This window comes from Lonchura striata, chromosome 2 (assembly GCF_050655825.1).
Source record: "Lonchura striata isolate lonStrDom1 chromosome 2, ASM5065582v1, whole genome shotgun sequence".
Classification (NCBI taxonomy): Eukaryota; Metazoa; Chordata; class Aves; order Passeriformes; family Estrildidae; genus Lonchura; species Lonchura striata.
The window spans coordinates 74,963,810-75,107,988 of record NC_140704.1 but is presented as its reverse complement, the minus strand read 5'-3'; the positions used below and the strand labels follow the sequence as shown (position 1 = coordinate 75,107,988).

At 39.7% G+C, this 144,179-nt stretch overlaps 1 protein-coding gene and 1 long non-coding RNA gene across 5 annotated transcripts; both read right to left on the bottom strand.

The window, feature by feature from the left end:
• Nucleotides 1–35,502: 35,502 nt before the first annotated feature.
• Nucleotides 35,503–59,184, bottom strand: LOC146768307 (uncharacterized). The gene is made up of 4 exons (XR_014952774.1): nt 59,056–59,184; nt 52,141–52,184; nt 36,286–36,427; nt 35,503–35,968 (listed from the first exon to the last, which is right to left on the bottom strand). It is a non-coding gene; the product is annotated as an uncharacterized LOC146768307 (long non-coding RNA).
• Nucleotides 59,185–75,712: 16,528 nt separating this feature from the next.
• On the bottom strand, nt 75,713–127,562 carry BASP1 (brain abundant membrane attached signal protein 1). 4 transcript variants are annotated; one of them, XM_021526410.4, is made up of 2 exons: nt 127,403–127,562; nt 75,713–77,339 (listed from the first exon to the last, which is right to left on the bottom strand). In XM_021526410.4, exon 2 carries the CDS (start codon nt 77,328–77,330, stop codon nt 76,599–76,601), a length of 732 nt encoding a protein of 243 aa, XP_021382085.1. In that variant the 5' UTR covers nt 77,331–77,339; nt 127,403–127,562; the 3' UTR covers nt 75,713–76,598. The 4 variants fall into 4 exon arrangements, with proteins under 4 accessions (XP_021382085.1, XP_085427774.1, XP_085427772.1 ...); XM_085571648.1 differs by lacking the exon at nt 127,403–127,562 and adding an exon at nt 127,283–127,318; XM_085571646.1 differs by lacking the exon at nt 127,403–127,562 and adding an exon at nt 121,383–121,522.
• Nucleotides 127,563–144,179: the final 16,617 nt, after the last annotated feature.

The following is a 144,179-nucleotide window of genomic DNA, read 5'->3' as shown; positions in this document are numbered from 1 at the left end:
GGTGGAACTTCCTTGTATGCCATGCCTTGGATTATGTAAATGCCTTGAATATGTAAATATTCAATTCACTACAGAATATGCAGGTAGCAACCTCAAAACTGTGCTTCCCTTTGATTTGTTCATTATCTATATAGTTTTTTAAAGGTTGGGATATATATAATTTTTAATCATATAACAGCAAATTAATATCAATTTTTAACCTGCCATTTATTTAAAGTAACCCAACATCTGGAACATATTACTGGAGGAGGAGGAAAATCACCTGCAATGATTATCTTGATATAGGCACATGCTGCTGAATAACAGCAATATTTGCATATCACAGAATATTCCTCAGGTCTTTTAAAATTATTGCACCATAGACATAAACCTCTAAGACCTCTTCATCTTGTTATATCATCAAAGAGAATATTTTATGACTGTAGTGCTAAGAGAAGTTGCTGAATCCTCTACCATAGTGGAAGAGTACACTTTAAATCAGAAAGGAATTAACACACTCAAAAGTTAGTGGGTTTAGGTTCCACAGTCACTGGGTTCCTGCTGCATATGGCAATGACTGCATACTTTGTACCTATTTTAGATACTGAGTAACAAATAGTTACTGGCTTTTATAAAAATTTCCTGGAACTTGCTTAGCTGGCAAATTAAGTTGTTTGAGGTTTTCAGTATATTTTATTCATGAAGTAGAGTACAAGTTTACAAGAAACCTGTAAGAGAAAGAAGAAATCTTGTTAAGATATATCTTGTTGAGCAGCCAATATTTAGAAAAGTTGTAGAGGTTTGAAATATACTTCATCTTAGATGCCATCACGTGCATCTCAGGTCTGATGATAGTTGATGTTCAAGGGAATACAATTTTAATGTTTGCAGCCCTTAAAATGTAACAATAACAATAACAATAATGGCAATTTTTTGCAGCTCAGAAGCAAATCTAAAATTCCAGGACATGCTGCTTCCTGGGATGAATAGATGTAACTGTGTTAAGCTGTAGCTAACTGGGTTTCCTTTCTCAAAGTGTGCCAGATCAATAAGGCATCTAAATATGAATTAACTCTTGTTGGCTCTCTCTGAATTAGCATGTACTGCAGGCTAATAGAATTCTTCCTATCAAGTTCAAAGTAGCAGGACTTTAAACATGTTTTAGTAGCCAAAAAATTACACAAAGTGACTACCTGGACATGTTTCGAATTCTACATTAAAAAAAAAAAAAAATATCCTGAAGAACAGAAAACACTAACTGCTTAGTATAAAGCTTTACATGCAATTCTGATTTCTGTCTCAATTAACAGACCAAAACACATACTAAAGGTCCTTTTTTCCTTTACCAGAAGGCTTCCATCCTGTGCACAAGATAAAACACTTCATTTTGGCCCTGTGAGAGTTGGAGGGAGATTTGTCACCAGAATGGAAGGTCAGATTGTAAACTACAGGTGTATTTTCCATGAATTATTGACTGAGATTTTTTCCAGTATTAGGATAAATGTCTTCATTTAAAAAAAAAAAAAATTAAAAAAAATAACTAGCACTGAAAGAAGTTTTAAGCTTTAGTTTCTCTGTGTGTGCTAGAGGGTAAGAAGGGCACCACTTCATTGTTTATTTTAAGAAAAGAGCCTTTTTATGTAAAAATAGAGATCCATTATTACCCTGGTTAGTGACTATACCAAAGAACAGTTAAGAAATGTATCTCTTTTCCATTTCAAGTTACAAATCAATAATTCCTATACCGCATTTAATCTGTGTACACTAATTTACATGCTCAGAGCTCAACAATGCCTGTTTTTCTTCTGTATCCATTGAGTGCACCTCCTGTTGCAGCTTTATTGTGTCATCCCTCCTCTTTGCACTGAAGAAAACAATGACGACCAGAGTTCTCCACCAAGCACACCTCAGGCCTCACTGTGGTGAGTCAAGTCAGAGCATTCACCATAAACCCAAGAAAGCTATTCCTGACAATCACTTTTAGTGTCCAACAACATATTTCTTCTTTTTGCTCATTGCCTTTCCCACATTTATGTTTCTTTTGTGCACAGCCAGTGCCTGAAAAGAGCAAAATAGGACAGTGTATGGTCTGGGGATGCAGAGGGTGCAGAAGAGGGTGTGTGACAATTCAAAGTACATTCTGCTCTTCATTAAAAAAAAAACAAAAAAAAAACCTGGAGAAAATAAGTTAGTCTTCTGGCTGCATGATAACGTGATCCCCATGAGCAGACTTTTTCCCATCTGGATTAGAAAAATGAGGGTAGCCAAGGCTTGTCTGTTTACCAAGCCATAGAGTGCAATAGCTACTACTTGAACAGTGCATAATCATTTGAAACATTATTAATAATAGGTAATTGCTGATACATTTCTGTGATGTGGATGCCAAAAGCATTTTCTTAAAGCAAAATGTTTAGGTCCTAAAGTTTTGTTATTTTGTATATTGATTTTATTTTGCTCCATTATAAAGTAGAGCAGAGAGTTTGATTAGAAAAAAAAAAGTTACTTTATTCCTGATTTTTGTATTAAAATAGTATAAAGCTGGAAGCATCTTAGTCCATAGCAAAGTATTCATACCAGGATATGAAGCAAATTAACATTTCAGCCCAGAATCAGAACATATGGATTTTTGGCATATATTTTTGTTCTGCAAGTGAAACTAATTCAGTTAAGCATTTATAAGTACCAAAGTTCATTCATAAAAGAAAATATTGACTAGCTCTAAATATTGACAGATAAATCAAGTTGGGTAGATTGTTTGGTAGATTGAGTGCTGAATCCACTGACCTGCAAATCTATCATGTTTTGCAATGTATATTCATTTGCCTTACAGCTACACACTTTTCTTTATCCTCTGCCAAGCAAATACCTGACATAATGTGTGCTCTATGGTCAAACAAAATAATGATTATTTCTATGGAGTATGCCATGCAGGTGGGAAAGGAGGAGAGAAGTAAAGGTTATTTTAATTTAGTTCTCTGTTCTCCCTTGGACAACTTGCTTAGCTCACCACAAATTCGTCACTACACAGCTCAGCTATTCCTTATATGCTGCCTTCAAAAATGTATTATTTATGGATGCAGTCATGTATTAACTCAAATGTCTGGAACAATTCCACAGCAGAGATTCAAAAGGAATATTACACCTTCTCTACAATTTGTAGTAGTCTTTTCTTAATTTGATGATTAAAGTTAAATGGACCATGATCCCTGTTGCTGTAAATCTATGTTCAGAAGATGCTATTTTACTTAATTACCTTTCTAAACCAGATAGCTCTGTTGCTGCAGCAAGAGCATAGCAAGGATATGCTCTTATAACAAGGATAGCTACTGCAGAAGGAAAAGGTAATCAGCATGATGCACAGGGAAAAGTTAATAGCAAAAGCAGAACTTTCTACTACGTCTGCATTCAACAGCTCCCTGAAACAAAGTACTATTGGATTACATTTTCTCAGTTGGGTGTTTGTGTGAAATTCTAGAGCCATCTAGACAGGATTAAATAGGATAAGAGTGCTGCCCATGACAATAAACATTAAATCCATTGACTGAAAGACAGACAGAAGATGATCCTGTTTGTGTGTGTGTGTGTGTGTGTGTATGTACGTATGCGTCATGTTCCCTTGCATGTGGTGGCCCCTGAAGGCTTGAGTGATTCGACTGCATTTCTGGCAGAGCCTATTATTCTGCATGCACACAGCCAAACACTTTAAATATTTATTACACTGGAGCAGAGGGATGCTGCCCATGTGGAGTGCTGGTAACAATCTTGTCCAAGCATTTTCCTAATACAGTGCAGATGTAATTTCAAAATGGAACAGAAGTCCAGAACATGCGCATGAGCACACATATGCATACACACAAAATGCATTGTGGCTTATTTATGTTATGCTTCTTATTGATTATTACCATATGGGAGGGCAAAGCAGTAACTGAGATTAACCATATGGATGTACTTTAATTTACCCTGAGTTATAGGTTTGCAATTCTCTCTTCTCACTTTTTGGCTCAGAAGCCTACAATTTGCTAAGTGGGAAAAAATGTAAATTTACTGTAAGGAGGACATTTCCATCATAAGCCTCCTAATGCCACTCTTAGGGGCTGATCTATCTTTCTCTACAAGAATTGCAGTTCCAGCACCACTTCCTAAAGCCACAGTCAGTACCATGAACAGGAAATTTTGTTGCAGACCAATGACCAAAAAAATGTTTTAATACTGATGAGCCTTGCAGACAATAGATCCTAACTGAAGAAGCTTTGTTTAAGATTCTGCTTTTCACAAAGCTGCTTCAGCAAGTCTCATATAACATTCCAACAAAAATCCAGAGGCAGCAGTCAAGGCATCATTCTATTCTGAAAACTGGGAGACCTCAGCAGTTGATTTGAGCTTCAAAGCCTTGGATCTGGAGGCCTTCTAAATACTTACTCTTTCTACAAGAGTTACAGGAGTTACAAACTCTCTCAAAGTAACAAATGAAAACACAGTCTCCCCACACAGCTGTAACCTTCTGAGACATAAGCATTATGCATTAGAAGGATGGAGTGTAAATGGATACTTCAGAGATACTTAAAAAAAAAAAAAGGACTAATTGATTAAAAAAGCTTTTTGGTCTGTCCACTAAAAGTAGATTTGAAACAATGTATTTTCAGTACAGTTTAACCTTTAATTTCTATTGTTTTGATTTTACAGTCACGTCCATCCCACTTCCAAGAGCATCTCTCTACTGCTCATAAGTTTTACTTATATACACCATTACAATTTTCTAATATTTCTGCTTTTCCAATCCATCACTTATGCCTACTGCCAAACAAGTTGCTGCAGGCTTTTCAGTTCTCTCTAAATCAATAAAAGAGATCTAAAAGCAGTGTCATGGGCATCAGAGAAACAACATACAGGGTCAAGACAGAATGAAAAGGAGAGATGCAAACTAGAAAATCAGCTCTAGAGAGAAATGTGTACCATGCTTCAATGTGCTGTTCATATCTTCTGAGGGTTACAGGCAGATTCCAAACTTTTTGACACTAAAAGGCCTTTCTCTCAGTTCTTAAGTTAAGAAAAACTGTGATAGCCAGAACTTGGAATTAGTCAGAGCTTTGTCCCTCAGTTTTATGGGTCCTTCTGTGCAATCTTGGACAGCTGAGGGATTTTATTCAATTTTCTTATCCCTAAAATGGGAATAAACACTAATTCATGCACAATAATGTCTAAGGGAATTAGCAAAGCATTTTCAAACTCATATTTAAAAGCTATGCTCCATCTACTCTGCCTAGACATAACTCTAAAACCACAAAAAAGCTGAGAAGGTTGCACCCTATCTGGTAAACTATTCTCAGTTGAAAATTTAATAGCCTGCTGGAACAAATAGCAAAAGCCCTGCTGATTTTAACACAGTTAGAATTTCACCCCAGTAAACAAATTTCCTAATGGAAGTCATGGACTTCAAACATTTGCACAGTAAAGCCACATATATTCAGTTTCAGAAAGGTATTTGTAATTCATGCATGACTGATGCTTTACAAAAAAAAGGATAAAATGTCAGTGTTCTGTGGAACCTGTACAAAACATGTTGGTTGGCTTTAAGATCATGCTATTTATAAAAAAATCTATTTTAAAATTCAATGTCTGCTAGAGCAAGGCATCAATTTTATATTATCATTGTTGATAAAAGCTAACATCTTAACACTGCAGCACAGATAATCGATGTCCAAAGACACATTGTAGAAAACATACAGACATTTGTAGTACTTTCCTCAGCACAAGAGGAATTTACAAGCAGGAAATTTTTCAATGTACTGCTACACTGTTGGTCACCTACCAAGCCTGCGACAAAAGCAGTTTGGGAATCTATAGCTCTCACGTCCCTGTGCATTAGCAAATAAAGCACACTGTTTCTTTTGTGCATGTGCTGCTCTGATGGAAGGTAAGAAGCCATCTTACAGAAACTGTATTTCACCATAGATGAAGGACTATTACAGACGCTTCCCTGAAGGTGAGCAACGAAGAGTAATATATGAGAGCTTCCCTGGACAGTGGAAGCTCTGTGTGAGATTACTTGTGTGCCCACGACCACTGCTTACACCTCTGTGGAAAAACAAGAAGACATCCTGGTGATACAGCCTTGGTCATTTACTCAGTGACACAGCTCCTCATTATTGGAGCATGCTGGCCCTTATTTATAAATGGTCTCCCTGGAGCCACACACTGGCAGAAGCTTGGAAAGAGACAGAGCTGTACTGATGTCCTTCATTTTTGGCCTAAGGCTACTGCATTTGTGCATTACCTCTGAACCTGCATAATTAGTGGAACAGTTCATAAGATGCAATGAGGGTTCTTTGGATTCAATCAGTGCTGTAACACAGGAGGAAAAAGACTCAGGTTGGTATATTACACACAGACATATATTACACACAGGCATAAGGGCACAATGGACACACTGGCAACCAGGTTAAAATCCTCCAACTGTAGCCATAAAGTACAGGCATGCAGCAAATGCCTTTTTCTAACAGAAGACAGAAAGTTTACTTTTTTTAGAAAGCAGCTTGGAGGCCAAACTCAGTGCAGAATATGACAGGGTAGATTTCTTTCATCTCTGTGAATCCACAAATCCTAACATTCACACTAAAAAGTCAAATTCAGAAATGCTGTATTTCAAACTGCTTTCACCAAACCAGAAAAAAAAAGCCACCAACCTCCAAAAGACAGCTTTGCTCCCAAGTTTTCCATTTGCATTTCAAGTTAGAGTTTCAGGCATACCTATTCACTGTTAGGTAAATCATAAGAATACCTGAGTGCGATTTAAATGACAATGAGGGTGCAAGCCCCTCCAGTACAGGCAGGGGTTGTGTTATGTGCTTTCTTGAGATGCCACATGTAGTGTACTACACAAATATTCAGATCACAATTGTGTTGGTAGAGTGTGGCTCAAATGTACTCAGCAGCTCTCCTGGGTTTCTTGATTTAGCTATTTCTATACCAGGAAAAAGCAGTATCACTTCTCACACCTGGTAAACATGCCACCAGTGGTCCATGTACCAGTGTTTAGTGGAAACATATGGATGCCTCCATACACAAAACTATGTAAGATACTTTATTTGTATCAGTTACACTGGTTAAGTAGATGTGCATATGATTTGTAAAAATACTTGCGACACTGCCTAAAGTCCCAGGTTTGTGTTCTGACACATCTGTGACAACAGATTAAAACTAGAGACCCAGGTGTTCTTCTGCAGCTTCCTGACAGATGCTGCTAGGCAGCGAAATTGATCTAAATCAAAGCTGTGAGCTATAACCCCTTCAACTGTCTAGTTTTAATCCATTGCCACAAATCTGCTGGATACCACAGAAGCAGTTATATTGTCCAAAAGTGCTTTTGTCATTACAGCTCATTTCACACATTGAACCACTGTAAACTATGCTAGCCCTAGCACTTTTTTGCTAGTTTAATTCTGATTCCATTATTAGGGTTTTGCTGGAAAGTTATCCAGTAAAGCTATCTGTAAAGCCAGGTCTTTCATTAGGAATGAAACTGCTAACAAGTTTGACATTTAAATTACCATTACTAGCTAGCTGAGTTATCTTGCTGAAATGAATGAGCCATTTAGACCTCTCAGAACTACTGCTGCAAGCTCTTTGTTCTCCCCACTGTGATTAAAATGCCTGATGGTTTTGTTGTTTTCTTTTTTTGCAAGCAGAACCCATAAAAACATGGGTTTTTGAAAAATTCAAAATTCAGAGTATCAAGCCATTGGTACAAAATGGTGCCTGACATGATCTGCTATCATTTTCAGACTTTATTCAAGCACTTACCTACAACAGAGGAAAAACCCCTAGGTTACCTGGAAAGCTCTCAAGCTCCTGCTTTGCTCAAGAAAATACAACAAGAACAATCTCATTTTAAATGTTCAGCTTCCCTCCTATGTGACTTTGGGCAAATATTTTTATTTTCCTCGCTGCTGTTTTCCTTTCTGATGAAAGGGTCTGGCTCTCTTCCTCTTACCAGCCTGCTGTGATGGACCTTGCAGGTCACTACATGAGTAGGGAGAGCAATATCCATCTTTCAAATGCTTTAAGAAAACAAAAGATTACAATTTACTTTTGATAAGAGATTGCTACCAAAAACAAACCTATAAAAACATCAGTTGTGCTCTTTCTGGCTGCTGCTCTACTGAGTTGAATCTTTTTGGTTGAAAGCTACAGAAGTGCTGTTATGACAGACATAGGGACTCTTAGCTGAGACTGGCTACATGATGGAAGCGGCAATGCTGCAGGTGTTGACATGGATCAGAAAAAATGTACCGTGGCAGCTCCTGAGAAAGTAGCAAACTGTACATTTGAAAGCCTGTGAAAGAATCAAGCTGCATACTGAAATAAAGACATTTGATCATCCAAGAAACATGGCCCTGACTCACCCAAGGATGTTTTGGGACAGCTCCAAGCTGTATTCAAGTCACATGATTGCTTTACTGCTTGTCAAAAATCAGGACAGCTCTATTTGCCTTAGGTTAACTGGTTCACATGGTCCTTTCCCACAAGTGATCTCATGTAGCTGTTCATTAGGATGTCAAATTTGCAGGAAAAAAAAAAGCAAAAAAACAATTACAGAAATTAAAAAACCACAGGTTTAAGAATTTGATGGGGAGAATTAAAATACACAGACTTCATGGGTAATCAATATCCTGGTTTCATTAGACTTACTTGTTAATTCAATAGACTGTGGATGACAGTATAAAGGTGATTCCAGATTCTGAAAAAATCTTGAAAAATCAGTGGTTACTAAATAAATATAGGCAGCAGAAGAGTGCTCTTAATTTTGTACATAAAAGGAGAAAAAAAGACACAGGAGAAGCCTTGACATTCCTCTTCTGTGGACACTAACACAGCCCAGAATTACAGTCCCATCTCACCTGCTTCATGCTTCAAAGTGTAATGCCTGTGAATGGAGGCAACTCTGTCCCACATTCCTCACATTCTTCCCTGTTTGCTTTCATCATCGGCAGTGTGCTGGCTCAGGGGCTAACTGATGTGTGTAATTCACTCTAGAGCATCATGGCCTCATAAGTAACAGCTGGGAAGAAAGAGATTTTTGTAAAACAAATACAATCAGAATTAGAAGGCAAGGATTTTAACTAAAGCTAGGTCTTCTGATGCATATTTCTGACAGCTCTTTCACTTGCACTAAATGCTTCAATATGTACAAAAATCTGCATTATTTAAGACAGCTGGTTTTCTTTGCCATCAAGTGTTTATGAAGATGCATTTTTACAGTTTGAAAGCTACTATGCTAACTTGGTGCTATGTATTTGAAAATTGCTTGCTAGAACAAACAAACTAAACCAAAAAAACACACTATTTTCATTTGCTGCCCTTTTTTTTATAAGACAATGCAAGGATTCTTGAAGAATAGAGGAAAAAGGTGGCAGGAGCATTTTCTAAAGGAGATAAATATAGACCTAATTTTTCAGAGTTGTGAGAGCTGCAGACAGTAAAAATACACACAAGGCCAGGCATAAAACAGAATAAGGCAGAAATTCAGAAAACAGGTGAGGCTTGCTCTAGCATCTCAAGGGAAAATGAGGAATACTATTAAGCTTTATTCTTTGGGTTCATGTAGCTACCACAGATTAGATGTTTGCTGGGTTTCACCCACAGGTGGCCAGACAACATCTGGCAGTTTCACTTTAAGATTGATTGTAGTCAAATTTAGTGCCAAATATAGTGACATTCTCATATCAGATTCAAGAGCTTGGTGCTCAGGCCCTGCTCAGAGGATGAAGAATTGGGGTAAAAAAATGTGAGCTCACAGGTATAAAATCAAAGAAAATAAAAACTCTTACACAGGTTTTTTCCTCTTTCTCTCTTTTTTTTTTTTTTCCCCTTCTACGTTTTTTGTCTTCTTTTTTTCTTCTTTCAAACCTACTGTACTGGTTCTGCATGATACACAGATCAGACTGACTTAAGAATTTCACAGAGATGGCTCCTGACGTAAAACCAAGATACTTGTGCTTATCTCTGTGGGCACAGTTCTGCACTCCCTCCTGCCTATTTCACTCCAGCAACTCTGCTTTCAGAGCTCTCCATACAGCATGTCTGACTCTTACAGCATTGTTCAGCAGTAAGTATTTTGTCACAGAGGTTTTCAAACACATGGGAATAAAAACCACCATGATAAATTTGGCTATTTGCACCACAGGACTAATCCAAAAGATACATCTGGTTGTGAAACTGATAATCAGGCCAGTTTAAATCTCCTTGTCGTCTTTCTTCTGCTACACTTTCCTCTCACTGAACAGAGATGCTAACTAGGTGAGTGAGTGGGTGAGTGGTGGTGTGTAAGAAGTGCTAGCTCAGCTTGCTAATTACTTAAACTGCTCAACTTAATGACAGATTTTGGCAGGTTCTGAAAATCATGATAGTAGTAACTGGCCCATGTTATATTGTTTCAATCTAAGCTTTCTGGAATAAATTAAACTAACCAGTTTCTAAAATAATATTTTTTCTGTAGTACTTGGAACAAGAGAGAACAGAAGAAAAACTGTTCTTTCACTTTCTACCAAGACAAATATACAAGTAGTTAATTAAGCAACACTGAGGGAATAAATCACATTTTGGTTTTGTCTACTTCCTTTTCATAGATTTGTGGAAAGCTAGGAGTTGAACATCCATTAATACAGCTTCTCTTATCAAATAGCAAAATCTTTTATCACATTTTATTGAATGTCTTTTGATGGCAAATAATTACACTAAGAACAATGTAAATAAATGAGAAGCAGATAATTTCAGTTCCTGTTGGAAATAAGAGACCAGATTAATGTAAAGATGATACTAAAAACAATTGTGAGTGGATTAAAAAAGCCTCTGTTTACTTACATAGACAGTATTCAAGCCTAGAACAACTTGTGCAGTAATTGTAATGTGCATTTTGTACTTCAAAATATTTTGTTCTTCATAAATGTTAGAATTCATATCCTAAAGAACTCTAAGGATCTTCATTTCTTTTTTCAAATTCTTCAATTTAGGGAGCCACTTTAGAATAAGACTTTACAGACTTCTAAGAAAATAAGTTGTTCCTTGTTCATGAATGAAGATGAAGTGAACAAAAAAGGCTAGCACTGGATGTCCAAAGATCCAACCTTCCACCTGTTGAGATTTAGATCAGACTAAACTACCTTCTCTGCTTGTCTGGATGGGTTTTCAGTGATAAGAACTCTAGAAAGGGGGCTATCACTGTGACTTTCCAACAGTCATTTCATCCAGTTAAGAAAACCAGTCTTCAGCATGCAGAAGCAGCAGGCTTTATCATGACTGGTGAAATTATAATTCATTATCAAGTGCTCCAACAGAATCTATCCACCCATGGATCATAGAATAGTTTTGATTAGAAAGGACCTAAAAAGATCACCTAGTCCAATGACCCCTGCAATGAGCAGGGACATCTTTCACTAGAGCAGAATGCTCAGAGCCCTGTCCAACTTGACTATGAATGTCTCCAGTGATGGAGCATCTACCACCTCTCTGGGCAACCTGTTCTAGTGTTTCACCCCCAGTCTTGTAAAAAACTTTTCCCTTCCATCTAGTATATCTTCACTGTAACCCCCATTGGTGCTGCATGTGCTAAGGACCAGCCAAAGGCATTTACTCAATACTGCTTTTTGTTCCAACAGAAGAGATCTGCTGGGAACAGGCAAAGTCACCAAGAATAAGTTACTCCTCCAGATTCAGTCATTTCATTGAGTCTGTATTAAAGAAATCTGGGAATAAACCAACATGGGTGGCTGAACCATCTGCTGCTGCGCCCAGAGGCAGTCTTGAGTTCTCATTCAGAAAATGGTTACATGCCACTCCCTGCTGTCCAGAAAAACATTTCAGAGAAAGTTTTAAGGTACTTAAATCAGAGGCTACAAGCAGAGAAATAACCACACCATAAATCTCAAATGGTACTAAGTAGCTCAAATGTTTATTATGATTCTCAGATGGGAATCATAAACTGTGTTGTGCATTATGAAAACATTGAAAGTAGTACTTGGGCTAGCTAACTTTTAAGTTGCTTTGGAAACGCCTTTGTTAACTACAATGACTACAATATTGGCAAATCGCTAGGTTGGAAGATTTTTCAAGAAAATACCCATTTGACAATACACTGAATAACTCACAGTATCTGTGCTAGTAAGAGCAATAGCAGTCCAATATCCAGCTGGGATTTTATTCACAAATACAAAGTTGGAAGTGCTGATAAAAAAGAGAATGTCAAATACTGTCAGAAACATGATTTTTTAGTAGGCCCAGTGAAAAAACAGTTACTTGGTTTTGACAAGTGTTACTTTTGCTTATGTCACTGTTAAAGCAGGAAATTCTCAAGAAATGTAAAAGTATGCATTTCAAACAAACCCCTCCCAAACTAACACTGCAAGGTCTCACAGAAATCTCTCTATGTACTGTACTTGCTCTGCCATTTTTGTTCTTATTGCTTCTTCCCTTTAATTATTTTCAAACTTTCATTCTTGAAGAAACTTCTCATATTTATACATCCTCTGCCCATCACCTACCTTCCAAAAATAATAATTAGGAGATTTATGTCTAATTTGCTAAAATCACTTAATTATTTTTTATTATTTTTATTATTACTTTCCAATTAAGAGTATAAAAAATAAATAAAATAAATAAAAAATAAATAAAATAAATAAAAATAAGGCAAAAGTTAATTTTTACTTTTTTAATTAAAAGAATGTGGATTTGGTTTGGAGTTTTTTTTTAATTCCTCAGGTTACTATAACTTTTGTTGTCACAGACTCTGGGACTGGGACAGCATTTTTAAAAAGCATCTTTTAAATAAGTTAAACTCATGCCATACAGCAAACTGAAATTAAGAAATTAATCACATCTCTCATGTGTATAAATCTGAAAAATTTCTTTCAGTTAAGTTGTTTTATACTGATCTGCCAGGAAAGTGGTGGTGGGGAGGGCTTAATGCCCTTTTTCATCATTCTTCCCCTCTCCCTATCCTCTTATCATCCCTCTCTGACAGGCAAGACTTAAAGTCAGAAATATTTTCAGGAAGTTTTTATAAGGCTGGTGACACTTCAAACATGCTAGAGGGAGCCGAGAGAGAGAGAGATTAACTAAGTAACTATATTTGTATGCATTAGTTTTAAAAGCAATTAGCTCCTGTAACAGGAGACCTAACAGATTGGTGCCTAGCAAGAGCATATGTGATTAATTCTGTGTGACTGTGTCAAGAAAAGCAGTTTGCCCACCAGAGAAGCTAACATGTTGCTATATAAGAATCAATGCACTTTGAATTCATATTTTTAAGCTTGCAGCTGCTCTCAACATTTAGGGATATTTTTTTAGTTTTCTGCTTCCTTTTTCCCATAATTATTTTTGACAACTCCATCCCTCCTACTCAGCCCAGAGCAAAGCAATGCAGTGGAAAAAGCATTGCACTTCCATCAAGTAAATGAGTAGTACTTTCTTGTCTGTCTAACTCTTCTCTTCCTCCTCCCCCAGAAAGCCTCAGATCCAAGATACAATAGAGGACAAATACAGAAGATTCACTCTCCTAGAAAACAAAGTAGAACTCTATTCACTGCAGTGACAACATCTGGCTTTATGTTAAAGCTTTTCTCACCTTCTACCCACCCCCAGATTCTCCATGGTGTAAAGTGACCATCCCAGAGGATGCATTTCACAGTTTCTCCTTAGCCATTACTTTGGACTGTAAGAATGGCTACAAGCAGAATTATTTTGCATGTGGTCCAGACTAAGCCACATCTGACCTCACTCTACAATGGTATTTGTTCTGGTGCAATTGCTTCTTGATTCAGTGATATCTGATAGTGTGATAACACTGAGGAATCATTACAGGCCTTGATAGCTTGTCCTTGTAGGTTTCTTGGCCTCTGGTCCTTGGGAGGAGGGAGTTAGAGGATGAGTGAAATCCTGCACAGCTTCAGGTTGCACAGCTCAGCAGCAACCCAACCACACACAGCTGTTAAGTTAGACATCTTTACCCTCCCCCTCATAAATGTGAACCACATTACCTATGTCTGAAGTCACACATTCTGTATCAGGTTGACATTACCTTCCTGGAGATAGCCTTAGAAAACAGATCCATGACTTTCCCCTGAGGCTGAAGAAAATTACACAAGTCCTCTTCTTCAGCTTCCGTTTCAGTAATGCTATCAAATATTTTCAAGCCTTCAGTTCAAGCAAGTGAAAAACACTTGAAGCAAGGCCTAAGCAACTGATTATTAGGTTTCTCACAAACTTAGTTGTATTTTTGTAAAGTAGTACAGGAAAACTCCTCCTGTAACCTGACACATATTAAGGGAGTCCAGGAACTGATAAACAATACTGTTGGAATCTGAGGTATTGATGATTCTGAGATTGTAAAAAGTCTCTGTCTTTCTGCCCTGTTGCCAAAGAAGAAGCCATAATTCGTCTGTGCTGTTTTCAAGGTTGTTTATTCTTGCTCATCTCTAACATGTCCTGCTGCCCTGCCGTAGGTCTGTCCTGCAGGGCAGCGTGTGGGGCTCTGCCCCTCAGTGTGATGTTGCAAACATTATATACCAGAAACTATGTGTGCTATATTTACAATAATGTGCCAAAATCTATCCTCTACATTGAACAGTGTGTCCCCACCCTAAACCAATAGAAAAATGCCAACACCACAGTGAAACATGGAGGGCATGAAGAGGGAGAAAAAGGACAAGACACCCAATTTCCTCCATCTTGTCCCCTTTGAACCCCTAATCTAGATCCTAAAATTTTACTTTTACACCCGTGCCACACTTAATTATTACTTATCTCAAACACTCAGAGCTTGTAATTAATCCTGTAAGATTGAAAACTCTTTTCCATGGACAGAGATCATGGACAGTGTCTCTCGGGGCTCTGTACAGGGAGGTTCCTGACCCCCTGCCAGGGTCCCAGGCCCTCCAGGGCAGCCAGAGGGAAGGCCTGGATTCCCACAAATACAAAGACCAATTGTTTTGAGAACAACTGATGAGATCATTTACTTATGAAATAGCAGCCTTGACAACCAGGATCAGGTGTCCCTGAACCAGTTCCTGAAGTGCAACCATACCAAGTAATTAATATCAGCCCTAAGAGAGGCTAACATTTCTGTTCAAATCACATTTCTGTCTTCTATCTATGAGCTTTTCTGCAGGCTTGAGGCACAGCAGAGCATAACAACAGGGAGTGCAGTTACTATACAGGGTTCATTGTCTGCAGAACACATTGCGACCTAGTAGTAGAAAAGGCAACAAAGAGACTGTTGGAGGGTCACTAAGAAATAATTAAAAAAAAAAAATCCAGAGATTTTGCACTGGATATGCTTGCTATTAAGATTTGGCTCAGAAAACAGAACTTTGCAGGGCCATTTCCAGCCTTTGCAAGAGACTGTGCTCTCTGGAACACAGAAAAAAGCAGGCTGAGCAGGCTTGCAATGCCCTCTCATACTATTCACAGAAATTTTTCCCTTTTTATCCTCTATTTTTCTGAAGGGAAGGGTAAAAAGAAGTGAAGAATTATTTAGAAGAAGTGTCCTAAACACTTCAAAAATATAGAGAATGCCAACCCAAAACAGCAAAAGTAATTAAAAACCTAAGGCCAGCTTAAAAACCATGTTGGAAGTCATACAGCTGTAGCCTTCAAAGGCTTACTTGTTTCTGGAGAGGGGTGGAGAAAAGAGCTTTGATTTAAAAAAAACCAACACCACCACCACAATGGATCATTTGATCTTTTTGTCCCTCCTGCTTTATTTTAATTAATGTTAGAAAGTAATAATTTAAAATCAATCCAGCTTTATTAAAGGTTCATTGCAGGATTAATAGAGATTTGAAACCAAGCCCAATACAATCAGCAGAGACAAGCTCAAAATGGCCACTCAGCAAATAAAAAGCATAACATGCTGGTAGTGCTTTGAGCAATTGTCCAATAAAATCAGGCTGCATTTATAAACACTGTGTGATTTTTTTTCCCCTGCAATGAAAATCTTTTAAACACCCACTTGTGAAATATTTCTTTTAATTTTCTTAAAAGAGCATTCATTCATTTTAGGTTAATTTTAGGTTATTAATATAGTCCTACATATATGTGCATTAAGTATGCTTTTATTACCCAAGATAAATATGTGTTAGCAATACCATACCACTTGATTGGTCTACTCTTTCCAGATTTTCAGGTTCAGAAATATCACCATTTTCTAGTTGAAGAGGGTATCAAGGCTCTAAAATATTCATGACTACACGCTCCTCTCTACATGGACCATGGCACAGAAGGACCAAGGCTTGTGAAGACAATCAGCTTATTTTAAATCTTCCAGAAGCAGACACCTTTCTAACTCTTTCAGAGATATTGTGTCCAGCTGACAGCCTGCCTTGGTGGAACTCTGTCTAGGAACTTACTAGTATTTAATATGGATTAGGTACCAACCTATTTATTTCACTCTTCATTTAAAAGAGCATTAAATCTAAGATCTTCTATGAAAAAGCGCTGTTTTGTTTGTCACAGATATGAAAAATGTGCCTTTCTCCCTTCCAGAGGTAATCTTACCCAAGTCACAATGCTGAACCACATCTATAGTACAACTTCTGTTCAGTGCTCCTGGCTTTTGCTGGTTTTGAGAAGACAAGGGACAAGCACATCGGTGTAACATCTTGGAAAGCACTATCCCCTTTCCACCATGTCTTCAATGGACATGTGGGAAAAGAGGAATTGCCCTGTGTGAGACCTGGATCCAGTGGTAAGGGAGGCAGGAAAGAAAGTTGCCAGAAAAGAGTGTGTAGCACAACACTGTGGGCACTGGGGATGTTCTGGACCTGGCAACAGGTCCAGAACACACTGGCATGGCTCATAGCTCCTCTACTTTGTTTGGCACAGCTCCTTCCCCCTGGTTCAAATGGACAGCAGCTCACAGCTGTGGATATATTACTCACATTCACTTTCCCCTGAGAGCCAGTCTACAGAGGCTGTTGGGGGCCTCCATCACATTAGTGCTGCTACTAAAGCAAGACAGTACTTACAGAAATGTATTTCAATCCTGAGTCCTGCAGACATGCTTTGGCTACTTTTGTCCAGTTAATGAGAATATAATCTAGGGCCCAGCTGGTGTAAGTCAGCACAGAAGCAATGAGCCCAAGGAAACAGTGTCAATTTACCTCAGTGAAGATCTGGCCCAGGGGATTCATAATGGATGGAGTTGTCTAGTCAAGAAGAGGCTGGAAGAGCTCGAGATGACTGCATTTCTCCCCCACTTTCACAGTTCAGTCAGCTTCTGCCAAATGGTATGAGCAGCTGGACATCTCTTTCAAAACCATATTTAATTCCCTAAAGCTGCATTGAAATAAAGAATCCTACTCACAAGAAAAGATTAAAAAAATCAATATTTTGCACTGCTTTAGCTTCAAATTTTAATGAACAAGGAAGGCACTGCTGTAGTGTAGGAAGAAATAGAGTCTCAAGACTGAGGAAAAAACAAGAAAAAAAAGCATTTGAATATATTTCCTTTTTTTATTGCTTATGACATAAATTTCTTTATTAAAAAATTTAGCACCTTTTTTACTCAAGTGAGTAGTAGTAGAAAAAATCACAGTCCCAAAATTGAAAGGATTTTGCAAATTAAATGAGAAAATATGAGTTATTTTCATCCATGGTTTTGCTCATCCATAGACAGAGATACTATAAATATACCAAACTGCTTGAATTGGCAGCAGATTATTATTAAGATTAATCTTTCTTCTTGCATTCTCTCTTTCACCAAAAATTTAAACAAATTTCAAATCAGTGAATAACTATAGCTATGGATAGAAAATAGAGGTCCTTTAAGTTCTGATTGATGGAAATTTCCTTTTTTGCCTTCCTAATTTAAGCAGAAGAAAGTACTCTTCAATACTGTTTGGTGCTAAGAAATTAGTCAAATATAGCTGAGATGAACCTGAACATAGGGAATGGAATATAAGAAAGAAATTATGTCAGGTAGTGTTATTGATTTTGTTGGGACTATCTGAATTGTATGAGGAGTAGAACAGAATCCACGTGTCTTGGATTATATTTATAAATTCTAGTCTTCAGAATCTGTCTTGAAGTGTCTCAAGTTGAATTTTCACTCCTGTTTAACAAGGCATTGTAATGCATGCCCTGCTGGATTTTGTTTACAGACTTGAAAAAAACAACCTGAAACCCTCAGGTTTCATTCAATTGGGTTAAAGAAGTCTGGTTCAACACATAGATATTTCTGAAATTTTTATTAGTACTAAATGCAACATTCCATCAAATGGACATCTAATCTTTTCTAAAGGGTCACACTTTAAAACTAACATCTCTACATCTTTTTCTTTTTCATCGATAGCCTAAATCAGAACAAGAAATCTGACCCCTTTGTAAGCTTCCACCTGAGACCATAAAAAACATTCAGACTTATTTTACAGATGGATCAAACCCTAAAAGCCCAAATAACCCAACAGCCAAAGATAAGATTATATGAAACTTAATTTCTCTTTTTGACCTCTTAAAATTTCAAAGTGGTATTTTTCCTCTTAAGCCAGTAATTCATCTCCAGAAATAAACACAGGGTAATAGTTTTTCAGAGAGACTGTATTTCGCAATCAGATGCAACTAGACTGATATTTTCTGCAGTGAAACAACATCATTTCAAACTCCACCAGTTGCTTGGAAATAACTTTCACTAGAAGCTAAGGGTACACATACCTTATATACAGTACATATTTGAGCAAATGTGCCTGGGCATGTCTTTTAGAATTTTTATTTTCCTGGTATACAAGGGATTCCTAAGACTGCCAGAGCTGGTGTGGTTTGAAAGGTAAAACTACCTAACCATCAAGCAATGAGAAACAAGATCACCTGCTTGACACAGTTTCAAGGACAATGTCCATGCTGTGTTCCAAATGAAACTCCAAAATACCATAATCAAACAAACTGCACATATGAGGTATCCAAGGACAGCTCAACAAAGGCTGCTTTGCAGGGAAAGAAAAAGGAAAGGAAAAGGGGAAGGGGGAGGGGGAGGGGAGAGGGAAAAAGGGGGAAAAAAGGGAAAAAAGGGAAAAAAAGGGAAAAAAGGGGGGAAAGGGGGAAAAGGGGGAAAAGGGGGAAAAGGGGGAAAAGAGAAAAAAAAGGGGGAAAAGGGGGAAAAGAGAAAAAAAAAGGGGGAAAAGGGGGAAGGGAAGGGAAGGGAAGGGAAGGGAAGGGAAGGGAAGGGAAGGGAAGGGAAGGGAAGGGAAGGGAAGGGAAGGGAAGGGAAGGGAAGGGAAGGGAAGGGAAGGGAAGGGAAGGGAAGGGAAGGGAAGGGAAGGGAAGGGAAGGGAAGGGAAGGGAAGGGAAGGGAAGGGAAGGGAAGGGAAGGGAAGGGAAGGGAAGGGAAGGGAAGGGAAGGGAAGGGAAGGGAAGGGAAGGGAAGGGAAGGGATGGGGGGGGAGGAAAAGCAATATAGTCAACTCTCCTGGGCAAAGGATGCAAACTCATAAAGGAAGTGAAAATTAAGGTATCCAAGTGTATTTGAACAAGGTAAAATTAGTGGAGTGAGTTTTTAATTAATTGCACAAACAAAAATTCTATACACATCCAGACCCATATGGACAAATCATCTGTTCTTCTAATGGTTTTCTTCACAGTTTAGAAAAAAGAGTAAAGTCAGAGCTGTGACTGACCTGTGTAGTAATTCAGTAACTGCAAATTCTGAAGATTTTCCACCTCTGGTGACTGTTCACACCAATAGAAAAACAGTTTTTTGCCATTACTGTGAGTGGGATAAGATCTCTGATAGATCTTTAGAGAATCTAGTTTTTACAGGCAAACATACTTCCCTGTGAGTGAATTTTGGGGGGAAAAAATCCAGGAAAAGAGGTCTAGAAAGCAACATCAGTACAACTGCATCAAAAACCTATTTTGAATGTTGGTTGAATCTAAGCAAATCAAGTTTGGAGGAGTGTTCAGTATTCCCTGTGTATAACTGAAATTGGATCATGACTAAACACATTAGGTTTTCAAACCTAAGCATCTCAGTCAAACCAGATAAAACAATACCAAGAGTCTGAAAACTGCCCCTTCAAAAGAAAGATGGGTGGGTGGAGGTCAAATGTCTTTGATGTAGGCCAGATACAGCACAGGAATGTGCCATATCCTGCTTCCTTCAACACCAGAAAAATCAAAGAGCTAGAGATTGCCTCCATGCTTACAGCTCCAATCCTTCCAGCCAAAAATTTCTCCATAGAGGGGACCTCTCTCAGGGGACTGCTCCAAGGCTAGGCTTGGCCATCTGTGCATCTGAGGTTTTTTCCTTTATGTTTTCCCCTGGAGAATGTGATGGTGGTGGTAGTGTTGCTGCTGTTGCAGTTTTCTCTCTCTGACTCCATATTCCACCTGTGTATGGAATAGCCCTGTGTCAGTCTACCCCATACATAGTACTGAAGGGTGTTGGGCGCACCTTTATTTTGGAGACCAGTTCCACGCCATAAAACAATATAAGTTTTTGCACTCAGTGTGGTATTTATACTTACCTAATTCTGTCTGCCTAGGCCTTGATGCTGCTGGGGGTAGGGTTGTACGTGGCATTTAGCAAACACTTGCACAGGCCCCTCCAGGCTGCAGGGTACTGAGCAAACACAGCAGCTCCTTCAGACCCCCAGGAGCTGCCTCTGCAACCAATGTGAGGCTCTCTGACCAACTCTAACTGCATTCAAAGCAGCCACAAAGATGGCACACATATGATCTTTAGCACTCTGCAGTTTAACACTCTATCTGTAAAGCAGCAGTCATATACCTCAACCTTCCACAGGTTGTGGGACAGTATCTTAAATAATATTTGTGAAGTACACAGAAATGTTATTATCAGCAGCAAAGCTCATGCAGAAATTAATACTTATTTGCTCAGAACAGGCTTAGCTCTGAACGTACAGCAAACAAAGGGCATTGAACATTGAAGGCTAGTGATAAAGGAAAAAAAAAATATGGCCACTTCCTCACCATCTCATGTATTAAGGCATGAGGAGCAAAATACCGAGTGATTAATAATTTAAACATCTGATATATCATATATGTGCAGGGATAAATTCTAGACTGGACAGAGACTATGTTATTAAAATTTTGTTTTGCTCCTTTTTCTTAAATTACTGCCACAGTATATAAATTTTGCAAATATTGCTTTAAATGCAATGCAAATAATACTTGCAAAATGTATTTTGCAAATTCAGTTACTTACTAATGGGGTATGATGCATTTCACCACCCAGACTGTCAACCAGTAGTCCAAAACTTGCAGATACCCTTTTGCAGGAAAGTCTGACAAGTGTCAGATAGTCGTATTTAATTTCCTACATATACGTAGTTAAGACTGAACACAACCAACCAATCTCAACAAATACAGAAGAACTCAATGAAGAAGCAAAACAGCAAAAAGTCAGTATCTGGGGAGAAATTAGGGGAGAAGACTGCAGAAGGATGGGGGATACAAAGTAAGCAAGTAAACCAGAAAGTCAATTTTTTTCTATTCCTCTGCCAGCTGCATGCCAGCTCTAATGAGGGCAGCAGCTAAGAAGTCCTGCCAGCCCTCCAGGTTGGAGATGGCTATGATGACAAGGAATGTGAGGAATGAAGTACTGCTGCTGCTGTTACATCTGTTTTAAAACCTGACACCAGCCTCCCTTCAAAGCTAACTAACCCAGCAACTTTTGCAGCTATTAACACAACACACTTACTTTTGAACTCAAGGTGTAGAATCAGACCCAAATCCATCCAGTCTCACAGCTGGAATGCTGTTATTTTACCCCTTAAGATTTTGCTGTCTACCTTTTGACAGAGGTGATTGTTTGGGTTTTCTTAATTAAGTCCAGGTCATTTAAAAGGGTAGAAAACAACAACTGTGAGCATGGTCTCAAAAAATGATAGACAAAAACTTCTGGCCTCCATGAAAGACAACAAAAAGTAAAAGAATGAAGACAAAAAGTGGGAAATGAATGTCTGTGATTAGGAATCCCCACCTCAGTATGCCTTGTCACTAGTAGTGCATTATGCTGTAGCAAGAAAAGTCAGCAAACTGGAAATTCTTCCTGCTGTGCACAAATGAAGCCAGAAACGTCTGTCCCTGCTGCCTGAACAGAAAACCTCTATGTGATACTTCACAAGCTGGGTATGTTTGGGTATCTCTAGACTACAGAGAATGAGCAGCAATTTTCATGATTTAGCAGCACACTAAGGCTGGTTTAATTTCCATTCTGATATGGATCCTGTTAAAAGATCTTTTTGCAACCACAGGAGGATCTGAGACAGCCAAAGGGAAAATAATAAGAATAATATTTTTTTTTAAGTTACAGATGGAAAAGGACTGAATGCCACTTACTGATTTAGTGCAAAAAACTAAGGCAAAGTACCATTTTTATAATGCTCTTTTCCCAACCTGTTCATGTTTTACACAGGGCTTTTTAGAGGCAGAATGTTGCCTTTCTGGTCAACAATTCTACAACTTCCTAATCTGTGTATTTGTGTGAACAACTGTTATTGACATAACTACAAAGTATCACAGTCTATTCTTACGATGTAATAAGGCATTAGGTATGGTAAGAGTATTATTAATGAAAATTTATTGCTTTCCAGTATAGTTGCCAAGAGTGAGGTTATTGAACTCTCATATTACATAATTGTATAAAGTGCAACAACAAGCATTATGTTTTGTATAGGATGCACAGAGGGTTAAACACAAAATTTAGACTATTGAGCAGAAACTAGTACTGCCATGTTACCCACTCTGTGATTTAGTGTCAGACAAAAATCTGGAAGAGATGTTTCAAAGACTTTTTCTTTGATCTAATTAGAAAGTAGACAGTTTTTACCATCTGGCAAGATTTCTCCCCAAATATAATTTTAACAGAATCAAAATAATGGCAGGCTATAGAAACAAATGGAGACATCAGTGTTTTTAAGCAAGTTAAAGGATGTATCTTAAGTCAGGGACAACAGAAGAAGCTTAAACAGAGCAAAACCAAAAATAAACTGTTATAAATAACCAGGATTGAGATTATATTAACCCCAAAATTATAAAGAAACTCAAGCAGACTGCTGGGAAAAAAATAGAAGGCATGAGAGACCTCTCTGAGGCATGAGAGGTAGAAAAGAGGATGTCAATTTTTTTAAAGCATTTTCACGAGGGAGCTGCAGACTTCTAACTCTGACCGTATCTATGGTGGGAAAATTAGTAGAAATTATTGCAAATAACAGAATTATTGTGGAGAAAGATTGCATATTTGGGAAAAAATCACAGGAGTTTTCACCATGGTTCTGCCTAGCAAATTTATGGGAGTTTTTCACGGGGTCAACAAGTACATTCAGCTGATATAAACTACCTGGCTTTCTAAAGGTGTGCTTTTTAACAGTGTCCCTTCAGCACATTTTCAGAAAACTTATTTAGTTGGGGCATTGCATGGTGACTACCTCATTAAAAGTCAGGAAACACAAAACATAATAAAAATTGAACAGAACAAGATCATTAAGATTGAGAAAAATCATATGTTGATGCTGCTCCATACAGTGAAGATCAACCAGAAAGGATGCAAACAAGCTGAAAACATCTGCTGATGATATGAACTGATTCTGAGTAGGAATAGGTGAGAATGGGGGTAAAAGAGTGCAGAGGTTCTTTGCACACTGCATAATGAAAAGCCAGTTTTAGTTCAGTAGAGATAAATAAAAGGAATGTAAAGATATGCACAAGGGCAAAAAAAATCCTAAATTTGTACACAAAATCATGGGCTCTAGGCTGAATATTGACAAAACTGAGAACAAAACATTTCACTGTAAGGAATCAGGGTTACCTACATAATTCTGTCTCTGCATTTTAAAAAGGACACAGAAGAATCAGAATAAATGCTTGAAAAGATAATTAGAAATGTGAAAGAACTTCAACAGAGGTGATGACTAAGTCAAGTAAGACTCTCACCTGGTTCAGAGGGAATCCTGGGGAATTAAAATAAGGGTCTCTAAAACCATAGGCAGCAGGAAGAAGAAACATAGTGATCAACCATCCATATTTTCTTTTAACTCAAGTTCTAAATGTCATTGAGAACATTGAAGGACCACACTTCAAAACAGAGGTAGGTGTTGTTAACTATTGAAATTCCTTTACAGAAGGGTTTGTGGACCCAGAGTTTACCTGTCTTGAAGAGAATATTAGTTAAATTCATTCAAGGGAAATCCCTCAAGAATTACTATCTGCTGCGTCTCTCCCTCGAATCCACGGGGATAGAACCCCTGTGGAGCCCGGCCAGCTGGGCAGTGGGGCGAGATGGGCAGAGGGAAGGAACTTCTCCTTGGATCCCGGGGGGCTTGGAGAAGCTCCCACGTGAGTCCAAAGACGAGCTGGTCCCACAAGCAAAGGAAAGAGGCGCTCTCCCTCAGGATTAGTTCCAAAGTTTAATGAGAGCCTGGGGAGGTCCCAGGCCACATCTGGCTTTGAAGGACCTCCCGAGAAAGAGAGCGAGCCCCGCCCAGAGCAGCCAGATATAGGGAGGGTGGGGAAAACTGAACAGCCAATGGGGGAAGGACATGGGAGTGACTCTCAGGGGGCAAAGGAGGGGAAAACTGGGGTGGACTACACAGGTACAAAGAGGGGATATGGAGGGATAAACCAATATGAGGGGATATACATTGAAAACACAACTCTACAACTATCTGTACATCTAGCTCATGTATTTTTCAGGCTATCCAAGGGGGAAAAGTCCCTTTCCCTCTGCCACCTGGTCAGACAACCTGGAAGTTGATAATAAACAGATTTGTCTGAGGTCTCTCCAGAGACCAGCATCAGCCCAAAAAATGGCTTTGGAGAGCAGTGGGGGAGTAGAGAGATTTTGAGATATATAATACTCTAGAACTGAGGCAAGGATATTAGAAATTTGGATTTATGATAGAATAAGCTGGAATAATTAATGAACTCTGGGAATATTACAATCTTCTATGAAGTCAAGGGAAGATCAGACAAGTCTTTGGAGAAACACCACTACATGCTTGTGCTGTCCTTATACTCTTAGCACAGGCTGTCTATCAGTGGATATAGGAAACAGAACTAGGCACAACTTTGGTTTGACCTGCTACGGATATTTTGCTTGATCTGAACTGTTTTTATGGCATCATGCAAGCAGGCAGTGCCATGGCTTAAAGCACATCTCATTACTCCTGAGGCTTTCACTGCTGGGCTCAGGGCCAGCTTAGAGAGACCACAGCTGCTCACTTTGAAAGCTGCTGTGAAGAAAACTAGAAGAAGCTCCAGCAGACACTGGCTCTCTTTCTCTTGGGAACTGCTTTTGGCTGTGTTGCTGCCCTTCACCTCTGCCTGAGCTATGTTGCAGCTGTGTTATGGCCATGCCTGCACCTGACTACATACCCCACTGATCAGTTCCTGCTCCTGGCCCACAGGCTGACTGTCCACTGCATCCTGGGACCTGTCTTGTCACCATGACTTTCCCTAGTGACCCCTGGCCCCCAGCTCTCCCAGCCCTTCTTTGGTTAGCTTGCTGGGCACAGTAATCTGCACCCAGCCTGGGCTGGCTCAGCCCCTGTGGCCTGGGGGCACCAACCATGCCCTGCCCATAGCCCGTGGTCCCTGCTGTACCCCAATACAGAGCAGCAGTGCACAAGTTTGATCAGTATCTCCTGTTAATACCTACTCTGGATCAGAAGAACACATCAATAAAACATGAGGAATCTGAACAGCCAGGAACACTGCATCTTTCATCCTTAAAACCAGAGGTATCTCCTAGCACATTCACTATTCAGAAGAGCTTCATCTATGTAAAGCTATCTACTGTGAAATTCCATTGATTGCATAATACATCATTTCCTTTTGGAATTGGCAGTAAAAATGTATAAAGCCCTTTATTGTAGGAGACTTGTGTCCAAAGTTAGTATAGAGGAAAAGAGGAAAGAAGGCTAAATACAGGCTGCTCTTTTTTTCTTTGCAGTGGTTTTAGAATAATGTTCCTCATTCCTGTGCATTTCTTCCTCCAGAAGCACTACAAGAAATAACTGTAACTGTCTGCTCTAGTAGGACAGCAAAATTGCAAAGCTCTATCTCTGAACACAAGTGTAAAAGTACATTGAAAACCACGGAAAAAAGAGGGAGAGGAAAAAACCCTCAACTGACATTTTCTTTTTTTTGCTTGTTTCATGGCAGTACATATTCCACTAAATAATATAATGCATTACATTTTTTAATACTATAATTTTCAAAATGTTGGATCCTTCCTTCTGGTTTACATACCAGGGGAGTTCATTTATTTAATTCTTCCATACTTATGAAAATTTGAATTTTTCCTTTTTAGTTTTATCATGGGAATCTTAACTCATTTAGTCAGCTGATTCTAGGAACTGAGGTTTTAAAAGGAGAACATTAAACATTGACCAATTAACAAGAAAGTTCCAAGAGTTGGCAACAATTACAATTGCGAAGAGTTTTGGTTTTAGCTCTTTGAATTTTACAGTTTGGAATCAGTATAGTTCTATCATCCAAAGTATGATGGAAACAGCAGTAGACTTTTGATACTGTCTCCCAAAACCTCTCATTTTCAAACTAAGATTCCCATAAAAGAGTGCCAAAAAATCAAAAAAGGGCTTTTATGCAAAATATCTATTACATGCACATGTACTTTAATCCTGATCAGACTTTTCAAATTTTTTGTTTCCCCACCCCTATTGCTCAATTGTTTAATTGTCTGTTACCATTAGGTTTTTTTAATGCCTTGGTAAAACATGTTGCTAGCATTCAGCCAGTGAGTCTAGAATTCAAGAAGAATTTTCCTTTACAGACAATTTGAAGTATTAATTCTGTGAAGTCAGGTCTGCATATATTATAAAGATTAGAAGTTAAAAATAGATATGAATCGTTTCCACTTCCCTCAAAAATGTCTTTTGTGTTCAAGAGAGAAAAAAAAGAGTGACTATTAGAAAGAGAATTAGAGAAAAAGACAATGTTCAGCATAAGCTTAATTTAACCTGATATCAATAGAATTAATTCCACTTGAATCCTATCAAAACCAGAATGACATTTCAGGTAAAGCTTTCTGAAATTAAGTTATGTATGTAATTATGATAAATTACAGAAAAGGAAAAATAAAGGTTTGTATTAGTAAACCTTGCTCTCCTTCAGGCATTACTGTAGATCAGAACTAAGACGTGTCTGGGATCAGGAAAAGCTGCTGCTGATAACTCAGATGAGGAGCACAGTTTCCTTTCCAGTTACATTTAGATGAGAGTTCACCTGTAGTAGCAACTTTCTGGTTTTGCCTTTTGTCTTCTGTTGCTAAGTGATATCTGGCTCTTTTCTTCATCCTGCCTCTTGAGTTCAAGTGAGAAAGATAGGCTCAACTGCTCATAAGCAAAACTGTAAAAAGTGTTTAGCAACTGAGGTTTCGGATACCTGGTTTTCCATTTACAATGCCAAAACATAAACATTATGCCCTCATATAGTCTCTCTCACTCACTATCTCTTAAACCACATATTAACAAGACTAGAAGTTTCTTCCCAAAGAAGCCTTGGAGCATTTTGGCTGGCTCACATAGGGGCTGATTTCTTCACATGTAACAGAAATACCATAGCAATCAATCCATTAAGGGAGAAAAATTAAATATTCCCCCAGCTACTCAACTTTTAAAGGATTCCAGCAGTTTCTGAATTTAATTACTGACAAGTTTAGATATGCTGGGAGATTCCAGGGCTGATTTTATGCACTTTCCCTTGAACCTCTCTTGTCAGACTTTCTCACAGTTCTTCATGAATGAAGGGCCCAATTGTTTAGACTAAATTGGAACACTGTGTTTATGTCCATACAATGCATAAACAAAATCACATGAAAATTCTTGGTATAAGAAGACATATCTCCAGTGCAACTGTTCTATCAAAGAGCACATATTTATCCTAACTTCCATAAAACAATATTGCTATTTAAATCCAAACAAATTATACTGCAATGTAAAGGAACATACAGACTTTTTTCTCAATAAAGCAAGTGAGCACTGATTTTTTTTCACCAAGTATTCAGACAAGCTACTCTGGTACAAATACATTCAGCACTAACCCAAAATTCAAGACCACTGCTAAGGTTCAATTGCACATATCAAAGATCACTGAGCAAACTTGAACAAAGTCAGTTATACCAGTGTATGTATTTTCCAGGCTGGGAGATGTTTGCGTGTGTACAGGACCTTTGAATTTGAAATCAGAGTTCCCAGCTATGCAGAGCTGGCAGCTCTTAGCTTATAAGTACTGTAGCCCGAAGTCAAATAAATTGTTCAAAGACAATGTAGCTGCACATTCATGCTCAGCTACAAAGGTCACATGCTTGAGATGCAGAGATCCAAGAAAAAGAGTCAACAAGAATTTATGGTTGGAAAGAAAGGTCTTTAAAATATTTTGTCTTTACATTCATAGCAAAATACTCTGACTACAGCTATTTCCCTTTTATTGTTATTAAAATACACTTTGTAATGAAACACCAGAAGTTTCTTAAAATTAAAATGTAAGGTTTTTTAAATATTCACTTTAACAGAAAAATTTGCATTTCTCTTCACTCTTTCCAGTATCATTGTAGAGCAGTCCTCTTTATTCTTTTCCTTGTACTTCAGTAAAAATGCCAAGCAGAGGAAGGTCACAACTAAACAGATACTCAACTGTAAAAAACTGCAAAAATCAAAGACTGATTTCCTGATCTCTTCTCCATTCATCCTTCTACTCTTTCTAAAGATGTGGTACACACACCACCAGCAATTACATTTTTGGTCCACTGGTGTTTGAAATTCCCAACAAGTGGCAATGACATCAGGAATCATAGAAAGGTTGTGTTGATTGTGTTTATCTTAGATACTTTTTAATTTGCTCTGTCTGTTAATAAATTGTCAGCACACATTACAGTGAGTTACTGAAAATACTAGGAATAAGTGCAAAAATGTATGTAGCTTGAGCACAGGAGGATTTCAAGGTGTAACCCTTTGCTAATGCCTTTAAGTGATGTTTTCATTACAAAGGACAAGAGGTCTAAATGGATGTCTCTCAATGTCACCTGTGACTTGAACCAAACCAGCACTTTCAACTCTGAAAATTCAATAATGCAAAAATGCAGAAACACACCACATGAGAGAAACCAAACCATGTCTGTATTTTAGGGCATTTTACAAGATGCTTGGCATACCGACTATGGGGTTATTACAAGGAAACAAAAAACTGAACACAAAATGACTTTTTTTGTTGCAAGAGTAAAGCTCAAATCCTTTAAACTTCCTACACTCCCATGCATGAAAGCTCATAAATCATTGCTGTACTTCCAAATACTTACATTTTCAGCCTATGACACTGTGTTTTACTCTCAGTATACAAACACACCCATGACTCTATTTGGAGGCATTGGAAACACGCTTACTTAAAGTTGTGTAAGAACACCATATTTAGAAAACAGCACAGAGCAGAAAACTATTCTGCAGAGGCAGGTCCTCTCAGGAGCTAAATTAGATGCAAAAGGAAATTATTTTAGCTATATCTTGCCTGTTGATGGGAAACAAAGATTAACTTTCAGTTTCTTTGTGAAGATAAACTGCCTTCAGCCTGAAGACCTGAGCAGGAGAGCAAGCTAGCTAGATTCTCAGACATATCCTAAGTTTCATTTTTTAACAGCATTAAAATTCAACCAGTACATGCCATGATCTTTCTTTACTGTGCTGTGATAATGATGCAAGAAAAAGCGGGAGCTTTTCCCCACAGACTCTCATCACACTGATTCCTTTGCTAGGTTTGAGGCCACCAGGTGCCCTCTCATAAAAAGGACTTTAAATGGGTGTAGTCATCATGAGGATAGAGCCAGACCAGAAGATGAAGTAACTTCACTTGAAATACATTGATTTTATATAAAGGAGATGTAAAATTGAGAGAACAAGAGTTGATACAGGCAACTGGGGTGAAAGTGGAAAAATACTGCAGGACAAAAGAAATCCATTTGTTAAAGTTAAGAACTTGTGAATGGAAGGAAAAAATACTGTACAAATTTAAAAATGCACAGTCAAATGAAAGAGTTAACAAAAGATTTGAAATAGGGAACTATGAAAGTATTCTGTACCGGGGATAGCTGAGGAGGTTATTATTCTAATTCAGAGAAACATGATTAAACATGTTTAACATGAAAAAAAATTTTCCTTTTTTTTCAACCCAGCATAAAACAAACCACTGGACATTTGCATTGTACTTGTATGTAAATAGAGAAAACCTCAATGAAAAATGAGAGAACCAACTAGTATATTCTTTAGGGGGAATCCAAATTACCATGGTGAGGTGGTTCAGCACATATAGCAAAGAACAAGGTAGAGTTGTCTCCTTAAGCAGAAGGGTTTGGAAGTCTGGATGATCCCAGTTTTGAAGCTGTAACTAGGAGGCATGATCTAGCACTTCAACTATACTCAGTAGCTATTTTCTTTAGTAGATGGCTTCTCATGGACTGTGACATAGAGGGAACCAGACAAAAACTAAGCACAATACAACCTAAGAAATAGCACATTAGGATTTTATTGTGAAACTTCAATACTGAAGCTTACAGCAATAAAAAAAAAATTATAAAGCTGTTGGATGAAAATAAGGTGGAACTCTCCAGTAGGTACGTATTACAGGATTTCTTAGCTAAAGAAATGGGAATAGGCATTTCCAAAGATTACAGGAAGAGACCAACTAAGGTTTCCTTTTACAAAACAAAAGCAAGAAACAGAGACAGGAAGGAAATCACAGGGAATAGCTTGAGTAATAGCCAAAACGCAGTTTCAAATCTGTGTAAATGTCAAGGTAGAGGAAAGAAAGGAGGGAGGTCTCAGACAGAGGGCAAAAAATCGATTTTCAAATCAAAAAAATTATGTCAGAAAAAAGGAAAAGGAGAGTGAAAGGAACAAGCATTTTGAACATGAATTTTTCTCCCAAAAGTTATTCTTTCCACCCATAAAAATGAAACCCAGAGTCCTAGCAGTGACAATAGATATGAAAACTGCAAACATTAGCTGAAAGAGCAAAAGTGTAATATGATAACTAAAACACAAGGCACAGAGTAAAAGCGGCCAGATGGAAAACACTCCCAGATTAAAATTTTGTAAACTTTTTATCTTTCAGCTCTCAGATGAAAAAGGTTGACCAAAACACTGGAACAAAGAAGGAGGAAGAAACACTGACAAATACTCTTTCTTCCATTTTCACTGAAAGTAATGAAGACTAAAAAAAAAATTTAAATTTCTGCCAAAGACAGGAGTTAATGCAAATAGAATTATTTTTAAAGGAACATAATATTAGAAGGAAGCACAGAGTGTGAAGCCTCTCAGGTGTCTATTGCAGTAGACTCATTAATTCCCTGGGTTCCTTTTAATCTTTTCTTATAAAACTTATTTTAAAACTTCACTGGCTAACTTTTCCAACTCTGAACATTTTGCATACAGAATTTGTCAGATGCCAGGAAACAACTAGCCTCAAAAATCATGGCATCATCTCTCATAAGAAACTTTTATTTTCCCATGACCAGAAATATGAAGCCCTCCTCTAAGCTGATAGAGAAATTAGTAATTATAAAGTGAATACGTATCACATGACCGTGGTGGCTCTGGTGTCAGTGTCCTTCCCAAGTCTCAGCTAGCACTAGTGCCTTTGCCGGGATTAGGACCCGGGCTGCCGGCGTGGCAGGCGGGAATTCTACCGCGGAGCCACCTGGGCTGCTGCCGGGTTCCTAAGTCTCGGCCAGCCCAGTACCTGTAGCACTGGCAGCAAAGGCCACTCTCGTGTGCCGCCGTGGGCACGAGGTACGGCCAGTGGGAAGACGAAGCCACCAGACTGAAAGACACGCAGAGCGACTCTGACAAAAGCAAGGAGCCGTCCTTCTGGGGGTACCTGTGTTCCCAGTTTATTGACTCGAAGAAGATAAGCTCCAAAAGGCGATGGGCACCGTGTACCCTGCCTGTTAAAGGGGGGTGGTAACAAGGGAAGGAAACAGCAGCCAACCAATAAGATAAGGATAAGGATAAAGGATAAGACCTGGGGGTGGTAACAGGGGTGACACGCAGGGGAAACTTCCAATGAGGTACGAGGGAGGGAGGGGACCCCGGAGCTTATCACTCAAAACCCTGGATGGAACTTTCCAGGTGGAAGGGAGAGGCTCCGGGGTGGGGTTGGGGGGGGGATAACTCAGCAGGAATACAATGAACTGGATGGAGGGAGGAATGATAGGCAGACAGAGGGAGGAGGAGAAGGGAGGCTGGATGATTTTACAGAAAGAGGGGGAGAGGGAGCAACCATAACTGGGGGGAAACTTAAAACACACCCCAACACTCTGGTGTTGCCTTCAGTAATAAAAAAGACAGATGGAAACAGCCATTTCTACAAGATCAGGCTATGTATGTTGCACAGAAACATCATCCAGAGAACTTCTTGCAGAGTGCTGGCATGGGAATGCTGTATCTTTCTGATTCTTGTCCAATATATAGTTTCTGGCATGCTGAGGCAAAATCTAAATATGGAAAAGAGTTAAAGGGGAAGTACTAGATGTAAGATTTAAAATGGAGGCAGAAGATCTCTTGTACTAGATCTGCCTTTTAGACTTTCAGGGGTTAACTTTCAGCACAGCTCAAAACCTGAAGCGCACTGGAAAATTCTTTTCAGGTTCATTCAAACAATAATTAACAAATATAATCATGAACAAAATGATGCCAGTATATGTTGCTTGTCAGTAACCATGGTTGGTATCAGAGCTTGACTATGAAAAACATTTTGAAGGCTAATTTGAGGAATAGATTTTTGACAATGGCCCCTTTGGATTAACAGTGAGTGTTAAGGCATTCACTCAGTATGCCCAAGGTTTCATCATTCTTATATAGGAGCATGTAGAGTATAGCTGTTTGTTCCCTTAATTGTCATTTCACTTTGTGATCCAAATGGTTTCTTTGCAGTGATCCATTGGGTGATCCACTAGGTTTCGAAATTATATCAAAAGATTTAGAAAATGAAGGTGAGTTTTCACACTACCTTCAGAACTGAAGAAGGAGGTTGACAACGTGAGATGAACATTTGGGCAATCTAGACATTTGACCTAAATTAGGAGATCTTTCTGACAGCTGAAAGAAAATCTGTCAATATGCTGAAATCTTTTCATTTCAAAACATTTGAAATATAGGTAGAAGAATAGGAATTTACATATATGTTGTTCTCTTTACAAGTATATGTTTAGAAATTGCCCAAGAGATGGGAACACAGGAGATGCTTAAATCAGGACTTGAGTCTTCCAAGAAATAAATAATGAGAAGAATAATCTGAAAGCCATTTTTTTTATTTTCTCACTGAAATTACTATATGTAGATTTTTAGGTTTTTTTAATCTAACAATCCCCTTTAGTTTTTGAAAGACATTCTGCTTGCTTGCCCTTTTTTGAAAATTCAGGTCAAGACCAATGAAGAGGACTGTATAGATGATTACCTTTAGTTTTGAAAGAAAAGATGGTATTAAGAAGAAATTGCACAGAAAATCTGACTGTGAAGTTCAGATGGCACATGGGCATGTTAACAAGCTTGGTTACTTAAAGATTTCCTCAGTGAAGAAACCAGATTGAGACCCACTATAGGCTTCCTAACATGATGAGATGGCTGATCCTGACACCACTGGAATAGCTGCATTGCAGATACAAGCCATGCCAAATTAAAGGTCCAGGCCTGACAATTTTTAAGGTAAAAGATAAAAGGATGCAATTCTTTCCTGGAAAAAAGGAGTACAAGCTCTTTTGTCAATTAACATGAAGAATAATTGATCTTAAAAGCCTAAAAATGAGTTATAGAGCCACTGACTGAGAAGTTTAATTACAGGTGGAGCAAACATTATGTGGTGTGAAAGAGGAGTTCCCTTTTCTGATGCAACTCTTTTCGTACAGGCACCAATACATGAAATCAAAACATGATGCACAGTTTTTCTACATTTGCTCTTTTGTCAGTAAAAGGTAACATACTCAATACATCATCTAGAACAAACATGGAGTAGAGATTTTCCACTCGAAACAACAACAACAACAAAATAAAAAAATCTTAAATCTTTTGTAAGCACATACAAAAGTTAAAATAAAGACACTCTGAAAGGTTCTTTTTCCAAAAAGGGCACACAGTGGTTACTGCTGCTACCATCAAGGGAAAGACTGAATTGTGTCTCCACGTGAAACTGCTCTTTGCACTCTACATCTCTTCCTTCCCCTGCTTCTCCTCAGCAAGAGAAAGAATGAAAAACTTTCTCCAGCACTTCTGATTAAGCATGCTCATTTACATGCAGATCATGCACATGTCTCATCCTGATCTATTTTACCTGACCTTGTCCCAATAAGGGTTATTCTAATGCCTAATACCTGCAACATCTTGGAAATTCCGGTGATGGCTGAAATGGGATAAATGGTCTTTTCAGAACTTTATGTAATAAGGAAAAAAATTGTCAATGTCACGTCTGTCTGAGAATAATTTGATATACAGATTTGAAGATGAACATTTATGGTACTGTTTTGGCATTAATAGCATCCCCAGGAAAATGCAACCTAACTATGGGAAAGTAAGGATCACAGGACTTCAGTTTCTTTTTCATCTCTGGCTGATATGTTCCAAGTCATATGGTTTTATAAATTTTTACTGATCTCCATCAACACATCTCTTTGATGTTTAAAGTCTCAGCTGGAGTCACATTTGTAAGCCAATAGCTCCTTTCAAAATATTTATGTCCTTTGACTCAAAGTTCAAAACAGGGCAAGATTCACTTTGCATAATCACTTTGAATAAGCACAGTATTTCTTTTACAACAATTTGAGGGACAGGCATGTTGTGTATCTTAAGACACTATATGTAGGGAGCAGTGCCGGCTCCAGGACGGTTTAGGTGAATGCAGACGAGAGATCTCTGAAGTTTGCTCTTGGGGTATAAGGTTTATTAGGGATGGAGAAAGGTCCTGCCTCGAGCTGCCAGACGCAGCACATGGCAAGGCTTGAGAGGATGGGGGAGGGGAGAGACAAGAGGGTTCTTTAGGAGAGGGGAAGTTCCAAGAGGAGGGGAAGTTCCAAGAGAGCGTCTGGCCCCTGGGAGCCCCCTTATCAGGGGGCTTCAAGGTGGGCTGGAACAAGGCTTGGGCCAATGGGGTTACAGGCACTTGATGTTTTAGGGGAGGGTTACAGATGCGGGTGAACCATACATTTTAGGGGGTGAGATGGGACAGTCCACTTGACCCCTGGACCCATCCATAGGCAGGGGCATTGTCCAGCTAGCAGAGAGGACTGTTCTCATCCTGGCTGTATTATTTATGAATAATTATATTTATCCATCCTTCCCAACAACTATACCTCATGCAAATTTTGGTAAAGGTGCCAAAGAGCTATAACCTTTTAGTGAAAGATAACAATGTGCTCAGTTCTTTGCGCAGTAAGCCAGTTTTGACTGAACTGAAATCAGCTTCATTGATCTGTAAGTTTTCCATGACAAGACTCAAACTATAACAACATTCAGAAAATGAAAATCATGTACATACTTTATTGTGGCTCCAATCTATACAAAAACTACCCATAAAAAAATACAGTGGCAAGAGATGGTGATTAAGTCAATAGAGTTCATTAGGCCTTCATCTCCCAGAATTTAATAAATAATGACATCATTTCGCTGTAATTTTTTAAGCCATATGTACTTTCTCTAGTAGGAGTCAAAATGGTAGATTTCAGTTTATATAGTCCTCTTCAGAATATAGATTTTACAAATGTCACCACAGGATTTGCTTTGCAAGACGTCTAGATTTATGATTCCAGTGCCCTTCTGCTTCCTAGGCATTCTTGGCAAGATGCTGAAGCTCCCAGCAGGATGTCAGTACTTGGGCTAGATGATCCAGAGAGGGTGTGAGACAAATAGAGAGGAGGAGTGGTTCCTTCATTTCTCATCTATTTGCATAGCTCATTCTGTCTGGACTGCAGGACTCAAACCAGCTGCTATACAAAAGACAGCAATTGCCACATAGAAAGACACACTCCAAATCATTCCATAACCCACATTCCAGATAGCCCTGCTCTTAAAGCCAGAGTCAAATAGAGGATTATATTAAACATAGGTGTCAGTTTCAACCTCTTTGCAGCTGAGCCCAAGAGGTGCTGCTGTCTTCTGTCTCTCATTTGCATTCTCCCATCTGTTCTGTCTTCATTTCCTGACACCCCTCACAAATTATTACACACCTTTCTCAGTCCTCCTCCATCTCCTTCCTTCTTTCTCCCAGTACAGCCTCTGTCACTGCCTTCTTCCTTGCCCTTACCTTTCCAGACTGTCACAATTCTTCCTCCTTCCCCAGCTTCTACCACCACAAGTCCTTTCCTCCTTTGCTCTGCTTTGCCTCTCCCCATCAGCAGCTGTTCCAGGGCCCAAAGCTTCCTGAACCTGCTGACTTTATGACAAATCTGTACAAACACAGGAAAAACATGGTAGTCTATAAGCCTTTTGTGAAAGTGCATTGCAGTTGCATCTTTCACCAAGCATACGTATAACCTTGGTAACAGTGGTATAGATAAAAGATGTCATTTAAATGAGATGGTTTTTTTCTTTATATTTCAGTTAATTATTTTTTCCTGCACTGCAAAACGAAAGAAATATTTGGGTATTCTCTGAGCCCCAGAAATTTTGCAGAAAATTCTGGTGAATTTCTGCCTAGGATATTTGAGGAACATGGGAAATTTCCAATTGTCTTTCAATATTTTCAGTTTTTTACATCTGAGAACAGTCTACTACACACAGAAAAACTAATGGAACATGGCTGCTCCATAAAGTAAATACCATAATAAAATAAATACATTGTCCTTCCTATATGAAATCCATCAAAAGGCAAACAGAAAATGCCTAGGCATTTTAGATGATCCAACAGAGAATATCATGACCACTGAGGTGACAGAGTAGGTCCAATTGTACTACAAAGACTGCTTTACATTGAAACCATTGACTACATTTACAAGGGGCTACATTAGAAGATTGCCCAGGTTATTGAGTATTTACACTGCTATACTACTAAACACAAGTTTTAACCACAGAGAAAACTCAGCTGAGAACTACAATGCAGCAATTCTTATATCCTACATACTTTCATCCAACTGCAGCAATCCACAGAGAAATCCACTTTTCAGGACCTGCTTCTGCTTCTCTCCTGTTACATCCACAATCTTAAGGGTTCTAAAGAAATGGCATGACACAAACACACTGTGAAGCCAATTGGCAATTTTGTCTGTAAAATAATATGGCAGAATAAAATTTCATGAGGATGTACGAGATCTACTTGACTTACACACCTCTCTGTCATTCTCTAGCAAAGAAAAGTCAATTCTGTGAGGAAAATTAAAATTTAAAAAGGATTGCTGGCATTCAAATTGCCCCTGCCTTATTTGAGAGGGCTTGTTTTTATCTTGTGAGTGATCACATGAGAAGGGCCAGCGGATTGATGCTCTGTGGAACAGGTTGCAAAAATACAGGAAAAAAAAGTCTAAATGTCCCGCTTGAGAAATTTCTTCTCTCTGTGATCTGAAGCATTATCCCTGGTCTGCAGGGGCCTAAAGATTATTAGGAAAAGATAATCAGCTTATAATATAGGGGTCCACTCCATACCAGGATTTTTACTGCTCACTGAAGAAGGTTGAAAATCACTGCTCTAGATCCCTTACAAGCAGGTTTTGTCTGCATGGTTGCATTCTGCCTGAACATAAGAGGAATTAACTACATTTCATAGCTTGTTTCTCTATACTGCCCTATATCTATGTGCCACTATTCTTACCTAATTTTACTGCTAGCAAACCCTGGCTTCAGAGAGGGCCCAATGAGAGTGTGCAGAACTCACCCACACAGAACTCCAGCAAGTTTGCTGGGACTTCCCACACTGAATCAGGAGCAGAAAATGTATGTGATGTGCACAGCTGGTTGTATTTTTACTCCTCTGACTAATCACACATTTAGGGATTTTGGTGTTACAGAAGTTATCTAAATCTCTTTGCTTTATATTAGGCGTCAAGGAAGAAAGTTGCACTGGGTTGTAAATAAGATGGCATAAGTATCTACACTGAAAGCACAAAAACAGATCCATTGTCATAGGGCGTCCTTGAATCAGGCCTTCAAGAAATAATTCTACTTTTGACATCTTGAATTTTTGCTTTAATTCCAAGTGAGGAAAAGGGAACTAACATGCATGACATAATTCAACTATGAATGCCTAAAAAAGAATTTATTCTGGCTATTTACTTTGCATGCAGCCTTGCATAGGTTTATTTTTATATCTGTGACACCTTTATTTGCTGCTGCCTCTTCCTAAAAACAATGAGCTCTTCCTGTGCTTTTGGAGACCATTGTAAGTAAACTATTTTCCTTTTGGTTTTAAAATTATCTTTTGCACAAGAAACATTTGTCCTGCATAAGAACCACTAAATGAAAGAGGACATTGAGTAGGAGATACATCTGTGTATAATATATTGCAGAAAGGTTTATGACTTCCTACACAGTGATTCGTCTGCTATTTTTCTGTTGTGGGCCACAAGCCATTCTAGAGTGACTGAGAAGTCAGAAACTTGTAACGTGCCGTATTATCAAGGAAAATTATAACATGCATCTGATGTTTTATGTAGATCTGGACCTTCCTCACTTCCCAATCTCTTCCACATTGGTTTATGGACAGATTTTCAAATCAGCTCGAACATGGTAGTAGACTGTCTTACAGACCTGACCCAAAACCTGTAAAAATCTTGGAAGCTGACAAAATCAAATATCAGAAATCTGGAAATCTTGTTTGTATCTAGTACCTTACTTAATATTCCACGCTATCTCTCTTTTGGAAGTTTTCAAAATCACTTACAAAACCTCAGGGAAAATGCTGTAACTGTTTCTGCACAAGTCTTACTCCAACTATATGGGATCCTTATAATTGCTGGAGAAAATCAAAGTTTTAGCCAAATAGCTCTTTGTGAATTATTGCTCTTTAGAGTATTTCTCTTTCCTGCATCCCCACCACCACCCACACAGTTTCATCCTTCTATTCTTGTACTTGAATCATTCCTCAGCTAAACTATGTACTGATCCTTCTCATTTTCAGCCCACATTTCAGTAAGTATAAGTCCTGTACTCATGTGTTCTCTCAGATTTTAACTATTATTACAGTCTTTAATTTCCATCTATCAGGCATGAAAGGGAATATTCACTTGGTTGAATATAGTGAGAAAGAGCTATTTGCTCTTCATTTTCCATTCTCCTTTCTGCCCATGTGGAAGTGGATAGACATCTCTGATCCATGCTTTGTGCTTGTTACAAATCCTGTCCCAGTTTTTCCAGTCTGAATACCTGCACATTTTCTGTGCAGGAAGAGACATGAAGACAGCCTTGTGTTTAGAAGAGAGACAGAGGGTTATGAGACCACTGGAGAACAGTTTGTTTAAGACCACCAGGCAGCAACTGGCAGAAAAAGAGGACACAGTCTCAAGCTACGTCAGGGAAGGTTTAGGTTGGATATTAGGAAAAAAATTTTCACTGAAAGAATAATAAAATACTGGCATTGTCTTCCTAGGGAGGTGGTGGAATCACCATCTCTGGATATGTTTAAAAAAAGACTGAATTTGGCACTTGGTGCTATAGTCTAATTGTGGTGTTAGGGCACAGGTTGGACTTGATCGTAGAGGTCTCTTCCAACCCCATTATTCTGTGATTCTGTAATTCTGTGAATTTAAAAAAGCCTGATAGACAGTCTGTGAGCAGAGATAGAGCAAATACAAGCTGAGACAGTCAAGCAGGTTGTTGATCTACATAAGCAATTATCAGAATGGCTTTGTGAAGCACAACAGAACATGCAGGACTGGGAACAGAGAAATCAGGCAGTGAGCCTGGATGAGAAGACAAGATACTCTCTGGCGAATTCCACAGGTTTGTGCTCAGGGTTTGTCAGCACAGACCCAGACTAGAAGTGACAACACAGACAACAGCCATGGAATCCTGACCCTATAGTGCTGCTATCAAAATCACAGTGAGTTTTTCTGACTACTGGAAAGTAGATTCTGAAAGAGCCATGCCCTCTCATGCCAGACAGCCTGAGCAGGGGGGGGATTCCTGGCAACATATCAAGAATTCAAACTTACTGCTTTATAACTATCTGTGACATTTCAGCACAAAAATTCAGCTTAACATATCTGTCATGGCTTATCACAACATACTCTGTGATAACATACCAACATAACAATAGTCAGCCAGCACTGGTATTTTATCAAGAACCTCTTTCAAACATTATTTAGGTGGGAAAAGGGAGAGGAGACCTGCAATAAAATGATAAATTTGAAATATTTGTTTTATTTTTGCTGTCTTTAAATATATTCATCAGCTTTTTATTTTTTCCAGTTTTGTCCTTAAGTGCAACTTGCCTGGTACAAATTATCACATATTGTGGTATGGAGTCTGAAAGCTTTTGCAGAATTAATAGTCACAAACACATGCAAGCCCAGAGCACACAAGTTAAAACTAAAGGGTCATATAGGGAAAAAAAAAGAAATATGAAGAGATATGTAAGAAAGACACACACTGTTTGAACAGCTCTTGGCCCTTTTCTGTTCATAGTTTCTGAAGGTCCACCAAACTGCATGTGGTTTACTAAAAGTAGAATGTTCACATCCATGTCACAGCTTAAAGAAAATAATAGTCCAGCTTCAATTATATTGAAGCCAATTTCATTTCTTCATGGAAGCCAACAGACTGACAAGAGGAACAGACCCATACCCAGGTCAATTATCTGATCCATTTAGACTTTTGCTATATAAGAAACTCAGACTAGAGCTTAGCTGTAGGGTGCACTGCCTGCTCCAGGACGGTTTAGGTGAATGCAGACGAGAGATCTCTGAAGTTTGCTCTTGGGGTATAAGGTTTATTAGGGATGCAGAAAGGTCCTGCCTCGAGCTGCCAGACGCAGCACATGGCGAGGCTTGAGGGGATGGGGGAAGGGAGAGACAAAAGGAGAGGGGAAGTTCCAAGAGGAGGGGAAGTTCCAAGAGGCCATGTGGCCCCTCAGAGACCCCTTATCAGGGGGCTTCAAGGTGGGCTGGAACAAGGCTTGGGCCAATGGGCTTACAGGCACTTGATGTTTTAGGGGAGGGTTACAGATGCGGGTGAACCATACATTTTAGGGGGTGAGATGGAACAGTCCACCTGACCCCTGGACCCATCCGTAGGTAAGGGCATTGTCCGGCTAGCAGAGGGGACTGTTCTCATCCTGGCTGTATTATTTATGAATAATTATATTTATCTATCCTCTCCAACACTTAGCCTCTGGAGCTGAGATGGCAAGTGGCACAGTGTGACTCACCTTCATATGGCTAGCCTTTCCCTTCCTAATACACAGCTGAATACTCTCATCCATACTACTGATCTGGAAAAAACCTCAGCATATGGTCCTCCCCAAACCATGCCATGGGTCAAACAGGGCCATGGGCACAGTTATACATTACCAAAGGCCAATACCCAGCCTCAGCATGTTTAGGGGATGAGCATGTAGGTGGTAGTCCTCTTACAGATGATCAACAGGAGCCCAGCTGATATGTGACGCAAGGGAGGCTGTTGGGGTGCATTTTGGGTTCCCCCATGTTGTGGTTGCTCCCTCTCCCCCTCTTTATGTTAAATGGTCCATCCCTTCTTCTCCTCCTCCCCCTCCGCCTGTCAGTATTCCCTTTCCCCACCCATTTTATGTAACCTTTTGTTAAGTCCTTCCCTGGACCCCACCCCGGGGTTTGTCTGTCACTTTGAGGCCTCGCCCTTCTATCCAGAAATTTCCAGCTAAGGCCTCGGGTTATAGGCTGATTCCCAGGAATCTCTCCCTCCCTCTCACCTCACTAGACATCTCCCCTGCTTGTCATTCCCTTTACTCCCAGGCTGTTTCCTATTGGTTTACTGTTGTTCTCGCCCCATGTTGCCACCCCCTGTTATATACCCTTGCACACTGTGTTCAAGTGCCTTTTGGGGTTTTGGGGCATATTCTATTTGAGTTAAGGTTGCTCCTTGTTGGTGGACTTGCCAATAAACTCTGAGCTGTGATACCCCCAGAAGGACGACTCCCGCGTTTCTGTTAACGTCGCTTTGAGTCCTTGCCTGGTCTGGTGGATCAGAGTCCACTGATCACATCCCTCACCTGCAGTGGCCATAGGGAGTGACCTTTTTTAGCCACTGTGCCTAACACTTGAGCTAGCCACTGACCTGAGAGGCACCATGACAGGAGGCAATAAAAAAATGGTAGAAACTGAACTGGCTCAATTTTAAAAAATCCAGCTGTGAGACCAGGGATGATATTTCCATTATTTGTTCCTGTGATAGGCTGCTGTCATCATCCTACCACATGTACTGAGTTTACAAAATAGAAAAAACCAAACCAGTCACAAATGAGAAAAGTGTCACATACCTTGCAGTGAGTGCCTTTTTCCTATAAAAAAAATTGCCCAATGCAACAAACTTCTTTCCTCAAAAAGCTTCTTCTGACTTTCCCCTTTCAAATACATTCAGTGAAAGTAAAATGGAGCCAAAGGGAAGAAATGAGCAAAAAAAAAAAAATCTATTCAGGTCATTTATCCTTCAGACTTCTACAAAGTCCAAATTAAAGTTATTTGTCATTAAAAATCTGCAGTAGGCCACTTACTTTCACATAGCATGGAACTCTTGAATGTTGAAAGCAACTGTTCCCAAACCATTCCTCATTAATTTCATCTGAGTTTGAAGTTCCGGACGTCCAAACTCTGGAAGAATTCAGTACCACATTGAATGGGACTCTGAGCAACCTGGTCTATTGGAAGGCGTCCCTGTCCACAACAGGAAAGTGGAAACTAGACAATCTTAAAGGTCCTTTCCAATCCAAACTATTCTATAATTTTATTCCTTGACTGTGTCAAATGAGCCCTACATCAAGGAGAGCAAATCACCCTGGGATAAGTCTGTAATGAACTTGTAAAGCCTGCACACTAGTGTAAAACCAAGGTAATGTATGTAATGGTGTTATCTAAGAGGCAAACTGCTTTAAGCAGCTGAAGATTTCAAGGGGAACAGAACAGAGGGAATAGTGCAGGGGACAAAGTTTCAAGATTTTTCCTAGTTTAGGCAGCACCTTTTTATCTGTGACTTCTCAGTCAGAATCAGTGCTCAGAAAATGTTCTCATGCACTCACTCCATTTCATACACAGTTAACCTGGCTTCAATTTGTATCATCTCTTAGGTGTAGGCAGTAGTGTTACTAAACAAAATGGTATTTTTTTTTTCTTTAAAAGTTTGATTTAGGAGGAGAAACAACAAAAGGAAAAGGAAACAAACTTTGTATCAGGAAAATGTGCTTTTCAAATTTATATTTAAAATGGATTGTGCTACAAGTCTTCTGGTGGTGGGGGAATCATTCCATTTTCCAGATGTATAGTAGAGGTTACCTAGGTTCAACAGGTAAAACTGCTGTTCCACTTGTTCTAGGGGAAAAGCAACACCTTCTTTGTCACACTAATTTCATCACATGTGCCAGGTCCTAAGGAAGGAATAGGAATCTGAGTCCTACACTAAAGAACAAAATATAAGTAGATGTGGCAAGAAGAGGTCTCAGGAGGAGGAGCAAAAAGGTGGCTAAAAGCAGCAAACCTGCAAACCAGCAGAAAGATGTTCTAAGGGACAGGTGAGATGTATTTGATAAGCAAATCCATCATGGAGGCATGGAGCTGATGGGGCAAAGCTACCACAATGCAAAATGGTGAGAGATTCAGAACAGAGCCAGGGGGATAAGGAACAAGTGACTAGAGGCCAGACACAGAGTGAAGAGCTGGAGAGGACAGAAAAGTGAGAGTAACATTGTCAGAACAATGTAGGGTTCTTTCTCAGGATAAAATGCTCACCTTTGTGAGAGTCTTGAAGACCTTACATGTGAAGGAAGGAAAAAAAACCATGAATGTGGACCTGTTTTGACCGTCTTTGCTTGTGCTTATGGACAATTACAGGAAATTCAAAGTGATCTTATAGACAACAAAAATAATAAGCTGAGGGACAATATAGTCCAATGTCTCAGCACATAGACATTTAAGACAGAATGCATAGAACTTCTCAAAGAAAGAAGAGAAACAACAGATTTTGTCATTACTCTAGAAAGCAGGGAAAAGGGAAAAACCATATGAGAAGCAGATTGGTTGTTATAGGTGAAGGGTGTCTGATACTTTGGTGACATCCCACTACATCAGCAGCAGGCAGGGATAAATCTTAATACTCCTGAGCATTTAATTAATTAAAAAATCCTGTTACATGAAAGACTCCTTTTTGTATAAATCAAGAAACATCAATACAGAACAATGGGTCAGAGCTTTGGCAAACTTCACAAAAATGACTGATTCATGCAATTACCAAACTGTACAGGCTGAACTAATAGGTGATAGAACAATGACAGGACAAAAATCTAGGCGCTCCAATGTGAATGCTTAGAGATCCCATTAACTCTACAGAGAACCAGAGACATGCACAGCTAGTGAATAAACTCACCCACAAAGAAAGAACACAAACAAAGCAGTCACAAAGGTGTTTAAGAAGGCAGAGAAAGGAAAGCATGAAGATTTACTGGAAATTCAGCAAAGAAAGACATAAAAGTACAAAGCAGCAGATATGCAGAAAATCCAAAAACCTAGGGTTATTGAAGGGCAAAAAAGATAATAATGAAATTCTCTTTACATGGGACCACATTCAAAAATTCTGACAAGTCATTATGCAAAGAATGGCAGACAAGAAAAAAATGCCCCCATACTTAGAAATAAATCAGTGACTCGGAGATCTTTGCATGTATGTGACATCAGTGAAGTGCAAAAGAGCAAAAAAATGAATGGACTGTGAAGTTCAGACTAATACCAGATGCAAAGAGAGGGCAGCAGAACAGAGTAAGAGAGAATGAGAATGAACAGTGGGCATCAATGTGTGTGAAAGGCATAAAGATGTCTTTAGAAGTGTATTTAAAGAGACAAAAAAAAATTAGCAGAACCAAATTTTTGACTCTCTGATAACATAATCACAATACCATGAGCCAAGTAATTTAAGACAGAATATCATGTTAGAAGTAGATAAAGTGAAAGTTCATGTAGTTCAGATGGTAGGAAGCAAAAATAAGAGAGTTATTAGCCTTGCACATTAAACCTAAATTACAGATGATTCCTGTGAGACACACACCAATGAAAATCACATTCTATGTAGCCAACACTCTACTGTATCCATTCAATGAAGGAGTGGACTTTTGTGGCAAGACATTAAATTAGATGCTTAGAGACAATAAATTATCAAGTATGCACTCTTAAGTCAATAAAAAAGTTAATATCTCTTTTTATTTGTTTCAAAATCACACATTAAGTAGCAACATTTCAGAAAGCAGCATATTAGATATCAGAAAGCCAAATACATACATTAAAAATTAAAAGAATGAGATTAAAAGAATAATTGCTCACAATTAAACTTATGATATACTAAAGCAACACTTTTCATAATAAAATCAGTAGAGGTTACCAAGTGAGAACAGCCATCTATTTTGCTGTTGCCACCATAGAAAATGATCTAGTACATGCTACACAATGTATAAATTCTGCTTTTTCACTTGGAAGCTCAGACAGCATGCAGGAATGATCAAGAGTTGGTGATGTCGCCCAACTGTTGAGCTGCCATCCTTGACAACCCCATTTATGAGGGGTGGGAATGGAGTAGGAGCACAGTTTTAACTATATGGAGATGCGCTATAAGGCCTGTTTTATTTACCATTACCAGTGAAAGTCTATTGTGTGCCACTCAGGTGGGAAAAGTTCAAGCTGTGTGTTCAAGGAGACAGAACTATTCAGGCAAAGTTTAAATACTCATGACTACAGATCATTATTAAAGACTGGTGCCTGTTACTCAGTCTGCAATGTTAGGTATTTGATGCATGGTACACAACAGAGGTATGTGCTTACCAAGTTCTGCAAAGCAGCTTTACACCACAAATAAATAGCAACTAAGTCAGAGCATGAGATCTTCTGCCAGCTAGTACTCCTACTGTTCTTCTATAACACAGAAATATAAAATGCAAGGCTAAGGGACTGTTCTACCATGCTGCCAGGGCAAGGAGATCAAAAGAGTGTAGTAACAAATCCTCCAGAGCCAACATGAATATGCATTCACATTTGTTGTGTTGGATACTTTGTAGGGTGACTTCACCTGTCCCTCTGAACAGCATGATTTCACACAAGCCAAATGAATAGTATTTTCCCCCTATATTCTCATATCATAATATCCACACTAATGAAAGCAGAAAATCTTCTAAGAGATCAGAGCCACTCTGAAAACAGGCAAGAGAGAAGGACCATACAGAAGCCAACACTGGAATTAATCTTCCGTAATTGTAGGCATACAGAAATTACACATGTTCTCTAAACTACTTGCTTACTCTGGTCTTAGAGTTCTAGATAGTTATCTCTGGATGAGGTAACTGTCCTGGAGGCCCCCATTTCTTCCAAGTTTTCTCAGGGGAAACCTTAGGGCTAGTTTAGAGTACAGACTAGCCTTTTTTCAAAATAAAGAATCAGAAAAATCCAATTTTCCCAATGCTAGTCAGAAGAATAAGAGAGTTAAAATTTATTATTTACTTCCAAATGAAAGGTGGGAAAGAGAATACTTCCAAGACCACAGAATGGACAAGGTTGGAAGGGACCTCTGGAGGAAGCGTGGTCCAGCTCCTTGATCAGGCAAGTTGCCCAGGATCATGTGGCATTGTAATATCTCAAGGATGGAGACTCTATCTCCTCTCTGAGAAAACAGTGCCACTGCTCAGTCACCCTCACAGTAAAGAGGTGTTTCCCGACTTTCAAGTGAAAACATCATACGGCATCTTTCTTGTATTCCAAGAGATAATCATAAAAAACATGGGACAACCCCTTTGTGACAAACTTCCTGTAACAAGTAATGGCTTTGATGAAAACAGGGTAGTATTTGAACAAGTCTCAGTTTTTTTTTCTTCACTGCCTACTGCACCAATGTATCACAGCTGATTGTTCAAAATGCTTGAGACAACTTGCGGGGTTCATGAGGAGTTCATGCCATAGGAATTTATAAAAATGATTATGAAAGGAATTTTGCACTGAGCAAGAAGAGCTTGAGTAAAACAGGACAAATGGCCTGATTAAGGACAACAAGTAAAACCAGAGCAAACTCTCAGGGAAAGGAAAGAGACCACATTTGATGTACCTGCTCTGTAAGAAAACAAATTTGATAGTAAGCAAAGGTAGATCACTTTAAAAGGAAAAGCAGTACATTTATATTCACAGTCTCCTATATGAGGCAACCCAGTATTAAATTTGTATTTTCACTGGCAAACAAGACTGCAACATGACTGAGAAGAATAGTAAAAAAAGTGAATAGTAGGATTTAAGGTGTTTTTCTGAAATTAATTTTCATTAGTCTTTTGCAATAAGAAGGAATATCTTCAGAAAGTCATGATTAAAAAAGGGATCCAGATCTGTGAACTAATAAAAACCCCCATAGTACCTTGTAAACTCCCATCACAATAGGTCTACTGGTAGACAATTTCTCAGAGAATATATTTGCAAGCAAGTCACCAAGTTTCAAAGGCTTGATGGAATACTTTCACTTAATCTTGTATAGAAATATTTCTTAAAGTGAGCTCACAAATTCCAGATATGACATTTTTCCCTTTAAGAAATAACTCTGCTTTGAGGAGTGCACAGATACACACCTGAAACACCTCTGCCTTACGGGTTCATCTTGACAACGTATAAAGCAGGAGCACATGGCTTAGCATGTGGTTGTAATGGTAAGCTTAAGTGATGCTCAAGTAGAGATCAGATCTGTACTGGGACAGCTCTTCTTTTGCTGTTTATGAAATAATTTGTCAAAAAGCAGCCGATAGCTGTTAGCTTATAACTTTGTAAAAAACCCCAAACATCTTAGCACAAGAACTGGATATCAAAGAATTCTAATGGAAAATGGGCCCCACAATTTAAGGAGGACAACAAAATTGATGAAAGGGATGGAAGGGATGTCTTCTGAGGAGCAGCCAAGGACTTTGGTTTGCAGAGTTTGAGTAGAAGGAGGTGAGTGGTGAACTCATTATGCTCTACAGCCTCTCGAGGAGGGGAAGGGGAGAGGAAGGGGCTGAGCTCTTCTCCCTGGTATCCAATGATAGGATATATAGGAAACATTCAAAGCTGTGCCAGAGGAGGTTTATACTGGACATAAGGAAGCATTTTATTTTTACAGAGAGGGCAGTCAACCACAGAAGCAGACTTACTAGAGAGGTGGCTTGTTGGGAAGGATGGACAAATATGATTATTCATAAATAATACAGCCAGGATGAGAACAGATTCTCCCAGCTAGCCGGATGACACCCCTGCCTTCAGATGGGTCCTGGGGTGAAATGGACTGTTCCATCCCACCCCCAAAAAGATGTATGGTTCACCCTGCACCTCTATCCCTCCCTTAAAACATCAAGTGCCTGTAACCCCATTGGCCATGGCTTGTTCCAACCCACCTTGAAGACCCTTTATAAGGAGGCTTCGAGGGGCCATGAGGTCTCTTGGAACTTCCTCCCCTCTTGGAACCTCCTCCATCCTTTTGGAGCTTCCCCTCTCCTAGAGCATCCTTTTGTCTCTCCCCTCCCCCACCCTCTCAGGCCCAGCCACATGCTGCGTCTGGGAGCACGAGGCAGGACCTTCCTGCACCCCCAATAAACCTCTTTCCCCAAGAGCAAACTTCAGAGATCTCTGCCTCCATTCATCTACACCGTGCAGGAGGCTGATATTTTTTACAGTGGTTAATGCCCCAAGCCTGTCAGTATTGAAGAGGCTTTTGGACAATGCTTTAACTTTTTATCAGCCCTGAAGTGGTCAAGATGAGATTATAGATCATTCACAACTTAAAATATTTTATTATGTTCTATTCTACTCTAAAAAAAGCATTCTTCAGACAGTCCACCGATCTGATGTGAATAGAACATGAGACAAAAAGCAATAGATGACAAAATAAATTTAACATACCCCAGCACAAGATGAAGCAAGTACGAAGCAGTTGCCAGTCCTCAAAATAAAGACTTGATATTTTTTTGTAGCACCTTGCTAAACAAAGACTTTGTACCAAGACACAGAAGATATTATTCCCCAAAAAACCCTATTAAATTGTCATGGTTTAGGAATGGTATTCCCCAGTCTAGTGTTCTTCCCCAGTCTAGTGTTCTTCCCCAGTCTAGTGTTCCACTGAGAACACGCCTAAGCATGCAGTGCTCATTAACTTCCTTCCTCTCCCTCTGTAAAGGGCTGGAGAGGAGAATTGCAGGTTTAAAAGCTAAATATCACTTGTGGAGATAGGAAAAATTTACTAGAAACAATGTGATAAGAAATGAACAGTAACAACAACAGTATTAATAACAGAGTGTACAAGAAAGGTGAACAATTCACACACACCAGCTCAACGTGCAGAATCTGGTACCACCCTGACCACTCACCCTTGTGAGCTGGGTTGATATGTTCTAGGGTCAAGAAGAACACCAGGTGTTCTGTGGAGTGGCACAAGGTAGATTTTAAATTTTAATCTAGTTGGACATCACAGTTCTGTAACAGAATTTTAATACAAAGAATCTGTACCTTTCAGCTCAACATTTCCTGGTATTTTCCCAAATGTGCAAGTAAAACCAAAATAAAATAAAATATTCATGCAGTTGGACAGAAATTATCTGCCAGAAAACCTCTTTCTCAATTCAGTGATAAAAGTGGAAGCAAAGCATGGAGATGCTGAAGATTTAGACTAGTGTAATAAGTTTTAATGGAGACAAAAATGTCAAATAAAATGCTTATAGTCATGGCATTTTGCTTTTCATTGCTGCATGACAACCCAGTATTTGTTCAAATAGCAGGGATAAGCCAATTCCATGGGTTCAAAGAAGCACAAGTGAGCAAATTCAAACAATACCATAGAAACAACCTTGTGATCACATCAGTTAAAGAAAATTCGATCCCTCTGGATCACTATGTGAACACTCAAGGTATTGACACAAAAATCCTAAAACTCATAGAACAGGGTTTAATGCATTGCTTTCATTTTTTTCCTGCAGTCATTATCTAATTAGAGATGGGATAAGTGAGTTTCCCCACCTTTCTATACTGCATTTTCCCTTAGTTCCAGATTTCGCAGTAATTGAGAAAAACCTACTTCAGCCCAGAATTGTTATCAGTTACAGCCTGGTGCAATTCTGGTTTAAGTTCATAACAATCTAATATGCTTTTGCAACAAAAATCAACATCACTATTCAATGTGAAGGGTAAAAGGGAAAATGCCAAGGTTATTGTTTCTGGCAAAAAAAGAACTTAAATATTTTCTCTCAAGATTAGATGAGCTCATATATGATGGCACAGAGGCATGCAACATCAGAAATCCAGGGGTTCAAAACTGGAGGCAATGTGCAGGAGTCAGCAAAGAACAAATGTCAGACAGTCACATTGAAGCACAAGTAAGACTACAGCCAACTTCTGTGTCATTTATGGAATGTGCCTTTCACCTGCATGCCTCAGTGATCACAGCACCTTCCCATTCCTCCTGTAGGAACAATGATAAGATGAGGTAGCTCACTCACTTCTGCCTAACTGAACAGTTTGCCCAAAAAAAAAAAAGACCTGACCAGGGCTGACACATGTAGCCAATGTGCCATCCCAGAGCAGATGACTCAGCTAAACACATGCTCATGATTGACTGGGTGCTTCACATACCAAAGTCAACAAAAGGCAAGATCAATGAGAAAATAAAACAAATCCTGAGATCAGCTAAAATTTTTACTTAATGACAAAAAACAGAGGTCTTAAGATGTACATACAGCCTGGAAATAAAGACTTTGGCTCATTCAGCATAACCACTTAAGTTTGAAATAGACTTAGTTTGATTGTACATGTCCGCATCATGGTCCATAAATTTTCTGGCTTTAAATGGGTCTCCCTATTCTATATAGGTATCTCTTTATTAGTAGAACTATAAAGAGTGTGAGTATTGTCTCTGCAAATCAAAGCCTCATGTTTGCAGTTAAACTACAAGTGTTAAAATCTTTGACTTCTAAAACCCATGTTTTTCACTCAAATTATTGATTCTCTTTACTCAATAGGTCAAAAAAGTCACACAAAGAAAATTCAGATACCCAAAGAAGGATACAAATGTTCTCTAAATTAAATTACACTGATTTTATTTCTTGTCATGACTACAGAAGTTTAAAAGTACTCTTAGAAGAAAACTGTTAAGATTACTCTCTTTTGCATAATTTTCTGCATTTATTGCATAGCTATGGCTGCTACTAAGAAATATTCTTTCACTAATAGATATTATAAGTGAGTCAAGAAGTAAAGATACAGGTATTTTGATAAAAGCCCAAGCATTACACACATTATAACCATTTTTCATTCTTAGATATTGAATATGCATTGGTTAGAAGTTTGGGGGGGTTCAGTTTTATTTTCCTTTATTGACATGTCTAAAACTGATTTAGGAACATCAAAAACCCTACCAAAATCTATCAAATATCTAATAGAAATGAGAAAAGGAAAATTACTAAATATGCTATTTGGACACTTAGTCAGCAGTTATTATAGTCCCTCCTCTAAAAAAAAAGTTTAACATTCTATTGATAATACAAAGATTTTTTTTCACTTTCAAAATTTAAATGATCCTATGACTGCTACACTATGTTAAACACATACATTTCCAGCTCAACGATAGGGATAAAATCTAGAAGAGCAGGATGTAAACATCCAAGGATCCAAGATTTTGTTCAAGCAGTTCCAAAGAACAATCATCTATTACACATTTTCCCTTTCTTTGAGCAAATTTTTAAAAGCCCAAAAAATGAAGATTACATTTACAGGGAACAGTAACAGCTATTTGCAAAACAAACAAAAACTGCTGCTGTTAAAATAAAAGAGATTTCACATTACAAATTAACATCTCTAAGATATCAGACTACATTGTGCAGGATTTGTTACTGTCTGGATCCAGCTTTTATATCATGTGGTCTGGGGTCCTCATGATAACTAATATTTATAGGATTCTCATAACATATGCCCAAGTGGAATTTATTGCTTCCTCCCATATTAAATTATTTTACCTTAGGTAGTTTTTGATGGTCTCATGGCCTTTTGAGAGAGGTTCCTGCAGAAAAAAATTCAAGAAAACCACACATTCTAATTTGAAGTACAGTAGTAATGTACAAAACATTTCTTACTTAGAAGGAGGAAGCACTAACAGAGTGTCAACATTTCACCTGAGATTCCAGCTGCTAGAAGAACTATTCAAGGTGAATGAGAGTTTAATTTCTTACAGAACTGTTCTCTCTTCTTTTTCCCCACTCTTCCCAAGGTACCACCACAAACTCATAAATTTTTCATATTTTTTCCAAGTGGGGACGTGATGAAAACCAGAACATGAGGTTTGGAGAATCTGGATTATTACCTGCCTATCAACAACCAGCTGCCGTTGGTGTATTGATTGTTCAAGCTCATGCTCTCAAAATGTAAAATTCAAACTCTTTTCTATATTCTCATTATTTCCTCCCATGAGTAGGTTAAAGAGTTTGTTTTCAACTCCTCTTTGTGTCCTGCAACAAATATGTGTGACTTAGAGTAATTATTCTTCTGCTCTGAGAAATTACTTCCATCTTTTTAGACCACCTGTGTCATCTGGAAACAAAGCCAGAGAACTATTGTATTAGTGGTGTTTTTTAAAGGAGGTGGTGTATCAAAACAGTTTCATAATGTTTGAGATTAAAAAGAGATAAAAAATGTAAGCACTTTGTCCCTCCAAATAATTTCTATTATGTAGTAAAAAATCAATACAAAACATTTTCCTTGTATCTATCTAGGAGCATTGTCTGAGAATTACTTCAGAACAAAGAATTTAGAAATTTCATTCATTTTTAGTATGGAAGTGAGGTTCTGTTCCTGCTGGCTCACATGGTACATCTGCAAAGGTATTGGGGGAGAGAATAAACCAAGCACAATCCACCTTGTTACTTATTCATTTTAAAATCAAATAAATAGTGACTACAGAAGGATGAAAAATTAAATCTCAGCTAACAAAACACAGAGAACTTTGGCAGTCTGCTTGAGCAACTGAAGAAAACTAGAAATACTTTTATTACTCTTTAAAAAAGTATTTTCACTGGGAAAAGATAAAAACAGTTAATTACCTCCAAGATACTTGGAAAACAAAATTTACACTGCAGTTCCGCATATTAAAACTTAACATAGGAAGTGTAATCCAATGGATGTAATTTTACAAGGAGGACAAGTACATCGGAAAACAAAACAAATTCTCATATAAATTTTGCTATTAAATAATGGTTTTACTTCATCCACTAGTTTCACGCCATTTACATTTCTATCAATCAATGTTTCCCAGGACTCATCAGAGAAGACAGAAATACCTTCTAAAAGTTCTAATGGTTACCAGCAGAAGTGGAAAGCTGTTGACCCATAAACACACTTGAAATAACCATAATTGGTCGGTATTAATATAAAGAAAGTTTTTTATTTAATTTAAATCAAATTTGGCAGAGAAGACTATAGTTTTCATCTTGGAACATAGTACTTTGCACCAGGTGAAATTTTCTGGCTCAAGCTGAGCAGGAGATAAAATAAGTTTTTAATCTGACCGTTTATTCAAAGAGAGTTCTTGCTAATCACAGACAACCATGAAATTGAGGCCTACTTTGAGTTCACAGGCAAATACTTCTTCATCACAGAAAAACTAGAAAACATGACTATGTAGAACTACACCAAATACCACAAACAAATTTCTTGTTCTGTTTATCAATGTCCTCTAAGGAAACAATACCAACAACAGAGCTATTGGAACTGTTGCAGAGAGATGGAAAAAAAAGTCCCAAGATAATTATTTGGACATTACCAGTGTTTCTCTTCTCTTTGTCAAAAGCAAGTACTTAGGCTCTTTTCAGGCTGATGCAGTATTCTAATTCTACTAGCATTATTTTCCTATCAGAGAATGAACATATTGATGAGAGTATTAAAAATACAAAATATTCTTCATGTTCTCATGTCCAGTTAGGAGTAAAACATCTAAGCTAACTTCAAAGAAGGACAACACTGCATATGATGGTGTTTTGGAAACTGCTTCACATTGGAATGTTTAACTGTTAGCAGAGATGGAGACTCTTGAGTATCATATTTGACTTTAATCCATTGCAAGAGATAAACTACCTTCATTAAAAAGACTGTTGCCTGTACACATGGCTAATAAAATGGGTTTACATCTGATAAGGCTGTTGAATGCAGAACCCTATCCCACCTATACCTTGCTTGCATTGAATTCATAGATACGTGCAGATATATATATACCTCAGCACAAATTTATTTGCTTTTATAAGAAATGCATATGTTCACATATGCATCTGTTCACACTTGAATTGGGTGGCAGAAATTCCTCCCATTCTGTTATCTTAATATGCAACAAGTACTAAAATAATACAGAGGAAAAAAAAAAAAAGAAATAAAAAGAAGAACTACAGAAATCTGAAAATATAAATATATAGTAGTCTGGATATTTTCCTCTCTGCAAAGCCAGGACTGAAGCTTTTTTATATCCTTTCTACAATCAATTACTTAAATGTATTCCAACTTTTACCTGTTTATATTGAAGAACTCCTCATGCTTGTTTTTCTGAAGTAAATAAGTGGCTCCCTCAGAAATTAAACAACATGGGAAAACCACCATGGTAGAGCTTTTTAAGGATATTTTTAGGGTAGGGGCTTCTCATGGATCACTTCCAGTAATGATTTCTTTTCTGTTCTGAATGTCCACTCAGACTAGTTGATAGGCCCTGAATGTTTCCATTGGTATCTGCTCAGTGGTTTAATAGCTAAACCTATAAAACTCTCTCCTCTCTGCTCAAAAGCCTGAGGGACAAACAGGACTTTCCCTGGAATTGCATCAGCCATGGCATAATACCTGCTGCAGTGGCAAAATGACTCAGTGGCTGCTCTAAAAAGACCCAGGAAACAGAGCAATGGAAAAAGAAGCAGACTATTTTAGAGCAAATAATAAAAGCAGAAACTGAGATGCAAAACCAGAGCAGATGCTGGAGGTGTGTGAGACAGTGTGATAAGAAAGTAAACAAGCAGCAAGGAGTTGCAGAGCTGAGAAATAAAAGCAAGATTATCCCTTGTCACCAAATATTTTCTGTGATATTCAATATACCACTGAAACAAATATTTTTTCTACTACAGATGATCAATGCACAGAGTTTTTTAAATGTCTGTTTGCCAACTGATTTTCTCCATGCCCAGGTTATGAAGAAGTGCAAAGTACTTTATAACTACTGAGGAGCATGAGAGCTGTGTTCTGAGCAGAGGAGCTACTTTCAGGAAAGCAGATGCCCAACTTCCACAACTTCATTTGTCTGGGAACTGAGAATCTAAACATCCTTGAGTTTTGTTTGGTTTTTAATTTGTTTTGTTGTTGTTATTTCAAAAAAATAAGATATCGCCCCCACTTCCATCTGTCAAATGGCCCTGACTTTATATCTAGGACTGGTCTTCAGGTGTGCTGTATATTTTTCCCACTCTTTTTCACAAATCTTGCTAGTAAGTAATTTGCTCTTAGAAACTGTTAAAATACAACCAGAAGGGAGAGATGAAGATCTTGATCACACAAGGTTTTTTGAATCAGCAATGAAATCCTTTGAATACATTATACACCCTGAAAGTCCTTACTGTTGGAATGTGTTGTTTTGCTATTTCACAGTATGGAAGGCACATTGTATGAAATTCACCAGCTGTTTTAATATGAGAAATGTATGCTATAATCATATTTTTGTAACAATTTTCTATTTCGCATGCTTTACAATCTGATGACTGGATATGTTAAAAGAAAATATTCCTCCTCTACTTGTCAGCTTTGTTGTATTACTTCTGTTACACTTACTTGTGTTAAAAAAAGAAAAGAGGGGAACCTTGGTCTGACCTAGCACATGACTGCTGACCTTTATACTATATATAATTTCTTAAAAACAAACAAACAAAAAACCAAACAAACAAAAAAAAAAAAACAACCCCACCTAAAGTGGAAACTTTCCCTGTGACTTCATCACATACATAAAAAGCGTACAGAAGAAGGGTGAATATGGAGAATTAATTATGTATATAAATATCACTTCATCAGCCAATACTGTAATCCTAGCAGGAGGGAAGAGGAAAATAATAAATCACCAGATATCAATGTTTCAGCTGGCAGCCTTTCCCTACATAAATGATACTCTATCTCTAGCTTCCACTGTAGGACCTTTGCCCAGAGCATAAGCCATACAAGTGAACTTCTGTGTCCTACACCATCCTCATTCTCTGGACCTCCACACCAGTTGTTTTGTAGTAAATAGCTGCTTGGAGAAGAACAGGTAGCCTAAAAAAAGAGCACCGACTTTAGCAAAATGCTTCAGCTAAAGCAAAAAGCTTTATTTAATTGATGTTGGGGTACGCTTTTATCTCTGTACAATAGAGACCTATCTAACTATAATAAAGAACTAATTATATCACTGCAGTCAGAAGAACACAATACATCTAATATCAGGAAGCACTATAGCAAAAGCTTCTCAAAGCTTTTTCAACCCCTTCCTGAAACAATATTCAATCAACTAAAGCATTATTGTGACTTACCCTTCAAAGTGAAAACACTTCCTCTTTTACTCTCAGTAAGAATATATGTGAGCTTCATTATGAAACAATTAGCAATAAAGATCAAAGCTGCTAGCTGAAAAAATGTATAAGGATTGCAATGGGCTTTACTGAATAAAATAACAGCTTTTGAGTGATGGTGTGAGATATTTGGAGGTTTTGATGCTGATATTGCATTTAATGACTATACACTTCCCTTCAGATTCTCCTAATTTAAATCTGAGCAGACTTATATATTCCCCAATTTCCCCTTATCCTGAGCCATTTGCCTCTGACAAGGTGTTTGACACCATCCCTATCACTTCTTCTCAGCCCTACATACTCCTATTGTTATACATCTAATTTGAGACATCTAAATATTCCTCTGTTGTATATTAATCATCCAGCAGAAATCACTCAAAGTGGTTTAATTAATCAAGAATATCAAAGCTATCACATCAGAGAGACAACATCATAATGTAGAAATTTTTCAAATTATAGGTCCTGGAGATAAAATAATTTGTTTAGAAGAATGTGAGTTTATGTGGATATTCCTCTCTATTTCCAAATAGTGTATGTGTAAAACTAATATATCTTCATACCCACTTTTATACCTTTCCATTATTATTATAATACTGTTGATACATGTTTCCATGTGCTTGCCAAGATAAGAGATTAGCTCTGATTATTTGAAGGTTTCACTTAATTGATTTTCTGATACATAGCTAAATTCTGTTATGGCTCAAACTAGAACAGCAGCACTACATTTGATACAGGCATTTAGAGGGTCAGCAGAGTTTATTTGTCAAATTCAGCTTTCAGTTGCCATAAATTGAGAGAGACAATTGATTTCTGCTAATGTATTGTAGAGTTGCACTTGTGCATTTGGGGGCCAAATTTAGGCCAAGGACAGTAGGGACTGCAGCCACAAAATTATTGTAACCGAGAAGCAGAATTTAAATTCGGCAGTTTAGGGGCAGGTGATAAGCAGAACGAGGCAACACCAGACTGGGTAACTGGCCTGCCAAAAAAGCAACCACAGTTACCCTCTAATTGGGTTACTGGTAGGTTGACCCCAGGTCTAAATTTCTAGCAGTACTTAGTGTATTAAGTTGTAGGAGAGAATTTTGTGTTGTACCTGCAACACAGGTATATCCCAGGTTATAAGATTATGAAAAAACCCCATTGGCTGACCAGTCACCTACTGCTGATAACATTTTTTCAAATTAACTCCAAACAGTTTGTTACCAGACTTCCAATTCTAAAAGAAGCTTACCACTTTCCCATGGTGTCATTTCCAAAACAGCATGAAAACAACAGCCTCCAGGTGCTGTGAATTTCAAGCTGTTTCTTGTAAGATAAGTGCCTTCAAGAGTCCTTCATTTAGTTTTGGCAATCCCATATTTAACCATGTTGTTGAGTCTACTGAAAGAAAAATCTTAAAAGGTTTTTCTCAGTGTTCATGTGAGTGTTGCTAGAGAGATTACAGAATGATTATTTTTCAAATTTCCTTTCAATTACACTTGTTACTTGGTCTCTTTTCTTACACAAGAGCTGTTTCTTGGTTGCATTTTTACCTTAGCTGAGAGCAGGGAAGGGCCTTCCAAAGTTGCAGAGTGCAAAATTTCTAAGACTGAAATACTTTGAAGCAGATTTAAGATTTTAAAGGTACTTCAGGGTACTGGGTCAAAACAAAGAAAGATAATTCTGTGCTTGAAAACATGCTCAAATATAGTTTTATGGATACAGACCCTGTGTTTAATAAGAAAGGACATGTTTTAAATTCACAATCAGCTTTTGGGATACCATTCTGCATTAATTTCTGTTTAGTTCTTGAACTAAAAAGATACAAGTATCAATGAGCCATGTAGAATCAAAATCTATGCTTTTCTATTCATAATCATAGCAATGATCTTACCAAAATCTCAAAACAATGCCCACTCATTTTATGGGAGACTGATTATTGTTGTTTGACTTTGGCTGAGTTTCAGGTACCCACCAAAGCCACTCCATCACCTGCCTCTGCAACTGGACAGGGGAGAGAAAATTTAGTGAAAGACTCATGAGCTGCAATAAGGGGAAGGAGAGATCGCTCACCAATTACTGTCATGGGCAAACCAGACTTCACTTGAGGAAATTAACTGAATTTATTTCCAATCAAAGTCAGTGCAGGACAACAAGAAGTATAACAAATCTTAAAAACACCTTACCCGCAGTCTCTCCCTTCATTCCATGCTCTGCCACCTCCACCCCAGCAGCACAAGGGAGACACAGAACAGGACTTAGGGTCAATTCAGCATAGGTTGTTTCTGCTGCTGCTCAGGGAGGAAAGTCCTTCCCCCATTCCAGTATGGGTACCTTTCATAACAGATAGTTATTCTTCTGGTTCAGGGTGGTCCCCTCTTCAGGATCTTCAGGTCTCTGCCAGGACCCTGCTCTCCACAGGATGTCCACAGGGTCACAGTCTCCTCTCATCCAACCACCTGCTCGAGCATGAATGGCCTTCATGAGCTGCAGGTGAATCTCTGCATCTCTGTTGACCTATAAGGGCTGCAGGAGCATGGCTGCCTCACCACAGCTTGCAGCATGGGCTGCAGGGGAATCTCAGCTGTAGTGCCCAGGCACCTCCTGCCACTCCTTCTGCACTGACCCTTGTGCCTGCAGAGCTGTCCCTCTACATATTCTCACTCCTCTCTGGATACAATTTCTTCACAACAACAACCACCTGTTTTTTTCTTTCTTAAATATGCTATCACCAAGGTTCTACTGCTGTGGCTGATTGACTCGGCCTTGGCTGGGACAGGTCTGTCCTGGAGCCAGCTGGCATTGACTCTGTCAAACATGGAGGAACTTTCTGGCAGCTTCTCACAGAAACCACCCCCATAGCCCCTACTGCCAAAACCCTGGCCATGCACATCCAATGCACTGATGAAGAGTATCAGTGAGCACAGAACACTCTGTGAAGCCATCTGGCTTTGGGTCAGTAAAAGGGGAAACCTTTTTGGAGCAGAAAGTGGGGGATGAGCCAAGACCTAAAGGCAATCCCATTACTGGCCATGCCCTTGATGAGAGGGAACCAACCTGTGGCACCTTAGAAGGACTGGGCTACAACAGAGCTTAGTGAATAAGTGCAGGTGGATGACTTGAGACAAGTAAGGGATCATCCCATGAAATCATACCAATTCAAAATATCCACCTGGAAAATAACTCAGAGGTTAAATGAGGTCCTGGCCTATCAGAATCATGGGAAAAAACCCAAGGCAAACTAGGGAGGGACAGTCAGGGCTAACAGTGCCCTCAAATGTCATACAGCAGACAAATTATTGAACATCTTGGACATTATGCTTATGCTATGATTTTTGTGTTTGGTTAAGTGTTACTTAAGCCAGACTTCAGTCCTCGATTCCAGGTCCAAATATTATTTTCATGCACAAATCCCAGGTCCTAAAAGCTACCATTCACAGATATTTGAAAGAAGTGTTTAATCTACAAATGGATTAAGTAAGAACAGATGCAGTGTAGTCCATAAACTAAAAACACATCTAAAGTATGCACCTTTAGACAGTATACAGTTACATCTGCCTGTCACAGGGGCATCTCTTGCACCTTAAACTTAGCATGTGCAATGAAAATTACCTGATTGCAAAAAGTCTCCTTCTAGCAGATGGAAAACTGTCCTGTACCTCATATTTCTGAGCCAGTGAAACTGCTGAAACCCAATACAAGCTATCTTGGCTAAAGAGCTGCTATTGAGAGCTTCCTCATTCCTTCTTTGTAAGCAGTTGAAGCATCATTTCCAAAAAGTGCTCCAATTAGGAGCTTTGGTAAAGTTTCCAAATCACATTTCTGTGGGATGAGGAAGTCCAGCATAATGATTCTCTGAAACAGACACAGTACATCCATTGAGCTATGAATGCTGCTTCCTCTCCTGCTTTTATTTGACCACTCATATTATTTTGTAAAGAAAGCGCTAGTAACTAGTATGAGCAACTGCTGTGCTTTCAGAATTTGCCACTACATGGTTCCAGAGTTGAAAATTTCCTTTCTCCTTTCACACTGGGTAGGAAACCTTCTGATGTCTGTCTTCTGGTGATTTGAGGTTGCTCTGTAAAGCCCAGACACATCTGAGAAGCCATTTCAGTGGCTTCAGTCACAGCACACTGAGATGGTTGCTGTATTCTCTTGTACATGAAGGACACAGAAATAGCTGCCCTGCTAATGTCCCAACCATCATATATCACCCATAGGCATCTGCAAATTATTGTGTTTTCTGTATAAATGTGCACATGTCACTTACCCTTGATCTGGTACAGAACTTCCACTAACCATGTGTAGTTTTATGTGTATGATCTAATGATATTTATTATATATTTGTTATTTATTGTATCAGTTGTTTTTAGTAGTTTAATTTTTTTTTCCTGGAGTAACTATTGATATCCTTAGTTTTATTTAGCCTCTTTAAATAAAGATAATTCAAATGAGCATCAAGCAGTGGTGATTCATCTGCATCAGTGTAAGTCACTGTGGTTCCCCAGAAGGGGAACAGCATGAGGGTTATGCATCCATTCCTAGGCTTTCTCAATCTCATACTGTACACAAAACTTCATAAACAATTTAAAAACACAATAATGTGACTTAAAGTCATGCTTCACTTGCTACCAGAAGCATAAGAAAAGGACAAAGGACAGAACAGAGAGAAAGTATGGGTGCATGAAGCGAGTCATGTCTGAAGCTGCTATGGTTAAAGTCACACAAGTATGAAGATCCAGCGTTCTTCTTAAATGAAATCTTATTTAATCAACTTGATTAAAATTCCTGATTTGGAAATGATTTGAGGTAAAAGAAAGCAAGGCAGTAAACCCAGCCTGGAGGAATGTTTCATCCTCACAGTGGTCTGACAGGTTGCTTCCTGGAGATAGAAGACATAAGCCAGAACTACAGTACAGGCTTGTGAAATGGAAAATGGAAGGGAGAAACTTGATAACTTCATAGAAAATTTAAATCTTAAAATAGAGTTGTTTTAAGCAAGCAGTATGCTGCAGAGAGCAGAGATTCTGTGTGTGCTTATTTCTGCTTCTAAGACTTCTCGGCTGCCCACCACAGATCTGTATGAACATGACAGCTGAGGGCTGTAATTTAAAACCCAGAACAATGCATTAATAAATCTGACAAAGAGCACAGTGAGCACAAGTCAGACTTGGGAATTGCAGCAAATGCTGGAAAGCTGATGTGGCTACAAAAACTTTGTCTCATGACTGCCTGGATTGCTTTTATATGAGTCACCCGACCTCAGAATGTGGTCCTGCAAGGGCTGAGCTTTCCGATTACCCTTATTTGGGGTTTATTGCTTCTTAGGTTTCACACTGCAGGACTGTCATTCCAGAAAATGACAATGAATCTGATGGAAGCATTCCCCGAGGGTGGCTAGTGACTCATCTTGAGTGCTGTGATAAAATTGCATAAATATTTTGGTTACTAGAAGAGCAGGATGCTAATGTGGTAACTACACTTACAGAGCCCTCTAATGTGGTATCAAGAAAACCTAGTATGTATATTTGTGATCATGTTTTCACTACGTATTAAACATGTCTGCATCAGAACAGTAAAAGAGGTCCACAGAACCAAATCACTGTAAAATTGCTAAACTAAAACCACAAAAACAATATTCTGACTTAAGAGTCCCAATTTATTGAGGGACATAAAAAGATCACACTAGCTAATAACTAAGAAAAAAATATCCCTTCAGAATATCACTTCTACCACTGAATTTAAATCCTATCTTATTCAAGTGCTCTGCTGTCAGACTTCAGATTTCAGCCTATACCAGGAGGTTTGAATTCTGAAGCCTGCCTAGTTCTGGGTCTGGGAATTCAATTCTAATCCATCTCAACTTATTACCAATTTCATACCTACTTTTCTCCCCACAGAGCCCAAGACTATATTTTCCTTAATGTCAGAAATGAAATGTTCTCTTTGAAAATTTCAATCTTATTTCAATAGCTTCTAGCTGCTGAAATCCACAAGGCTGCATTTTTAGCTTAATTTTAATTTCTATAGGTGTTTAAGCAATTCTCCTACTCCTATTTTTAAAATAAAAACTATAATCCATTTCTCACTTTCAAATAGACCTACTGTGGGTGAAGCAGGCTTTGGCATGGAAGTGACTGCAGTCCAGAGGCCAAAATTTTTTATTAAGTGCTCTTTCTTTTCCATTTCTGGAGCAGATACACTATGAATCAGACCTTTAATCTAAGTGGTTGATATGCCAATTTATACATTCTTTGCTTTGATCTTTCAGTCCTACCACAGAGCAAATTTGGCCTCATATTTAAAACTTGGAAAATCCCGTGGTTATAACATCTGCTTTTTCTCACTTCCCATTCTGAAATAGTTGACTTTCTTGTGGTTCCTTTGAGAAGTGTAGCCCAGCATCTCTCTTGAACTTTGTTTACTCTGTGTATTTAGACAACTTTGTTTACTCTATGTATTTAGACAACTAAATAACACTGCTTCAAGATTTCTCTTACTATTACTTTGCAGCACATCACATGGTAGAGATCTTAATAAATTTTTAAAAAATGAGCCTGCATTCAAAAAAACTGCAAGTGAGCATGACTTTTAAGTACCTACTAAAGTCTTATTAAGTTCATGCCTGAAGTAAAATCCACCTAAGTGTTTTGCTGAACAGAGCCTTTTTGAATCAGATCCAATACACATTGCAGCCAATCAAAAATTCCCATTGACTTCAGTGGGCTTCCAGCCGATTCCTGGGAGGTACTGTGTGTGTGAAGTTCAGCACTCCTACCAAACTTCAGTTCTTGTTCTGACATGTGTTCTTCAGCTGTTTTACACTGTCTCCTCTTAGCAGAAAAATGTAAAAATGTTAAGGCCTCCCTGAAAGGTCAGAGGACTTTTTTCACCACTGCTTTAAATGCAGTGTGGTCAAAACTGAGACATTTAAACCATTTCTTTCATCCCATAGGAAAGAAAAAAAGTAAATTATTTCAGGTCTAATTTATAATTTTAGGTCTGATAACTGTCATTGCAACTTTATAATTTTGAGGTTACATTACTATTTTTATACAAATATTCAGGATATTTATTACAAATTCCATATACATATATAAAAATAGAATGCAAACTCACATTATTGTACATAATCACAATCTTCTAGTGGCTTAAATAGTTAAAAAAATATTTTTATTTTTAAGAATTACAACTTTCAGAATTTTATATTCTGTTGGAAATTTTAAAATATAAACATTTTCAGTGAAGATTAAAACCAAATTTCTAACTGTTCAATTTTCCATAGAAGAAAAATTTGGGTTTTTCTGTTGACACCTTCTAGAGTATTTCAGATGATATAACATTTACACTTACTTCTCCCTAAAGCCTTTTACTAGTAAAAATGGAAATACACGTTTCAAGATTTTCCTTTTTAAAAAATACTTCTTTGTTATGTATGCAACCAGAACCAGAATACAAAACTCAACTTGCACAAATGAACCTTCTAAGAGCACAATGCATCAGACATTAACCTTAAATGGGGGCTCACTGTTTACTGTGGTATAGCTCAGACTTGGAGAGATTTGTTCTATGTCTATTCTGTTAATTAGTGAATATGAGTACACACAGCACTTTCACTTGGCTTGCCTGGTTGAAGCAACTTAGAAATACTAATAAATTTCTTCTAAAATAGCCTTGCAATTAAATAAATGTACTTTGTATACAATGTGACAAGCTAAGCTAAATTCAGCAGAGGAGAGCTCTGGTTTCTGGAAACTGTGTTAATTTTGTTGTAGCTTCATTACATATAAAAATTGAGGCTCAAATCTTAAGTCTTAAAGCCAGTGAATGTCTGAAGTCTAATAAGCTGTACTGGTCCAATGCAGCTGGAGAACCAGTCAGCTGAATATGAAATTGAGTAACAATAATCAAAGACAAAAGGAAAGAAGGAAAGACGAAGGGAAAGCAAGAAAGCACGGAAAGCAAGCAAGCAAGAAAGAAAGATAAAGTCTCTACACAGTAAGCTCTATGTGAAAGATGAAAGGACTGAACTTTCTCCAAAGGAATTTAAGACTCTTTCTGTGCCTGAGTAGTCACTGTACTGGCTTTGAATTGGCCTTTTACCATAGCAAGGATTCAAAGTGTGTTTCTCCTGTAAAGGGAAAAAATTAAATCATTATCAGTCATCTCCTATAAACATTTTTCTCCTCCACTTTCTCTGCCTGCCTGTTATTTATTGCAGTGACTCTTCCACATTGAAGAGAAAATCAGAGAAAATGGTAACTTGAAAAATCAGCTGTTCATACAACTTTGAACTTGTCCTCTGCCACACTAAAATCAGAAGTGGTGTAATTAATTGTCGCAGTGTCTTGCACAAGCCAATGCCTTGCTCTGCAAGGACCTTGTTCTTCAGTCATTACTAGTCAAAGCAAAAATTCCCCCACTTTCATGTAGAACAAGATTAGGAAATATATTCTCTTTCCCTTCTATGTTTTTTAACCTGTGAAACAATGCTCAGTAGTAGGATAAACACAGGTAAAGTAGAGAGGTTATTGGAATAAGCAAGAGCAGTGACTTCCTTTACTCAATAACAAAAAAAAACCAGATTAATTGGGAAATTTGTTCCCCAAAGAGAAGGCAGTTAAATTCTTCCTGTCAAGATTTCAATGTAGTTTAAAAAATAACTAATCAAACAAACAAAACACCAGAACCAAAGAGAAATAAGAAAGCTTTTAAAGCAAATAAATCAGATTGCCACTGTAGACCCTGCAGCGGGAAGAAAGGGGCATGCTGGTATGTAAGAGGAAAAGTGCGGATAATTTTTGGGATCATACTTGATGGATTCTTTAAAAGAAACAATGGTCAGGAGAGCTACAGAGTAAAGCAAAAAACCTCAACAGAGACTCTATACTTAAAATATGTCAGCAGTCTCCACCTGCAGAAGATCATAGAGCTAGGAGAGAAGTGCCAGAAACTGCTGCGTCTATAGAGAAAATGAATAGGAGAAAGCAGAGGAAGCCTCCACCCTTCATGCTTTCCTGACCTCTTAAGTTTGGGTAGAACTTTTAAATCCTTTCACTAGCTGTTTCTCTTGTGCTTCTCTGGTGACTTACCCCTCTCACAGACTAGTTAAACCAACAATCAGTAATTTATACTTCTGTAATTCACATAATGACTCTTCATTTTTACAGGATAATCTGAAACATTTTCTGTCTTAGTAGAGCATTAGCTTACGTTGTACAGGTGTCTACATAAAGGCACCTTTCTGAAATACCCAGCTGGAACAGCATTGTACACAGAGGTTTAATAATTCTCTATACTTTGAGATAATTTATTAGAGTTGGTATTATTACAAATACATGAAAACATAAGCCCTGAACCTTTGCATCTCACAGCATTATTTGTCCTCCTGTTTTATTAGCAGCTATACAAATGGTAAAGCAGAGCACCTGCATCACCTTTATCCCCCCTCAGATGACACTGTCTAGTCAGAGTAGAATATTTGGCTGCAAGTCCCCTGGACTCTGAGAAGCAAGGGAGGTGAGAGGAAAAGTGGGCTACATGAGTAACTAGAACACACCTGATTCCAGAACAGCAGCTAGTAATGAAAAGCATAGATACCTTCTCCAGGACAAGGCTGTGTTGGTTCAATCTGATTTTCCAAAACTGAAGAGGATTAGGGTGTCATTCTGTAATGCACTCTACTTCTTTACCTGCTGGATTACTGCTAGGCTGCTGAAGCCCAAACTAGATATGACTGCTTAAGACTGATTTCAAGCTTTGTTTTAGAGTGACACCATTTTTCTAACCTTCTGTGTTATTTTTCCCTTTATTAAAAGTAAAGAATACATTTGAGAATATCTACAGAATGCTTTAGGCTCTAAAATCTTAAAAATAGAGCTGACCTCCTAAAAATAATACCTATGAGTAAAGCAGCTGCTAAGTGCTGCACAATAAGAAATCAATGTTAATGAAAATATTTTCTTTTCCTAATATTTCACTGCCTGCTTCAAGCCTCCAGCACCTCCTGGGAGCTGTTCTGATTATACTTTTAGGCAGTTGCTTTAAAACTAAGCAAATCAAGGGGACGAAGTTTTGAAAAATTGTTTTGTCTTTGTCCCAAGGTAGAAAAATATCTCATTAAACATAAAGTCATGATTGTGTGGGGATATCTGTGGTTGTCTGGGTTACCAGCCAAAGCATGTGGCTATATGTCACTGTGCAAATGACTGGATCCACTGCAACACCTATAAATAATGGGTATACACACCTTTCCATTTTTCTTCCACAGAGAAATCAACATATAAAACACACCCCATAGTCCATGAGTGTAAAATGCCAAAATACGTGTTCTGTAATTCCATTCATTTAATGAATAGAAATAGCATCGCTTCTGAACAGTTAATGCAGATAATGAGCATTATGAGCCATTGCAATCACTGTGATACCAAATCCTTTACACATAGGAGAAGTTTGGAATACTTCCCTAAAAGAAAATGATGAGAACTAGAAATATTTCAATTTTCCGGAGGGGGAAAAAATAATTAAACCACAGTGTTATTTCATCTCTCTTAGGTCTTTGTTAACCACATCAGGAAGAGAAAAAGGAGCTGTTTTCTCTTCATTAACCATGTTTAGCTTTGATACAATGGCTCAAGTAATATGGTTCTCCCCTTAGTTATTCAGTAACTTCTCACAACTATTTCAATTGTACACTCTGTAAGAAACTCATGTTTCTTATTTGTAAAAGATAAAGCTGTTCAATAAAGATTAGGGACTTCGTGGGAGTATTATAAATACGGACGGGCAAGTATGAAAGCACTTCATGCCCACCTGTGATAAAACAGTGATAAAACAGTGCAGAAAACCTACATGGTAACAGTGCAAACCATCCACTGTTTCAGATACCTGGTGAGAGGAATCTTTGGGAACCACTTATGAATAAACAGTCCAGACTCTGTGGAAGGGCATGGTGATTGTTCAGCAATTCTAGTTTTTCTTATGGAAATGATGCATCTTGCCTACATGCAGGTGTGCCTGTTGAACAAATTTTTCCTTTTTAAAAATTTTCCATCTAATAGCTTTAATGATTATTTTAACAGCATAACTTTCTTTACAGCATAATTTCCCTGACTAAAGTAATGAGAAGTTGAATGGGTAGTCTGGTCCATAAGTTCACTGAAATCTGGAAGAATTTTGAAAAAAATATGGGAAGCACAAGAGACATGTGAAATCTGTGATGGTTTTCAAAAATCTTGATGTAAAATCCAGAATTTTCTGTAGATATTTTGCTCTGAAGCTTGGGTGTTGATAGATGCCAGAAGTCAAGACAAAGTTAAGACGGAGAAGAACCCATGAAGTTTTCAACTAGAAAGAGTTTGAAAGAATCCTCAAAATTGTTAGTTCCTGGGTTTTAAATGGTCCTAATTACTCTGATACATATGGCTGAGTCACTTACGAGCATCTTCTTGTGCCCAAACCTGGTTGTGTGGAGATGCATGAGGACTCAAGAGAGTCTGACCTAGCTTCAGTTTCTAATCTTGTTGCTTCCTCCCCGCAACAAAAATGAAAGGCTTAGAAAATAATTTTCTCTTCAGGATAAAAGAGGGAATTTAAAATTTTGTGGTTTCCAGTGTGCCTATCTCAGCTCTGAATTAACTTAGTACTAGTGTATCTATGCACAGGCCAGCACAAAAGAAAAAGCACAGAACAGCAATGACTGCTCAGTAGTCAGCACTGTACATGAGGCAGGGATTTTCCAGGTCATTTTTATCTAGTTCATCACTGCAATTTGCTGGTCCAATTACGCCAATTCAACAGAAGTACTTCTTAAAAGAAAGCCTCGCCCAGTTCTGCACAGGCAGCAGTATAAGAGTTTGCAGGGTTACTGGCACTTTTCATCAGCGATCCATTGTGAATTGTACTTCTAAATAAAGCACACAAAGACTAGAAAATTCTCACTACTGCTGGACATATTCATATCCCCAAGGGGATTTATAATGACTGATGATTTTGCCCAGTTGAAATATCAGCATTATCCTTGCCTATAGCAGGCTGAGACATGAAGGGAAGAATGTGCAAGGAGGCTTGTGACGAAAGCACATGCTGTTGCTTCTCATTTGAGGAGTGATTGATGTACAGAGAAAAAAGTAAACAGTTTTGCCTACTTATGGCCTGGTGGAGAAAAGAATGGCTGGAATGAAACCATATAGGAGGAGCATGGAGAAAGTGAAGTAAAATTGAGAAATATTTCATTGCAGGCACTCAGACAACAATTCAAAAATGAATGTAAGAATACCTTGTACTGCCCTTAGTCCTGCTGAAGGCAATACAGAATGAATTATTATTCCATGAAAGCAGATACAGTCTAAGTCTTATTCAGATGAAGGAAAACACTACTTACTAGGACAACCTTTGGTAGTCACAGAGCCATAGAAAACTTGAAAGACTTTGACTTTCAAAGTTTTTTAGGGCTTTCCATTCCCCTGCCCTAAGGGAGAAGCAGCTATATCCATGTAAATCCTGTCAAAGAGTTCTTCTTGCCATCCTTAAGCTCTCTCAAGGTGGTTCCACAGACTTCCCTGTCCTCCAAGCCAAGTCTGTTCAGCAGGAGACTGGTGCAGCTGCATCCCAGGGGAAGGAAGAGCAGCTGGAGGGCAGACAGAAGACAAGAAGCCCTGGTGAGCTAAAGGTGGGCAGATCTTCTTACTCTCATGGTCAGTCCAGGCCTGGCAGCACACAAGACTGCCAGAGAAGCTGTTCATAAAATGGCCTCACTGGGTTAATAGGACCATTATTTTTTAAGAAAAATCCTAAAACACTACACATCTGTCTCTATCTTCATAGTGATAAAATGGGGGAGAAAATCTATGTGGTACCAGGGTAAAGCATGTGATGGTTTCAGGTACCAGGTGACCTGGTACATTTCTGTTTTGTACATGGTTTGAAGGGCAAGGTTGTACATGAATCCTTTTCAGAAGCACAGCAGCTCTCTGGAAGGCATGTGATATGTATAATGTTCCTTTTAAACAGGTGCTTTGGCCACTTTAGGAGAATCTGGTCTATTAACTAAAGCATGTACTGGGGAAAAGAAAGAGATCCTTGATGGAAAGGTTAGCCTGAAAGAGGAAGTAAATATCAATGGGTGAACTGGAGTGAAAGGAAAATTAAGAGCAGTGTGTGACTTTGTGCCTACCCAAGCAGGAAAACACCTCTGCTTTCTTTTTGCATGGTATGGCAAACCTGCAACCCATGCTATCTAGACCAGACTGCCAGTTCATTTATTGCCTCCACATTCATTTACAGAGTTGCTCTGAAAAATCATTATCCTTGCCTTTCACACTGATTGAAAACTTCTGCTGACATCCCCTGGTGACTGACTCCTTCCCAAATTATTATCTGACCTTGTAATGTCTTTTCGGTCAGCTTCTCTATCTACATATACTCTGTCACTGATTAGCCACAGATAGATTGATTCTTACTTTCAATGTCATCAAACTAATTCTAGATTTTTAGAACTAGACAGCAAGGTATAAAATCAATGGAAACAGCCATTCACATAAAAGTTGCTCCCTTTAAAAATCCATATCTATGGTGAAGCATTATGATTATAATTGACTGCAATTGGATCTGATTAATAGTACCATTGGATCTGACAGTATCTCATGGCACCATCACTAAAACAGGAAATTCACTGAATATTAGCTCAAGTCACTGTGTAGAATTGTTGCCGCAGCTTCCATCCCATCCTCTCATCTTTATTAGAAACACTGCATGTATTCAGGGTGCTAGAGGAGAACTTGAACTTCACTGACATCACAGTCCATTTCTTTTTACACTCCTTTATCCTGCTGTAGAAAGGTTTTGCTTATGATGCTGAAAAATTTTATGGATAACACTAGAACATATTTTGTTGCATTTGTCATCTAAAATCAGTTTAGGAATCAATTCAGGAATATAAACATCACACAAAAAAATTTCCTTAAACACATTTCAAGAGCTATCTCTTCTCTAAAAATCCTGACAATGGAAATGCTTTTCTGCCAAACTAGATGCTTCTCCCATCATTACCAGTTTTGCTTTTGCCTAAAAGTGATACTTGTTTATGCAGTAGCTACATTTTTATACTCAGCTTTCTCCTGTACAATACTGTATGAGACCCCATTCCTAAGGTGCTGATCTTCTCAGGACACAGCTCGTGTCTTTGTCAAATTAGTTTTACCATGAATTTAAATATCACTTTTATGTTTATACCAGATCTCAGGCTTTCAAACTCCTCCATTCTCTGCTCATCTTGACCAAAGAACTGAACAGTTTTTTTCTAAGTTTTCAAACTTTCAGCTGAGAGAAACACCCTCCAGTCACCTTTACTTTTGGGGCACTTGGATGAGAGGGAAACAACAGACATTAAAACTCTCTGAAATCTTTCCCCAGTCCCTGTCATTGGTACAGACACATCAAAGCCAGAGATAATGAGCACAGATGGAACCCAGCACCACTGAGCTGGTCTGAATGTTAAAGGTCTATAGGGTAGTTTGGGTCACCACCTGTTTAGATCTCCATTAATGTAGGCATCTTGGTCCTGACAGATTAAAGAAGAAAAATGTATAAAAAATTGGGTCAGGTATAGCTAGAAAATGTGGCAATGCAGTGAAAATTCTGGTCCAACATGTGTGTGATACAGCTAAGCTTGAGCACCAAGATACAGTGAAATGCAAAATTCAGGCCCAAGATAAGACAGCATGACCCACCAGTTTAAATTTAACTTACCAGGAAGTATAAATCTCTTCTCCCTATAAATATTAATTTTTATCTTCATTTAATTTTCATGTGCATATGCAGAAATATGCTAATCCTTATGTTGTGCCTTATCACTACCAGAAACACTAGAATCATTCATAAAAAGTAACTACCTAAAGTCTAAAATATATCCTTTAAATGTGCCATTTCAGAACTTGTATTATTTTCCTAATTATTATTCATATACTGCTTCAATTCAAATCTAAATCTATTATAAACTTATCACTAAAGTTAAGTTTAATTCATTCATATCTGACCATTCAGATACAATGTGACATACTGTTGCTAATGCTTTTTTTAGTCTGTATGGAATAACTGAAATAAAATTATTTTCAAACAGTTCAGTGGGCCTAAATCACTAATTTTGTCAGCTGATGATCTGCCCTCCCATCTTCCAGGTTTTCTTTACTTAGCCTGCAATGTATGGACAGACACCTTTAGACTGTCCATTTAAAATCTGTCAACTGTTATATTATAAAAGTATGATCATATTAATATGTCCTTGAAAAACTGTATCTCACCTGACTGAACAGTCTCAAAAAAATCATCTTGATCAAGCCAAAATGTCAAGAAATTCAGTTACCCTCTGATGCAATAACCTCAATAACCTTGAGGCAGCTCAAAGAAATGTCAGACCTAAATTGTGGAAGGAAGACAAGCTAAAGATAGAGACAATACATTTAAATAGCCATGAGAGTAAGAGCTGGAATTAATATTTATTGCCTAGACAAGCAAATATGCTACAAGAGAGACAAGAATCCTGACAAGCTGAAAAGGCTTGATAGCTCTGTGGTGGCCAGCTAACACAAAATAGTGCTGTCTCCAGGAAGCAAAAGAATTGTGTCATGTATTCTGTGTCCCAACTCCTGTGGCCATGTTTCAAAACATTCATTCCTTTCCTCTCTTCCCCAACAAACAACAAAAAAGAAAAAAGCTCCTTCTGCTAACCAAACTCTATAGCCAGATCTTGATCTCACCATGATAAATGCAGCAAGCAAAACTCTGCCGGTCATGGAGAAGACACTTTTTCATAGCAGTGAAGGAAACCACTGGTAGATTGCTGTTCCTTTTGCTAGCTATGTTTTTCCCATGGCTGCAATGCCATGGTTTCTAAATCTGACCACTTAACAGATGATATGCATTCATGTTGCATGAAATATGGTGGGGAGGTTAAATATAAAACAGGATGTAAAAATTTAATATATATAAATAATGAAATAAAATGCAGTCAAGGTAAATCTCAGTCAAGGTAAATGTCAAGAGTTTAATGCAGAAAGAATATATGTACTGTTGAATAAAAAGAACAAGCCATATGATTAGCATTTCAAAAATCTTGAAACAGAACTTTAAATACTATGAATTACGTGCAATAAGCCAACAATGAAAGCAGAGAAGAAGATGTATTAAAGAAATGTATTATAAGAAAATGCTTTCTTGTGGCAGTGGCAAGAAATCACACATTTTTTTGAGACACTCCCTTATATGGTTAAATAAGGATAAATTCACAGAAATGTGATATAGTGAGAAGAAGCTCCTGAAAGAAGACTATGGATTTGATGCACCCACTGATTCAGTACACTTACATGAAGCTGGAATTCATGATGATCTGGAAAAGGCAATGGTCAGGTGAGACAGAGACCAGACAGACTTCCTAGTTCAGTGCTGGGACCAAGGAAGTTCCAGCAGAAATTCAGAAGTAACTGACTGTTTAGATACTGTCAGCCATACAGGCATGTGCCTGTAAAAAGAAAAAGAAAAAGAAAGAAAAAAAGAAAAAAGAAAAAGAAAAAGAAAAAGAAAAAGAAAAAGAAAAAGAAAAAGAAAAAGAAAAAGAAAAAGAAAAAGAAAAAGAAAAAGGAAAAAAAAAAGAAAAATAAAAAGAGAAAAAGAATAAAAAAAAAGAAAAAGAAAAAAAAAAGAAAAAAAGGGAAGGGAAGGGAAAGGAAGGGAAGGGAAGGGAAGGGAAGGGAAGGGAAGGGAAGGGAAGGGAAGGGAAGGGAAGGGAAGGGAAGGGAAGGGAAGGGAAGGGAAGGGAAGGGAAGGGAAGGGAAGGGAAGGGAAGGGAAGGGAAGGGAAGGGAAGGGAAGGGAAGGGAAGGGAAGGGAAGGGAAGGGAAGGGAAGGGAAGGGAAGGGAAGGGAAGGGAAGGGAAGGGAAGGGAAGGGAAGGGAAGGGAAGGGAAGGAGGTAGAGTTGCTGTACATTTAAAGGCATCTGAGCTCTTTACTGTGGAAATGCAAGCAAAGTATGAGCAAAGTCAATGGCACTGACCTTCCTATTATTGAAAGACAAGCAAGAGATTCTTGACAGTTTCCAGGGCAAAACAAGGGAGACCTTGCAAACATGTCTCTGTGGGGGCTCTAAACAATAGCAAAGGTTCTTTCCCAGGGTTGAATTTCTCTATTCCTTTGGCACACTTTCACAGAAGAGTTGGGTCCTTTGAGGTTATCTGCAATGTGCTTACCCTCAGAGCACTAACATGCCTGTTAGCTCTGTACCCTCAGCATACTTTTACTATCATTAAAGAGTGATTATAATGCAAAAAGGAAAATCTTGGAGATGAGACACTGGACTGAAGAAAAGCAAGCCTCTAGGCTCTCACCTCTTCTCATGGCTTTTCAGGCAAGCAACATGTATCACATTTCTATTAACCATATATATGTTTAATTCAAAAGCTCTTTGAACAGAGGTTGTTTTTTCCTTGTGTATGTAGGTATAGAATAACAGCATTTTGGAGAAGTGGCCTTGGCCAGAATGCCTTTTAACCATCAGTTGTACACTAAGAAATTTAGCAACTATGAAAAAACAATTTTGCAGGCCTGTCTATTAATAAAAGTATTCAAAACATCATACAGCAACTTCCCTTTTTTTATTCTTTGAGAGTACAGAAGAGTTTTTGGCCATGCTGACTGTCAGTTTCCCAAACACAAGTGCATATTTCTTTGACTATATGCTAGTGATTTCCAGTTGTGTGTGGAAAAAATTTCTTTGCTGTATTGACCTGTTGGGATGAAACTGTCATCAGCAAGCAGGTTGTGAAAAGAAGAGCACATATGGTAAGACTTTGCTGTCCACATCTGCAGAGGCTGCTGGGTTTGGATACAGCTGTGGAGGACAGGGGTATTTTTAATTACTTCAAAGAATTAAAGTAAGACTGTGTTTAGCATCACATTAAGGATGCAAAAGCTTCACGGTGGTGCAATATTCATGGAGGTGAATGACCTGATCTAAACCCAACTGAACTATTCCTGCCTGTTCCAGTAGGCTTCTCCCAGATGGACAGCTTCATAACAATATTGCCAGCATGGTGTGGGAAGTTTGTATTTCTGAAAAAAACATAGGATTAGTCTTATGCAAGTCTGTAGAGTGAATCATCCTCACTACCTGGAGAGAAAGTATTTGAAATAATTTATACTATTTTAAAAAACCATTTTCCTTATTTACTAAATCCAAGCCTGCTCATCCCTTTGGTATGTGTATCAGCTGTGTTTCTATGTACCACAGCCAACTACTTTCAGAACTTCTGCTCTGCCCAAAAGTTTACTAATAGGGAGGCCAAATATGCTGCTTTAACTGGTTTTGTGAATCCCAGCTCTGCACTGAAATCGTTGTCTGTATCCACCAATTACACCATTCAGCAGTAAGTGCAATTATTCAGTTGTTCTGTTGAATAATGAATAAAATAGGCAAAAGTAGTGAAAAATATGCTGGGCCAAACTCTACTGAGCTACACAAGCTTATCCATATTTGAAATACACAGGACTGGCCCTTTGTGGCAGCAGTGGTTTATCTTCTATGTAATAGTAATGGGGAAAAGAACAAAGTGTATCAGCACTAGAAATACTTTAATAGGACTAGGTTTAAATTTAATCGCCTCATTTTAAATTGAGTTTATCAAATCCACTGTCTTAGTCCAAATTAAAACTCAGTCAACATGCCTGTTGCTCTTCAAAATAGCAAGAGCATTTTTTTTTTCACATGTTAATGTAGGCAAAAGCCATTTCTTCTTTGACTGGGATAAAACATATATGAGATGCACTATTCATTGGCCACTTCTTCCAACCTCATCTAAGAGCACTTGAGTCTGTTGGAAAGTGACTATTTATAAGAAAGTAGACAGCCCCAGACATACTTCTTCTCTAAGTGTAAGAACCTCCTTTATCTAGTTCTCAAGGGGTGAAAGTGAAGATTTAATCAGTCTTTACACGTATATATTTTTTAAATTATTTAAGTTTTATTACTGTTGCACCATTTATACAATTACATATAATTTCAATGCATCCATTGTACATTTTTTTTTTCATTTGTTTTCCAATGAGTGTGTGTTGGTGTCTGTGACACAGAATGGAAGAGAAACTGGAACTGCAATGAACGCAGACTTTTTCATTTCCACTGACCAATAAACAGAACTACAGGTGCACCCAACCACGGACATGCATTAACTCGTCATGAGAAATCTAGGTAGGCTAAGTAGGATGAGAATGCTTTTTACTCCCAAAAAATATTTGGAGAGGAAGAATTGGAGGATTGGCATTGAGAAATATGTGGACAGCTAAGTGGGTTTTGTCTGAAAGTTGGCATTCATCCACTGCTTAAAAAAAATATTAAAATAAGAAAGGTTGTAAATAAAAAAAAAAAAACACACAGAAAATACTGCTTTCATAAAGATCTGATTGCCTTGGCACAAACCTAGTGGGCAGAATCAAACGCATCATTTCCAAACCCCATTACAGAACAAAAAGAAGGTTTTGATACACTGGTGGAGTGTATTTTCAGCAGTTCAGATACAAAAAATGTGCTGTACTTTCAGACATCCATTTATTTATTTATTTATTTATTTATTTTAATCCAGGACTTGTGTCAAGTTGGCAGAAAGTATACTAGATATTTCCCCACGAAAATACTATTTGGATTCTCCCCCCTCCCTCCCTCCCAACTTGATGGGACATCCTTTTCATTTTTTCTCTTTTTTTTTTATCTCCTTCTTTTCTGGGCAATACGCATTTGCTATTTCAGATCTGAAACAAGTTAGTATAGCCGAAAAAATAAAAAAAAGACACAGGTTGTTTTAAGTGGTTGTTTCAACAGGCTGTCCAATTTAATCTTGCACTGCTATGGTTTGATCCGAATTAGTCGCTGGAACTTCAGAAGGTTTCGCTTCCTCTGGAGGAGCTGCAGGGTCTGAGGCCTTAGCAGTCGAACTAGGTGCTGATGTTGCCACGGGCTCCTTGGAAGAAGGTGCAGCCTCGTTGCTGCTAGGTTTTGAGTCTGAAGCTGGGGCCACTTCACTTCTAGTTTCTTGGGCTGCAGGCATTGTGGGAGCCTCAGTCTTTTTGGCTTCCCCTTCCTCTTTGTTCTTGTCATCTGCTTTACTGGGAGCTGTGGCCTCTGAAGGCTGGGAAGCTTTTGCATCGGTGCTAGGCTCAGAGGGTTTGGGTGCTTCGCTACTGGCAGCAGGAGCAGAGGCAGCAGTTGGCTCCTCTTTCTTGGGTGCCTGTTCAGTGTTCTTCTGTGGCTCTACTTTTGCATCGACAATAGCCTCTGACTTCTCAGGTTCTGTTTTCTGGGTTTCTTCCTGGGTCACTGTTTTCTCCTTCTCCCCTTCTTTTTCTTCCATCTTATTGGCAGTGACCTGAGTATCCTTTTCTCCCTTCTCCTCCTTGTTGTTCTCCTTCACTTCTGTGGTCTCTGTGGTTTTCTGGGCACCCTCAGCCTCCTTTGGAGTCTCCTCTTCCTCAGTCGCTGCTCCTTCAGTCTTCTTGTCTTTGTCTTTAGCTTTTTCATCATTGACACTGTATCCCTTCTTCTTCTTGCTCAGTTTGCCTCCCATGCTGGAGCTCTGTAACAGAAAAGAGAAAGGGGTTGATTATACAAAGCCCAGTATTCACCACTGAGAGAATCAACAGAGTACAAAGGAAAAATTGACTCTGGTTGCTGAAAGGGAGACCACATGAGGTTTGGTAAGATGTTGTCAGCTGAAGGTACTGATGCTGCAGAGCACCACTGCCACTGAGCTTACATCCTGCTCAAACCAGCAGAATTTCAGTCAGCAAATACCCTTCTACCACATCCCCTTACAAACAGTCCTGTGAGCACCTCTAACCCTGGTTGCAGTTCAGTAGGGAGGAAGGGGACAGAGTAACAAGAAGTTGCAGGACAATGGAGGACTGACATACAACCACAATCTTCTGTGGCCTAAGAGTAGAAGTAGAAAAAAGACATATTTATATTCCGGTTGGGGATTAAGTAAATTTGGCTATGAATCGTGACATCCACCCCTGGTTAACACAAAGTCCAACATCACTTTAGCAAAGGCTCTGAACCACCTTTTCATTAGGGTTTGGAGAAATCAAATGAAGCCTAGAGTCAGCGAGAAGGCTAACGCAGAAGCCTGCATCTACTCACTATGCCTCGCAGCCTGTTACTTTCAGAGCCAGTTTTTGTAGAAAGCTGATGGTACCAGGGGCCAGGAGCATGTGCTTCCCTCACCCAGAGGGATGTGGGCACCCACATCCGGCAGCCCCAGAAGCAGGAACAGCTCCCACGCATAGTCCCACCCAGCTTTGCAGCTTCCATAGGGATTGCCTGCCCAAAGCCCTACATTCCCACACTCAGCAGGATGGGAGACATGAGTCTGAAGTACAGCAAGACCACTCCATAAGACAAGACACAAATACAAGCACTTCTGACCACAAGCTTATATGGGGCATGTGACCTGATGCAATAAAAAATGGGAGAAGAGAGGAGCATATTTGGAGCCTCTGCTCCCAGTTTTCAAGCATGACACGCAATAACTGTTATTTAGAAGCTGACCATGTGTATAACCATATCAGTATTTATATAGCCTTTATGTGGGAGTCTTAACTAAGAATACACAAAATCTTTCACAATACTTCAAAGCAAACTTTGTCTATGAAAACAGGAGACACAGATATGTTGGATCATTATTGAAAGCAAAAACTCTATGAATGGAGAAAAAAATACATTTTTATTATTAAATAAAATATTTAATTCATGATTAGTGAAAGGTTAAGAAAAATATTTCTGTGCTTTCTACTATTTGAAAATAGGAGATGGTGACTTTTTTCAAAGAATTCTCAAACAAATGTTTAATGTAAGAACTTCTCCAAGGAAGATGAATCATTCTAATTTTCTGTTTTGCACAGGTAGATATAATTATAGGCTGTATTTTTTTCACACACTTGCTAAAACTGTGAATACAAATGAGTAAAAATTCATATGATTGCTCATAGCAGGCTGAATATAAAGTAATATTACATACAACTAAGAACAAGCTGCCTCTCAGTAGATTATCTGCTACCACAGACACAAGCCCCAGGCAGAGCCCCACAGCCAAATATCCACAAATCTTGGGCAAAATTGAGATATTATGGTCAGCAGAGATCTTTCTGACTTCAGTTTTCAAAAAGAGTAACAATTTGCAAATACTGCTGAAATGTTATCACACAGCCCTGCAAAATGGTCATGTGATGTTACTGAAACACTGCTTTATTGTCTGAAATTTTAGAGGAACAGCAATAAAAGGATTAACTTCCATAGAGTCACAGCTGAGCAATCTAATCTCTACCTTCATGACAGAGTTATCAGGTATTTAGGGGAAACTGTGGACATTAGTTCATTATCTGACAAGTGTATAGCGTTCCAGATTACTCCATAAATATTGCCCTGATTATTGTTCATGTGCAATTTCAACCAAATATTTTGAAAGCGCTTTTTCAAGTCAGTCAGATTGGAGATTTATATTGAAGCTATGTGTGAATCCCAATTTGTAATCTCTAATTAAGCCTTTACTTTTTTTTCAACAAAGCCCAGGTACAGTGGGCCTAATTTCATTTGTTGTGTCTTTGGCATTTTTCAAGATTTTGCTATTTCACGGATAGTAGTAACATACCACATTTTATACTTCTTTCCGCAACAATATTTTGGCCTCAGATATAGCTGGATACAGAATGTCTATGCCAAAGGACCTTTAAAAAATAGAGAAGCATGCATATGAGAAATGCGCTCCCAAACTTTGATTGGAGGTACACTGTGAAATCTGTGTCTCAATTGGCATCACAGCCAGCTATCTTAAGGTATTGGAGCAGGAGATGAGGAAGAGGTTCAGAGACTATAATTATGGTCTATTAGCAAATATTTACATTGACAAATGGACTGTCATCTTCCAGCAGAGTTTCAACTACTTTATAACAGAATAAATTCACTCTTTGGGATGCTGAATCTCATATCTCCCTGTTAAAAAGCTGCCTAGATCATCATGATAACAGCTATGCCAGGCTACGATGCAAAAGCAGAGTAATCATTGGGGTTATCACCCAGGTAGCAATGCTACCAAGTCTCTTTTTTCCCAGATCTGATTTGCAAACATTCCTCCTGTCCCCAGACTTCTGATAACACATCTGGGCTTCCCTGTAGCCTTTTTTAGAAACAGCCCCACATGCTCCACTTCTTCAAATAGATGCTGGTCTTGTCTCTGTCCCAGCCTGAAGCACAGCTCTGAACCATCCAGTGCAGAGACTAAAGGTGTGGCAGACACAAAGCAGGCCTTTAAAAGTATTTTAAAATTACAATCATCTATACCTTCAAGAAGACCAGCATGTGAACCTCTACACCTAAGTGTCTCTGTGATTGTGCTGGATATTGTAGTGGGGATAATCCTGCCTGGTACTAAGTGAAAGTGAATGTCAGTGAAATGTCTCCCAAGTGAAGCAAAGTGCAAAAAGCCATTGAGATGTGAATTCATACAGTGTTCAATCCACTCTGTGTTACTACCTACATGTTAACACTTGAAAGAGTACAGACATCTTTCCCATCCCCTCGCCCCACCAAAGGACTAAATTATGAAAAAAATAATTAAGGGGATGCACCCTCTCTTCCAGTGAGACTGGGGTCCTGGCTTCACTGCTCAGCCTCTTCCATTACCCCTGCACCTCCCTAACCCCATAATCACTGCATTCACCTTGCAAATGATGGACCCAGGACCAAAGTTTGCCTACAACTATTGACCACTATTTAGAAACTGAACCCCAGTAGGTCTTCACTTATTTTCACTTCCACTAACAGGTACAGGTTTTGAGATATCTTAAGCAGCTGCCAGCTGAACATAATGATCTCTGTAGCAAGCATGTTCCAAATGAAGATCCTTGAAAATTTTGGTGCTGAGCACCATTTGTATAAAAATGGCACAGCATTTGATGACTGTGCCTTCTTACTGCTATAAAGAAAAGGGTCTAGAGAGAGAAAGATAGAGTCTAGAAACCGGTTTTCTATAAGGAGTTGCAATATCAGTAATTTTCAGGGAACTTTGGTGAACAGCTCTGCAGATCAGTACTTCAGAATAGTGAGGGAAAATATAATTGGAAGCTATAATAGACTTTGTCCGCTTCCCAGGCTGGTCAATATATTTTGTATTGCTCTTCTTATGGAAAAAGAAACTAAACCAGAGATCACCGTGTCTGACATTAGAAGAGCTACTCCCTGCAACAGAAGCAAGGATTTCTTCAGTTTCTAGAAGCTTTTATACATTTTGCACATCCTGAAGTTTCCATTCTCCTGCAGGAAGCAGGAACAGAACCAAAGAAGTCGCATAGTTATCTTTCTTATTGTATAAAAATCTCTGGGGTGGATTATTTAGATTAAAACATTTTGGGTGTACAGGTCACCTGGAGAATGTTAAGCACTTTGAAATTTCCATATTTGCGACAATCAAGACTCAAAGATTCAATGTCCATAAGACCATAATGCAAGAGGAAGAAGAACTCATGGAACATTTCAAATTCTGAAGACTCATAGACATGAGTCCCTGGAACATGAGCAGCACAAATTTGTACAGTTTCTAAAAAGAATTATTATTTGGAAGTTTAATACTTCAAATTTTTCTTCTATATTGAAAAAGACCCTAGAGTCAGACTCTTATTATCTCTTTAGTCAGTAAAAATTTGTCTGCCCAATTAGTTTTATGTGTTTATAAACTTCTAAACATTTATTTTAGCGGAGGATTTCACACACCATTAAAGAGTCTCATTATTACAAGGCTAGGTTTGCTATCACCCTCCCTCACAGTACTGCGAGCGGGGCAACAGGAAAGGACAAACTCACAGATTGTGCCTGATGTTACCTCAGTCTGATTGCCAAAGCTAAACTTCCAAAGCTCCTGTTCAACTGCATTTGGGAGTTCAGTCCATTGCCAGAAAAACCAGTTCAGGAAGACAATAGGTACCTCTGAAATTCCACTGCCTCCAGTGTAGGGCAGGCATGTGTGGTGGGTCAGGCCAAAGTAGCCCTTGCACAAGCCTGTTCCCAGGCATGAGTTATCTCACACTGCCTGCAGACAAAAATGCACATTCCATGAAAGGCAGGGTTTCAGTGCTCCAAATCAAATGAAATACCGATGCCCAGAAACTGCCCCAACTGCCCAGGGGCTGAAAAGAAATAGAAAGCTTTTGAAGAAACTATTACCTCTCTGTACCCCATTGATTCACCCTACACCTTCAATAAAAAAATAAAATTTTAAAAGGCAAAAAGTTTTAATTAAGGGATACATATGGGAACTGAAAGAAACAAGGGATATGCAAATGCTGGTTTTGAAAGATTTTCTGGAATTTTTATGAAAGAAAAATACCCAAAACTTACTGCTTCTCAAAATATGCAGTAGAATTTCATGCTCCCCATTATACTTACACACACTCAAGAGACATTCCTATCCTTGCCAGGTCAATCGGTTTTCCAGGTTAATGTTAGAAAACGCCTGTTAGCATAATCTCAGATAGATTTGCTAGCTTTGCTTTTTAGCAACAAGGTAATGTTTTTCTGTTTTTTCTCTATTATCTTCACTCATCTTCTGTTTCATCTGTTTTTACTTGGAATTAACAGAATAGAAATGCTAGGTCTCATTCAGGTTCAAGCCTCTTCAAACCTCATAATTGGTGACCTTTTCTTTTCTTTCTTTTCTTTTCTTTTCTTTTCTTTTCTTTTCTTTTCTTTTCTTTTCTTTTCTTTTCTTTTCTTTTCTTTTCTTTTCTTTTCTTTTCTTTTCTTTTCTTTTCTTTTCTTTTCTTTTCTTTTCTTTTCTTTTCTTTTCTTTTCTTTTCTTTTCTTTCTTTTCTTTTCTTTTTTTCTTCTCTTCTCTTCTCTTCTCTTCTCTTCTCTTCTCTTCTCTTCTCTTCTCATTTTTTCTTCCTTTTCTTCTTTTATCTTCCCTTCCCTTCCCTTCCCTTCCCTTCCCTTCCCTTCCCTTCCCTTCCCTTCCCTTCCCTTCCCTTCCCTTCCCTTCCCTTCCCTTCCCTGGGAATACATTTAATGCAAATTTCTTAAAAAAAAAAAAAAAAAGAACTTCAATTTTTATATTAATTTAAATTTCTCAGGGACGTGTACACCACACCAAAATGGGAAGCACTATTTTTAATACGAGAGATTTGTTACTAATATAGCTAAATTATTATTGTTGATACTAGACTTCAATTATGAGAGTTAAAATAATTTTAGCACACTGCAGGCTGATATAAAATTATCTCTGTCTATTTAAGAACTCATACATTAAAATCTGCTTCATTTGAGAAGCTAATACAGCAAGTTATCAGAAAAGTTAACAATCACATGACAATTTTTTGGAGACCAAATTAAAACATTGTACCTGAGATACTGTTAAGATTTATGTGATTGTGGTCAGAGGTGTGTATTAATTAATCAATTAGGAACCAAATTTTACAAGAACAGATGAAGACTGATGGTCAGCAGTTTCGTAACAGGTACTATAAATTCATAGAGTTTCAACTTGAGACCACAAGTACTTCACACTTGTATCCACCATTGCACCACAATTTTGCACATACATTACGTGTAAAAAAGGTAGCTAGCTAGGCAGAATAAAAGTAAAATTCATCCATTATTTGATCAAATACTGATGAAGATTTTATGGGTTACTTTGAAAGCCACTGTTGGAGACTCTGGACTTGCAACCTTCTGACTTGGAGGGCCCTACAGATGAAGAAGCTGGGTGCACAACAGTGACTGAAGATCCAATATTCAGCCTGACTGTGGTCAGACAGCAGCACTCCCTTTGCTGTAGGAGGGCCTGCGGGAGCAAGAACGTGACAGCACTGCCTTATGCAGTCTGTGTGTCTCACTCCATGAGAGCCACTTGAGTGCAGTCACTCTGTAGGAGCAGGTCCCCATATGTAATACACCTAATTTCCACAATGCACAAGTAGCCTCTCCAGCTAGAGCCATCTTGCAGAACACATAAGCTGAAAACATGGGCCATTCTTGCCTTCCTGAGTCAACAAGCAGCATGGAAGGAATGCTCTGCTTTACACAAATTCCCTCCTCACCCCCTGGCAAGGTTGTGCTTTGTAAGCAGAGATAATGTCTTTTGTTAGACCACCTCACAGAGAGAGATAACAGCACCCCTATTCTCCTTAGACAGTTGTCTACAACTTACACATTTTCATGTTAGTTTTCTTCTTTATTTTCCTACTGCTGGTTTCAAAGCATAATTGCAGTGTTTTGCCACGTGTGGGCTTTTTTCACTGATCCAACACAGAACTACTCTGCCCAGCAATGCAGATACAACTTCCAGCACGTTCAGTTTCATCCCTGGCAGCAAATCCAAGGCTTTTTTGCATTGTGTATAACAAAACCAAGTCATATTAAAAACTGAGCAAAAAAGAAGCAGCATAAAATATATTATTTTCACAATGCAGTGGATGTATTGCTCAGCTTTGCATTCAGTTCATCTGATGCTCTGATTGCTTAAATTAAAAATGCTGCCATCAATTTCTATTTATTTGCCTCATCTGCTCCAATCTGTCTACCAGTCTTCTTACAGATTCAAGACCCATTCAAAGCATTTCTCCTATATTCAGATTAACTGCATATATTCTCTTTGTTGAATAATAAAAGCAGCTTGCAGACATGCTCGTGCAGGCACACACAGAGCCAAAACTCAGCCTGCCCCAGAGTAAGATCTTAATCACACTATTGTTAGGCACATGACTGGAAGAGGAAACTGCTGTAAACACCTGCTTTGCAAAGACTGAAATTAACCTTACAAGAACGCATCACATAGAAACAGCTTTCAGAATTCAAATAACCTAAAAGACTAAGCCAAGACATATAAGCAAATGCCGTCTCCTTCTTCTTTCTAAATTGCCACATCATTTTGGGGTTTGCACATGTCTCCTCAACAGCCAGTTTAATAAATATTTTGTATTATCCAGTTTTCTAACCTATATCCTAGAATCAAGTTTCTAAGTAGGTAATGATGCAAATTTCAGAGGTGGTTATTACCCACATCTTTGAAGCTGTTTAGGTCCCAGGACATGCAACACTGAGGAAGACATGAGATTCCACACATATTATTCCAGTTATGGCCAGCCACTTTTTGCCTCCCTCAAATACCTACCACCACCATGTATAATTACAAAAACACACAAGGGGATAAAAGCCTAGATAATGGGATGATTTCTTTTTAAATCATATTTTGCTTGAATTCTGTCCCTCCAGTGCAATCCCTACCATGATCTCAACACCACAAATATGCTTTGCTTGTAGACCCAGGAACAGTTCATACTTTGAGTGCCTTCAAAGACTACATTAAAAATGTGACCGTCAAATGCTAGTAAGCAAGGAAAACATTATCCTCCTCTACACTACAGTCATACTGAAGAGCACTGGTGGGAAGACCTCATTCCTGAAGGGACTTCACACTGGAAAAGCAAAGCAAGTTAACACCTATAGCTTATATTTTTCTAGCCTCTTCCTGATCTAAGAACAGTCTGGAGAACATGAAGAGAGTTGAAACTCATGCTTTCTATACTAAAAAAAGAAATTATAATATGATCCTAATTTACATGTTTTCTTCAATAGCAAAAGTTCTTGGTTGCTGTTTGTATAAATAGTAAACTTACCTGTCATTTCTTAAAATAGTCGTGGAGAGCCACATTCACATTCTGAATAAGGCATTTGGGTATTTAACCAGGGAACTTCCACTAGAGAAAATTATTTATGGGGATCTATATTTGCATTTTATTTGTCTAACATTCCACACTCAAAAACACCTCTATTTCTTTAATGCCCATTTAAATAGTCAACCTAGTTTTAATCAAATTTGAAAGAGTAGTTAGAATATTAATTACAGTATGCTATAAGAAATAGTGCATTAGCTTTGAAATCTAGAAACTACCAGTTTTGCTTTGAAAATGGATTCTCCAAGTGTCAAGTAATTTCTAAATTCTTCCTTATTTTTGTTTTCCATCTCATGGTGCTGCTCACTGAAAAAAAACAATGGCTGTAAAAAACATTCTTAAATCCTGGTAAGAAAGCATCCTATACCTAGGAACAGAACTTTTTAACAGACAGCCAGACCTAGGATAGGTCATGGCAATCCTTAGACTATGTAATTTACGTTTTCTGTTTGCATGACACCTTCACCACAAGGAATGAATCTCCATTTACAATTATAAACAAAATCCCGTTCTCATTTTTGTTTTTCATTTTAAAATGTGAGGCACATGGACTGCAACACACCATTTCTGACTGCAGCACACAAGTCCACAATTGCACCACTGAAAGGAGGAAAACAGGGAACCAAGACCAGCTATAACTGAATTAATGAAGCACCTGCTGCTGTTGTGCATATCATAGTGTTCATGAGAGCATTGCAAGCTCTTCCTTCCAAAATACACAGTATTTAATTCACCCAGCAAAACAAACCAAAAAATAGCAATTTAAATTAAATATTTATTGTTGACTCCTTTATTCCGTTACATAACTCTTTTAAGTATTTTAAGATTTAGTATCTAGTTAACATATTCTCTGTCTGCTTCTATCTGTTTTAGCTCTATATTGAGCTGCAGGAATAGCTTTTCTCTCTTTTTCCTCAAAAGGAAATGATTGCACATCCACTCGGTGCTCCTGGATGTACCACATTTTTGGGTTTAGACATCAGAAGAGGTTGGCTGATTTTAAAAGAACACTGACAGCTATTTTCTCCCAAAGAACATGTATCTACTTCAGTCACTGATGTTGTGCCCACCCTCCCAGTAACCTCAGCCCTGAACACAGCAACAGCATTCCTCAACAATTAAGGCATATGCAAAAATCACAGGAAAAAAACAATTTCATCCTCCACTTAATACACAATTGCTAATGACAGTTAAATTAGTAATTGAAACATTATTCCAAAAATACCTGTACGTCTAATATGGCATTACAAAGCTAAACATGCTTACATCTTTAAGATAGTGTTACACATCATGCCTCTGGTGGAATTTAACCTCCTGTAAGCAACCAGCACAAAGCCTACTCACCACCTCAGCAGCACTTACAGTGTATTTTACACCAACTCCCTGAAGAGCTGCTGCATTTCTTCTTGGAATAAAAATTTCTTACTTTCAGTCCTGTGTACAAAGCTTCATTTAAAACAAAAAATGTTGTACTCAAGTCGACATATTCAAGTCAAGTCATGCCTTGCATAACATCAAAACTACCTATAATTAAACCTGTGAGACTTTGGGCAGAATTGCAAGTATTTCTCATGTTGCTAAGAAAAAGTCTTCCCCGTGATCAGAGTATCAGTGTCAGCAGCTTATCAGCTCTCAGCTTCTCACAGCTCTGTTGTAATAACATCTTCTAGTAAAGACGTGCTTAAAAGAAATCAGGAGAATGGAAGATGGAATGCTCAACACCTTGGAAAACTTAATGTATTTGTGTTCCTGAGCAGTCATTTGCGCCATATACATTTTCTACCAGACTGCAGCTTTGTCTATTATATTAAGTTTTTCACTTTGGTCTCTTTCACTTCCTGGTTCTCACACTAGCACAATATGCAGGTTATTTTTTTTAAACCAGCATACATTAAGACAAAAGAAAATCTCATATTCCTGACTTTCTTTTTGATCTTATTTAGAATGCATGTTTGGTACTGCATTTTGATTTTTTCTTCCCCCCTGCCCTCTATTTTAAACAAATATTACATTCAAGTTGATTTACAAGTTTCACTTTAGTCACTGGGGGAAGTTTATCAAAATGACATGGAACAGGTACTCAAAAACCACTGAAAGAAAAGATAATTAACCAGCTAATTTTTTTTTTTTTTTTTTGTGTCTCATCTCTCTCAATCTTTTCCACCAGTACTCATTTGCACTCCTCTAATGACTGTTAAAAATGCCAAGACATCTTAGGCAATCTTTAATTAAGACTTGCAGTATTCTACAAACATTGAGAAATGAGAGCTGTATTTCCTGACACAAATGGAAAACCATAGGTATGCATCTATGAGCACCGTCAGTGGACCCTTTTACACTCCTTCAGTGCCACATGATGCTAATAAGATAAAGCGTGTTCTGTGTGGGCCAGAGGGTTGAGAGGAAAGAACCACTGTTTGCTTTTTGATTTCAGTGGTGCAAGACAACAGTGGGAACTGCAGAACAAAACCAACATCTGTTAGAGAGTTTCATCTCCTGATCCAACAGGGTAAAGGTCAGCTTTAAAAAATTAACTTTAAAAACATAAAGTGTTTCTAATGATCCCAAAGTAAGAGCCATGGCAGGCAGTAAGCTGTACCATGTCACATTTTAAGCATTTAGACATCAGCTTGGATTCAAGACTCCCAGGCTTAGACTGGTTGCCTAATTTCTTTCTGAAATCTTCACTGGCTGTACTCTTTTCTTCTTGCTTGTTTTGGTTCGGGTTATATTGGGATGTCTGATCAGCTCTGCTAGAGGGAAGGTTACATAAGACCACAGGGAAACAAGTCCATTTGGCAAGATATGAAGTAAGCAGCTAGTGCAATCCATGAATTGCACTAAGAGATTTATGTTCAAACCAGGAAAGTCAGAAATCCAATTTAAGAGATACTCAGACAGGACCCTTCCAAGCTAGCAACTACCCAAAAAGAAGAACATCATTGCAGCAGCAATAAAAGCTAGAAATCAGGAAAGTTGATCAGATGCACATCTCCTCTCAATAAAACAGCTTAGTTTACATTTCCATTTAAGTATCAGTAGGAAATCTGTCCATAAGAGCTATCAAATTTAAACTCACTAAATGAAAGCAAAAATAATTTTGCAGGGAGGCCTGTGGAGCTGGATGTCCTTTTCCACTCCGTCACCTGAGCATTAACTTGCATTTTATGTCAATGAATTTAGTTATACCTAATATGGCCACAATTCAATTTTAGCAGTTCAGAATCCATACCAATTTTCTTTGATGATACAGCTCTTAGATGGACCTCCATCAAGGCTGTATGTAGGCCAATTTGGAATTTTGGTCACCTCATACAATATACCAGAAGAAAACTTACTTTCCAATGCCCATATGCTATTTATAGAGAATTCTTACAGTCATTCCTTCAGTTTAAGAAGATTTCATCCCACAGCTATGTGGAAAATTATTTATTCTAACCAAAGAAGGTAAGCACACATCAATATAAAGTATAATCAAGCTATTTCAGGATTTAAATGAGAGAAATCTATCAAAGCAATGGTGACTTCAGAAATATGGAAAATTGGTTTTCATTTTTCAAGACAGAACCATAAATAAAAAGCAAAATACCACTAGAAAGGTTCTGCTAGCTGTTTCAGCACTAATATATTTTAGTAGTAGCCCATGTTTCAAATCAGCACCGCAGCTCCATTTCTCTGTCCCCCATACTAGCAGATACATGGAACCCAACTGTGCCCCAGGAAGCCCATGTTGTAGGAGTAAGAAGATATAAATTCATTTTAATTCCATTAACAGAACACAGCTGCTACAACTCCCAAAAGTAACTGGCTTTTCCAGAGGCTTTTTATAACTAGTTCTGGCTGGTGAGGTAGCAGTGGGCAAACTGGCCAACACTTCAATTAGGGGATTTTTCCCTTTCTTCTCTAGCAGGTCAGCTGGTGGGACAAGACCCCTGCATTCCCCTGTGAGACGTCATCAAGAAATGTGAACTGAGTTAATGCCTCTGCCCTGCTGCCTCATCTCTGGCTCCTAGAGTTTGAAATTCATTCTCTTGGGCACTGGAGAGAGGGAGCTGCACTTCATAAACTTCAAGATGCTGGCTGTCAGGAGCTAAGAGGCATATAGCTCTGCAGAAATCATGTTCACAGTTCTTCTCACTGCAGTTTTCTGGGTAATCCCCCCATATGCACAAGCTGAGCACTAAATTCACACATCCCAAACAAGGGGGCTGGGTTAAAATATGATTCAAACGCATTAAAGTCTCTTATCCATATTTGGAAATATTACTTTCAAAAGTCTCATCCCAAAAAATGCCAAGTGAGACAATTTCAAGAAATATGTCACAAGAAACACCTAACTATTCTAAGAACATTTACAATTCCAAATATATTCCTTTCAGTCTCTTACCCACCTCTATCTCTTACTTTCTGTATTTCTTTTATTTTTAATCACAGGTAACTGGTAAGCAATTCAAGGTAATGTTATTCAATGATCAACATATAAACCAAAAAAAAAATTTTATTTTTACAGAAATTCCCAATTTCCTTGTGCACTTTCAGCTCAGTAATTCTTCACTGTAAGTGGACAAATCTTCTAAGTATTTATTTGTTTTTGCAACATGGTGTTTAAAAGTAAGTTTCTTTTTCAAATTCTACTCTGTGTGAATGTGAGTCTAAAACGTTTTGATTCTTTTATGTTGCTTGCCAATGACTTCATACTCTGCTCGTCACAAACTTCTCACAGAATCTGACATGACCCACTTCATTCCAAAAGAGAATCAGATACAGAAAGAAATATTCTTCTTACTCAGAACAATTTAGATAAATAATACAAAACTACAACCACCCCATCACATTTTCCCTAGAATCACAACATGCTCATTTACAATAGGAGGCATCTGATTCTTAGAAGATGAAATAGCCATCATAGAGCAGTGGGACAATATTTTTTGGTTTAAGCCTCTGGGACCTGTCATACTATAAAAGTGTACCATGGTAAAAATGACAGATGAGGTCTTCCTTTCAAAGCAGACATATATCACTGCACTAAAACTGTGACACATCACAAAGTCATAAGATTGCCTCTTTCCCTCTTTCTATTTTCAGAGATCCACAGCAGCCTGAGGTCAGAGGAGGCAAGAACCCAAAATCTACTCAATCTTTCCCAGTTGCTCTTGCATGGAAGGCCATCTAATATGCAGCCCAACTTCCCCATTTGCAAAATGGGATAGCATTGCTCTTCATCCTTGGAAAAGCTCTGCCTGATGCCAGTAGCTGCTGTAAGGGCTCAGAGATATTTCTCCTTGTTTTAAAAAGCAAGCCCATTCCATATGATTCCTTCACCCCAGTTCTCTCTTAGCGAAGGCTGTTTTTCTGCGTATTGGCACTGTGCTGAATTGCTGTCTCTGAAGCTTCCCACTGTACACCACATAAAAGAACAGCATAATAAGCAAGTCACTCATGGTGATTTTACAGTACTATGTTAATACTGCATTAAGCAGTTGTAAAGCATCTCTGACCAATTTCAGGTATTGCTGAAAAATCCTTCTGGAACCAAGCTCCTTCACATTTATGCCTTTAGGCTGAGAACATCTGTACAAGGACATTTTGATTTATAGTTCCAAATATGCACACTTCGTTCAGTTACGACTGACTTGCTGAGGAGGATTTTTTCTCAAGCTAAGAAAGCTCAGGTGTATCCAGCTGGATGAAGATGTAGCTACTGCTTGGCAGTCATGTTAGTGCTTTATTGAAGACAGATGTAAGAAAACAAAGTCATTTTTTCTCAAGCAGAAAATTTTGAATTTTCGAAAAACAACTATAAGCCCTTTCATTATGTCTCTGGGCAGTGGACACATTCTCGTCACTGCTATATTTATTTTATGTTTATCTATTAGATGCACTTCTCTGTTAAAATGACATCCCTTTTAGAAGTGATTATTCATATTTGAACAGATACAAGAGGAAGTTCTAAACTGGTTTACTAACTTTCCAAGATCTTTTAAAAGATTACACAAGTTTGAAAATTCTGAGTTATATTTGTCACATTCTGCATAAGCTTCCTTTCCTACCCACAGATCTGAGCTGTAGCAATTACATTATTATAGTCATAGAAAGTAATTAAAATCTGAAGTGTCTTCCTTTAAAGTGTGATTAAGCATCAAGTAGACAGTGCAACACAGCACTGCTGGAGATGATATTCAACAGAGCAGGATATGAAATATTCATCTGAAAGAAATGGCAGAAATTAGGGATTTGAAGGGTAACAAATTTAGGTACATTACCCTCTAAAACAGTACTCAAACTAGTTTCTGTTCTGGAATTTCAGAAGTCTTGGTAAGTAAATCAAGATCAGCAGTACAAATTTGACCAGATCAGTATCAAGGAAATAAAGAACAGCCCCACAGCTCTCAGTTCTTAATAGTTGCACTGAGGGACAGACAGCAACAAAGGACTGCAGGCCAGGCTCAGAGGAACAAACTGAATTTGTGGGCTGCTAACTTTGTACATTTTGATTTGGTTTTTTTTTAATTATGAATAGATTATGTGGCACTGAAGGACATGGTTTCCTGATGAACTTTGCAGTGCTGGGTTAAGGGTTGGACTCAATGATCCTAGAGGTCTTTTCCAGCCTAAATGTTCCTATGAGTTTATGTTTCTACAGCTTATGTCAGAACATTTACATTACATGACCACAAGTTTTTTGAAAATATACTTTCCATGTAAAAAAGTTTGAAAGTTACAAAGGAAGACACAAACAATTTAGAGGCTTTTTTTTCCCTTTAAAACTAAAAGAAAACTACTTTCATTACCATATTTATCAGAGTCCAGTCAGGAAATGTGTGCCAAAAAAAATATTATAGATTCTAGCTTGAGAAAGAAGAGAGCTTAAAATAAATAAATAATATAGAATCCTAACCAAATGACTCAGCTTCAAATTTACTCAGTTTTGATGAACTCTTGCATTTTTAAGTTGACAAGTCATAATTTTATCATAAACTCAAAGCATTTGGATTTTTTTAAATCATCAACTCTAGTACTAATTACAAAAATAATTTAGATTTCACTTCTAATCTTGGATTAAGCAAGAAAAGTCTTGAAAGAGTCCTAAACCATAAGGCAATTTTTTTCTCATGATTTCTTACAATATCATTCATTTTAAATCTTAATGCCTGGGAATACTGCATGCTTGCAAGAAAGGTATGTGAAACATTCATTTTAAAAATGGATGTCAATTTATTTCAATCATTCATACTCATTAGGCTGGTATTCAGATAAGTTCAAGAAACACAAGAGTCCTTTAAATTTATTTTTAAATTTGTGCGAGTGTTCTTAGCATGCTTTATTCTGGCAAATTAACTGTACATATTCAGAAGCCAAGATATGCAGCACCATTTGAAATAAAGGACTGTATAAAAAGGCCATAGAGAAGACTTGTCATCTACAAGCTAGATAGAGTGAATTACTGTGAAACAATCTATGCCATTAACTCCATTAACTCTCCAGCTACTGAGCGTTCTGACATAAATTTCTTTGCTCATTGGCACATTACTAATATTTTTATTTTTGGTGCTCTTGAGTGGCTTTTACTATAACAATAATTGGATTTTAATTATTTTATTTATAGAATTCAATTCACCCACAAATGAAAACATGGGGATTTTACCTGGCTGCTTATTAGGCCATTTCAACTGTTTTTCCTGGATATTTTTGAGCATATTTTTTTGTATCTCATCCTTATTTTTAGAAACTGGCAAATAATAATTTACTATTAGAAAAGATTAAAAGAGCAGTTCTAAAATCTGTTCAGAGTAATGTGGTAATTCAGATATAAATCAGTGTGCAATTTTAGTATTGCTGAAGAGATGGGTGTTTCCTCACATCTTTTTAAGTTCCAGATTCTATTTGCATTAATTACCTTTTCAAAATTCAGTTGAGGGGGTCTTGAGAATTTTTCATTATGATCTTTTCCTCAAAGACAATAGATAGTGCAAAGCAATAACTCAATCTTTACAAAATGCCATCATCGTTAAGAATGATTTTACAGTTTAACTCAACTACAAAAAAAAAACCTGTTAGAAATGCTGAACAAAAGTGATCTGCAATGAATGTCTGTAATTCAGTACTCAAATAAGTATTAAAAAACTAAGTTTTATATTTAGGAAGGTGGAATTTAACTGGGATCTTTAATCATGTCTCCAGCATTTACTAGTACAATCCTCTTTGCGTTAAAAAAAACAGTAAGACAGCACGTCTGCTTGTTCTATGAATGAAGTTCAAAGCTGGAGGAAAGAATACTTAAGCAGATGCTCTGAAGCCAGTTGACTTTGTTCAACCTAAAATTCAACAACTTTTTTTTGAAAATCAAGTGTTCCATATGCAGCCCAACTGTATGACATCTACAGTTACTCAATTGCAGGGCTCAGTAGCCAGAAACATGCTCATACTACCAAGCAGCAGATGGAAAACATTAGTCTCAATGGCAAACCTGGGTGAATATCAATATCTTCAAGCTAATAGCCAAATAAAAGAAATATTGCAGCTATACATGACCACCTGCCTATACAGATTGAAAGCAATTAAGTCTCTTCTCAGCTGAGCGTCACTCTCCACAGATTATTGTAATGACTTTCTAACAGCATTTAGAAAGTTAGTGGAAGCAAATTTTTTACATTTGCAAGATACACCACAATTTCTCCACTGTAAATTGCTGAGATTTTCAGCCTCTCCTTGACTAGCACCTCAGCACAATGCTGAGTAGCCTATGAAAGTTCAGCACATGGAATTAAGCACATGGAACAAAAGAGTCAATGCTCAGCTGCAAAAACACTCAACAATTAATTAAATATTTAGCTACAGAAGGATGAAATTATAAGCCTGAGTTTCCATTACCCTTCTGTAATTCTACCTTGGATCTCTGTCTAAGAAAATATAAAGACCTGTCATCCCTCATATGACATGATCAACCACTTTACAGCTCTGTTAATAGATAGAAGAGAGCAACCGGAAAACAACTTTATGCACATATGCATTTTTTGTATTAAAAAAGAGAGACATTAGAGCATAATTGCAATTAAAGTTACCAGGAAACGAAATCTGGAGTTTGTAAAGAGGTAACAATATCTGAGAAGAGTGGTTTTTTTACCCTTCCCTTGTTACTAGAGAGGAAGTAAAGGGGAAAAAAATAAAAGAACAAAAGAGGAAATGTTAAATGTTACCACTCTCCATTCCCATTCAGATGTGGGGGACTTCATCAAGCCTGTCAGTCTGCACGTATTTTGAATTAATGGCTACCAACAGAAAATAGGAATGAATCACTGAAATATTTATTTTCCCTTCAACACCTCATATGGAAATCTTGCAGCTCTGAAAGGGTCCATGCTCCACTGCTGATCTTGCTAAGATTTAAGAGACCACCATCACTTTAGGGCTCTGTGCAGATTTATAAGGAGTATGGGATGAATAAATAATCACAGCCTAAAACAATGATGTCTACATGAAGACACTTTTCTAGAATTATTGTATGAACAGCTCCAAGCCATACCTTTGTTCTTGGAGCATGACATTGCTAGGAGATTTCTGTAGCACTAAGGAGACAGATATTAGCATAATATCAGATATTAGCATAAATTTGGTAGTATAGGTTCATGGAGGTTATTATTCGTGTTCACCTAAATCCTCCTAAATTTTCAACTCTACTTTAAATGCAAAAAGAAAATAAAACATACACTGTCCTACCACACTTTTCCCCCCGAGAAGACACAGGACTTTGCATCTCATCTGGATTTGGTATCATGAGGTAATACTGCATAGGAGACCTAGAAACCTGAACAACCTATACTTAGCTAATGCAATGGGAAATAACATTTGTTAAGTAGTTCTTTCGTTCCAGGCTATGTTTTAACTCTTTTCTACAGCAGTGTTTTAGATCTCAAAATTATTAAGGCATTAAGGCACTAATCTGGACATTACAAGCATAGTTACCAAGGAAAGCTCTTATGTAGAATCTGCAAGTTAAAGGTACAGAGGAAAGTTAAACCACAAATTTACACTAAGACTACTAGCCAGAACATAAGGTACTGAAGAAAGAGCTATGACTGTAATTTAGAAAACTAAGTCAATTATATTGTCCATACTGAGCCCGGTCTAATATGAAATGTTAAGCAAACAGGAGAAGGTTACTAAACTGGTCCTTATGTTTATCTGCTAATTCAAATGTTGTGTAAGTTTTGGCAAATGGCAGACATCTCTGCAGCCTCTAGGACTAACAGTCATTTTAGGATGCCACTGATTATTTTTGAGGTCAATCTGTGTAAATGTTAAAGAGTGAAACTGCTTTTACATCCAACGGAGTTTGCAAAAGGAGAAAGGACAAAAGAGTGATCTTTTCCCCTCAGAACATTTCTGAAAAAATATGTATTTTAGCTTTTAAGTGGATTTTGGAAAATGGCAGGTCACCTCCCTCTCACTGTTTTTCCTCTGGTTTTTACCATGTTCCTCACTGCAGAAATATCCAGAAAATTATTCTAGCATGCAAGGTAGGATAAGGTGTCTTCTTTCCTAACCAAAACCCCAAATCAGCTTGTATACAAGGTCAATATAGTTCGTATCATTCTCTATTACTATGACAGAGCATCTCAGCTTTAAGCTGTCCTGTGCAGTTCAGCACAGGATGTTCCCCATTTTCCTTTTCTTGGTGCCATTTATCATCTTCCTTCTTCCTCTGCATTGGCACGAAGCAGAAGATCCCATTAAAAGCTGGAATTGCCAGAAGTAAATGCACACTTTTACAAGGGAGAGAGGATAGGGACAAAAGAGGGACTAAAAAGCTGGACAAAAGGATAGATAAGAAATCTATCCTTCACATGTTCAAAAAGAGCAAGAATATGCTAACACAAGATGAGCTTTCACCTGTTTTTCCATGGAACATTTGCAAACAAAAAGTTCTCCCCACGCATAAGTGGAAGTTAGATACACTAGCTGTTGTACACAGGTGTAAGATGATGCCCTGGACTAGATAAGAAAGGTACAGCATTAGGAAAACCCCAAAATAAAACAGCAAACCAGCAAAGAACAAAAGCTCTCTCAGACCAGTAGTAGTAATTCTGGCAATGGAGTTTGGCATCTGTTTGGGCACAAGGTAGGCTTCCCCAAGTGCCTGGTGTCACCAGGGAAATGGCACAGTTTGAATGCACAAGGCTAGGTCCAGCAAAGCACCAAGTGAAATATAAGCAAAGTATACAGAGAAAAGTGCTCTACTTAACCCATTCTTGGTAAATGGCTGTTCAGTGCACTTGGGTTGGGATGTAGGGCTGACCCAGGAACCTGAGCAATCTACATTTGCCATAGTATTCAGCAGAAAAGGGGTATGGCATTGTTAAATGGTTTGATAAAATCCTCACTTCCAGTTTAATCTAGAGGAGATAGAAAATAGTAGAGTTACTTAGCAACGTAATTTTTTATATTTTTAAGACATAGATGAAATTAGAGGCAATAATCTACATCTCTAAAACTACTTTTATAAATGTTCATATTGCTATAGTTGCATAACCTTCATTTATATGCTGGGAGTGATTTATGATGCATGTTTTCTGTGACAAGCAGGGATAATAAACAACAGTCTACTGCTCTTCACTGTTACCTTATGCTGTATGTCACATTTTGGTCTGTACTGTACCTTCTGTAATTTACTCTCCCCTTTTACTTACAGTGCCCCTTCACTTTTATGAAACACATGTGTCAAGACCTTCAGTAACAAAGAAATTCCCAAATTCTCTCACTCTCAAGCATTTTCCTGTATACTACACTGCTTACAATGTCGGAGTGGTACTCTGTGGAACAAGGCTGCCTTAAGGGTATAGCTGCCACTATCTATTGACACAGAACACTTTAAAATTAGAATGTAGTAAGAGACAGAGTTCAAGAATTGTGCACCCAGTCCACTTGAGAACATACAAACATCTTACAACTGTCTCATTAAATGAGTTCAGGGAAAGGGCATAGCTAAAAATGAAGAACAAATGTCTTGATTTACAGATCTACAGAGCACTTGCTGCAGTACATTAAACAGCAACAGAAGTTGTTTTTAATTCAGTCTCTCTGAGAAACACATAATGACACCACATCACTGCTGCCTCGGAAGGGCCCAGAAACAACATGTACAGTGTAAGTCATCTGTGCTACCTTTTATTTAAAGCCCATATCAGCAGAAGGTGATGATAGCAGAATGGTTTTGTACAAAATATTCCTGCAGTTACTAAAATCAGGACCTTTGATCCTTGCCCTCGCTTTCTGACCACTGCCTGTCCAGCAGTCAGGAGATGCTCTCAATGGCCACCAAGTTCTTCAATGCACTGTATGTTGCCAAATTTAAGGGACTCAAATTCATGCAGTAGGATAGAAGATCAGAGATTGCACATTCATATTTTCACACAGAGAAATACAAATCAGAATACTGATTTACCATTTACCAGAAATAACCAGCTGGTCCACAGCAATCATACTGGTTATTGAATAAAGGCGCTTTGTTGTCTGCAGTGTGCACATACCTCTGTGAAAGAGCTCTGTGTTGGGGCAATTGCTTCTGAACTGCTACTCCACTCTTCCCAAAGACGTCTAAGCAACTTCCCACACATTTCATTTCTCTGTTTCTGCAAAACACCATGCATCACGGGGCACATAGCCCAGATCCCACTTGAATGGATGTGAAGCATTGTCAAATGCATCTGCCATGGTGAAACCAGGTCAATATCTTTGTGGCTAATTTAAAAGTGAGCTGCTTGGATTTGGGATTTTGGGAGAGGGGCAGCAGCTTATTTCTTTTAGGTAGAGCATTAGTTAACTTTCTGCAGCTAAGCAGTCAATCAGAAATGGACTCACAGGATTATAAGGATCATGTATCCATGGTGATTTTAATAGGAAATCTTGCAGTAGAATAGATAGAAGGAAGAAACAGAATCAGGCTTCACAGATGATTTATTTTAGTTCACCTCTCAGGAAGTAGAATGTTACTGGTTTGATTTGAAGCCAAAAATTGTAAGCCTGGATCAAGCTGAGGTTCAAACTCAACTATATTCCGCTCTCAGAAACCAGGACACTGTGGTTGTCTTTATCTTAAATATACCAGTTCTCTTTGATAAATTGCCTATAATGTACTAAGCCAAGTTTTGACAGAGTCATGCTGTGAACATTAATTTCATCAACATAAGTATTTTGCTTTAACTGCCCTGTTTCTTTTCCTGTAGTTTTCTGACAGAGCAATATTTATGATATTTCTGTTCCTTCCCAAGGCCACCAACATTTAAGAGCCCTCAGGTAAAGTAGTCTAATATAGATATACCTAATATTGTTAATTCTTCAGCCAGGAAAGATCAAGAGTTTTGCTGGATATGTCAGGATGCTGTGTAGGGAAAGAAAAGCATTAAACAGTTACAATTTTCATTTGTATTTATATTTAGATTACAGTATTGTAACTCCTTGCAGCTGATTGCAACATTTTCTGAAACAAGTTCATTGTTACTGTTTATTTTGATAAGTTTGTCTATCAAGCATTTTAAAAATGCTCACTACCACCATATTCCCCAAGATCCAACAGTACAAGAATATTTGGACTTGCAACACCCATGGGATTCTTTGACTGAACTGTCCAACTGCAGGTGTCCTGAGCAGGGAAGCAATTTCTGATGCTATTCTATGCCCATTTGGTTTCCCCTGTTGTCTACAGCTATATTTTACTCAGTGTCCTTGCTCAGTCAAAAAAGTAGAACTTGATAGAAAGACTTGTAAGAATACAGAGAAAAGAGACCTGTTTGCATTGAGACTGACTCTGTCGGGGGCAAGATGCCATGGGTAGAATTTTAGGCTTGAATGAGCTAGGACTGGAATAGAAATTATGTTAAGACTTCTGAGAAAAGGACTCTGACAAATGGCAAACCAGCAATGAAATGTTTGCATTCCTTTTACAAGGTGTAATAGTTCTGTTGCCATAGCTACTGTATGTTGAGATTGATGATGTAGCTACAGCAACAGAGCCAACATCCATGTTCAGTGTAAAATTCCTAAGTCATTACTTAATCCTTCTTTTACCTCCCTGCAAACTTCTAAAAGAGGAAAAAATAGGATTATCTTGTTCTTTGAATGAATTAAAACTTTGCTAAAAATAGAATTTAAAAATCCAGAGCAGACAGCTGGTGCTAGAACATGCCTCCCTGACACAAATTGCCTCATCCCATGATTCCCCTCTCCACACTGACTGAAGTCCATTGCTTTTTTGCTAAAAGAGAGCTGTCTCTGCCTTCCTCAATGGGTGATGTTTGGCATTCTGCAGCTCCACCAGGTCCCACAATATTCAAGTGCAGCACATAGTCACTTATAAACCAATCCTTCTATTGGGTATAGTTGGTTGTTTCTTATCTCCCACCACCCACTATGATTTTGAAGATAAACTTCTACTCAGAAATTCTGCACTTTTCATAGCAATTTTTTGCTTCCACTTAACAGTGCTAGTTCCCAACATAAAAAGGGAAATATTACATCAAGCACACAAAGTGCTGTTTAAAGCATAATTTTTAATTTTCAGCATGCTGTTTGCCATGTGATTGCCAACTGGATAATGTTTGGCAAACCAAGGGCATATTTTGTTATGCATATGTACAACTAAATAGAAAATAGTTTAAATTTTAACCCAGTATAATGATTTCTGCTTTAATACTCAAATTCAAGCCTCACCAAAAACAAGGAATCTCTTCTAGGGGAATTTATATTGGGTCCTTAAGAGGAATAGACAGCACAAGCCTTGATTTCCTAAGGATCACATAAAATAATATGCCTTATCATTGCAAAATGCCAATGTGAAAATACCAGCAAAAGCAAGCACCCTGAACTCTACCTATTTTTGCTTCAATGTCCTATTTAAAACTGAGATTTTTTTCTAAACTACGTAATCTTAGTCAAGTGGTCAGTCTTTGCTAGAACTTTAAAAGGATTAAGCAACACATAAACCCTGATTTAGCATAAATTAATCTGCAACTGTTGATTAGAAGAGCACTAAAGAAGTTTTATGTTAGTCAAATTTAGAATATTCTCAATTAGAAAAAAAAATCCTCACTGTTTAGAAATAATCTCACAAGAGTCCGTAGGGCAGCAGATTCTCAGTGTAAATATTTAAACTTTTAGTAACAAGATGTTTAGGCATGCTCATAAATCCATGTGTGTCATAACGACCCAACATCTACACTGACATTGCTAATTTTGGTTCATGTGGACAGAAAAAAGGCTCAAGTAAATACTACCGAGCATTTTTTTCCATACCCTGTCTTTCTGTCAGGTCAGAATTGCTAAGCCTTTCAGAGACATTCAGTTAATGTCAGAAAAATGTTTCTTCTGTCTGAAAAGGTACAGCACAGGTAGCATGTATGCGAAGTTATTCCTTCAGCAAGTGTTATTAGTCAACAGTTTTATGTTTAAAAAAAATGAAAAATAATACAAACACTGCCCAAGTTTCAGCATTTTCAGGGAAGAAGATGAACACACAGGTCCTGAGAAGTGACCATTTTGTAGTTGAGGCTAGTGTGCTTTTTCCCTCCTCCCCAGCATTACAACATATCTTTCCCACAGACCAGGGTCTGAAAGAGGAAAGTTTCACAACAGGCACCGGCATACCACACACTGGCCTGAGATGGCAGAAATGGTGCAGGAAGTGAATCTACCAGAAGTTCACAAGTTTTCTAATATACAGCGGAATATAGATACCATCTAGCTGGAAGGAAAGAAAAAAATGTAGAGTTGATTGGGTTCATGCAATGCAGTGAGAGGGAGAAAAACTCAGAGCAAAGGGATAATGGGGTTTTAAATCACTTCACAGGTAGCCAAATTGATTGATATTCCACAAGTATTATGTTTTGTAAAAAGAATTTACAACTTATATATATATTTTTTTTTGTTTTGTTTTGTTGACAAGCTGTATGAGGTTTGGGCAATCTAACAAAATCAAAACCTTGTAGTCACCAGGTCATCACTAACCCTGGTATTGTAATACCTTTGCCAGTGCAACCTGATAGCTGGTGTTAGATGTTTAAAAGAGTTTTGCTGCAGTATTTCAGAGTTCTCAATATCTACAAATTTAGGATGATTGTAGGCTCTGAACTAATTAACAGTAGAACTGGAGATAGGCTGCTCTACACAAGACCTGCATACAAGCAGGCACTCAGGCATGACTGGAATTTCAATCAGAACCAGGAAAGGCTTCCTAAAACACAGAAGTATTTGCCACTACCCTGAAAGTAATAGTTCTGAGGTCAAAAGGTAAGAGTAGGAGACCATCAACATTTTCTTTCAACACTTGAGATTCTACCTGCATACCACAGTAGTGTGTAACATGTCTGGTACAAGCCTAAGCAAGGAGAAAAGAGGATTCTGAGGGTGTTCAGGTGCTTCCAGACCTAAATACAAGCAGATTTTCACCTCAATTTTAACACCAGATTCTCAAAGAATAAACAATCTGGATGACCAGGACTTCTTCAAGCTGTGTCTATTCTATGAAACCAACCACTACACATTATAAGGAACTGAGTCTACCACATCTGGATTTGGCTTGTTTTATTACCTTAAAGAGAATTTGATGCAAACAATCCCCATATGACAGAAAGCAAGCCACAGTTCCAGAGAAAGCTAAGGTTCCTTCCTGCACACTGGCCACTGCAAGAAGATAGACAGGAACTCAAAATGCATATAACCTTTTCAATGTAGTGACAAACCCTGTAAAAGTGAAGTGCAAAGCTTCAAAATAATTTGCTGTCGGATTGCCCTGAACATGATAAAAGAAAGGAGTATCACTTCTTTCTGAAGTAGAGATGGAAATAACTGCAATAAATTGGATTTCAATGCCAGAATATCAATATGGAGACTAAAAATAAGGAATAATTTGTTAACTGTCAGTACCTTTAAAACTCAACAGTACCAAGATATTAGTTTTGTGCAGTACAAAATTAATTTAGAAAAAAAAAATCCTCCAAATTCAGGAGAACTTAAAGTGGCACTCTTTCATAGAGGCACTACCTTTATTATTAAAAGCACTTGTGGTATTTATTCTACTCTACACAATAAAAATGCCAGATCCAGGGCAACATTTCTTCTATTCTTCATTAAATTTATTCCTTAAATTTTATACACTGATCCCCGGCATGAATTGAAGGTTTCCCGCCTATCTGAATTACATTAAGCAGGACTTTCTTACAGGAGTGCAGTGGACTTTTATTGCAGCAACAGAGACTCAGCACAATGATCTGAATGAAAAAGAAAGTAATACCTCACAGACACAGTCAACCCTATGACTTCTATCCTGAATTTATTTTAATAAATGCAGTAATTTACTCTAATCCACCTGTGGTAGGAGAAAGATGTTTTGCATACAAGAACATCAGAGCTACAGCATTATTTGATAAATATTTCCACAGCTTCTCAAGCAAGCAACTGTCATCCTCTGATCAGTGTGTCAAAAATGAAGCTTATATAAATGGAAATGAAAATTCAAGTATAAACAGGTGGTCTGTATAAGCAGGTGGTCTGCACCTAGTAAGATAATTAATCAGTATTCTGGTAAGGAATCTGCAAGTGAGAGAACTAGTATGGAGGGTCATCCCAGAGGCCATCCCAGTAGTTGTGACATAGTTCTAAAAAACTTTGCAATTTTAAGTGATCAACTTTCTTGTGCTTTCAATAAAAAAAAGTAAAATTTTAAAAGCAAAACAGTGATGTGGGTAATATTTAATCAGTATTATTTTAAAGGAGTCAGCCATATTGTCATGACAAAAAAAAAATAACTTTATTCAGACATCTCCATTTTATATATTCTTCTTTTTGTGTGCACCAACAGATTAGAATAGAAAGACTTTAAAGAGTCAAATGGATGCAAACAGGAGTAAAAAACATGGAGTTTCGTAGTCAAACTTCTCTCTACCAAGCTGTTTACAGTGAGTGGTCTGAGATGACTGCAGAAAAACTCATTATTGCTCAGTGTTGACAGTGGTAGCCATGTGGTGTTCCAGGCATGGAAAGGAAAATAATTGGGAGTTGCTGATGTGGGTGAAGTCGTTCACGTATAAGGACATATTCCAAAAGACAAGATTCAAAAGTGACAGTTGAAATTGTTCATTAAACATCCTAAGAAATTACATTGGAAAAAGACCATAACTGATCTTGAAGCTATCAAGAGATGGTTAGTCTGATTCACTTTCTATGCTTAATCAGTATTTTCAAAGTAAAAACTAGAGAGCTTCATGCAGCATAGGAGGGCTGAGCAAATTCAGGTCTCCCCACAGGTCTGTGAAACTGCGTTATGTAAATTCTTTCCATCCTACATACCTCAATTATTCACTACTTCCAACATACCAAGTACACAGGATATTTTCTCTGTATCCAAATGAATGTAGTTGCCAGCTAAAAGTAATTATTTTCTCCCAGCAAAGGAAGTAATCCAGATATAGAGACTTCTGCTTTGAGATACTCATTTGCACCTCCCACTTGTTGGGGGAGGTTGTGGGGGTGTAAACTATCACAGAGAATTTCTTAACCCATGAAAGGATTTCAGCTCAGTGCAGCTGGAGACGTGGATAATGGTCAAGGAACAGAAGGAGCTCCTTGCTCCCAGATGTGCTGCATTTGTGCACTTATTGTGTGCCTCCTGGACTCCACCCATTCCTAGAGCCCACAGTGGAAAAGATGATCCCATAAAATTTAAGACATGTAAGAGAGGATTTAAAATAAACCAAAAGTAAGGAAGGATCAGTATTTTTTGAGATGCTGCAAATACACAAAAGAATCACTGCCAGCTGGCAAACTGGTGACCATACCACCTGCCAGAATAAACTATCCTGTGCCTTGGTGCAAGGCTTTGGCTAGCTTTGCAATGTCTATTGGTATATTTCCCGTGAGCCTTGGCAGCACCAGGCAGTCTCTTACCTAATCTGCATCCAGGCAGGAGTGAAAACAGGGAGAGGGGTGAAGGAGAACAGATGAGCACAAAGGGAAGTCAATGGTCAATCAGGGGTCTGAGACTACCTTGCAGCATGTGGGAGGAAAAGAAGTAAAACTTAGATGTGTATTGTCTGCAAGAAAGGCCCTAATATGCAAAGACATGCAGGCAGGATTTAGGAGAAGGTTGAGGAAATGAAACACGAGGGATTCTTAATGGCAGAGATACCTGTGTCAATAGTTCACTACAGAGGGTTCAGCACAATAAAGCAATATATTTGAAAGAAGCTGTTGCTGTGATAAGGAATAGGACAATTGTGACAAATTGTAAGGGTAATGTCACAGAGCAGAAACACAGAAACCCCAGCCAGGGGAAAATCACCCTGGTAAGGTACAAGAAGACATAAAGTTCTAGCCTGAGAGTCCCTGGGTGAGTACAGTCTTAACTACCTTTTGGTTTGGAAATTGGGATATGGAGGAGCTCAAGGGGAAAGAAGATAAAAGAGGAAGCAAACTGTTCAAGGAAGAAAGGCAATCCTTAAGTCATGCAAACAAATTTTGGTCTGTGTTCCTAACCCCACTGAGAACAAGAATAATGCTTTGCCTTCTTGCTGCCTTGCAAAGATACACGAGGTCCTAGAAACAGCTAGATTTGGTCTGATACTGAACAGGAGTAAAAACCATGTCATTTTGTACAGTCAGACTTCTCTCTACCAAGGCTTTCTCATCTGTGTTTTTTTCTTTCCCATTATCCAAGCTAGTGAAGAATTGTCTATTATGCTGGTCCAGTCCCAAAGCAGTTTCCCAAGAGGAACAGAGATGAAACAATCTCCAGTATTGTAAAAAACACATATATTGGCAGACAGCAATGGATTAAATACAAGTACAAGGTTCATCTGTTTTTCCATTCACTCTAGTATTTAATTCTATTAAGGTTATCTTAAATAAAGAGCTCTCACTCACTACTGTAGGGGGATATTTTTTGAAGTAATTCCAGGATATTTTCACTGTGCTGCTTTTTTGCTTTTTTTCACTCTAATGGGAAATCCTTACACATATACACACACACATGCACACATGCCTCAATTTTAAGAAAACATGTAAATTCTTTTATGCCCTCAAGGACCTGGCAAACAGGAAGATTTTTCAAGTAGAGGAATGGCCAAGCAGCAGCTTTTAGGTTTATGGACACAAAGGCTAGTGACATAAGGCACATACACTTTGTACCACAATTGCCTGCTACTGAATTTTCACAGTAGGTCAGTGACTTGATTACATAAATAGTGGAAAAAAGAGATCAAACAATTCCCAACACAGCCAATATATCTCTGTTGTGTATGAAAAATCAGGAGTTGGCAAGAGATAATCTAGGACGTTTCTGGTCTTAAAAAACAGCACAACTCCAAATTTAAAGTTACTGGCTCCAGTAAAGTTGGCTTAAAGCAATTTTTATTATCTACAACTTTCTGAAATACGCTCAACTTCACTGAACACCTCATATTTATGATTCTACCTACACAAAGAAGAACTTAGAGAACTTAGAGAACTTGTTTCTAACTCACAGTTCTCATCTTTGCTTTAAAGAAGTCCTCAGAACATTTTCATTGCTGTCATATCTGAGTTATGATAAACATGTCCAAAAATGGTTAACTGATTATCTTCAGTGGGTAATTAGGAGTACTGACGAATGTGACTTTCTCTACCAATGGTAGATGTCAAGGATTATCATTTAGGGATTTAAGTTTGCTTCTTAAGATACTTGACAAGAACTGCAGCACTACATTTGCAAGTTTTGTAAAACCTAGAGAACAGAGCAAAATATTTTATGTAACAATGATGTGTTTTAGAGCACTAGGCCTTTGGCACAAGGACCTTCTCAGATGATCAGTCAAGGCTTCAAAATACCATCTAACCCAGGCATGTCGCTGTAACTGAATTCAAATATCTGCTAACCACAGCTAAGTTATAATCCCCAGCTCACACTGAAGGGATAAAAAGAAGCAACAAAAAGGTAGGAGTTAAAACATCTTCTATAACAGTTACTTGAATATCTTAACCAGATGGTTTGTAATGATTTGTTGCTTAGCCAAGGCAGTTAAAAAAAGAAGTCAGAGTTTCGTTTGCAGTCTAGGAAATGAAATTTCAGGTGTCAATATGTAGCAATCTTCAGATGTAATAAAATTATACCCTTTTCCTAGAAGCATGATAAGAGAATTGCAAATTGCCACCACATTTTGTCAAGAGGAAATTCTTAAATAGCATCTGCAAGATACCCTGTGCAGTCTCGAAGTGCTCAACAATTGTTGAGATAGCAGCCAGTTGAAAAATAAAACACACTCTCATCTTTGCTTTATTCTTGATGTGAATGATATCCTTCTTTAGGCTACTTTACATGTTGTTCTGTGCAAAAAATTGGGCTATTTGTCTGAAATAGAAATTATCTGTAGAGTGAAAAACATTTTAATTTTTAATTTTCTTTTAAGATTATGTAAGAAACTTCTGAAGCAGTACAAGTTGCATGTACAGTTGAAATGGAAAATAGAAACATTGTTCCATGCCTCAGAATACTTAATGAATTTTCCATGCATTGCTTCATCTGACCAGTTGCATTAATCACACCATACAACATGCACTGCACCTTGTCACATCCAAAAACTGTGCATATTTTAGACAAAATGAAAATTAAACCCATGTAAAGTTAAGAAACTGCAAGCCTCTGAAAATAGGTGATTAATGAGTCTTATCAATCACACTTGTAGCAATGCTAAATTTGGAGATCTTGCTCTTAGCTTAAACAGATATTAGTGAAGGATTTGTCTTTAACCTTCAGCATTATTTTTTTATTTCTCTGCAAGAGTACTTCATAAGAGAAATATCTGTACAAAAATTGTACTTGTTAGCTAGGACAACACACACAAGCCAGTTGTTGAGGCCAACAATACCCCTGGAGCAATGCTTCAGCACTAGACTGCAGAAATAGCAGAGCAACCCAAATGAACCCAGAATTTCAAGGGAGGGCTCTTTATATTCCTCTAATTGGGTGGACACATCAATCCTTGTTAGAGCACCTCAGTGATTCATTTGTTGTTTACTGAAGCATGTGCTGGAAGAGTCCACTGGCATGCCTTTAAGGGTCACAAAGAAGCCTCTTCCATTGAAATTTAAAATCTAGTTGTCTTTAGCAACTTTTTAATAAACAGGATTTTCATTTGACCATATTAAAAGCTTACTTTGTTGAGATTTAGAAAGAAGGGTTTGTCCTCGCAAAAGAGCAGAGGGAGCTGATAATATTCTGATTAGATTTTTTCAGTGATAATGTGTTATTAGCACTTGAGTTTCAGAACAAAACTCATATAGCTTCTTCCTTGTCTCAAGAAGTTCTTCTCAAAAAGCCACCTTTCTTCATCCCAGAGGCAGCAGTTTTTATACCTACTGGAGTCTTTTTAACAAACAGCTTTTCAATCAGACATGCTAATGCAGGTAAGTAGCTGGAGTGCTCCAAGGCCTCATCAGGCACAGGTTCACACAAGACCGCCGGCATGCTGCCTGGCTTTAACACCAGCTACTCAGGTGCTGGTGGTCATATGGCTACCCAAAGCACACCGTGGGCTAACTCTGTGCATTTGTGGGGCTGTTTGCATGGTTTCTGCAGATTGCTGAGCCCTGTACTGCCATGCAGCTCTAGCATGTACCTTGAGCTAACTCAAAACCACTGGTGCATCACAGAGCCATCCCAGCAGCACCAGCAGTGTAGATGTGTGAAAAAATTCACAGGAAGAAGGAGAAGGAAGCAGGTTTTGATGCAGCAACACATTGTGCAGATTGCCTAGCAGGACCATTGGGTAAGCTCTCAGGAACCGCTCTTCACACCCCTAGTGCTGGGAAGCTTCCCCATCAAGAAGCCAAGTGGCATCACCCAGGGGTGAAGGTCAGGAAGTTTTGTGAAAACACAACTTCAAGTCAAAAACTGTGCTTTTGTCAGTCTGTTTCCCTTGACCGCTTTTAGTATTTGCATTAGGGATGACATGCTAGCTTGTTATCTGAGTGTACATCACTGTTTATAGAAGCTTCTTTCTTTCACTCAATGTGAGTTTGGTCTACAGAAGCAAATCCACTAGAAAACAGGGGTCAGTGTCCTGCTCTCTTTAACAGAGGGAAGACTGGTGTGCTTTAACCTGTATTTATGCTGACTATATGTGCTAAAGGAATCATACTGGACCCATTAACACTTGTAGGATGGATTCAGTCTCTGTAGTGCCATACATATGTAAAAGTGTGCAAATGTAAGGCAGTGGGATCTCCATCATTACTGTCATCTCTCATGTTGCCATTTGGTAATTACTCAGCTTTTTAGATTTTGCAAGCATTTCAGAAAAGCTGTGTGTGCAAAAAAAAAAAAAAGTTTTATAATGAAAGATAAAACTGGTATGATTACCACTGATTTTTTATATGTTGCTTTTATTCAATTTAGTTCAAATGAAAAGAATGGAACAAGGACACTTACGCCAGGCAAAACAATACTGAAACTGGTACTGAAGCATGCAGTTGGAAGGCAGAACTATGGGGCACAGAGAAGTGTAACATACTGGTGTCCATGCTAATGGAAGCAGTAGGGCAAAATGCATGTGAAATTCTACAGGAGGTGGTTAAAATTCTCAGAAAGATAAAATTAGCTCCCACAGAGCTTCCTCATGAATGTGGCTTATGGTGCTGCTGTGAACAGAGCCAACTCCTGCACTTCTAAAGCTACCAAACGCATGATGGACAGATTCCCACTTTTATGGCTGCAATATAAACAAGCAGAAAGCTGTAGATCTGATGGATGATGCTGGTCCAACTATTCTTCACTTCCAGATAAAATCAGAAAATGCATTTACTTGCAGTTTGTTTCTCAAAAATCCCATCAATATGCCTTTCTTTTTACTGCATTGCCTCAGGACATGGTAAAAAAGACTTCTCCTGGAGTTCTTGTAGGCAGGAAGCATCCAATGAGTTACTGCATGAAAAGATAAATGATTGCTGGGCTTACCTCATAAAACACAGCTTTACACAAGAATAGCACACTTACCTTGCTGCCCTGACAAACTGTCTTGTTTTTTGCTAACAGTGCTAACTTCCCCTCCCTTGAGCAAGTGGTACCATTTTCCTGCAGCCAAATGGCTGACACAGTAGACATAAATACAAAACCCTTGTACAAAAAGAAGTGCAGAGTTACAGCTGTTTCATAAATACGTGTCATGGTTTGACACAGAGAAAGAATTTTTCTCCAAAGGAAGAGGTCAGTTTGGATATTGACCAATTGAAGGTGGACACGCCTCTGAGAGCACAGAGGGGTTAAAAGCAGAATTCCCAGGAGAACTCGCTCTCTTTGGTTCCGGTCAGCCGCAGTGCAGCCTCTCCCCTGCCTGGCCCGTGGCTGGGTGGGGAGGGGAAGGCCCATAGCCTGACTGAGGTGGGCCCAAGGATGGAGGGGACTGGAACCCCTCTGCAGATGGAAGGGTGGAGAAAATCTGGGATGTCTCCGTTCCCTCCCCAGAGTCTCTCTCTCTCGAGAGAGAAAGAGACAGTGGTGGTTTCGTCAGCAGTTCACTGCGGGGAAGGAGAAGAGCAGGGGAGCCACAAGGTGTCCAGCTGCCTGTGAGAGTCAGAGCCTGGGCAATGAGCCATCCTTGGGAGTTGGGACTTTTAACCCTTCCTTGAGAAATTAAAGATTTGTGAAATTTTTCTCCTCCTTGATTTGAAAGAGAGGAAGAGAGACAGCCTGGACCCTGGGATGTTAGAAGGAGAAACAATAGGTGGGAGGAGATGATGGAGTGGCTTTTTGGCTGGACTTTTTCTTGGTAGCCACAGACTGAACTGTTCTTCTCCTCCAAGAGAGACTGTATTTTAGGAGAATGCCGGTGAGCCAAAGAGACCATGCTTCAGCTGGGAAAAGACAGAAGTGGAGCGAACAGAGAAAAGTTAGGGAGGATTGTGGTGGTGCCCCCTGTCTTCAGAGAAGAAGAAGAAAAGAAGAAGATCTCTGTTCCTGGACCCTCGACCCCAGGGGAACATGGGAGGGACTGTGGTCCCAAAAATGAAAAACTGTTGTTTTTTTCCCCTCTTGGCAGGGCATCCTTGAAAGGAAAAATCCTAAAAGCAGTCTGTCCATCCATGCATTGGTGGTGAGAGCACTGTGCATGGGAAGGAGAAAGGTCACCATTGGCAAACTTTTTTCTCCGGGTGGTGCCATGTGTGACATGGAAGCACAGGATGTGGCATCTCTGTTTCTTGGGGGTCTGTGGCACAGGAGGGACTCCTCTCTCCCTCGATGGGCTGGGTATCGATTGTCTGGAGGGTGGAAAACTGATTGGGGTCCAGGTTGTGTCTTGGTTTATTGTGGTTTATTGGAGTTGGGTGGTGGGAGGAGGAATGCTTTGGAAGGTTTGCTGCATCTCTCCCTCGAATCCACGGGGATAGAACCCCTGTGGAGCCCGGCCAGCTGGGCAGTGGGGCAAGGTGGGCAGAGGGAAGGAACTTCTCCTTGGATCCCGGGGGGCTTGGAGAAGCTCCCTCGTGAGTCCAAAGACGAGCTGGTCCCACAAGCAAAGGAAAGAGGCGCTCTCCCTCAGGATTAGTTCCAAAGCTTAATGAGGGCCTGGAGAGATCCCAGGCCACATCTGACTTTGAAGGACCTCCAGAGCAAGAGAGAGGGTCTCCTGGCCCGGAGCTGCCAGATATAGGGGGGGCGGGGAAAACCGAACAGCCAGTGGGGAAGGACATGGGAGTGGCTCTCTGGGGGCAAGGCCTCAGAGTGACCACTGAGGAGGGGAAAGCTGGAATAGATCAAACAGGTACAAAGAGGGGATATGGAGGGACAAACCACTATGAGAGGATATACATTGAAAACACAACTCTACAAAGGTTTTCATTTTGAATTTTGTGTGTGTTTTTTCTTTCTTTTTCCTTTTATAGTAGTATAGTAGTAGTAGCTTAATAAAGTTTTTTCCTTGTTATTAAGCTTGGGCCTGCTTTGCTCTGTTCTCGATCGCATTTCACTGCATTCAATTGAAAGATTAAATTTTCATGGGGGCGCTGGCATTGTGCCAGTGTCAAACCATGACAATACACTAAGTGAGAAATCATATATTATGCTGAGGATCTTTCCACAGGATAAGACATTTTAGAAAAAGAGCTAAGTTCCTGTTTAGGACAAAAGTATTTCTTAAACCAGCACTGGTGTAGCAATTTGTTATATGCAACATGTTTTGATTGCTGCTTTACTGGACTAATTCTATCAAGGAGTACAGCCTGTAGTCTGAACAACCTGTTTTGCAGTGGGAATCAAGAATGACAGATGAAACTGTCAAGCTAAACTACCATTTATCTTTTGAAACAAGCGATAAGTGAATCTTACATTAAACAAAAACCCGAAACAAAAACACCACAACTCCTTTGAAGAGATCATAAATATGTACTAGTAATTGAAATATAAGTACCTTGAATAAAACTGATGGAAATCCCCCCAGATTCCCTCCAATCAGCATCAAGCAAGCACTAGGAAACTCAAAAGTCTGAATCCAAATTTCCAGTTCAACATAACATTTTGATAATAACAACCTACTCACTATTTTAATTATTCAAATCAAAAGGCAACATAAACTAAGAATTTAGTGAGCCTTCTGCAACTCTATTGCAATGCCAAGATCACAATATCCCTTGAATGGTCTGGCTCTTGGCCAAGTCGCCAAAGTGTCGAATGGTCAGAGGCATCCCTTTACTCACCATACCAGTTTACTTGCACCTGAGTTTTACATCAATCTTCACTCAGATGTAAACAAAAGGATTGCATGGTAAACCATAAGGGTTATTGCTTGCTTAACAGGAAACTACTTTGAAAGACCCAAAAAAACCCAAAACAAAAAAAAAAAAAAAAAAAAAAAAAAAAAAAATTTGAGTCGGTTTTCATTTACACAAAATAATGCAGATGGTTATTAAAGTTCACAGTCAGAGTTAACTCAGTTCTGATTTTCCATACTGGAACTCCCTTGCAAGACATACAGTGATCTCTGGGCACATTTAGCCCTTCATTACTTAAGTAATTCACTTATATTTTAAAACAAATGCATTTTATTAGAAGACTTCGCAATTGGGTTAAAAGTATAATTATTTTTTTAAATGTCATAATGTGATGTTTCCATGTTCTAGTCACAAGATTAATAATCTTACAAATGTGAATTCAGATCAAAAGCATGCTTAGATTAATAACATTAAAAATCTTTACAATACTGAATTTAGGTGATACAGCTAAGCCAAATGAAATAGTTTGCAGTCAAGTAGGACAGCCACTGCCAGCTCCTCTTCCCTTGTAGCTTGTCTGGCTCTTAGCTGAACCTTGTGTGAGCTGATTCAGTTCACTGAGCTGTGAGGAAAGAAGCTCAGCCAGAAGAAAAATAAAACAAACACGGGAGAACATAAACCAGCCCACCCCATGGAACTGCTGGTTCAGGTCATACCTGCATCCTTGGGGTGGAAGTATCTCCCACAATCTATCTAATATCTAGATGGGATTAGTTCTCAAATAAGAAAAAAATTACAGACATGTAATGTAAATTTTAAATGTTCACATTATGTTTTTGTCTTTAATGTAAAGTAATGGGACCAGCTCTATGGGTAAAATTCATGCTAGGCATTTAACTGGCAGCTGGGGACTTGAATATCTTCCCAGTAGCTCCTACAAATAAAACACTGCAAAACAGCATAAGGAGTACACATTTAATTATGAATTCAAACAAAGACATTTTCTTTACACTAGAACTACACGGCAAAAACATGTTTCAGTCTCCCAAAAGACTGCAATTTATGGCATTTTTATATACGTTTTCACAGTCAAAGAGGCAAAAATTTAGCTGCCCCTTGCTTGAAGAGGGTCACCTTTTCTATAAAAGAGCATGTTTCAATTCTCCTCTGCTGATTTTAGACTTGAATCTGAGTTTTCAACACCTTGGTGAAGGCTCAGAGCAGAGACATTCTCTTGCCAGTTAGTACTTTGTATAGCACAGAGCAGACAGCTCTATCAGTAAAGACTGACCTTGAACCAAGCAAAATATGTTTTATATGAGACAAAACTAATACCCCAGCTGAAGTCAGCAAGAGTGAGGGTTTGCATCCTGACTGTCCATGTTATATATGTCTTTCTTTAATTAACTCTAATTAGTCCACAGGCTTTGTGTCATATTGCATGGTTTAGGTCTTAAACCTATGAACTCTTATGAATTGTACTCTTTATTAAGTGGCTTACAGTAGAAAATGGAAATGTTATTACAATCACAGAATGGTTTCAGTCAGAAGAGACCTTAAGGATGATCTGGTTCCAAATCCCTTGCCATGGGCAAGGACACCTTCTACTTGACCAAGGACTGGGACATGCACAGCTTCTCTGGGCAACCTGTTCCAGTGCCTCACCTCCCTCACAGCAAAGAATTTCTTCCTAATATCTAACCTAATCTAATCTACTCCTTTAGTTTAAAACCATTCCCCCTTGTCCTATCCCTACATATCCTTGTAAAAAGCCCCTCTCCTGCTTTCTTATAGGCCACTTTAGGTACAGAAAGGCTGCTCTAAGGTCTCCTTGTAGCCTTCTCTTCTTCAGCCTGAATAACCTGAACTTTCTCAGCTTGTCCACATAGCAGAAGATATTGCAGATAGTAGTCTCAAAAATATACTCTAGTCCTGAAATACAAATTTGAGTGTTGATTTTAAAATTTGTGTTTATTTTGCTTGGCCTGTCTGTTCAGTAGAAAAAGGTTTCTGTAAAAGTGACTAATTGTGTCAACCATATCTGACTGATATCTGTGAGTTATTTCTCTATGGCAAATCAGATCAGCTCTGAGTTTAAGCATCAGCATGCACATAATACTTGAATACAATAACTGTTTTCTAGGATTTATCAGCCTGTAAATGAAGCTCCAACATGTTATTTTTAGCCCTTCATCTTGCTTACCTGTTGCTTGCCCAGCAGAGCTCCATAAGGTTGCTACTGAAACAGGCTTGCTGGATTACTTGTGAACAGTTTTAACAAAACCAGATTAACCATCAAAACACAGCTGAAGGAAGCTCTGATTCAGAGTGCTGACTCAAACTCAGGACAAGCAGTGAAATCCCACAACCACTCTAACCCACAATCCTCATTCAATAGCTGCCACACAGAGATCTCCCACAGAGATGGTACTGCCTGTGTGTACACCACTGCATGCTCCCTTACCTAGCGTAGCACATGTTACTGCACAGAAGCACACTCTTGCAGAACCCAGTTTATCTAGGGCACACTCCTTTTCCTCACTGCCATAATTACTAGGTGTGCTCTTTCTCGTGTATAGGTCCATGAACTGGTAAAAAAAAACCATTCAATTTTGCAGTACTTTGTGTCAGTTTATATGAGCTTATCAATATTAATAAGACCTAATGCCCAGGATTTTGTTTCCAACCAAAAGAATTCTAACCTAAGGCATATTGTTTTCTTACCTATCTTCTCAACATGAAAACTGCACTACTGCACACACTTACCTTGCACAGATTAAAAAGATAATGCTTCTTCCTCTTCAGGCAGTAGAAAACTTGCCTTCAACATCTATACTGTTCAAATTAACCTACCACTGGTTTCTCAAAGGAAGCAAGGAGAAAGGCAGAAAAGCAGACAGATGGCAGAACACTTGGATTTAATGTTCTGGTAAATGCTTTTGTATTACAACTGCAAACACAAGTATTTTATATATATATTATATATAAAATTCCACTCTAGTTTTGCTCCTAAACATGCCTCCTGGAAAGGTTCACTTTTAAAAATAAACCTTTTAAAAAAACCTCTTGGAAAGGTTCACTTTAAAAAGTTCCAACACACTCCTGTGCATGATTTGTCATCCATACATTCCTGAATAATCTAACAATTAGCAGCTAAACGAAGGTCAGCATTCCCTTATCTCTAATAACATCAAGACATGGGTAACTAGTCAAGAATCTGGTACATTAAACAGAAAAACACAGGCAAAATCTGCAAGTGCTTCTTGAGAAAACACTATTTCCAGTAAGCACATATGTAAACTCAATACCTCGTAGGTTGCCCTCAGGTAGGAAAAGATAGATAGATAGATAGATAGATAGATAGATAGATAGATAGATAGATAGATAGATAGATAGATAGATAGATAGATAGATTGATTTCAAACACACAGTCCAAAGCAGCATGGATATAGATATAGCCCCTGGTATTGAGTCAGGAACTTCAACGGCACCTGCACGCAAAATATAAACTGCACAAAGATATTTGTTCAGCTAAATATTATGTTTATTCAAAAGCATTTATGAATACACCAAAGATTTCTTTATAAATTATATCACTTTCAAAGCTACAGTTATTATACCATTAAGTTTCAGTCACCATGAGTTTAAAACATGAATAGCCTTCTCCACTCACCTGTGGAACAACCCAGCAAACGTTTCTGCAGCCTATAGATTAAGTAACAAAAGACATCCTAGTGTCATGTCAATCAGAAGTACGCAACTTTCCTCACAAAATTTCATTCTGGGCTTGAAAAGTAAAATTTTCAAACATACACGCATGATTGCTTATCACTGTCTTGAAATAAAACTAATGACCTGAAAAGCCTCAATAATTTTATGTTTTACTGCCCTTCTTGAACATCAGCCCCATTTTGAAGAATAACCTCAAACTTACAGCCCATTTAAAGAATTCTGTCACAAGTACTATGAGAAATCTTCATTTACCAACCTATGCTGTTCAGCATCAATAAACTAAACAGCTTTTTGCCAGCTCTAGAAAAGCCTTATTTGTGTATTTATTTACAGCATATACCATGTCCATAAAGCATCTTAGCAGAGGTTTCATCTTTGGATCTCAATATTAACAGAGGTCAGACACACCATCCATGAACCAGTACACTTGGCAAGGATTTTATTTCAATTGAACTAATTTCTCTGCACTCAAGAACTAGCTCACTCCAAAGGTTCCTTGTATCCCTGATCAACAAACCACAAGTCTGAAGGATACCTCAAGAGCAGAAGTCAAGATATTTCCTCTCCTTGCCCCAAGGCAGAATGAGTCATATTTAAGTAATCTCTCAATCGTTATTTCTTACCTGGTCTTAAATTAATCATTCACTTCTTTACACTGCACAAACCCAATGTGTTCATTTCTCCCTTTCATAGGTCCTGTTTGATCACTCTTATTATTTACATGTGCATGCCCTTGAACAGTAGCTCTCTCTTATGTGGCATATGACCCATGTAAGTAATACCTTTTAAAGTTCAAAGCACAATATAAAAAAGGAAATTCTTCAATGTCCATTTTAGGATAGTTAAAAGGAAATTTATTCTATTCTGGTTCTAAATACTTAACACAACTAAGGAATGGATCTCTGTTATCCTTGTTTTCCCTTTCTTGTCAACAAAATCTTCTTTGTGGCAATTCTGACCACATATTCCCAACAACTACCACATACTGTCTTTATTAGAAATTATGCCACAGACAAGGTATTTTTATTATGGTTTATTAATTAAAAATTATTTAAATTATTTTAACTCAGCTACTGATCATCTGTCATCTGTTACAGAGGAAAGAGCAACTATTTTTCCTCATGCAGTCCAAAGTTATCTATATGAACAGTGGAAATCTCCTTTCTTGTGTACAGCTCAGTTACTTGCTAGTCCTTAGTGACAGAACACAGAAAGATGACTCCCTGTTTCCATGAAAGGCTTTAATGTGATTGTAAACTGTGACGTGTATTGCTAAGATAAAAAAATATTCCAATGTGTTAGTTAAGATGAATTCTCTGTATTTTTTATTTCATATTAAGTTATTCCTGGCTGTGAATCTGGAACTTTGAAATACAGTCTCTTAGGAACTATGAGCAGATTTAACCACAAATAGCTAAATGTGCCTAGATACATGAAGTTATATTTAACAATCTCCCTAACTAATTAGATGAGGGGACCAGAATCATATGGCGATTATGGGTATTCTAAGTTCAGTCAGAAAGAAAGGAGAGTTTCTAACCAGGCTAGAGCCTGGGAAAAGAGTTGGAGTTCACGTCATCTAGCCTTCTGAACTGGAGTTCTTTCATACTGTCCTGCCTCAACGGTGACATGGCTAGATAAAGATAAAACAGGGCATTTGTAATAATTAAGTAACCTCTTTGGTCTTCTTTACAGAGCAGGGAGTCAATGAACATCACTAGCGCAGCAGCTGATGACTGTCACTCCAAACCATGGATGCAAGTCTCACCAAAGCCACTAATTTTGCAAGACAGCCCAGAAGGCTTCCTTGGACAGTCTGATTTTATTTGTTGGCTTTAAGAAGACCAGAGAAGCTCCTTGCCAAGAGGAATCCCTAAGGTTGCTCAGAGGTGAGGTTTCCAGAAACAGAAGGGCGAGACACGCAAGAGATTCAAGCCAGGAACTTGAAGCTTAGGAAAAAAACCTTTAAAATGCTGTGGGTCTACTACCAGGTAGTACACCCACAGTCAAATGCCAAGGGTGTTAAAAGGAAGTTTGGGACTAGGGAGGACTCCAGATTTTCATTCCAGTGCACAAAACTTCTGCATACTTGAAACAAGCATTAGAATTAAAAATTTGAAAGAGCTTGTGGGCAGAGATCAGGCTGTGAATAATATATATTCATCTATTATTTGGTTCTATCAACACTGTAAGCTTTCTCTGTGTATGGAGTCAATTAACTGAGATGACTAGCTGTAATTTTAATGCAAAGAATGTTATTTGAGAGGATTTTTGGGAGCAAAATGTACAGCAGCTGATCTAAATCAATACCCTTCTATTCCCTGGCCCCCTACTAGGGGACCCTCCACAAAGACCAAAGGCAATTTTATGTTTTCACCCTATAGGTACAAACTTGTCCTTTAGAATAAAAGACATATATATCTGTCATCATGAACTCACTTGGCTGAACATGGTCTTCACCTTGATGGCATCATACTCAATGTCCACAGCAATCACATTGTTATCTCCATCATTTATAGATGTTATGTTTTATTTAGACACAATTAAAATCTAGAGCAATTAGAAGTGGATCCAAATAATGGTTCTCTATAAAAGAAGCTCAGGCCTGTATGACTGTGACAGCTACTGGCCTTTATGCAATACGCAACCCAGAATAGCCACAGCTTGACAGACAAGCTTTGTCTTTTATAATAGCAAATCTTTCCCCTAAAACTGTGTTCTGGACAGTTTTTCAACTCACTAATGCAGTCTAATTATGAGCTTGCAGCAATTTAATTGTCTACAGGATCAAACAAACCTAGTTTTTTCTTGAAAATAAGACACAATTCAAGCTATCACAGAAGCGTTGGGTTTGATGGTGGAATTTTTTTTCTTTTAGTCAAGTCTTCTGTTTAAAACTAAAATAATGTGTAAAAAGGAAATATTCTCTCCCCTTTCAGTCAGCAGAGAAAATCACATTAATATTTCCTCAGCTGGTAAGAAGCTTAAAACTGTTGAATGCTTTCAGCTGGCAGAGCTCCAATTTTTCCATATTGTTACAGGATTTGCATGAAACTTTGTTTAAGACCAAGTTCTCATGTTGATATGATCTCACTTTAGTGAACATCTAGATTTGGGAGCCATATGCATGCAAACCATTGGGGTCTAGTAGCATGAGTTACAGCGTTTAAAATTAAAGTTTTACAAGCAGTGGTTCTGGACTCATACCTCTGCTCATTACATATGAATGCCAGAACACAATTAAGTTGATGACATCCTGTGTTCTGCATGTCTGCTAATGCACACACTGCCTATTACTGTGTGATTATCAAGGTGTTCTTTGAAATAGGCTGAATTGGTTCATGGCTAAAAATTTGGACTTCTAGAAAGGATAAGCAACGGAAATGGCTACAAAGGCACCATGATCATTTAATTTAAATACAGATAAGTGAGCTACAGTAACATGGCAAGGAAGGGCACAGTGCCAAAGCTAGATGAAAAATTAGTTTGAAGATAAAACTTTTTTAAATGGGATACATTTACAAATATGGACAGAGAAAATACAATATATCCCAACAGGTTAGAATACAGTTTCTAATAATAAGTATTTAAAATAGCTTCTTCAGGCAGGAGAAAATGTGCCAAATATCTTGTTTTTTTAAGTAGAAAGGAAATAAAAGCTACTGAGATAAATATTTCTATTCTCAGTCTGTAAATTTACTGTCATTGTTCCACAGAAAACTTCTGGACAGACATTTTTTTTTCTGAACCACAAATCTGTCAGTGCAGAATTTCCTTCATTCTCTATTACCTCTGTTTCAGATGATGAGGCACTCAGATGTTCCTCACAGGGTCAATGGCTGTGGGAGAGCATGCAATGCATGCTCATTTCCCTCAACACCGTACTCCATATATCAACTACAACTCAGAACACACATGGCAAGTATTTAAAGACACAATATTTATCCTGCTTCAAGCATTTGTTCATCTGTTAACTGATATGCTTGCTCTTCTCCATAATGTCTTTGTAACAGTGACATTCCAAGAGATGTCTGCAAAAACACCTGTAGGTGATTTGCAGTCCAATTGGTAACAAAAGCAGTGAAGGCCACTTTTAGTACACTGTGGCATAGTGGATTGTCAGTAGTGTGCTGTTCAGTGGGAATGAGACACCATAAGGGTGCTAGCAGCACCAATAATTTCTTCATTAATCTGTCAGTCACTGACTCATCCACAGAAGAGGATGACAGCTGAACTTTCAGTGGCCTTATAATCATTCTAGTACTTATAAAATTATACTGTAATATTAGTTTTCTTGAGCTTTGTTGAGGCTTCTACTCACTATTACATGAACAAGAAAAGAGTGTACTCCAATGAACTATCATATTTCAGTGCAGCTCTTACTTAGCTTGGCTTTAAAACTATTATTTATTAAGGTAATGTCATCTGTTCAAGGTAACTGGATGGAAAGGATGGACCACTAGGCAGAAAGCTGAATTTTCCTCTAGATATCACTAGGGAAACTAGCACTGAATAAATCATTAAAATGCACAATATTGGTGGAACATCAGGTGGCTACAAGCAGCTAAAAAAATTTCTGCTGGTACCTCTTCACCGGAGGATGACTTTTTTCCAGATGAAAATCTCCGAGGGTAGGAAATGAGAAAAGGGAACAGCATATGGAAGAAGAGAATGGATAAATTCTCTTAATAAAAATCTCTCCTGTGAGCAATACCAGATACTTCAGAAAAAAGATATCTTCAAGGACAACTTGTCACTCTCCTTGAACTCTCACATCCTACATGCAACATTCTAGGGCTATCAGAAAGCTCTTAGCTATGATTGCTGGAGTTACATAGAGCATGTGTGGACTGCAAACAAGAAAAGGATTTCCACATTTGCTTCATTCTGCTAATTTAAGCATTTGAATTACAGGCTCAGGATCTATCCTGAGCACTCAGGTACCCTACAGAAGCTTCACAAGCTCCAAGCGAAAGCTCCAAGTGAAATAAAGTTGCAAACTAAAACTACTCTCCTACATCTCAAGCAGAGAGTGGAATGGAAGAGCCTGGAAAATCTAGCCTGATTTTGAATTTTATCCTCTGGAGAACTTCTGTCTCCCTTGCTTTACAAGATCTGAAAAGAAAAGCAAGGGCCAACATGCATCTTTCACCCTCTCTTCAGTGACACCAGCTATTCCCAGAGCAGAATATTCACTGTTGCAGGGTTTACATGCAGGGCTGAGTGATGCTGCTGGAGGAAAATGAGCCTCACTCTCTCAGCACATCTAGTTAGGAAACATTGGTTAGAGCAGCTTGCACATCTTCCCCATTTGCTGAAGTTTTTCTGGTGACAGAAAAAATCCTGTAAGAACTGCTTCCACTGCCTCACATCTCACTGAATTTCTCTTCTCCCACCAGATCTGCACAATTAGCAGCAAAATTCAACCATGCACTTACCAGCACTGGCCAAAATACAGCAACTTTGTGTTCCTGGAAACTTTGTGTATGAAAGGAAAACGTAGAAATAATCTGAACACCTCATCCAGTGGTGACAGGTTTCACCCTGTCCTTTTGCAGACTCTTAATTTTATACCACCTCTACCTTGTTTTTGTTTTTTGTTTTTGTTCTCTGCTAATGACGCACTTCACTGCCTTGAGGAAGGATGATTACAGGAAGCTGATGTAGCAATTCTCTGGCTCCAGTCTATCTCAGACAAGCACATTCTAAAGCATTTCTCAAGGTGTAACTCTTCCATGTTCACTATGTTTGTAATTGGATTTTTCACTGTTTTATACATCTTGATTTGTGCATGTTTGGCATGTGTTTTTCTAAGGTAGGAAGATGAGAGGAACTTGCATCAATTCTAACATTTTTGATCCATTCTTTGTTTTGCCTAACTTTGCTTCATTTCTTCTCCATAGTTCAGTAATCATCCTAAATTTATCTAACCAGATGCACACCTATAGGATCCTACTATGTGACCATCTACTTCATCCTAAAACAGTTCATCACATCAAGATGTAATTTTGAATATGAGCCCCTCCATCATCAAACAGACACACAAGGAAAACAGTAATAGCAGAAAACAAGTTCAAAAACTATAACCAGGCTCTGTCCTTCTGCAGGGGTTATGTTCTACAACCCACTGAGTATTTAAAGACTACTGAAACAGGAGATAGCCAGCAGCCTCCTGATTTCACTACTCATACAGAACTAGCTTCCATTTGTCACACAACCATATTGATGGCATAGATTTCTATCATTAAAATTATTTATTGTGAAATTGTCATTATAGCTACTAGGCTTTTGCCTGAAGGAAAAGATTATGTTTCAACAGTGCATTCATATCCTCTTCATGCCAAGGCATCAGTAGTATTACAATTACCACCATGATATCATCCAGCAAGGCCCAGTCTTATTATACATTCAGTGTTGTATCCTTTGTAAGGACAGTAAGTGTCTAATCAAAATGAAGATACTGCTATCAGTCTTATAGTTTACATGAAGTACCAAGTCCTGCTGCTCTGAACAACTGCTAAGGCAGTGTATGCAAAATAAAATAAAAAGACATTCAAATTTCCTAAAGGTAAGAAAAATAAATCTCTGGATCGGCAGATTATAATCATAGGTGGCACCACTTAACAGGCTAAAATCTAAACTATGCAACATGTGACTAAAAAGCATGTGGCTTTCCCCACGCTATTGCACTGCTGGGGTACTTGGCAGTAGTCACCCAACAAGTCAGGCTACTATACAGACTACTTCAATTCCTATTCTGCAGAAGACAATACCAAACACATCAAAAGAGATCAGACTATGATTTATATCCTAAGACATAAGTTTTTTATTAATAAAACTGTTTCCTCAGCGTTAAATTCCATTAAGTGTACTTAAGACAGAATTACTACACATCTTGCTCCCAGGCAAAACCTGACCATTCCATATGTGTTACAAATAAGTATCTCTTTACATTTATTGGTGTGCAGACAAAAGTCAAAGGATTTATTTTCATATTCTGGCAAGTCAGGAATCTTCCATTTTTGAGGAATCACATCACTATCAATCTATTTCTATTTTAAACTTATTAATTTTCATACCAAATAACCAGTAGATACATTTTTATATTAATCACATTTCTCCATCTTGAAGTAAGAAGCTTAGGTGACATCACTATTAGGGAAGCAAGCTGTGAGATACAAGATATTTTAAGGAAGACTTTAAAGTCCTTTCCATTCTGCATGAAGTTTCCCCCCTTCTTCCCCCTGCATATTTTTTAATCTTGAAAGCATTTCCTACTAATGCATGAAACCCCCATTATGCTGCATATGGTTTCTATTATCAAGTCTATAATGCTTTCAGTAATTTCTTTAATTTCTCTAGTTGTTACCTCATTCTTTTCATGCCTGCTTGACACAGAAGCAGCAACCCAAGTTGTTCCTAAGTATCTTTCTTTAGTTATAAATCAGTCTCCACACTCCTGTAGCGTACCTCAAAATGGCTTGCTTTTACTACCCTTGCATGAATAAAGAAAAGGCCTTGAATATTGGCTGATTATTATACTCTTCATTATATATTTGGATATAATCCAATTTTCTTATTTAAAGAACTAGATTTTACCTAAAAATTAAATTTACATTGCACCCACGGACACTACGCTTACACCTACAGACCTAAATCAAGACCTGGGATTTGTGCACAAAAAACCTGAAGAATACTCTTCATAGAGATAAAATAAAAAAAATAACCAAACAAAAGACCTCCAAAATTCTTGTTTTCAAAATTACTAAATTAGTGCAAGATCAGCTTTCCATGGCAGATTTCCAAATAACTACTAACTCAATGGTAGCTGAGTGCCTAAAAATGTAACCACACAGTACTCACCCAAGATTTCATGGGAAGGCCTGTTTCTACCATGCAACCAGCTCCTTTTTTTTCTAGTCTGTTCGGCGCATGCCATTGGGCCATGGATGGGTGCCAGCACAAGGGAAGAATTTACCATTGTTCAGATGGAAGCCGTCGTGTACACAGGAGGTTCTGCAGAAGGACTTCATGGTTCACTGCATGGGCCAAAGTTACCAGTGGAACACAGCACAAACAGAAGCAGCTTCACTTGGAAATTACAATTTATTCCACGGACTTGATTTCGAATGATCAAAACACAAATACATAAGCTGTCTCCAGTAAGGCCTGGAGCCAACCCTAGACATGGCTCAGAAATTATGAAGATTGCATACTCTGTAGTCTTAGGGTAAGGGTATGCGCCAAAGGTATTCCACTTCCTGAAATAAATCAACCTTGTATCACCATCTTGCTTCAGAGGGTGCTGCATTTCAAATGCAATGATGTATGGAAGAGGGTTGAGGGGAGATAAAAATATTTCACCTGATCATTGCTTCAGGCAATAACTTGAACAGTGATTTCACCATTTTTACCCTTTTAATGTTGATTTTAACTGGATGTGATACACTCAAGAGGTTCAAATCAACAGAAAAAAAGTAAAAAAACTGCTACATGATTTCATTTTGGTAACTATGTACAATTTCCCTGTACTACACAATCAGTTATTTCATACATGAAGCATACAAGAATAGACAGAACCACCATGAATTTCCAACCTTTTGTGTTTATTCTGTCCACAGATCAGAGTTGGTGCTCCCTGGCTAAACTGAAACAGCCGGACAAAAGGAAAATATCCACTGCACACAATCCACTAGCAAAGAAGATCACAAAACAAAGCTTGTCCCTCAAATGGAGTCCTGTGATACAATGAGTAGACAGCAAGTGCAAAAACCTTTGGTCATGTCCTTGCTTCTTCTTTTTCCCTCAGCCCTAAATGTTGCCCAGAATTCTCAGAAACACCCTGAATACAAAAGGATTGTGTCGGACAAGCTATCTCCCCTGGAGAGAGCAGTAGCAGCAGATGCTGCATCGTCCATCTTCCGTCAGTATGGCACTCCCACTCCAGACTCTCCCTGGCTTAATGGGGAACATCTACACAGCAAAAAAAAAAAAAAACCTCAGTGTTTGAAGCCTGGCCACCAGTTTAGGTGGTGCCTGGCAAACATCTGGCAAACAGAGAGGGGACATTTAGACATATTTTAGGGCTCTGATGGCTTCTTCAGAAGAGATCTTAATTGGAAATACTGGAAATACCAACTAATTGCTATGCAAGGGGCCTTGGGGTGTATATTTTCTAGTGAACGTTCATCACCCTCGAGGGGAAGCAAAAAAACCCACTGCCACCGCCTGTTTAGAAGCCCACTGGCAATATTCTTTTGTCAGCTTTAACTCAACTCCAGCCTAACACACCAGACATCTTCTGTTCAGAAACTTTCATTAGCTTACACAATGATACATTTTAAACGGGCTTAAGCATGCTCCCTCTAAAAAGAAATATATATATACTCGAATTTTGGACACGAGTTGGGAAAGAAGAGTAGTGAAGAAGGAACAGACATCGAGACGCAACAACTCGAACAAAAGAGATCTCAAGATGTCGCACTAACAAGCACGCACACAATCTTCCTCTTGATACACTGCTTCCCCTCGGCAGAGGGGGATGCTTCAGGAGACCGCCCGCCGGAGCGCAGAGCACGCGTGGGTCTCCCAGACGGAGCCCGGCGGGGAGCGCGTCCCTGCGGCGTCGCTGCTCCGCGGGGCTTCCTACTGCGGCACGGACACCGCAATTCGCCTCGCCCTCTTTGCTCAGAGCGACCCACGAAACACCCCACGCCGCTGCAGAGGGACCCCCTGACCCACGTCTCCTGCCCCAAGGCCACTGACAGGAGCGGAGGCGGGTGCTGGAGCCCGCGGCATCAGAGCTCTGGGGGCACCCGCGGGTGCTCGACTGCCGCCGACCGAAACCCGCTGCGGGCAGCACGGCCTGCCTTTTCCCTTCCAAAATGCCAAATTTTCTGTGGGTGAGAGGAGGGGCGACACGGATCCACTCCGCCATCGCGCACAGAAACAAATGCCAAAGCTAAGCCAGGCGCAGCGCGGGGAAGGAAATGGGCCGGGGTAGCGCCGGCTCGCCCCGATGAACAGCGCCGGGGATGGCGGCGGGCGGGGGGCGGACGGGCGGGGGCAGCGCCCGGGGGTCGCGGACGGCGCCTTTGTTCCGCCGCCGGCCCCGGCCGCGCGCCACCTCCGCGCATGCGCCGGGCACGGACAAAGGCGCGGATGGGGCGGCGGAGGCTTCCGTATGCCCTTCCGCCCCACGTCCCCCACGCCCCGCATCCCCCCTCCACTCCGCACCTCCCCGTCGCCCCGCATCCCCCGCTCTGTTCCGCATGCCCCCCTCTGCCCCGCATCCCCCCGCGTGGCGCCCACCCTGCGTGGCAGGAGGGTGGGGGTGTCTCGGGGGTGTGCGTGTGTCCGCCTCCCTTTTCCCGCGTGAGCCGCCACGCCCAGCTGAGGCGCGGGGAAAGCGCCCTGCGGGGGCCGCGTTTGAAAGACGCGCGTGCATGGGGAAGAGGCGACACGGCGGGTCGGGAGGGGAAAGAAAAAAAAAAAGGTCGACAGGAGTTGTAGCTTTCTTTGGTGGGGGGAAAACGAGAAACCAGAGTGTTGATGGGGACCTGTGGGAGCGGACGGCGGCAGTCGGTGAATATTCATAGAATGGGCGCATCGGGGCATAGCACGGCGGGCAGCAGCGGCGGTCCCTGTAGTGTTTGACGGCGGGTCCGTAGCCCCTGCTCGGGCGGCCGAGCCCCCGAGCCCCGACGTGCGCTGTCCAGCCAGAAGAAGCGCTTTGAACTCGCCGGCGCGTCCACGCGCACGCGTAACCGCGGAGGCAGCGCCGCTTCCGCGCCGCCTCGCCAGGGACAATCGCGTTGTCCCTGGCCCCAGTGGGCAAGCGCCGCTTCCCGCTCCTCGCCCGCCCCACGCCTGCCCCACCCGTGGAGCCCTCCCCCCACCTGCCGCCCGGACCCCGCGGTCCCCCTGCAGCACCGCCGCCCCCTGCCCCCCGCCCTGCCATCTTCCTGGCGCTGTGCGTGCTCTTCTCCCAGCGCTTCCTTTCATGGAGAGCTTGGGGCATCTTTCTTTTTTTTTTCTTTTTTTTTTTTTTCTCTTTTTCATTTTAAATTATTGTTATTAATTAAGCAGACTCCCTTTGGAAACAGGCTAAATGCACCGAAAAGAAATTGGGCATAAACCACTATTATTCCCACTACACCCACCGCTACCCCCACCCTTCCCCAAGAGAGCCTTCCCGGGCATTTAAATCTCATTGAATCGCTTTCGGTCCGTTGTGTGCCTCGATCCCGCTCCCAGGTAGTCCCCTCTCGAGGAATCGAGCTCCTAAAATGTGCCCAGGCAGGCGCCTCCCGGGCTGCTCCGCTCTCTCTGCTCTTACCGATTCACATGCACATCTCCTCTCCCCACAATCGAGACACAACGGAAGGGGGGGAAATGATAAAAATGGCAAAGCTCTCGCGGGCTGCTGTGTAAATAAGTGAGACACACCTCGTCTTACCTTTATATGTTTTTCCTCTGTCCCTGTCGGTGTGTTTGTATGCTGGGGTGTCACAAAGAGAGTTCCAGGTAGCCCAGAGCCTCCTCGCCTCGCTCGGAGCGCTGTTGCTCTCGCCCGCTTGCTCGCTGGGGTTGGAGTGCCTAGTGCCTGCTGAAGCACTGCCGCCGCTACCGCGGCTGCTGCCTCTGCATTTCTCACTCACTCTCTCCCCCTCCCTCTTTCCCTCCCTCCCCCCTTCCCTGTGACAGTCTGTGGGCAGTTCAAAAGCCATACGCTTTATTTATTTATTTTCCGGGCTGGCGGGCGGGGGATGCGCTGCGCGGTGCTCGCGCTTAGGGGGCGCACGGACCCCAGGTTTAAATATCAGCCGTGCAGGCTGCGGAGGGGGGCTGCATCGCGGGTCCGCGAACGCACCTTGCAGCATCACACCCCCACACCCCTCAAAAAAAAGGGGAAGGGAGCAGCCAACCTCCCTGCCCCGAGGAGAGCGGGAGCGGCACGGCGAGGTGCGGAGCGCTCCGCGACCCTCCGCATCCGAACCACAGCGGGGGCGACTGTGCACCATGGGGCGGACGGCCCGTCCCCGGCGGAGCTGGGATGCTGTGCGGCGGAGGGAGCGGGCAAGCCGGGCCGCCTACCTACACCTGCAGCCCTCTCGGGGAGCGGCAAAGCCGCTTACACCGCGCAGAGGGGAGGCACGGGCGGAAGAGACTAAAAATTCCCGGGCCTGGATGCTCTTGGCACGCTTAAGGAGAGGGTCTGCCGGTTAAACACAAAAGGCAGCAAAACAGAGGAAAGCAGCACATTTCTCAAGAGACTGGATCTCTCCCGGGCGCTCCTGCAGCTGAACAGCTGGACTGAACGTCGCTGGGGCTTCAGGACTGCTATCCCTCCAGATCTCCCTCTGTTCCAAAGCATCCCTGAGCCTGCCACAGCACCACCGAGGGTGCTGTCCGCACTCTCCCACCGCTCTCTTTTTACAGCTTGGCTGTGGCGGGGGTCGGGTGCTGCGGGAGCCCGACGGCGGCGGGCGATGCGCGGGGCTGGAGCGCCCTCTGCTCCCCGAGCGGCGGCCGGGCTGGGCTGGGCTGGGCTGGGCTGGGCCGGGCCGGGCAGGGCCCTGGCTCCGCCGGGTGACCGGCCCCGGGACCGGCAGCCCGGGAAGACCAGTGGAGCGGAGCCGCTGGGAACGGACCGCGGTGGCGGCACGTCTTGGAGGAATCTTTGGCTCAAGGGGCGCGGTCCGGCAACGCCAGGGCTTCAAAGCCAGCAGCACCATCTTTCAGCAAGAACAATGGAAGCTGTTTCCCATTTATCTGGGGACAAGAACCGAGTGAGAAATGCGTAGTAGAGTCGTGATAAGGTTAAGCCCAATTTGTATTTTCGATGGATATGGATCGAAAGGGGAGCAAGGCATGTGGAGAGGGAGGGTGCGGCCGCCAGGGTGTTCTTCTGAGGGCCGTGGTGTGAGATGTGATGTGCGGAATCACGCTTCCCGGACATTCCCACGAAGGAAAACTATCGGGCAATAAAATACATTTGAGTTTGTGTTTCACACACCGCAACCTGTAGCTGTGCCGAGCATCCACCCAGCCGCTGCCAGAGCGGGGATCCGGTCCGAAATGCCAGAGGAGAGGCTCGGGGACGACCTGGCAGCGCGGCGGGAGTCTCCGTTGTTCCCCCCGCGGTCACACAAAAGCCCTGGGCGTAAAAGGAGGAAGGGAGGAAAGGAGAATCATGGACACGGAGGGTTCACCAGACAGGGACAATTCCTTATATTTTCGTGAAAGCGTTCGCAAGCCAATATTTTCCTCATTTTTTTTTAATTTTATGGAGTTTTATTTTCCTAGTTCTGCTTCGCATCTCCACGTTTTCCTGGTGGTTTAACGCTCGCTCTGCAGCTTTCGGGGCGCAGAGCTCTCCATGCCACACCTGCCGCGATGCAGCATCCCACCATCCCGAAGCGCGGTGCGGTCTGGCTGCGCCCTGCCGCAGCTGAGGGACAGTGGGGGAAGGGGGGAGAGGAGGGAGGGCAGGCGGGACCCTTTCGCCCCTCGCCCTCGGTCGCGATATCTCTGCGCTCAAGATAATGGGCTCGGCGAGACAGCTGCACGGCACGGGTGAGGCATGCAGCAGTCAGCGTTACGTTGGGTAATAGAGAAAAAAGAAGAAAGGGAGTGGGACACGCCCTGACACGTCCTCGGCCGTCGGAGAAGGAGGTGGCTGCTCCCCTCGGAGGCGAGGCGCGTCCCGCCCCCGCGCTGCCTCTGCGTAGCCCGCGGGAGCCGGGCTCTGCCCGCGCGCTTTCCCGGGAGCAGCCCTGCAGAGGTAGCGGTAACTGCAAGGTCAAGGGAGAAAATCCCTCTCCTCAGTTTTATTTCTGAGCCAGGAGCGTTTGTGAGGCAGGGTTGGCGAGATGCGAGAGGCAAGATGGGTCCAAAGTTTAGCCATGGAGAAAAGCAGAGACATGCAGCACACAGCAGCATGACTGTGGAACAGCTCAGTGAGAGGCTGAGGGCCTGGGCTGGGCTGAAATCGGTCCTGAACCGTGGGTAGGGCTCAGAGGGAGCCCCAGGTTATGCTGGGCCGGGACGATCAAGGCTAACAGTGCCCATGAGGACATGACATTCTGATTGCCAAGATTGCTTTCTAAAATTGCCAAACCACCACACAATTACGTGAAACAATATTAGAGGGAAAGAAAGACTGTTATTTGTGTTTAAATATGGGCCCAGGCAATGAATGCTCACCTGCATGAAATCTAACTCTATCAGACTTTGTAGCTGAATTACAAGTTACACAGGGTTCACAATATATCTCAGAAAGAAAAGTGTTCTGAGTCATTTGCTTGGAAAGCCCGTACAACTAAAAATGGCACAGAAATAGTCATTGTTACTATCAGTTTGTGAGGAGTTTTGATCCTTTTACTGTTTTCAGCAGCTAGAGAGCTGAGATGGTAACCATAGTTTACCAGCGAGTATTCTTTTAAATACACCTACATTCTAAATTATGTATTTCAGGACAGCCAATTTAAAAATTTGTCAAATGCTCATTTCAGTTACTCAGCTGCATCAAGGTAAGGTACATATCTGAATGTCATTTAATAAAAGTGATACTTTTAGGCAAATGGGTAGTCTAAACAGCCTTTGTCTTAACTAAGGGTGTGTAAGGTATCCTCTCCTTTTTCTTCTGAAATGAAAAAACAGTATCTGGTAGGGAAAAAAGTGCAGAACAGAGACACCTGCAAAAAGATTAATAACCAGGTCTGTTGTGGAAAGGCAAGTCTAGGCCCTTTTGTGTAATTAACAGCTGCATTTCTTAAATCCACACTGTTACTCTGACAAATACCCAAGGTGCCTCCATCTTAGCCAGCTCTTCCTGTCACCTCTTGCCACTTACTGTACCTCAGTGTCCTTCCCTCCAGCTTCAACATTTCAGTCTCAGCCTTGTTCAGCTCTGTCTCTCTTACAGGTGTCACCTGCTGTCATACTTCCATCTTTTCCAGAAGGAAACAAGTCCAATCCTAAATATTCTTTCCTCATCTTTAATTTGTATTATTTGTTCTTCTGATTAATAATCAAATCTTTGTTCTGTGATTATATTAGGTCTGACAAGAAGCACAAGCCATGTATCTTAGCCCATCATTTCCACAACACAAGTTCAAAATACTCACATGCCCACCTCCCATCTCCTTCCACTTCTCTGCCTGTATCCCTGTCACCCACAATTCCATTTTTGTGTCTTGATCACTCTTTGGGCTTTTTCCACAGACGAATCTAGGATAAATAAAGAGTACCTATGCTGGGGTAGTGGGGGAGCTTTCCATTTTATTCCATAGGAAGAGAGAGATGACCAGCAAACAAGAAAAAAAAAAAATCACAAAAAATCACAAAAAAAAGAACCCAAACAAACAAAAAACAAACAAAACAAATCCTCACCTGTGCCCCTCTTTCAGCCTTCAAAATGAAACACTGCCTTCCTTGCACTTAGAATCGCAACAAAACAGAAGTAAATCCAGGTTTCTCACAGCTCAGAGAACTTCCCAAACCTGTCAGCTCCGGCTGCAGCTGCAGGAACAGCCAGCCCCCCCGGCCTCCAGCTGCTGCCCTATACTCTCCTGTAAATTCCCGAGTATGCACCACAAGAGGGAGCATTTTGTTCAGTTTTTTTGGCAGAACCTTGTTTTTCCGGTATCCAGGCGATGGGAGCAAGCGCAGTTTCCCGTATGTAGCGATTTTCCCAAGCCCGTTTACCCCATAAGTATTTTCGTAATAATGGGGGTTTTTTTTCACCGTGCTATGCAAATTTTAAGTGTTTCTTAAGATTATTATTCATATAAAGTAATTTTTATAATTAATATCTAAAGTGTAATCATTTTAATTCCCTGTTGATTCTCTTGGTTATAGAGTAATTTCTTCTGCGCCAAATGCAAGATCCAGTTTTACTTGTGGTGGAAGACATATCTAAAATTTTCTATTTGCAGTGGATATCATCTCCTATATAACTACTAGCTACATAAATTTCAAAAATTGACTGGCATAGGCAGACACAAGGTATTATTTCAGAAATTTGCAGGCAAAGCACATAAAATAAAGAGCTTTGATCAAATCCCAAAATAAAAACTTTGATAAATCACTACTGGAAAACCTCAATCCAAAATTAAGTCCTGACAGATGCAAATCTCTGATAACAATTTTAATCTGGACAACCCAAAGTCCTATAGTGGTAGGTGTATCTGAGTCTAGTTTTACTAGACTGCTTCTGTTTATACCATGAGTGGCACTTTGTGCCTATAGCCAGGTAGGGATCTGTAGGTTGTGAACCCTGCTTTACTCCAGCATTTCTGGCTTCAGCTCAATCTATAACAGAAAGCATATGTGCCTCCCAGGAGGTCCTGCACTAGCCATTGATTTTAAAAGGCTTCTCTGCTCCACTGAAGTCTGCATGAAAGTTTTTCCAAAGATGGATATATTTTCTCTTCTGACAGTACAGTTATCTGGGTTATTTCTGTCTCTTACCCCACTTATGCTAAAGAGTTAGAGTTACTTATGTGCAAAAGAAGCAAATGTGTTCAACTACCATAAGCTTCCCTTATGATTTATTCATGCCAGGCTTCTCTATGACCATCTATAGGTTAGATCTCGGACTCTTCACTCCATTTTCACTGGCAAAGGAATAGCTGAATAAGGTATTCACTGTTTGTCTTCTATGGCCACAAAAATGTCTTTCAGTTAACAGCTGAAGTGACCATATCAATATCTTGATAGTGATCAGAATTGGCTTCTCTTGTAGTATTTTATTCTGTTTTCTTTCAACTACAAGAATGTCAGTAATGCAGGAGTAAATGCACACCTGACTGGATGATCAAACTGATGTGACAGCTACCTATGATGTACCTCCTAAAAGACAGGAGAAGTGTGTGCACAGAAAGGAGTGTCAAATACCCTCAAAGAAAAACATAATTCTTTGCTCCAGTACTTGGTGTTCTGATTTTTACAATGAAGGATGCTTATATACCTTACTTATTGAACTAAAACATTATTCTGTCTGAAACACAAGTTTTTTGATTCCTACCTTGAGGGAGAACTTCTGGTTGTGAACCCTAGCACCATGGCCCCAAAGACACTCTTAGCCCTGATGCTGCTGCCAAGCCTTCCCTTAGACTTCCTCCACCCCTGCCCATAACTCTGCACCCCATTCCAGCTCAGCCCAAGCCATTAGTCCCTGTCCCAGCTACACCCTCTTGTCCTTGATCCTATCCGTGTCTCTGACGCAATCTTCTACTTCTTCTGACTGAAACTTCTGGATGGACCCTGGGCCTGGTTTATCTCCTTAACTTACCCCTCTCTCAGCTCCTGGCTCCTTCTCCCTTGTGGATTAACCCTATGCTTGCTGCTCTGCAATATCCAGTTTGTCACAGGGGCCTGCTGGCTCCTCAGTTAGCTGTGTAAAAACAGCACAACATGCAGTTCTTTGAGGTAACTCCAGCTTAAGCCATTTGGTTTACCTGGCATGCTGCTTCTTAGTGAAGGCACTCATGACATTGGAATCACAGCTCAGCTTTTGGATTCAAGCTGGGTCACATGGGGCCACTTGAGCCCCATGTGCAAACACAGTCTTAGAATTAAAACAAACTCTCCTAACAGTGCCAGTATTACCCCAGAGTCAAAGCAGAGAAAGGAAAAGATGGACAAATTTTTCTGATGGGGCAAATACTCCTGAGAGCCAGCTGTTTTTGCCACTGTTGTCCTCTGTTGACACCACTCCCATCCTGGAAGCTGACTGTGGGAAACCCTGGGGACTCATTGCAGGAGATAAATTCATAGAACCTTTTGGTTTTCTTTCTACTGTCTTCCTATTTCTTATAAATTTATTTTATGTACCTTGCCTGTCCTTTCCCACCCTCTCACAATAAAGGGTATCTCTAGATCAGGAGCTGACTGAAATGAGGTGTTCTGGGAATCTATGGTGACTGAAGTGGGCATGGAAAAGAGTTTAAAACTTCATAAATGACAGCAGCTCTAGTCCTATACCAATGCAGCCACCTTTCTCAGTCCCCTTTATTCATTCAGCTTGGAGGCACTAGATTTAAAGATGGTTTTTTATTGTGCTGTTTGTGCCAAGAGCAAGCTGCAAATGGCTTGTGAAGAGTCAAACTACAGCTGAGGAGGCTAAAGCTAAATATATTTGTAAATGCTGAGATTGAAGTGGCTCCCCCAGAAAAAGAGATTGTACTTCTGCCTCTAATCCATTATTCCTCAACTAACAACATGTCCATAGAGTTGTTGACAACACTCCTGTGTGCAAAAACACTCCTCTGCTTCCAGTCAAGAGCCAGCTGTGGAGATTTATCTGAAGTCAAAATGTTAGCAGTAGATGGTCACACAAAGAACTCAGTGCTTCAGACTATGAAAAGCAAGTGTGAGCAGCTACATGGTAAGTTGTGCACCTCACACCTTGAGGACCTGCTTTTTCATATCACAGACGAGTATGTTCTCAGAGCATGGGCCATACATTCAGCCACAGGATTCTTCATGTTGGAGCAAGACAGGCTGTCTGCTTCCTGCATGCTTCTTTGAAATGCTACACTACACTGACATTTTTATTTTCATATTCTTATGTGCCAAGTTTATTTATGAGAGAGGATGAGTGAAAGTACTTGAGCTTTAAATAAGCCTTGTAATGTGCACCACCAGCTGTTTGTAGCTGAATGACAGAGGATCTGTAGCCAGGCTGTACCTTTTGCCTTTAGTGAGTGAATCTTGTGAATGGTACAAATGAAAGAACATATGGGGATTCCTGACATATGGTAGGATCAAGGTTGTCACAGTACATAAATCCAACACTTACTTACACGCACAAAATAGTTCAAGCTTTACTGAAAAACTTCTGAAGGAAAAAGATGAAGACCAATGGAATCTGTGGAGATGCAGAAGCTGATAACTGACTATACCCCAGCACAGAAGTATCAGATATTGCCTGCTTTATCAGTCACAGTCCATTGACCAGTATAACTGGACAACTTCATATCGCAGAAGCAGATGCTGCTTTCGCTTGCCCAGAGGCTCCTATTTGTTTAGGGTTGGTAGCAGCCTTGGGGACATGCACAGCTGCTGTTGCCACCACAGTGCTACTCTGTCCTTCACTGAAGATTAGTTAATTTCAGTAACAACCGCTTAGACCATGCAAACACCACCTCCAGATTCCATTTAGTGAGTTTAAAAGTTGATAACTTTCCTATGGGACAAGGAGGACATCATTTTTTCTCATCTAGAAGAGGCCTTGCTGCTGGTAGGTCTGACACAAACCTCAGAAGACAAGCCATCTGTTGGAATGGGAAGTTTTAACTTTCTGTAAGTATTTTCCAAGTGTTCTTCCTGGAACACCATCATTTCCAAGATGGTAAAAATCCCAAGCGCCTTCCAGACGAGCAGTGACTAACAGTCCATGGTGTGACCTTACAGTCTAGACTCCTCAACATGGGATTTTTGCAAAGAGGAATATGGGTTTACTTCTGGTTAGTCAAGCTCACAGATCCCAACTTGTATTGACCTCTCTTGGTCTTAAGCAAGATCTCATCTTTGGTCTTAAGCAAACTTGTATGTTTTAATTCATTAGTCAGGATAACAAGGCTAATGCTACACCTGGAGGTAAGTGCCAGTTTAGTAAATGTGTCTTGGGTTCCATGAGCTCTATAATCTTGAGGCTGAGCTGTTAACAAGCAGAGGTTACTGCTCAAATCATTAAAGAGTTTTTGCTCCACATATGGTAGCCACTGCATTAGCAGGAGGGCTTTCAGGCAACTATTTGTTTGAACTATGAAAGTGAACTGGGAAATGAGAGCACAAAACAGTGGCCAGTGAAAAATGAATTATTGGCATTTAAGAGATGTTTTAGCTTTTTTTTGTACTCTTCTTCTCCACTCTCCCCTTCCTACCCTTACAAACCAGCACTTTGGCTCCTTGTCAGAGGTAGGAGTTTATGCCATTTTTGACCAATGCAAAGGGAATGTAAGGTATATACAGGAATTAATAATGTAAGTAAAATCGAGTCAAAATTGACTGAAAATCAAGTCACAGTCATCTTGCTTTTCAGTTTCCACCTGCACAGTCTGTCCTGTTGCAGTGTGGGGCCACTTTTCCCAGTCATGCACACCCATGTGCTGTAGGTTCTTACCAAGGCAACCAGAGCAGCAAGGCTGCGGTGCTTGCTAGGCTGCTCTGCAGTGTGAGGATCATAAGCAGCATAAGCATGGGTGATACCCCTGTAGTGGAAGAGCCTAAGAGGCAGCAAGGCCAGATTTAGTGAGGGCTGCATCCCTCTGTTGTACTGGGGATTAGCCATAGCTAATGGCTGTGATGTTAGCTGAGTCACCTCTGAAATTGTGCAGCAGGGAGGAAGCACTGCTGCCAGAACGGCACCTAAGGCAGATTATTTCCTCCTTGCAGAGGAGAAAAAAGGGTATTGGAGGGGTTATCAGATCAGTTCAGGAAGAAACTAACCTACGCACAATTTTTGGCATGGAAGCCGCCAATTCTAAGAATAAAAATCCTTACAGTTGCACACAGAAAGAAAAGCTGACCATGGCATTTTGGGACAGTCATATTCTGAGAGAATACTGGTTTTCTGGAACAGATGTAACAGGCTTACTTTTGAATATTTCATGGTGAATTTACAGTCATGTGTAGTGAATACATAGGAATGTGCATATTCTGAAGCTCCAATCTTGTTCAGTCTACAATATACATCAGGTTTTCTTGTTCTGCCACTTCTACTCAATGTCTATTTCATGTGATGAAGTTGGCCACATAACAAAGCAAATCCTCTTGCCTTCTTTCTTTGCATATTATTTTTTAAATTCCTATTTTTATGAAAAAGTATATAATGGCCTAACTAATTTTGCCTCTGAGCACAGATGAAGTTCAATAGTAGGGGACAAAATATACTCTTTCCCATGTTGCTTTCTCAACTACATTTTTCTGTCTATAGAAGCAAATACTTGCTAGCCATTTCTAAAGCATTTTGGAAATTTGGAAATTTTGAAATTATTTGCAAAAATTGCCAGTCACAGAGTAGGCCTTTCTCATGGAGGAACAAGCCTATAGCCAGCAATTTATTTTACAGCCATGAGCAATTTAGTCACAAAAACTACAAGACACCCCAACCAGACAAAGAAATAGGAAGCTTGAAGGAAGGCTGACTTCTCCTCCTGTCCCTGTAACCACTGACATTTGTAAAGCTGCTTTCAGCACAAAATCCAAAAGCACTTGAAGCTAGTACAGCTCATTCCAAATCCCATGCAATGAGTGACAAATGTTGGTTTGCCTATACTTTCAGCCTTCTGCTGAAGATAGAACAAGATTTACCTCAGTAAATAGCAGGAATGTTGAGTTTACTACAAGGTTATTGGCCTGTAAGGAATCACAGGAAGAACCTACTGCAAGCTCCTGCACTGTTATGGTACAAAGGCTGAACCTGACCGTTTTACCATGGTATACTAAAGTTAATACTGTAAACAAAAATTACATATCAACAGATTGGTTTCCATTTGATTGCTTAATTATCAGTTTCTGGATTTATGTGTAATCCGATTTTATTGATTACTGAGAATTTTCAAAATAAAGTGCTTGAATATACTATTTCTTCTTCTCACCAAACAAACAACTCTAAAAAATATATACTTTGAGATAAAAGGGGGCGGGGGGGGAGGGGTGGGTGGGAAGGCTATAAACTGAAATTACTTCCTTACAAAGAATTTTCCCTGACAATCCAAATTTTACATCCTCCCCTGATACGCAGCCCAGTGGCAAAATAAACTCCTTGAAATGCCAGATTTCAATACTAGGATACATCACAGCATATCACAATAGATGATTTGAGGAGTTACATAGTTCTGTTTTCTGCTTAAATCAGGGCTATCATTAATGTTAGATTAGGCCTGTCATGGCTTCATCTGGAGAAGTCTTGAAAGTCTCTAAAGTTTGAGATGCTACAGAATCTTTCATAGCATCTTCCAGTGCTGCATTACCATCTGGGTGAATAATGTTTCCCTAGTGTCATATTTGAACATCCCAAGTCACAAAATGTGTCCCTTAGTCTTGGCTGCTTTGTGCTTATTACTGTAAAAAAAAATCTGACTTAGTCATCTTCATATAGGTTCTTCAATCTCCCTGTTGTGTCTTCCTTACAAAACTAAAGAAGCCCAGCTCCCTAAATTTTACTTCACAGCTTATATGTTCTGTGTCCCTTGACACCTTGGTAACCTTCTGCAAGACCATCTCCCTCAGGAAGCATGTTCCAGAGTCATACATGTTAGTCTAACTGTGATTTCCCAAGCAGCAGATTAAAGCAAGGAGTAACCTCCCTTGATCTGCTAGCCATGCACCCCTAAGAAAACCCTTGACTGTTTGCTTTATTCATGGTGGGAGCACACAGTTGTCACATGTTCAGCCTAGCATTCACTGCCACACCAAATTAATCCCAGATCTTTATCACTGAGGCTGTGTTCTTCCAGGTAGTTCCCTGCTAGTACTGATACATTGGGTTATTCTGCCCCAAGTGTACTTGCCCTTACTGATTCCCTTTTTCTCAGGTCACTCTGAACCTGTGAAGAACTGTGAAGTTCTGCCATTTGAAGTGTCAGTCACTGCTCCCTAATTTAGCATCATCCACAAATTTGTGGCAGCTGTGTGCATCAAGACAGTGGATGAAACACTGGATAACATGGATTGTAGTGTTACCCTCTGAAGAACTGCATTAGTTCTTCAGAGAAGTTCTTCTTCAAGCCATTGATTTCTAGCCTTTGAGCCCAAATTTCCACTCTAGTAAAGTCCAAACTTCCTGAGCTGCTAGGTGAAATTTGGGTTACAGTAGGAGATGATTTCAAATTCTTTACTAAAGTCAGATATATTATCCCACTCAATCTGCCCTTGCCTTCGTAGTCAGTCATTTTGTCAGAGAAGGTAATTGACTAGCAAAGGAGGATTAACCCAATTAACCCTTTAGGTCTGTTGACTAGCCTTCATTGCCTTCTTGTCCTTGGGTTTGGAAATGTCCAAAGGACATAGTCCTCAGCCAGCTCTCCTGATTGTTATTATTCTCTATGGACAGAGGCACCACAATCATATCAGCCATCTCTGTCTGCATCCACCTCTTGCCACAAACTGAATATTTCCTTTAATGTGTTGTGCCTCCCTACTCACCACCTCTTTCCAAATATATGCTAGTACATGCAGGGCTCTGGGAAGAGGTTCTGTCCATGAAGCAAAAAGGATTTATTTCTTTTGTACTTTGGTCATTTCCATGATTGTCACTAGACCCTCTCCTCATTCAGTAGATACTGACACATCTTTTCTCTGAGCTTCCTTTTCCAGATGATGTTCCTGCAACATCTCATATTGCCCTTTCTGACTGTGACCAGTTTTAGCTCCAGACCCACCTTCTGTTTTGACTATCCTGATTTTGTCTGTATAACATTTGTCCTAATGCATTGCTCAACAATATTGTTGCACAGTTATTTCACTATCTTTCTTTGTTCCCACTTCTCGTGAACTCCTTTGTGTGTGTGTGTATGTGTTTTACTCCATTGAGAAACTTCTGACTTAGCCAAACAGGCCTTCAGACAGAATTCCCAGTCTTCCTGTCCAGCAGGATGGTTTGTTCCTGAGCTCTCAAGAAGTTTTCTTTAAAAATTAGCCTGCTTTCCTGAGCATTTTTCCCCTTCATGGCTGCTTCCCATGGCACTCTGCCTAGCAATTCCCTAAAAATAAGCTGAAGTCTGCTCTTCTGAAATACAAAATCCTAGCCATGCTGCTTTTCTTTACAGCCTTCCCTCCGATCCTGGGCTGAATCTTCCTGTGGCTACTGCAGTCCAAGCTGCCAACCATGACTGCATTTTCCATTAGCTCTTCTCAGTTTGTGAGCAATAGGTCTGGTAGAGCTCAACCTGTGATTGAGTCTCTAATGTTTTTATTGTGATATTATTACCAACACAGTTTAGGGGTTTCCTGGAATGTTGCCATGTTGTTGATATGTAGAGGCTTGAAAAGCACAAGGATGAAAGCATATAACCAATAAACCTTTACTAATCATTTTAGAAAGCCTCATCTTCTATGTCTTCTTGGTCAGGTAGTTCTTATAGACTCAGTGGATCCTCCTCTTGGGCTCTTGACATAGGGACATGCTCAGTGAGGATGTCCTCCAGCTTTATGCTGAAACACTGGACAGCCTGACTCTTAGTAAGCCTCCCTTCTCTTCTTCCTTGCTTGTGCTCTCTTTTCCCCTCCTCATCCTTTCTACAAGGTATGCCTTTACTCCTGTCTGATCATGGCCTTTTAGTTACTGTTCAGCAGGGATTTATACTATACAAGGAAGAAATACAGTATCTACATTCAATATGTGCAACCTTGAAGCCTATTTCCAGCTAGCTACCTGTTCACTTTCATAAGTTATGCAAAACTTGCTGTGTTTTGGAGTGAATAGAATTCTAGGACATGTCCCTCCTACCCTTCTGCACTCAGGGGTAGATGTAGTTGTGATCTGAAAGGGAACAACACAGTTCTTCCCTGTGACATGTCTCACAAGCACAGACAAGGTGTGAAATTAGTCACCAGACAAGCCCCAGCTCTCAGATTCAGTTTTCTACCTACACCTGCATTTGCACCCTTGAAAATGCCAGAACAGTTAAAGTAGCAATGACTTTGCCTACACTGTGGTACTACAGTTATGCTGCACATAAGAACATCCAGGCTGAGGAGAAGAAAGAGAAGTTGCTCTCAACATCAAAGTAGTCAGCACATTCCTTTAACTCAGGGAACTCTCATAAAAATGTAAATATATCCTATTTCTTATTCTGTTCAGTAGTACCTATATATGTACAGTTCACAGCAATCTTTTATAGAGCTCCAGCCAAGCTAAATGATTTTGAAATGCTAATAAACACAATGAAGAAATTCTTCATAACCCAAAACATTGCTATGCACTCAAAAAAAGAAAAGCATCCTTAGGAAAGACTTTCTGTACCCCTTCAGATTGGAAACACTGTAGAGGTTTGTTATGTAGAACTTTTGTGTGAGATTCCAGAGCCACCTTCAAGTACTAACGTGGAGGTGGGGACAATTTTGGTCTGGGGTACATCCTTCGATGTATTGACTTTTTGCACTCAGGGCCCAGCCCAGGGTCAGAGGCCTCTGGGCACATACTTTGTCCATTTTCCCGGGGAAAGAAAACTCACCAGTCCAGGTTCCTGATGTCTATTTGTAGGGCTCTCTTGGGTCTATCAGGGCAGAACAAGTTTGAGGTGGGGACAACTTTGGTCTGGGGTACATCCATCGTTCTATGGACATTTTGCAGTTAGTTTCCAGCCCAGGGCCAGGGGCCCCTCGAAACACACTTTGGCCATTTACTCTGGGAAAGAAAACTCACCAGTCCAGGTGCCTGATGTCAGTTTGTAGGGCTCCCTTTGGACTGTCTGAGCAGCACAAGTTTGAGGTGGGAAAAACTTCAGTCTGGGGTACATCCTTTGATGTATGGACTTTTTGCAGTCAGTTTCCAGCTCAGGGCCAGGGGCCCCTGGCCATATAATTTGGCCATTTCCCTGGGAAAGAAAACCAACGAGTCCAGGTTCCTGATGTCAGTTTGTAGGGCTGCCTTGGGACTGTCTGGGCAGCACAAGTTTGAGGTGGGGATACCTTTGGTCTTGGGTACATCCTTCGATAAAAGGATTTTTTTGCAGTCAGTTTCCAGCCCAGGGTCAGGGGCCTCTGGGCACATACTTTGTCCATTTATCCTGGGAAAGAAAACTCACCAGTCCAGGTTCTTGATATCAGATTGTAGGGCTCTCTTGGGTCTATCAGGGCAGCACAAGTTTGAGGTGGGGACAACTTTGGTCTGCGGTACATCCTTCGATGTCTTGACTTTTTGCAGTCAGTTTGCAGCCCAGGGCCAGGGGCCCCTGGGCACACACTTTGGCCCTTTTCCCTGGAAAAGAAAGCTATCTAGTCCAGGTTCCTGACGTCAGTTTGTAGGGCTCCCTTGGGTCTATCAGGGAAACACAAGTTTGAGGTGGGGACAACGTTGGTCTGGGGTACATCCTTTGATGTATGGACTTTTTGCAGTCAGTTTCCAGCTCAGGGCCAGGGGCCCCTGGGCACATAGTCTGGACATTTTCCCTGGGAAAGAATTCTCACCATTCCAGGTTGCTGATGTCAGTTTGTAGGGCTCCCTTGGGACGGTCTGGGCAGCACAAGTTTGAGGTGGGGATAATTTTGGTCTTGGGTACATCCTTCGATGTCTTGACTTTTTGCAGTGAGGTCTCAGTCCAGGGCCAGGGACACCTGGGCACATACTTTGGCCATTTTGCATTGGAAAAATAACTCACTCGTCCAGGTTCCTAATGTCAGTTTGTAGGGCTCTCTTGGGTTTATCAGGGAAGCACAAGTTTTATATGGGGAGATCTTCGGTCTCAAGTGCCTTCTTCGATTTATTGACTGTTTGTAGTCAGGTCTCAGCCCAGGGCCAGGGGCCCCTGGGAACATAGTCTGGACATTTTCCCTGGGAAAGAAAACTCACCCTTCCAGGCTCCTGATGTCAGTTTGTAGGGGGCTCTTGGGTCTATCAGGGCAGCACAAGTTTAAGGTGGGGACAATATCGGTGTGGCGTCCATCCTTCGATGTATTGACTTTTGGCACTCAGGTCCCCAGCCCAGGGCCAGGGGCCCCTGGCGCATACTTTGGCCATTTTCCCTGGGAAAGAAAACTCACCAGTCCAGGTTCCTGACGTCAGTTTGTAGGGCTCTCTTGAGTCTATCAGGGAAGCACAAGTTTTATATGGGGAGATCTTCGGTCTCAAGTTCCTCCTTCGATTTATTGACTATTTCCAGTCAGGTCTCAGCTCAGGGCCAGGGACCCCTGGGCACATCCTTTGACCATTTTCCCTGGGAAAGAAAACTCACCAGTCCAGATTCCTGATGTCAGTTTGTAGGGCTCTCTTGGGTCTATCAGGGCAGCACAAGTTTGAGGTGGGGACAACTTTGGTCTGCGGTACATCCTTTGATGTCTTGACTTTTGCCAGTCGGGTTCCAGCCCATTGCCAGGGGCCCCTGGGCACATACTCTGGACCTTTTCCCTGGGAAAGAAAACTCACCAGTCCAGGTTGTTGATGTCAGTGTGTAGGGCTCCCTTGGGTCTATCAGGGCAGCACAAATTTAAGGTGGGGACAATATTGGTTTGGGGTGTATCCTTCGACGTATGGACTTTTTGAAGTCAGGTCCCATCTAAGGGCCAGGGGCCCCTGGGCACATTCTTTGGCCATTTTCCCTGGGAGAGAAAACTCACCATTCTAGGTTCCTGATGTCAGTATTTTTGGAGTGTGCAGCAAATCCATGTTTCTGGGAAAGGGCAGGATAAGTGCGCTGCGCTGCTAAGTTTTCTGAATGCGAGACACAATGGTAAAACTCTTCGCTGGGATGCAGTGCACTAGAGAAGCCGGCTCCGGCTCTCCGCTGCTGCCCGAAGGTAAGCGGCGGTCGCCGGCGTCTTTCGGCTGAAGCAGCGCTTCGGAGCGTACGGCTGCCGCTCCGCTGTTGTGTGCGCGAAGCAGCCGCTTCTCCTGCTCCGGGAGCCGGACAGAGCGGTAGCTTGTACGAGGGCGAAGAACGAAGCCGCAGAGCACCGGGCTTGTGTGCACAGCTCGGGCTGCTAGAGGACGCTGGCGACTTCTCGCCTGCCCTTTCAATTCACTGCTGGCATGCTTTATGGCAGGTGTTCCAGGACAACTTTCCTGGGTTTTGACTTCGTCCTGACGAAGCTCCTCCGGGGAAATGCCTGCTCCTCCCCTGAGGCTCCGAGATGCAGAGACCTCGGTGGCAGCTGCAGAGAAGAAGGGCTGCGCAGAATTTCTGGGGAAGCGAGAACATAGACAGCGCCTTCTGTTTGCGAGTCAGCAGCTGCTGGACTTTTGCGATTGCCTTCCCTGTGCCCTGAATGCCAGGACGGCATGTGCACGCACCAGCAACGAGCTGGGCAGGAGCAGGCAGAGAGCACGGCCAGCAGACAGCAGCTTGCAGCTTGCCCAGAAAAGAGCAGTGTTTTTGGCGTGTGCAGCAAATCCGTGTTTCTGGGCAAGGGCGGGATAAGTGCGCTGCGCTGCTAAGCTTTCTCCCTGCGAGACACACTCGTAAAGCTTTTCGCTGTGATGCAGTGCGCTAGAGAAGCCGGCTTCGGCTCTCCGCTGCTGCCCGAAGGGCAGTTCACGGCAGTTAGAGTTCAAGTAGATAAGA

Coding starts and splice junctions, on each gene's coding strand:
- BASP1 (XM_021526410.4), bottom strand. CDS start 77,330: ATGGGAGGCAAACTGAGCAAGAAGAAGAAGGGATACAGTGTCAATGAT.